The sequence below is a fragment of the Zootoca vivipara genome, chromosome 15 (assembly GCF_963506605.1).
Source record: "Zootoca vivipara chromosome 15, rZooViv1.1, whole genome shotgun sequence".
NCBI classification, from domain to species: Eukaryota; Metazoa; Chordata; class Lepidosauria; order Squamata; family Lacertidae; genus Zootoca; species Zootoca vivipara.
Window position 1 is genome coordinate 18,652,376 of NC_083290.1, and position 144,179 is coordinate 18,796,554.

General features: G+C 46.4%; 1 protein-coding gene and 1 non-coding gene across 2 annotated transcripts; both read left to right on the forward strand.

Annotated features, from left to right (window-relative positions):
- Positions 1 to 10,570: 10,570 nt before the first annotated feature.
- ADAMTS15 (ADAM metallopeptidase with thrombospondin type 1 motif 15) lies at positions 10,571 to 59,553 on the forward strand. Its single transcript, XM_035139258.2, has 8 exons — positions 10,571 to 11,934; positions 32,529 to 32,661; positions 38,875 to 39,042; positions 42,969 to 43,252; positions 45,355 to 45,532; positions 47,212 to 47,393; positions 48,621 to 48,796; positions 55,138 to 59,553. The coding sequence occupies exons 1-8, from the start codon at positions 10,939 to 10,941 to the stop codon at positions 55,916 to 55,918; spliced, it is 2,898 nt and encodes a 965-aa protein (XP_034995149.1). The 5' UTR covers positions 10,571 to 10,938; the 3' UTR covers positions 55,919 to 59,553.
- Positions 57,298 to 57,368, forward strand: TRNAA-GGC (transfer RNA alanine (anticodon GGC)). The gene has a single exon. It is a non-coding gene; the product is annotated as a tRNA-Ala (tRNA).
- Positions 59,554 to 144,179: the final 84,626 nt, after the last annotated feature.

Here is a 144,179-nt window from a genome sequence, read left to right on the forward strand (position 1 = left end):
CAGCCAACATGACTTTAAAAAAATAAGATGGGTGATAGAGTTCTAAAGGGAAGCCAAGCTGGTATACCACCCTCTCCAGGTCCCAGATTGAAAACTCAGCACAACAAATAATCCCTCCGCCTTTTCAGGATAAAGCGTCATACCAAAATGCTCACTAGGGAGCCTGACTTGGGTGTGTCTGCTGGCACACCAGGTGGCGTTGTGGTCTAAACCTTGCTGATCAGAAGGTTGGCAGTTCAAATCCCCGCTACGGGGTGAACTCCTGTTGCTCTGTCCCAGCTCCTGTCAACCTAGCAGTTCAAAAGCACTCCAGTGCAAGTAGATAAATAGGTACTGCAGCGGCGGGAAGGTAAATGGCATTTCTGTGCGCTCTGGTTTCCATCACGGTGCTCCGTTGCGCCAGAAGCAGTTTAGTCCTGCTGTCCACATGACCCGGAAAGCTGTCTGTGGACAAACACCGACTCCCTCGACCTGAAAGTGAGATGAGCGGCACAACCCCAAAGTCACCTTTGACTGGACTTAACCGTCCAGGGGTCCTTTACCTTTGCTGGCTAGCAAAACAAAGTTTACCACTTTTTGATGAATGAAATGGCCATAAGTCCCATGATGCAGCTCTTCCACAAGCATCTGATTACATTTAGGTTGGGCTTGATCTTGGTCCATCGCAAGAGGCCATCCTTCTTGGTCAGCCTGAGAGCTGTTGGCCCAGGCAACAGGAAGAATGTCCCTTGCACGCTCTTGGGCCGGTATCCAGCTTCTTGCTGCCGCCAGCCTTTCAAGTGAAGGCAAGTGGAGTGAGATACAAAGACAACATTTCCTCAGCTCCTCAAGCCCTATCTTTGGCTTGGAACTCTTGAAAGGGCTATATTAAACCAGAGTGATTGTTGTTTTCGAAGCAGAATATAGGGTGAGATCTCTGGGTTTTCCTCATCTTTCTTCTGGCTTTAAATTACTGACATTTTACACAAGGCTTCCAGAAGAGACAGAAATGTGCTTTTGTAGTAGGGGGAAATGGATGCAGTCAGAGAAAGAAGAGGGTGAATGTGCATCCAGAATAAGTGCTCTGATTTCCATATTAGGGCAGGGTAATTTGGATTCACTCAGCCAGAAAACTCCATTGCAAATTTTTGGAGAAATCTGAATTTCAAAGGATAGCTGTGTTTGAAAAATGCAAATTTGCTTCAGTTCACTTTTAAATGGGAACTGAATCGAATTTCCCCCTCTTCCCTACTCCTCAGTTTAGTTAAGTCCACACAGACTTTGAGTCACAGATCTTGATGTATTTATGTCAACACATTTAACTTTAGTTTATCCAATGGCTTGTGCTTGATCTCTCTGGTGGTCCCTGGCAAAGGTATGATGCCCCCAAATTATGGAAGTTTGCTTTGTTATGAAAAACATTGTGTGGAGATGTGATGTTAAAGGGTGCATACTATATCACAAATGGGGACCCAGGTGGCGCTATGGGTTAAACCACTGAGCCTAGGGCTTGCTGATCAGAAGGTCGGTGGTTCGAATCCCTGCGACGGGGTGAGCTCCCGTTGCTTGGTCCCAGCTCCTGCCAACCTAGCAGTTTCGAAAGCACGTCAAAATGCAAGTAGATAAATAGGAACCGCTACAGCGGGAAGGTAAACGGCGTTTCCATGTGCTGCTCTGGTTTGCCAGAAGCGGCTTTGTCATGCTAGCCACTTGACCTGGAAGCTGTGCGCCGGCTCCCTCGGCCAATAATGCGAGATGAGCGCGCAACCCCAGAGTCGGTCACAACTGGACCTAATGGTCAGGGGTCCCTTTACCTTTTTACTATATCACAAGGCACTCAACCAAGATGATTGGTCGAAAATTGGTTTAGAACTAACTTTCATGGTTTTGACTGATGAGTCAACTGATTTAAATGACTGTTATAGTCCCTTGTGAACTGGAGGTGGTTTGATGATTCAGAATGAAGAAAATGGAGCAGTATTGCTGGAGTGTAATTTCAATCTATCAAAATTTGCCCCACCCCACAAGTTGAAATCAGATTTAGGTGGCAAAAGCGGCATTTTGCCATGGGCCCTTGAATCCTTCTCCAGATGTTCCTCTCCATCAGAAGCTGAAGTCCACACCCCTCATCATACATGTTGGCTCAAAAAATGTAACCAAAGCAGGAATTGTCGTTTCAGTCCTCTCTCCTTCCACCTGGCTCTTGATATTTTCCCGTGAATTGGCACAGATGAGGAACATGTTCACACGTCGTCATAATGCGCCACAACCACCAACGTCTAAGACAGTCCACATGAAATCTTCTGGCCATAGGACCTCACCTTCTGCATCACCAACCATTAGTCTTCTTGATGTACTGTGGCTGTGCACACACCGTAACTTGAAAGCACACTTCTCACCCCCATAAAGAATCCTGGGAACTTTAGTTTACCCCTCACATTCCCGGGACCCTTAACAAACTACAGTTCCCAGGATTTCCCTTTTCGGGGTGGAGGAGGAAATGTTCTTTATGTGCTCTTCAGCTGAAGCGCGTATTTCTGCCCTTAATGATACCATTAAAAAGGGCTTTGCTTTCATGGGTCTGCGTGTTATCAGGTGCCTTTCGAGAGTCGGTGCCCTGCCGGATGGAGTTGACCTGCCCATTGTGTTTCTGTGCCCCTCCTTCGGCAAAGTCCTCATTCAACCTTTGCCAAAAAGTCTCCAACTGCCCATTAAGGGGAGGCGTTTCCTGTTGACTTAGCAATTAATGACCTTTTCCTCGACTGCTCCCCTCGCCTTCCTCTTTACTGTTCCGTACTTGAAACACAAATACAAAAACTAAGGGGTGGCGAAAAGAGGTCTGTGCAAATGCTACAGTGGGGGTAAGGTGGCTGCACACAAGGGGAGGGTCAGGATTTCTTCCGGAGGCTCTTTTGGAAGTTTTTTTCCCATCTCTCATAAAACACTATAACTTAGGGCAGGCATGTCCAACAGGTAGATTGTGATCTACCGGTAGATCACTGGATGTCTGTGGTAGATCACTGGTAGCTCCCCCCAAAGAAGCTAAATTTTTTTGGCTCCCCTAAAAAAAACTCAACATCTTTGCCCTGCACCTCTAAAATGACCTAAACCACCAAAAACAGGGCTTTCCTTCCTAAAAAAGCTCAACAACTTTGACCTGAACCCCCCCAAAGGGGGCAGATCACTGCCAGTTTTTAACTCTGTGAGTAGATCGCACTCTCTTGGAAGTTGGCCACCCCTGACTTAGGGTTACCGTCTTCGAGCTATTTTTATGGAAAATCCAGACATATGGCAACCCACTAACTACTGAACATCCAATGGAGCTCAAGGTTGGAAGATTCAGGCCATTTTGGATGCCCTGAAATAACGTGATTTGGGGCCAAGATCTTGTCCTGAAACCCCCCCACCACCACTTTTCACGGCCGCAATCATTTGCGGCACCCAAAATGTGCATTTTGGGGTACCATGAGAACACATGTTGGACAGTATGAAAGTGTATTTTAGCAGATTCCTCCCCCCCACTTCTGTCACTGGGCCCTGGTGGGCTTCCCAGTAATAGGCAACTGTGGCAGCAGTGGTGCTCCAAGCAGTTACCCACAATGCACTTGGTGCAGGGTTACTTGCAGCTATTTGGGGACATTTAAATGGTGGCAAGACCCACATTCCTTGCACTGCTTGAAGCACACAGTCAGAAATGTTTTTAAAAGGAGCAGGGGCATCGGGTAGAGGTGGGGAACCTCCAGCTCGCAGTCTGAACATGACCCACTAGGCCAGAGTGGGAAAGTTCCAGCCTGCTGTAGGTATGTTGATCCAATGGCATCAAGGATGGGTAGCAGATTTTAGGATTACAACTCCTATCAGCCCCACCCAGTGTGACCAATGGTCAGGGATGATGGGAATTGTGGTCTAAAAATCTGGAATGTATCATGTTGACTTTTTCTGCAAAACACACACACACCAGTGCATAATACCCATTAATAGGATCATATACCCTCCAACATTTCTCCAATGAAAATCAAGATGTCCCATTCCATAATGATAACTTCACTATTTATACCCCACATATCTTACTCAGTTGCCCTGGGCAGCTTCCAACATATATAACAACATAATAAAACATTTAACATTAAAAAAACTTCCCTATACAGGATTGCCTTGGGGGGTTGGGTAACTCCAGACCCTCCAATATATCTTCATTGTAAATAGGGACATCCTAAGGAAAAACGGGATCAAGTCTGGGATCAAATCTGGGAATCAAATCAGAAACCGGAACAGCTTCTCTAAATTTGGGATGTCCGTGAAAAATAGGGACGTTTGGAGGGTCTGGGATCAGCATAACTGCAATCCCGTGCACAGTTTTCTGGGTGCAAATTCCATTGAACTCAGTTGGGCATCCTTCTGACCTCATACGTTAAACGCCCTGAGCTCCCACCTTTGGCCTTTAATTAGAAATATTGACAACTTTGCAAAGAAGTGCCACCACTGAAACGCTTCATTCAAAACTGTGTATCCCTAAAAGAAAGAAGGGCCCAGCCTCTGCCTGATTCATCTCCTCATCTTCTGCTTTATGCTGAACTCCCACCCAAAAATGATAAAACTTGAAAGCCATGTTATCCCCTCATTCACTTGCTAGAGCCACAAGGATCCCTCAACGATGCCTGGCAGATGACATCATCACTCTTGCTCTGAGAAAGGTCCCTGAGGAGCCCCACTTGCCTGCATTCTCCCTCGCTTCCACCAATGATGGGAACGTCATTTTTGTCTCTGAAGGATCATCTGACATGCATCTCAAGAGGTACACACAATTAGGGCCTAGCACTCTTGCGGAGGAGACAGTTCCAATTAAAAAAAACCACACGTCAAATATGCAATTACTGAATCAGCCCATTCAGCTATACTCATTCTTTTTTCTTTTCCTTTTCCAGCAATAAACTGTCAACGTCCCAGAATAAGGGAGAATCTTTTCAAACAAGGAACATCTGACTTTCTCTCCCTCTCTCCAAGTGAGTGAGGTGCTTCGGGGTGGGGAAGTTCTTTTAAGTCTCTGAAGTCCTTGAGCCCTGTAAGTGCAGCTGAATAAAATCCCCTCTTTTCACCCGCAAGCAAAGTACTGTTCATTCAAGTAACTGAGCTCATTAGCTAAATTCACCCATTCACTCACTCTGAGTTGCTCAGAAAGCTTTTGTGGGTCACAGGTTTGGCCCAAAAGAGGCCTTGATGATGGCTGATGTGAGCACTAGCAACAGATCTCTAATTTTATGCGCTAGCAAGACAGGCTTGTGGGGTAGAGGGAAAGCTCTCTCTCTCTTTCTCTCAACCTCCTGGTAGACAGCCCCGTTGGTTTAGATTTCAGAAATGCATAAAATTCTTCAGCTGCAGCTGTCTCCCTGCCAAATCTTTAAATCAAAGCAGAAACCAGCTTGTCTGCAAGGACAGCTTCATTTACCATTAAACCATTTCAGGGCAATAAAAACAAGCATTGATTTTGACTACGTGACTTATGTGTGAACGTATTGCACAGGGGCGGGGAAGGCGGGCATCACAGGGTGGGTGTGTTAGAGTGGGGCAGGTGTCAAGGGGCACAGATTGCTGGCAGAAACTGGCCAAGTTGATTTTATCAAACTATTTCCGTGTGATTTGCACCGGCTGCCAGTTAATTTCTGGGCTCAATTCAAGGTGCTGCGGTTAACCTTGAAAACCCTTAATGGCTTGGGAGCTGGGGCATCTCTTCCCCAGTGCTTTGTGCCACCATTAGGCAGAGTGAGGCAAGTTTCTATTGGGGGGGGGCAGAGCTGGGTTTGCCACATAGCCCAACGCGGGTCTTTCCAATGCAACAGAGGACCCTCTCCCACCTTAAGTGCTGAAGGCACAGTGAACCACCCGTTGAGACAGCTTGTGGATCAGTTCTGCTTTCCCCATATATTTTTCCTTGCATGTTCTGATTGCCATCTGAGCCCCTGCTTCAAATCTCTTGGCCTCAGGGTGCAAGGCTGCTGTTAGCAACCAGTGGCAGGGCCTTTTGTGTTGCGGCACCTACCTTGCCAAGTGGGGGTTGTCAGGCTCCATCGCTATGCTGCTTCAGGTGATTGGAGAAGGCCTGGCATTTTTCTTTTTCTTTTTATAAAAAATATCTTTTGTTACTTATGTTCTTTCTGTGCAACTGAAATTTCCTAAAATGCACTGCATATTGATAAGTTACTCATCAAAGGGCAATATAATGGAACTCCTTCCCTTGAGAAACTAGACAGGCTCTCTCCTTGTCCTCCTGTCGGCAGGTGGATATGTTCTTGTTCCAACAGGCTTTTGTAAAACAACTGCAGTGGTACCTCTAGTTATAAACTGAATTCGTTCCGGAGGTCCGTTCTTAACCTGAAACTGTTCTTAACTAGAGGCATGCTTTTGCTAATGGGGCCTCTGCCGCCGGCACATGATTTCTGGTACCACTGAACTTTTAATGAAATGGTTGGTGCCATGATGTTTTTATTGTAATTACTGGTATGGTTTTAATAGATTTTAAGGTTGGCAGTTCAAATCTGCTCTGCATGATAGGGTGAGCTCCCATTGCTCTGTCCCAGCTTCTGCCAACCTAGCAGTTCGATGGCATATCAGCGCAAATAGAGAAATAGGTACCACTGCGGTGGGAAAGTAAACGGCATCTCCGTGTGCCAATAGCAGTTTAGACATGACCCGGAAAGCTGTCTGTGGACAAACGTTGACTCCCTCAGCCTGAAAAGCGAGATGAGCGCCGCAACCCCATAGTCACCTTTAACTGGACTTAACCGTCCAGGGGTCCTTTACCTTTACCTTTAATAGATTTTAATGTATTTATGTAGCTTTAAAAACAAACAAACAATAAAACACTGATAGAATTAAAGCTACATAAATACATTAAAATCTAGTAAAGATAAAGGACCTTTTGTTATTTCCCTGTGGTTTTAGCTGTTCTTATTTTATCTGTAAGCCACTTTGAGTCCTTGTCCAGGAAAAAGGTGGGGTGTAAATAAATATTTGATAATAAGAATCATCATATAAGGGGGTTGTGTATGTTTTATTCTGTTTCTATTACTTTTCATTAGCTGCCTCAAGTCTCTTTGGTATAGTAGGTGGGATGGAACTTTTGAAAATAAATCAATAAAAATAAATCACCTCTTCTGGCAGAAAGCCTTTCAACCATGTGACTAGAATAATATTTAAGATGAATGAATGATTCATCTTCATGAAGGAATAATCCTACTTTGATCAGGGCACAGGGATGGAACAGCAAGTCACAGGGGAGACCTGGGCAGGATGCCATGCCCAAAGCGGTCATGTTTACATCCCTTTGATGATGAAACCTTATAGCCCCCTCTTCCATCTTGCGTGCCTGTCCAGCGGACTGTCAAAACCTGCCTTTTCCTCCTCCCTGCTCTCTGCTGTACATCCATAAACTTTATTTAATTGACCCTGCACACCAGCTCAGATAAATGTACAGCAATATACAGCAATAAGACATCAACCACCAATAAAACAATACCTATTAACCCGCCCCTCTTTTTATCATGTCTTTAACTGTCTTGAGTGCAGAAACAAACAATTCAAAAACACTAAATAAGCCTGAACAATAATCAGATGTTATCAGTGTGTAGGAAATACTTTACATCTTCTGAGAAGGTTGCGGTCCTACAAACAACATGAGGGGTTTGTGCCACTGAACACAATATGGTTTTTATATAGGATTGCATCACATGTTATAATCCCAAAATGCAGACGTCTTGTATTTTTTGAAGGGACGTTCTTAATTATTTCAGATTGCTTAATAAACGCCTCCTCTGCAGTTTTCAAAAGTTTGACCTTTGTGTCTGTTTCTACTATGGATGGGAGTTAACCATTTTCAGTCTTGCATTTCTTTCTGTTTATGCTTTGGCCAGCTCTCTCTGCTCTGTTTTGCAAAGAAAAGCAACAGACAGCATCCTCTCATTCCTTTGCTGATGTCAGCATACAAAGCTCATATGATGTTGCTAGTGATAAGAAGAGGTTACTGGAGGGTTGCGAATCCCATGGAGACTTTTTCACATCCACATGGACGCTTCCCTTACAATTCGTTGCAGACAACTTGAAAATAATACTGAGCATTCATATAGTGCTTTCCCAGTGTTCTCGGGGTGCTTTCAGGGGGGGGAGAGGGGTTCTTACTGCATTGGGTGAGATGGAGGAGAAATATGGGGGGGAGCAGCGCAGTCCTGCAATGTTGGTGGGTCTGCCCCAATCAGAGGGGACCTGAGAAAGCGCTTTCTGTGTCCACACGTAGGCAGTAAGCGCTTGAGAAAGGCATTCTCATTGGCACAAAACGGATCATAACTTCTCAGTGGAACGCGATTTAGGTTGACAAAACAGTGTGGGACAGGGACAATATAGGGAATGGCATTGTGCATGCAGCCAGGGCCGGCGCATCCATTAAGGCGAACTAGGCAACTGCCTAGGGCGCCAAAATGGAGGGAGTGCTGGTCAGCTTGCCCGCCGCCCGCTGCCCCCCCGGTGCTGCCTGGGGCTGCCTCCTCCGTGCCCTCAGCTGTTGAGCGGCTTCAGGTCGCTCTCCGGAGTCGTGCAGGGTGCGCAAGCCTGGGGCCGCCTCGCCCGCCTTTCAGCCAAGCTTCTTTTTATTTTTTATTTTATTTTTATTTTTTCTACTTTTTCTTTTTTTTCTTTTTTCTTTATTTATTTTTCTTTATTTATTTTATTTTTTATTCCACTTATATTTTTTCTAAAAAAGGTCAACAACTCTGGGAAATGGGGGGGGGGGGAGGCGCCAGGAGGTGATCTCGCCTAGGGCGCAAAAAACCCTAGCACCGGCCCTGCATGCAGCACCCCGAAAGGCGCTTGCCTGCAGCACCGAATGCACATTATCACATAGTGTGTACCATATATATTTGTTTCATATCATTTATACACTGCTTGTTGTTGGTTTTTTTTAAAAAAAACGACAACAAGAAATCAAAGCGATTTTCAATGGGATTAAAGAAGAAAAAATTACAACGGTACTTTTAAACATACAAGTTGAAATACTGAAACAGATTAAAATTACCGCAACTTTCTAAGCATCTGGGCAGGCTTGTCTAAACAAGAATGTTTTTTATCAAGTGCTGAAAAGTATAGATGGAAGTCACCTGCTAGATCTCAATAGGCAAGGAGTTCCAAAGAGCTGGTGCTGCCACACTAAATGATTAAGTTCTTACAAATGCAGAATAGGTATTGGGAGGCAGCTGCAACTGTGTCCTTTCCACTGGTTGAAGTGGTTGAGTGGGTTATGGCATTGCTGTAGGCTGGGTCTAGCCAGACTTCCACCGTCATGCACTGTGAGTTTATAACTTTCTTCTAGCAAGACTCCTCCCCTGGGCCTTACCGGTAGACAAGCTCTGCCATGGCTTGCTCATGGAAACAGATGGATAGGTAGGCAGGTAAATAGAATCAAGGGCCAGGATAAAGGCAAACAACTGCTTCTTGAAGGTGCCAGACACAACTCTTTGCCGAGGGAATTCCATCATAGACACCCACCGGGAAGCACCCTCCAAACCCTGACAGACAGGAATATTGTCACAATCCTCACAACAGTCCATGAAAGTCTCATCAGCAGAAAATTACGCCCATTTTTCTGATGAGGGGCTGAGGCTGCGTGAGCAAGAGTGGTTTTTCTAAGTCCGTCTCTGGACTTTGTAGGCGAGGCGACAGTCAAAACCCAGGCCTTTGCGACTCAAGAGTTTGTGACCCCACACTGGCTGTTGTTAACCCACCTTCTACTCCAAGGAGCTCAAGGCAGGGTACAAAGTAGTTCTCCCCCCTCATTTAATCCCCACAACAACCCTGTAAGGTTAGGCTGAGAGGCAGTGACTGGCCCAAGGTCACCCAGTGAGCTTTGTGGCCACATGGGGGGGGGATTTGAACCCTGCTCTCTGACAGGTCCATGGTGGTCACACTGTTCTGAGCTGCACCTGCAAGGTCTTTGGTCTCCAGGCTGCAAGGTGTGTGCGGACACGAGTGTGAAAATAAAGAAGGAATATCTGCGGACGAAGGAAGGAGGACAATGGAAAAAGTTATTTGTTCAATTGCAAGCGGCCGGTAACAGGCGGTGCTCAGAAGTGCACACAGAGTGCTTTCCAAGTCGGAAATGATAAGGCGAAGGCTAATGAAGAGAAAGGAGACGGAATGCAGCAGCCAAAGGCATTTTTTGGCACACTCAGAGTGCATCTTTCTTTAGAAAAACACATACACGCACACACAAACATCCTTTTGGCTGGCTCTTTTGGCTTGTCAAAGCTTTCCTGGGGTTCAGGAAAACGCAGAAGATCTGGCCACAAACACAACGCAACAGCCCTGTGAAAAAAAGCAGAGTCAGTGGAACTGAGGAACTTCAATGAGAGGGGCTGCGCTGAAGTGGGGCGAAGGGGCTGCAGAGGAGGCAGGAAAAAGAACAGCAAACGTTGCAGATGGTCTCTCTCTCTGAGCAAGAGAGAGAGAGACAGAGAGACAGAGACAGAGAGAGCGAGAGAGAGCAAAAGTCAGCTAAACTCGCTCTGGCTCTTTAAAACGCGAGGGGAGCGCGCCGCAGCGCGCTACTAGGAGGCACCGGGCGAGCTGCAAGTGGCTGAGGGCAGGCCCAATAAGCGCCTTCAGCACCTCCCCTCGGAGAAAAAAGCAGCAGGCGAAGGAAAAGCAACTCTGGCTCCGAAGCCTTGATTTAAAAAAAAAGAAAAGAAAAGGGACAGAAATTGGCACACGGCGGCGATGTATATAAAGCTCTCCTAGCAAGCGCGCTGCCTGTTTGCAAAGCCAGGCACCGTCGAGGGGGGTGGTAGCAGGAGCGCGCCGGCCGCGATGCCTCGCTGAGTGAGTGAGTGAGTGAGTGAGCGGGCAGCAGGCTGCTCCCAGACGCGGAGGACCTGCAGTTGCCCCGGCCGGCCCTGCCCGCGTCCTCCCCGCCGCGCCATGCCGCTCCTCCTGCTCCTCCTCTGTCGGGGTGCCCTCTTGCTCTGCCTGACCGTCCTGCGAGGGTTGTGCGCCCCGGCGGAGACGGAGCTGGTCACCCCCATCCGCCTGGACCCCTCCCCGGAGGGCGGCCGGCCGTATTTCTATGGGCCACCCGAGGGCGCCCCCGTCGGGCAAGGAGCCACCTTCCAGATCACGGCTTTCCACCAGGATTTCTACCTGCACCTGCGCCCCGACGCCCAGTTCCTGGCGCCCGCCTTCGCCACGCAGTACCTGGGCAGCGCCCCGACGGCGGGAGCGGCCGAGCAGGAGGGAGACCTGCGTCGCTGCTTCTACTCCGGGGACGTCAATGCGGACGCGGACTCTTTCGCGGCTCTGAGCCTCTGCGGTGGGCTCACGGGGGCTTTCGGCTACCGCGGCGCCGAGTACCTCATCCGCCCCGTCGAGAACGGTGGTGGGAACCGGGCGCTGTGGAGCGGCCCCGGGGAGCACCTGCTGCAGCGCCGGAGCGCGCCGGGTCCCGCCGTACCGACTTCCCGCTGCGGCGTGGGCTCCGGCTGGAACCCGGCCATCCTGCAAGCCCTGGAGAAGTACAAGGGGGCCCCCGGGGCCCGACGGGGCCCCCGCAACGGGACGGGCCACGCGCCGCAGCCTCCGCCGCCCCGGGCTAAGCGCTTCGTCTCCATCCCGCGCTACGTGGAGACGCTGGTGGTGGCGGACGAGTCCATGGCTAAGTTCCATGGCGGCGACCTGCAGCACTACCTGCTGACACTCATGGCCACGGCGGCGCGCCTCTACCGGCACCCCAGCATCCAGAACCCCATCCAGCTAGCCGTGGTCAAGTTCCTGGTCATCGGGCAGGACGACAAGGGGCCCAAGGTGACGAGCAACGCCGCCCTCAGCCTGCGCAACTTCTGCGCGTGGCAGAAGAAGCTGAACAAGGGCAGCGACAAGCACCCCGAGTACTGGGACACCGCCATCCTCTTCACGAAGCAGGTGGGTGGTGGCGATCTGACGGGTGGGTTGACGGGTTGCCTCATGGCTCCTCCGGCTCATCCCCCAGGGCAGGAGGACCACAAGGTGCTGCCAAGCGGGGTGGGTGCGTCTCGCCTCCACCCTAGTGGTCCCCGCAGGGGCTTGGAATGGGTCCTTTGAGGGAAGAGCCTTGAGGTTGGACGGCAGCGCGGGTGAGGCTAATTCCCCTCCTTAGCCAGCAGGAGGTGCTGTAACGATGGTGGTTTTTTACTAATCTAGCATTCGCTGTGTGTATGGGACGGGGTTCTGGTTTATTGCATCTGTATCCGGCCTTTTCCTCCAAGGAGCTCAAGGTGGTGAGTGTGGTTATCCCCACCATCATTTAATCCCCACAACAGCCCTGTGAGGTAGGGTTGCTGTGAGGCGACTGCCCCAAGGTCAGTGAGCTTCATGACTTGTGTGTGCGAACACGTGTAAATGTGTGGTTGAACCCTGATCTTTCCCAGGTCCTACTCTGACACTGCAATCTTCATAATGCCATGAGGTAGGTTAGGCTGAGAGGCAGTGACTGGCCTAAGGTCTCCCAGTGAGCTTCATGTGCTGAGTGAGAATTTGAACCCTGATCTCCCAAGGTGCTGGTTTGACACTCTAACCACTGCACCACTCTTGACTCCTCCCGAAACCGCATTAGTCCCCTTTCCCTTAGTCCAGCCTGGGGCGCTTCAGATGTTGTCAGATTACAGCTTTCATCACCTCCTCCCCACCATTGGCCATGCAGGGCAGGAGCTGATAGGAGTTTTAGTCCAGTGTTTCTAGGGCATCATGCTGAAGAAGGCTGCTGTGGCCTCAGTGACCTTCAGACTACCACGCCCATTACACACTCAGGACTAAGCCCCATTTGTTCTCAAAGGGTGGAGACTTCTTCCCAAATTAATTCAGGATTAGGTGGTACCTGCCCCCAATGAGCCACGAGAAGATGCCTTCCCAAATGAAAAGCAATAGCGCTTACTTGGCCGGTCACTTTCGGCTTTGCTGATTTTTTGAGAGAAGTGCAGGGAAGCTGCTTTGATGCCGTTCTCCTTTGTTTAGCCCACTACACTGCTGCCTGCCTGGATTGGCAGTGCCTTTTGTGGGTCCCGGGCAGGTCCAGCCCTGATGTCTTAAGGAAGCTCCAAGTTATGATGGCTGCACTCTGCCTCTGGCGTTCAGGTTTCCCCAGATGAGAATCCTGCTGGCCACTGAACCAGATGTTGGTCTAGATTGGCATGATCCCTGAGCCAGCAGGGCTCACTTTTTCTGTTCTGATCTTTTTGCTGAAGCTGCCAGGGGAACGTGGGTTTGGGACCTTCTGCGTTGGGATGCATGCAATCTAGCCTTGCTCTCTGCCACCACCATCCCAATTGCTTGGTTGCAGCTCAGAGGGGAGCACGTGGGTTGTGAGCTTGGCATACATGGAATTCCTTTTGAACAGCAGCCCAGAAAGAAATAAAAAAGTGGGTAGAGAAAAAACACCCGTTGGCACAGTTTTTTTTTGCGAGGCCAGTAAATGGGTCAAGAGAGAGACATTCTTCAGGAGGAGTCATTTGTGACAAGAAGCTGCCCTTTGCCAGTGGAGCATCTCGCTGGGCGGGGCGGAGCCATGATGCTTCTCCTCTCTCCTCCTTCTGTCTCTCCCTCCTTCTCTCCTTCCTGCCACTGCCAACTGGGTCAGAGCTGCCAATTACCCAATGCAGTGTCTTGGTTTGCCTGCCATGATGTGGCTGAGAAAACCATTGCAGGATGAATTTGTAGTTGCACCTTGAGAGTAATAAAAAACACACGGAAAGCTTCAAGAGGAAAAAGGCAATTAATAGAGGCGATTAAGAATATAAGAAGAGCCTGCTGGATCAGGCCAATGGCCCATCTAGTCCAGTATCCTGTTCTCACAGTGGCCAACCAGATGCCCATTATGGAACACCTGTAAGCAAGATTTGAGCACAAGAGCCCTTTTGTTTTCAGCAACTGGTACTTCAAATCATTGCTGCCTCCTGTTGTGGAGGCAGAGCGTAACCATCCTGGCTCATAGCCACCGATAGCCCTCTCCTCCTCCTCCTCCTCCTCCTCCATCATGAATTTATCCAATCCTCTTTTCAAGCCATCCAAGTTGGTGGCCATCACTGCCTCCTGTGGGAGGGAGTTCCACAGTTTAAATCTGCACTACATAAAGAAGTACTTTTAAAAATCTGTCTTAAATATTTGAACGTTCAACTTCAAATATTTTTATTATAATTTACAAAATAGGAGATACATAAATTGTAGGAACCATGTGGAGAAGGTGGAAAGAGATGCATCCATTCCCCCGCGCCCCGACCCCTAGGATGCTAAAATGTAGAGCAGGGGTGGGGAACCTGGAAGTCCAATTGCCCCTGGAACATTGGAGGTCCCCCTCCTGACTTGGGATCACCCTCTGAAATTAACCGGCAGCAGATTCAGCAGACAGAAGAAAAATATCTCTTTTCTCCTTCCCTGCATAGTGAATTGATAGATTTTCCTTGCACCATGAAATGGTTATGGCTGCTGACATAAGTCCTGATACCTAAATGGAGACCCTCCATATTCAGAGGCAGTCTACCTAAAGCATAGTTGTTGTTGTTGTTGTTGTTGTTGTTGTTGTTGTGGGATGTGGTTGCGGTGGGAACCTTTGATGCTGCTGGATTCCAGCTTCTCTCCACCCAAGCCGGCATGATCCATAGTCAGGGATGATAGGAGCTGTAATCCAAAAACATATTGAGTGCCATAAACTCCTATCTCTGCTGTAAGAGAGGCAGGGAAGTCCTACGAAAAGGAAGTTCGGATCAATGGGCTCTTGGTTTCATCCAGATCTTCTCATGTTCTTGTCGGTCACACAGAGCCAGGGATTTGCTCTGTTTTCTGAACTCCCCCTCCCAACAGCTGGGCACAGCACTAATCTTTTTCTGAAATCTCTTGCAGAACCCTCTATTCATTGCATGAGGTTTTGGAAACTTGAGACCTAATGTACTGTCTTTCTTTAGAAATTGTTAACTCTCACTAGCCTCATGTGTGAAGTGGGATTTATTCCCCCAGAGTAATTTTTCATGTCAACATCCGTTTACAGTGGACGTAAACAAGTTAAGTTTGTCTGGCTGCACGACTTTGCCCTTAAATAAACATTCCTGCGATTTCCCCGCTTAATTAGAAGGATTTGCTACTTCCTTTCCTGCTGTTCCTTTTTTGTTTGGGGGTGGTGTTTGTGAAATCCAGCGGAGAGAGCAAAGTTAAGTCCTTAGTTTGTCAGTGGAAATTTCATGGCAGTCAGGGGTGTCAGATCAGTGGTGGCTGCTGTCCGTGGGGACTGGTAGGGTAGAAGTCCGGGAGCCCAACAGTAGGTGGCGCCAGAGCCAATGATAGAGGCAATTCATTTTAGCTTGGTCCCTGTCCTCCTCTCTGTTGAGGGCAACTCTGAGACAACGGAGGAGGAAGATGACAGGCAGTGCCACCCCTGGACTGGGTGTAAGTGGGAAGGCAGGCAGGTGCGGGCAGCCTAAGATTGGTGGACAACGTCCAGTTTGCCCTAATGGACCAATCTCTGCTGACCTCCACCATGCATTTCCTTCTGGAATCTATTACTTATTGCATTTATTTCCCACTTTGTTCTCCAGGGGGCTCAAGGTTCTCCCCACCCTCATTTGATCCTCAAATCAACCCTGCGGGGTAGGTTAGGGTGAGAGGCAGGGACTAGCCCCTAGGGTCACCCAGTAAGCTTCATGGCTGTGTGGGGATTTGAACCCAGTTCTCCAGAATGCTAGTCCAAAACTCTAACCACTGCACTGGAACCCTGGCACATGCACACACACACTAAACTTTCAAGGTTCTAGTTCCCATTTCATCTTCACAACAACCCTGTGAGGTAGGTCAGGCTGAGTGGCAATGCCTGGCCCTCAAGGTCGGCCAGTGAGCTTTGTGACCAAGTGGGGATTAGATCCCTGGTCTCCCAGGTCCTAGTCGGGCACTCTTTCTGCTGCACCACACTGGCTCTCATCCCCAAACCAGCATCTTTTTCAATAAGGCACAAGCTGGCTGGGCCTGTTCCTAACTCCTCCCCTCTGTAGCCCCTGGGCTCCTGCATCTCCATGTTGATGCTGACAGCCTGAGCATCCTCTGCGATTGCTCCTTGATGCTGTGGGCTTCGTGCCCGACAGGAATGCAACTGCTCCCTCTAGACCCGGTCGCTAAGCAGCCATCATCGCCTAAGAACGAGTGGTTTTTGCTTCCCTACACCTGGACGGTGATTCAGGCAGGTGATTGACTTGGAAATCTCCTCAAGGAATCCCTTGTCATCCTCGGGCTGAACCTTGGCTACACACACTGTTCTGATCCATGGCAGCCTTCCCAGTTTTGCTCGCAGGAAACATTTGGACACATCCAATTGGGATTTTTCATTTGACACGGCAGGAGCTTTGGCCAAACTTGTACCGGGAAACGTTCTGACCGTTCTGTTTCCATCTCCACCATTTGCTCATAGCCTTCTCCTCCTCCAGGGCTCTGTTGCCTAAATGAAGGCTTCCTCCTTCCGTGTTTGTGCAGCCGGCTGCTGGGATAGGCAAGATTAAGGAGGCGCTTCTTGCCTTGGGTCTCAGGCAAAAAAAATGCCTCACCATCTTAACCTCAGATACATAGCCATAGTCTGGGTGTCAGAAACCAGTGGCCCTCTAATTGCTATTGGACAACAGCTCCCATCATTTCCAACAATAGCTGTGATTCCTCCATTGCAAGGCATTGGACTAGCAATGACTCAATGACCCTTTGGCTCCCAGTGATGCAATGAATATAGGGAGGGCCACATCTCTGTTTGCTGATGGAGAAAGATTAGAACAAACCTAGGAATGGAAGGCATCGCGATTGTGTATTTGTGTGTGTAAGGAACCAGCACAACACACTTGACCACTAACGTGTATGAAATATCTCCAAGACTATTCCATCCTTCTTCGTTCCTTCCATGACTACAGCCAAATGTCCACAGCTACCTGCATGACTCACACCTAGACTTGGGGTTTTTTTTTGGGGGGGGGGGGCAGGCACAGCCCCTGCAAAGCTTTGAGCCATTCTGTGAACTTCCATAGGCACTTCCGTTTGTGTGAATCTCAGAGAAGGGGTCGAGGGCAAGGGGGATGGAGAAGCAGACCCAGAGATGTTTTGGGGTGGCCTGCCGTTTTTACTCATGCCACAGGGATGGCCCTCTTAACACATGGCAGAGGCTGCAATCATATGCACTCTCACCTGGAGAAGGGTCCCATGCATTCAGTGGAACTTGTTTGAGAGGAGACATTGCATTTAAAATTTAAAATCTAAATTGTATTTTAACTAATTGTTTTCTTTTTATGTCTTATTGCAATTTTATTGGTGTCAGCCGCCCTGAGCCCGGTTTTGGCTGGGGAGGGCGGGGTATAAATTATTATTATTATTATTATTATTATTATTATTATTGTTGTTATTATTATTATTATATTGGTGCGATGGCAAATTCTGAGGTGCACTAATGCATTGTGATGGCAACTCCTATTGCAGGGATGGGGAACCTCAGGCCTGGGTGCTAAATGCGCCCCCACCCAGGTCTTTCTGTTTGGCCCCCAAGGATCTCCCCTTTCGAAGCACAAAATGAGCCTGTTCTATGGCATCTTTGAGTGCTTTTGCCTGGTTGGATTTTAACTGTGATCCTGCTCCTTTCTTGCTTGTATGGAGGACAGGACAGGTGCAGTTGTGTCAAACCTCTGATTTCTGCCTGGCTGGTATGCAGCTTGTTGTAAAAAAAGTAAGAGTCACATCCATTGCTCCGCCCAATGTTGTATCTGGCCCCTGCATACCACTGCATGTGCCACCTCTGCAGCACAGCTATAGGAACTGTGTGTTCCTTTAGTCTCTAGCCAGACCAAAGACATACTAACAAATTAGACCATCGCTCATGGCATTGACTGCATTCCCGTGCATCGCTTTCTGGGAGTAAGCTGAGTTCTGTGGATCTGACTGTAGAGCAGGCATCCCCAAACTGCGGCCCTCCAGATGTTTTGGCCTACAACTCCCATGATCCCTAGCTAACAGGACCAGTGGTTGGGGAAGATGGGAATTGTAGTCCAAAACATCTGGAGGGCCGAAGTTTGGGGATGCCTGCTGTAGAGGTTCAACTTGCAAAACACATTGAGCTTCAAGAACAAGTTTTTCTGCCAGCTGCAATGGCAGCCTTTTCAATTAGGAATGCTATCATCTTGCAAAGACATGTTGACGACGACAGCAGCAACAACAAGGCTCCTATCTGACTGGTGTGAAGCAGGTACCTCATCAAAGAAATGGAAGGAAGTACCCAGCCTTGATTATTTTTCTTGTTCTCTGACTTCCTCAGTGCTAGGTAAAGGTAAAGGGACCCCTGACCATTAGGTCCAGTCGCGGATGACTCTGGGGTTGCGGCGCTCATCTTGCTTTACTGGCCGAGGGAGCTGGCGTACAGCTTCCAGGTTATGTGGCCAGCATGACAAAGCTGCTTCTGGCAAACCAGAGCAGCACATGGAAATGCTGTTTACCTTCCCGCTGTAGCGGTTCCTATTTATCTACTTGCATTTTGACGTGCTTTCGAACTGCTAGGTTGGCAGGAGCTGGGACCAAGCAAAAGGAGCTCACCCCGTCACAGGGATTCGAACCGCCGACCTTCTGATCAGCAAGCCCTAGGCTCAGTGGTGTAACCGCAGCGTAACATCCCACAAATCCTGGAGGTGGGGGAAACAACAACCTTGAAACCTCATTCAGTTGCTGGAGAAAATAGAGTCCATCAATTCCTCTGCAATAGATGATGTCATCGCTCATGCTTTGAAAAAGGTCCCCAAACTGTGCTCCCTCACATCCTCCCTCTGCTCCACCACTGGGAATAAACATGTGTGGGATTGGATTGTAAAACTCCTAGAAAGAGATGCAGAGTTTGAGGCAGTGAGTGAACATGGGACTCCGCCCTGTGACGAACCCTCCTTTCCTTGTCCCCTCAATTCCTCCCATGATATCAGACTGGAACAAGCCAGGTTTGGCTGCTCCTTCTCTGCCGGTCTATTGAGTTGGGACTGCAGGAGCCTCAGATGGAATGCATTAGAGCAGGATGTGGCTCGGGCTCATGAGACCCTTGCCTTGTTGAAAACGAGACCTGGAACTTTTCCACCGACTTTGGAAGGAGGGAGCCAGAGGCTTCCCCCAACTGCTGCATCCCAGCAGTGTGGCAACGGAAGTGAATGTGACAAATGTGATATTATTTGCAGGATTGTCAAAAAGCTGCCTTTATGGAAAAGGGGGAGAGAAAAGAACAGTTTCTGCATGTTAGGAATCCGAAAGAGTTCTTCAGCCCCGCAACTGCCGAGGGAACAGTAAAAAGAAAAAGAAGGGGGGAGAGGAAGAATACATATTTTTAATAGATAAAGCAAGGTGTCTTAGAGTTTCATTTTCCTCCCGATTCTGTGGAATTCTATCCTGGAGCAGATCAGTAACTCCCATTTCCCTTTTCTTTTCAGGGTGAGGGTTTCCACTGAGTAGGTTCCAAAATAAAACACTTTTTGGAATCGCAGGAAATTGGGCTCCATGAGTTTGTAGCTATTTAGGCAATGTTGATGACTACAAGCCTCAAATTTAGTGTTGACCTTCAGTTCAACCTAAGCTGCGTGTCCTGATCCTTACAAACATCAGATGGAGAGATAAACGTGGGTGGCGATTCATGTGACTTCAGACTGATGGGGCAGGGAGGCTGGAAGGAAACAGAGAATCACAGAATAGAATTTGTAGAGTTGGAAGGTGTACCAGTGGTCATCTAGTCCACCCCCTGCAATGCAAGGTTTATTTAAGCCAGACTTAAATAAAACAAAAATCATTGCATCTAGAAAACTAACATGTCAGGGAGGTGTGACTAGAACTCTTTCTCCCTTGATATCTGTTGCCGGTTGTTTGTTTGTTTTTGCAGAAGCAGGAGCTTTCAGCTCTGTGATTCACTCTACCCCACACTGCAGACTACAATGGTAGAATCCAGAGCCATTTCTACTCTAAAGTCTTGTAAGGACTGTTTGCTTTGAGTTGGGTGCCCTTGAATTCGATCTCTCCCTCTGGGTCGGTTGTGAGCAATGACAACAAAAGAGTGGGCGGCTTCTCCTCTTTGCATCCGTGGGTTGTGTTCAATGCTAGTCCTACTCTAGAGCAGACCCTTTGAAAGGAATGAGCCACATCTGCTACCTTCAGCAGGTCTCCTCTGAGAAGGACTAGCATTGAGGGCAACCAAATACCTTGCATCTATTGGGGAAGCTTCCCAGGGATGGGGTTACACTTTTTTTTTGGGATCAGAACCTGTCTGATTTAAGAAGATGTAGACCAGGCATCCCCAAACTTCGGCCCTCCAGATGTTTTGGACTACAGTTCCCATCATCCCTGACCACTGGTCCTGTTAGCTAGGGCTCATGGGAGTTGTACGGTAGGCCAAAACATCTGGAGGGCCGCAGTTTGGGGATGCCTGATGTAGACTCTGTGCACACTGTCCCTTTAAAGCACACCTGGAGCACATTTTCTCCCTCAAAGAATTCTGGACACTGTAGTTTGTTAAGTGCTTTTGGGAACTGTAACACCGTGAAGGGCAAACTACAGTGCCCAGGATTCTTTGAGGGAAAGAATGTCCCTTGAATGTGCCTTAAAGGTGTAACACAGCTCACAAATATGAAAAAGGCAGCCTACGGAGTTACATTTGGGGAGAGTTTGTGCTGCAGCGTTCCTGGGGCCTTGTCCCATCTTCCCAATAATAGCCAGCTTGCATTTTTTGTGCATTACTGAGCTGCTCATTCCTCAAACCCCAATGTGAGGGCACTGGATCAATGGAGACATCTGCCTTTCTTGAACTCCTCCATCTGTGGTCTCTTGATACCGCAAAATGTATCTGCCTGCCAAAAAGGCTGTTACGTAAACCCCGAGCTCTTGTTTCATTAAAAAAGGAGGGAGGGCGACAAGCTAATTGATAGGCAGTTTGCAGTGGCAGTCAACAAGTCCCGTGCAGAGCAGCTGGTGGGCAGGTTGGGGTGTTTGCCTTCTCATTCTGGTATCAGGAAATTCTGGAAATGGCAGGTTACTCAGGCAGAAGCGGCACGAAACTTGAGAATGGCTGCAGCTCAGTAGCAGACATCAGTTTTGCAGGCAGAAGATCTCTGGTTCAATCCCTGGAATCTCCAACTAGAACTGGGAGAGAATCTCCTGGAACTCTCGTGATCTTAAGCTACCCTTCCATACCTGCAGTTTGGGGATAATAATACTGAGCCTACTTTACAGGATGGTTGCTAGGATTGCAGCAAGTTAATGTTTGCAGTAGTGATGTATGGAAGTGAGAGCTGGACCACAAAGAAGGCTGATCGCCCAAGAACTGATGCTTTTGAGAAGGGGACGACAGAGGACGAGATGGTTGGACAGTGTTCTCGAAGCTACCAACATGAGTTTGACCAAACTGCGGGAGGCAGTGCAAGACAGGAGTGCCTGGCGTGCTATGGTCCATGGGGTCACGAAGAGTCGGACACGACTAAACGACTAAACAACAACAACATGAGGATTATCAAGTGCAAAACTGGGTATAATGATGCAAAAGTGATGACAGGCCAATTACAGGCTTGCACTAAGGAGCTTTGACAGGCATTTTGAAGCAAGAGATTGGTTGTTCCCCAGGGGCTGTTTTCCTGCAGCCATAGGGAACGGGAATCACATTCACCTCATTGTGATAGATGGGCTTCAGGAGGAAGCTAAGGTCATCCATCAGCAAGATTGTCGTGTCCTGCTTCTCAGGAGATCAAGATAAGGACCTACCAAATTCCTTGGTCAGCACCCATCTCTGTCCATTTTCTGGAACGATTCAGGCAGGGTGGCAGCTAGCAGAAGAGGAACATGGGTGGGTGGGAATAAACTCTCAGCTTACAAGACAGCTCTGTTGATCACTTATCACACTTTGCAATGGCCCATGTTAATATCATTTCCAAGTCAACCTGCCAACTCCACAGAAGGTTCACAGCCAAGGCCATCATGCTGAATACATCCCCTTGCACAGCGAGGAGTGTTGTTGGACTCCAGCTCCCATCAGCCCCGGCTGGCCTAGACAATTGTCAGAGATGGTGGGAGTTGTAGTTCAGCAACATCTGGAGGACCACAGATGTCCCCCCACCCCCTGGCATACTGCTTAAAAGCATGGTTGTTTGGGCTCATTCTACCATATGTGGTGGACTTGCCCCAAGATAAAAGGCTTCTGAGAAATTATTTATAACGAAATGAAAAAGATATATAAAAACACATTTTTGAAAAAACCAGAGGCCTTTTTGCTTGGAATAATCGGGGAGGAAATCCCAAAAAAGGATGTTAACTTGTTTATGTACGCCACCACAGCGGCGAGGATTTTGCTTGCGAAATACTGGAAGAAGGAAGAACTACCCTCTTTACAAGAATGGCAAATGAAAATGTTGGACTTCATGGAACTAGCAGAATTGACAGGAAGACTTCGAGACCAGGCGGATGAGAGAGTGGAGGAAGATTGGAAAAAAATTAAAGTGTACTTAGGGAATTATTTCTGAACAATAAAAGATGGATCACCTAGGGAAAGACCGAAGTTAAGGCATTAGGGATATAAGGAAAAGATTATAAAACTGGAAATTGAGTTATAAATTGAGTTATAAATGAATTAAGGGGAAAAAATTATGATGATGAATTTAAAAAGTAATGAGCTAGAAACTGTTACAGATGACTTTAAAATGAAAATCAGATAGAAGGGACTTGGGGAAGCAAAAGAGACAATGATTTTAAAGAAGATATAAGATGAAATGTGTTTATTGTTTATGTCGTTTTGTATTTTTATGTTTTGTAGTGTTATTTTGTTAATGTGTTATATTTTTTAATGTTCTTATAAAATTCAATAAAAAATATTTTTTTAAAAAAAAGCATGGCTGTTTGTGGTTATTTTGGAATCTCTCACTGAAGAATCTAAGCTTTTGAGATTTTGTTAGTTTAAGGACAATGTTCAAGCCCTTGCACATGCAAAGATAACATCTGAGAACACACAGTAACTTCCTGTGAGAGGCTGCAAGTTCAGGGTCACTGGACCTGTGCCCTGCGTGGCTAGCAGGCTAGCCATTCCTCCCTCATGGTATCCAGCTACGTTGCACTCTCTGTTCATCCTCTAGACGCTTTCTCCATTCACGCCCACTCTGAAATACAACATGCCTTGCCAGAGAAACTCCAAACCCTGCAAAATAACTTGGCCACCAGATTCAAATTGAAAGTCAATCTTTACGTTTCAGAAAAAAATGTACGCTGCAACATTCTTTAGGGACTATTGGTGTAGGATTGCTTGCTTGAGGTTATAAGGCACACTTACCTGGGAGTAAGCCTCACTGAACACAGTTAGAGTCACTGCTGAGTAAATATGCTTAAGATTGCAATGCAAGATTTAAAATGCAAGATTGCATTTTTTAAAAAAATAAAAAGGTGACTTTGCATGCAGATATCTAGCACACGAGAGAAAGGACCAGGGTAGAAGCTTCCTTCTGTAAATGTTAGCTTTCTAAGTGCAGGGAGTTTGCGCTTGTTTGCTTGTCACTTTTCTATAAAGGGGGGGCATTTTAAACATGTCATTCACCCCCTCTCTCAGGCTGATGTGGCCACCTCATTATGCTGAATGTATAAATAGGTTTGTAAGCAGGGCCCAGAAAGGTTGGGGTTGGCTGTCTCAAGCATCATGTCCTGCTTGTGGCTTCCTCAAAGGCATCTGGATAGCTCCAGCTGAGAACATAAGGAAAAGCTAGCTGGACCCCCTTGCTCTGATCCAGGAAGGCAGATCTTAATGCTCACAGATCTTCCCTGCAAAGTCTATGCGGATTCTCACCCATCTCCAGAAACGTTTTCTGCATATACTCCACATCTCTTCTTCTGTTGGAGAAATGCAGTCCACAACAATGAACCCAGGTGCTGTGGGATGATAACTCCCACCACCCCTGGCCATTGGTTATGTTGCTTGGAGCTGGTGGGGGCTGGAGTCCAGTGGCATCTGCAGGGCAGCTCAGCTTAGTGTTGAGGCAAAGATGCCAGCCGTGGACACAATCCTACCTTGCCCCTGCTCCTTGTCCAAATGTGCAGCCCAGAGGAAGCAAAGCATGATGGGTCTTTAGTTCCTGAAAACCTTCTAGGTTCAGAAAGTACGGTCTACAAGTCGTACCTTAGTTAATTGGAGAGGGGGAAATGTTGCTTTATGGGAAGAGCAGAAGAGCTCTGCTGCCAGTGCCCATCTAGAGAGGCATCCTGATCACAGGTGCCCAAATGGGGAAGCCCGCATTCAGGACCCAAACATAAGAGCTCCCCTTCTCCTGTGGTTTCATCAACTGGTATTCAGAAGCATTACTGCCTCTGACCAAAAAATGGAAGTTGGTTGTTTCTTTTGCCTTACTGATTCCTTTTTTTCTTTATTTTACTTCTCCTTGCCTTGCTAGCTGAAAGGATCTCTTGGCTTCTTGCCTAAGACTTGCACTGACATACTGACCCACTTTCTCTAGTGAGCCTTGCCTCCTGGTTGCAGGCAGAGATTAACAAGGAGCTTTTAACAGGCCCTCCTTTAATGCCCTCTTGCCCCACCCCAGACCTGGGTCACCCAAAGTCATTTTTCCTTGGAGATCATACGACCCACATTGACCTAGGGTGCAGCTTATGAGGACAGGCCCTGGATCCTGTCCAGTATCATTGCTTGAGGTTGCTGATGGATAGTAAGAGGTTAAAGGAAAGCCTTTCTTTTTTTACAGGAAAGGAGCCTTTCTGTAAACAAATTGTAAGCGAATCGTGTAGTGCTATGACAGAAGGTGCCTATAGTAGCTGTAAGTCAGCTGCTGTTTTCAGCCAGACCACTCCCTGCCCTGCCCACATTTGCAGTGTGGAAAGAATAAGACTGGCCTGCCTTACAGGACTGTTGTAAGCAGAGAGATGGGCAGATCACTATTTCCTGACGTGTTTTGCACATGTTCATTCATAAGTTTTTCCCATCCCATTTCTGCATCAACCTGCCCATTTGAAGATGTAAATCAGGTCAACGTGCATCAGAATTTATGAATGCCGAGCTCCTCGGGAATCCCAAGCTAGGAGGAGTCCTGGGATAATGTATATGAAGTGCCTTTACCTCTATATCTGGCTTGTCCAACAGGTCGACCACATGATGTCCCTGGTCGGTTGCGGGATCCCCCCCAAAAAAGCTCAATAACTTTGGCTCATGGCTCACCCTCCCTAAAAAATCAATACAGTGGGTAGATCACTGCCAGTGTGAGTAGATTGCACTCTCTTGGAAGTTGGATGTGCCTGCTCTATATAAATGCTAAATATTGTTGATTGCATTTACACCGTGTTTTCTTCTGTTCTCCAAGAGAACAGACCACGGAACTGGACCTCACCAAGATGGCATTCTGATGTGCCTTCAAGGTCCTGCACATCTTTCCAATATCACTTTAAAAGTCACCGTTGGTGCATTCTCCCAAGTTTCATCATGCAACTAAGCAAGTAGTGCATCATATGGAATGATGCCCTCTTTTGAGCGAGCTGAGTGTTTTGCAAACATTGTTGTTAGTCGTTTAGTCGTGTCCGGCTCTTCGTGACCCCATGGACCAGAGCACACCAGGCACTCCTGTCTTCCACTGCCTCAGTTTGGTCAAACTCATGTTCGAGAACACTGTCCAACCATCTCATCCTCTGTTGTCCCCTTCTCCTTGTGCCCTCAATCTTTCCCAACATCAGGGTCTTTTCCAGGGAGTCTTCTCTTCTCATGAGGTGGCCAAAGTATTGGAGCCTCAGCTTCACGATCTGTCCTTCCAATGAGCACTCAGGGCTGATTTCCTTCAGAATGGATAGGTTTGATCTTCTTGCAGTCCATGGGACTCTCAAGAGTCTCCTCCAGCACCATTGATCCCCTTCATGGATCAATGCCTTGTCGTGGTGAAGGGGCTTGAATAACTCAGAGAAGCTATGAGCTATGCCATGCAGGGCCACCCAAGATGGACAGGTCATAGTGGAGAGTTTTGACTAAACGTGATCCACCTGGAGAAGGAACTGGCAAGCGACTCCAGTATCCCTGCCAAGAAAACTCCATGGACAAAGACAACAGGCATATAATCCTCATACTCTGTGCAAAGATGTGCCAGCAGGGGTCCTGCCTCAACCTGACCTCATGTAATCCCTTTTAGCCCCTGGGGGTGGATCTACACACAGGAAAAAAATGCTACAGATAAGCCAGAAATTAAATCAAGGTATCAAAAGAAAAAAAAGAAACGCTATGGAAAATTGCTTAGAAATTTCTTTTTGCTCTCTGGTGCCATCTGGTATTGCATGTTTATAATGCATTCAAAACACTGTTTCTGGACTAACGTAGCTGAGGCCTGGGACTCAGCGGAAAAAGCCCTAGGGCTCCATTGTACCTTGAGGGGTACCAGGGCCACATTCACACCATACATTGATAACACTGCAATTTCACTTCAAGCAGTTATGGCTCCCCCGCAAGGAATTCTGGGAGCTGTGGTTTGTTAAGGGTGCTGAGAGTTGTTAGGGAGACTCCCCATTTCCCTTCCCTGAGCTTCAATTCCCACAGTTCCCTGGGAAAAGGGCTTGACTGCGAAACCGCTTTGGGAATTAGAGCTCTCGAAGAGGAATAGGGGTCTCCTAACAACTCTCAGGACCCTTGAACTACAGCTCCCAGGATTCCTTGGGGGAAGCCACACTGACTGTTCAGAGTGGGATCATCACGCTTTGGCTGCATGGTGTGGATGTGGCCTTTAGAGCCAGCCCTATAGGCGCCTCTCCACTTACAACACCAGTAGCCCTTTAGTCATCTTGAGGCTCTTACTGGGGCGAGAAATCTCATGTCCCTCTCTTGCATAAGGGCCAAAAGTTACATGTAGTGGCTCTCTAGACCCACCAGTGAGCTGTTTTACCAGATTGCTGTTAAGGACCAGCGATTGCCTAACAGGAGAGAGTTTTGGGCTCATTGCTCTCTATTCACTTTCCTCTTTCTCTTTCTCTTATTTTTTTGGTTAAAGCCAGTGCCAGATTATCTGCTCCACTGACCATCATCTGCCACAGAGAGGAGCGTGAGCTGGCTAGGGAGAGGCAGTTTGCGCAGAGACAATGGAAAGCTCTCTCTGGGTCACAGTGACGAAGGGCTTCTCTGGTTAGCATCCAGCAGAGGAGGGGGAAGATCTTCGCTACGCTGGCAGAAGCAAATTCCAGAGAGAGAGAGAGAGAGAGAGAGAGAGAGAGAGAGAGAGAGAGAGAGAGAGAGAGAGAGAGAGTGTCTTATGGCACCGTGAAGATAAACAGCTGTATTGTTTGTGCAATACAGTGGATGCGAACCATTCAGGCGAATGGGGGCACCACCCCACCAACCTCAGTCCAGGGGGCTAGCACGGGCTGTAATAATAATAATAATAATAATAATAATAATAATAATAATAATAGCTACAGGTAGGTAGCTGAAGAAGTGTGCATGCACACAAAAGCTCATATCTATGACAAACTTAGTTGGTCTCTAAGGTGCTACTGGGAGGATTTTTTTATTTCTTTTTAATAATAATAATATTATTGGTTTCCCCAGCCATTCTCGGCAGCTCCCAAAACATGATAAAAAATCAAACATTAAAAACTTCCCTAAACAGGGCTGCGTTCAGATGTCTTCTAAAAGTCAGGTAGTTGTTTATTTCCTTGACATCAGGTGGGAGGGCATTCCACAGGTTCCATCTTCTTCCACCTTAGTCTTGGTCAGGCATCCCCAACCTGCGGTCCTCCAGATGTTTTGGCCTACAACTCCCATGATCCCTAGCTAACAGGACTAGTGGTATGATCCCTAGCTAACAGGACCAGTGGTCAGGGATGATGGGAATTGTAGTCCAAAACATCTGGAGGGCTGAAGGTTGGGGGTGCCTGGTCTTGGTGTTGCCTTTGTAGATCTCAGCAAGTCAGAGAATAGGAATGAAGCTCTAATTCAGGCACAGGCAAACTCGGCCCTCCAGATGTTTTGGGACTACAGCTCCCATCATCCCTGACCACTGGTCCTGTTAGCTAGGGATGATGGGAGTTGTAGTCCCAAAACATCTGGAGGGCCGAGTTTGCCTATGCCTGCTCTAATTAGTTGGCCCTGCCTGTTACTGGCTCAGGCGCCACCTACTGTTGAGCTCCCTGCTTTCCCACCCAACCATTCCCCATGAGCATTAGTTAGCCCACTGGTATCCCAACTCCTCCAGTCCTGATTCTTTTGTGTAATATTTATGACTTATCACGGCCGGCTCCTGGTGGCTCACATCCCGAGCATCTTCATCCTGGATTCCTTCAGTTGTCGGCGAGATTGCAGAAGACGATAGCCTTGAAATATGATGCATCTTCCCCAAAGGTTGAAGAATGCCCATGTGTGAACTCCATGCAGCCATTTATCTTCCTCCTCGCTCTCCCCACCTCACTCTCTTGTGTGGGCGCACTTCAAAGGAAATGATCCACACAGGAAAGGAGGCAGCTGCATTTGCCTCTGAGAAGGAGGAGCACACGCAGGGACCTGAGTGGGATTGGATGACTCAGGATGCAAGCCCAGTCCTGGAGGTCGGCCACCTCTATGATGTTTGGAAAGGAATGCTCTCCTTCTGGGATCATCCGTCAGCTGACTGTGCGCTGCTGGTGCAGAGGCATGGCGCTGATTCTCAGGGCCTTCAGGACTCGACAGAAGAAAGGCCCTCTTCACAGAAAGGCAAAATCGCCAAAAGACGCAGCGATGTAGAGTTAGGTCACCTGTTTTCAGAAAATGAAAACAAAACTGCCAGTACAGTGGTACCTCGGTTTAAGTACACAATTGGTTCAGGAAGTCTGTACTTAACCTGAAGCGTACTTAACCTGAAGTGAACTTTCCCATTGAAATTAATGGATAGTCGATTAATCCATTCCAGACGGTCCGCGGAGTACTTAAACTGAAGCGTACTTAACCTGAAGCGAACTTTCCCATTGAAAGTAATGGAAAGTGGATTAATCCGTTCCAGACGGGTCCACGGAATACTTAAACTGAACGTACTCAAACCGAAGCGTACTTAAACCGAGGTATAACTGTATCATCATGACAAATCTGTGCTGTCAACGCATTTGGAATACAGTGTACAGTTCTGGTTGCCTCACCTCAAAAAGGATGCGATAGAGTTGAAAAAGGGCTACCAAAACGATGATTAGAGGGAAGTTTTTTTCTCCTCTCGTAACACAGGGACTCATGAACATCCAGTGAATGTTGAAAGATTCGGGACAGATAGAAGAAAGGCTTTCTTCAGGCAGCACTGAGTTAAACTGCGGAGCTTGCTCTCTCGGGAGACAGGGATGGCCAACAACCTATATCCAGGCATAGGCAAATTCGGCCCTCCAGATGTTTTGGGACTACAACTCCCATCATCCCTAGCTAACAGGACCCAGTGGTCAGGGATGATGGGAGTTCTGGTCCCAAAAACATCTGGAGGGCCGAGTTTGCCCTATGCCTAACCTTGGTGGCTTTAAAAGAGGAATAGACAAATTTGTGGAGGAGTAGGATAATCAGCGCTACTTGCCATGACGGCCACAGATGGAGGCAGCAATGCTTCTGAATGCCAGTTGCTGGAAACCAAAGGAGGGGAGAGGCCTTTTGATATCAGGTCTTGCTTGTGGGCAACTAGTCGGCCACTGTGAGAATAGGATGCTGGACCAGATGGGCCATTGACCTGATCCAGCATGGTTTTTCTTTCATTTCCCCCCCACCCCCGGAGCACCCTGCTGTTACCAGGGAGCAGCCCCCAAAATCCAAAATGATGAAAAGAAGAGGTGGGACCCATGCCCTTGGTGTAACCCCAAGAAGATATGCTATGCTGCATTTGGGTGAGGTGTTATTAAGGCGTTCTCCCCCCTGCCACAACCTGCTGTGCTCTGCACCCTGTCCTTTGGGCTCTACATTGTGATCGCGGAACATGACAGCACGCGTTCCCATTGTTGTTTTAGTTTAACGTCGTTCCTGAGGGCATGCCTTGAATCTGTTCGCTCTGCTCTTGCGACCGGAGGATATGGAAGCAATTTGTAAGAAGGCTAATGCCCTAACTGAAGCTCACGCGCTGGCCTCGGCAGGCAACATCTGCATGCCATGATGTCAGACCTGGCTCCTGACAGCAGCAACGGGGCTTATCGCTTAAGATGAGGATGTGGCAGAAATCCCCCACGGTGCCTCTGACGCTGGAAGCCTATGCTCTTGTCTTTTCCAGCTGGGCCGGTCATGGCCTGGGGCTTTAATGCTTGCGAGATGAGAGGACGAGAGCTACAAGGAAGTAGCTAAACTCCAGGCTTCCAGCCGGGGAGCCGAAACCCTTTGCTCTTTGCTTGCCCTTTGCCGATCGAGAGAGCATCTCTCGCACATGTGCACCCCGGAGGCCTTTTTTCGCCTGCTTCCCTTCCTTGGCTGCAAAGAAAGCTGGAAAGTCTATCAGCAGCACCTTGTCAAGAGCAGGAGGGACGGCCTCCCCCATTGCGGAAGGAACCCTTTCCAAGCTTTGAAAGCAAAACCGCCTTGCTTCCCTTTTTGGCCCTGGAGGGTTTTCCATCCCCTGTCCAGTTCTGTCGATGCTTTTTGAGGCCTATCTCCTGCCTCCACGCCTTGATGCCAATAATCCTTCCTGCCCTGCTCTTGTGCTACAGAACAGGGGTGCCAACTTGAATAAAATATTGGGGGGGGGGAGTAAGCCCCACCTTGTATAATTGATCACAAGATACAGCATGCACACACCCTTTGAATGGGCAATGCCCATCAATTTTGGGAGGCCCCAGCAACTTCACATATTTTATTTGAGGGCCTGAAGGGACCTTGGCCCCTAGGACTTGGCTCCTATGCTACAGAAGGTAGTCATGTCCAGCCGCTGAGACCCCCATTTTCCAGCTCTTCCACAGGTACAAGGGATTCTCAGAATGGCAGGTTTACTAAGCTGAGCTGCTCCACAAGGCATACACCCAGGTTTGGATTTTAAAGTGTGAATGTGACATGCAGGCGTTAGCAATCGCAGGTGTCCTCTGTGGCTTGGAGTGCCTTTTCCCAGCCTGTCTGGTTCACCAACTCTGGCTGTTCCTGGACAGGGATAGCCTGACCGCTATAGTCAGGGTCGGATCTATTATGAAGAAGAGTTTGGATTTGATATCCCGCTTTATCACTACCCTAAGCAGTCTCAAAGCGGCAGACGTTCTCCTTTACCTTCCTCCCCCACAACAAACACTCTGTGAGGTGAGTGGGGCTGAGAGACTGCAAAGAAGTGTGACTAGCCCAAGGTCCCCCAGCAGCTGCATGTGGAGGAGCGGAGACACGAACCCGGTTCCCCAGATTACGAGTCTAACGCTCTTAACCACTACACCATGAAACTAATAAGTTTAAGAATTGGGGCCCCTAATCCCCAGACTTTAGTCTACATTGCTTTAATTTTTTTTGCATCTAGTAGACCTAATTTGAATCGCACAGCTCAAATCGATTAATTTCCCCCTGTATCTATTTCAACAATCCCAAAGTTTGAGAGTCGGTTGGCTCAGGGATATTATTTTTCTACTCACAATAATTAGCCGATAGAGGAAGTTAAGATGGGAAGTGCTGTAGAATTTCATCTGGATTGCATTTTAAAGTGAACTGGTCTAATCTTTTACTTCCCAGACTAATGTGTGGATTGGAATGCAGTTATCCTGCAGACAGAGCATTTCTAAGAACCTTGCAAAAATGTGTAAATGATTGTGCATTATTGGGGGGCGGGGGGGAGAGACACATGCAAAAATGCAGACTTTATGTGTTTTAAAGCAATGGCAGAAAACACGAGAAATTGGGCATTTGAGTCAATGTGTGTGAGAACGACACAGATCCAAAATAGGCTGATCCTCGCATCCCTAGTTACGACTCCATTGGCATTTTTTTTTTTAAAATCCATTCTATGGATGCAGAGCTTTGGTATGGACACTTGAAGCTACCATTGATCCCCTTGTCTGCGATCAGCTTCAAAGACCCTGCTGTCTCGCTTGTTGCTATTATTAGTTAGTATAAACCTGGCAGCTGCAAGGCCTGTTCAGTGGTGTCTCCACAGCTGTGGAACTCCTTCCCCAATGGACTCCCTCTTTTCACCTTCTCTAGACATGCAATGAAGGTCTCTGTGTTCCACAAGGCTTTCTGTGTGCAAGGCTTCCTGACTGTATGTTGATTCAGTTTTTAGGTTCTTCTGCTGAAATGTCTTCCAACGTACCTTTTTGTTCTTTGCTGTTGTTTTTATTTCATGGAATTGTAGAGTTGGAAGTGACTCAAAGGGCCATCTAGTCCAACCCACAGCGATGCAAAAATCACAACTATTTCTCCTGTTGTAAACCACCTTGGGAAGATTGTATCTCGAAAGGTGGCGTATACACGAATAAAACAGATAAATTGCGGTTGCCTTGAAAGTTCATGTTCTGGGCCAAAAAAGTTGCTCTTTTGTAACCACCTTGGCTGCAGCAACCAGCAACCCCTGGTACCTTTCTTGCCATGAGATGAAAAAGCGCCTTTTTGTTCTTGGCAGGATTTGTGTGGTGCTACCACCTGCGACACCTTGGGCATGGCAGATGTCGGCACCATGTGTGACCCCAAACGTAGCTGCTCTGTCATTGAGGACGATGGCCTCCCTTCTGCTTTTACAACAGCTCACGAGCTAGGTAAGTAGTAGCTTTGGCAAAGTACAAGATTTAGCCTGAAAATGCATTCAACATCATTTACTTATTGCCATTTCTTATATGATGTAATTATACTATTGACCCCACACTCTTCTGCCAAAAGGGTTCCTAGAGCAGCTTGCAGTTCCATAGAAACAAGCAAACAAGATAACTCATGCCCTTAGGCTTTCTATCTAAAAGACACAACACACATGGAAAAAGAGAGGAGGGCGGAGGAAGAAGAAAGTAAGCTCAAGTGCCAGGAAGGGAGGCATAAACATGCTCAGAGCTGGGATCCCCCAGAATATTGCTTTCAATCCAGCACCACAGAAAAGCGTAGTAGAGTCTTTTGCTGCCTGCGCTGTTGCATCTGTCTGGTTTTGCCGGCTCTCCTTCAAATGTTCGCCAGACCGTTCTTGGCTCGAAGCCTCCATCCATCATTTTGTGGCTTAGGAAGTGGCCACTTAAACCAAAGCCACAGCAAAGAGGCAGAGTCCCTGTCTGTGGTTTCCACCTGGGAAGCAGATTTAGACCAGGGGAAAGTGGAGACACAGGATTGGACCCATTTATGTATAAGTGTGTGTGTGTGTGCGCGCGCACGTGTGTGTGTGTGCGTGCAGAGAGAGAGGGAGAGAGAGTCAGCCTTAATCCATAATTTGGAGATGAGCCTGATTTTATTTTATTTTAAACTATGACTACTTTGCTCAGGAAGTTTAGACAATAGCAAAACTTCCAGAATAGCTTTCTTGGGAAACTCCACATGTGTGTGTGAGTGAGAAAAAGAAAGCAAGTGAGAGTGCAGCCTTGTTCCCTGTGTGTGTGTCAGAGAGAGAGAGAGAGAGAGAGAGAGAGAGAGAGAGAGAGAGAGAGAGAGAGAGAGAGAGAGAGAGAGAGAGAGAGAGAGAAATGCCAAGTTTATTCCCAAAGGGGCAGGGAGGTTTGAGTTAAGCTGTTGGGAAAGCAGCTGTTGGGAAGACAAGGGAGCCCAAGCCACAAATTTGCCTGCTCTGGCTTGGTCACTACCTCGTTTCCCAGGCTTTAGAAATCCTGAAATAGCATGTCATGGCCGGGACGCATTCGACACACACCTAGATCCGGAGAAGTGGAATGCCAGATTGTCAACAGGATTCGTAGCCAAATTGCTAGACTCTCATTTGGATAACAGGAAAAGGTTCTGCTTTTTTTCTTTACTTTTTTTAATTAGTGCCATAACAAATTCTGCACTCGCAATTTTAATTTGGATTCCACTGCACAGCCGGAAATGGAACTGCCAGGAATCAGATTTCCCTGGTGGGAATGGGCTGGTTCACACACGTTCAGGTTGTGAATGAGCAGCCCCCGGTTCAGGTTGCCTCTCGGCCATGGGTTGCATCAAAGTTTATAAAATTATGTATGGTTTAGAGCAGGAATTTGGATGTGGGCCCTTCCAGGCTTCTCCACCTGGTCTTGGGACTATCTCTGAGCAACACCTAGATAAGGGCCATTGGCCTGATCCAGCAGGCTCTTCTTGTGTTCTTAATGGCACCTGGCTGCTGCTGATGTCTCTTTGCTGCCTGGATGGAGGATGGAGAGGCATGTCTGAGGATCAGGAGCAGCTGGCATGATGTCATGGTGCTGTGACGGAGCCAGCCTCCCTGAAGCAGCAGCGCTACTACTCACCAGGATGGGGTGGGGCAGGGTGGCAGTCAGGATGGAGTGCCACATGTCATTGCCTGGATCTCGCCCCCCCCCCCTGCTCTGTTCTGGTAAGTGGAAGGGATGCTCCTGCTGGAAGCCTGGATGCATAAAGCCACATTGCCTGACTGTTTGCTCTCTAGAAACCTCGGTCTCTTGTGTATACTGGAGCATATTGTACAAATGGGAAAAGCCACATCTATTGCCCTGCCCACTTTTGTCTCTGGACAACATGGGCAAAAGAAGAGCCTGGGATGGATCAGGCCAATGACCCATCCATAATAGCATCCTGTTTCTAACAGTGGCCAACCAGATGCCATAAAGGGAAACCCCCAAGCAGGACCTGAGCGCAAGAGAACTCTCCTCTCCTGTGGTTTCCAGCAGCCGGTACTCAGAAGCATTGCTGTCTCCAACTGTAGAGGCCGGGGCAGGGGCGTAGTGAGGCGCCACGACACCCGGGGCGGCAAATTGCCATGCAACTGGGGGGGGGGCCATCGCTGCTACGTAACAATGCATGCGTGTTACGTAACGATGCATGCGCCGTTACGTGGCGGGGTATTGCCGCCCCCCCGTGCCTCCAAATCCGCGCACTTCCAGCTACAAAACTCCAGGTAGAAATCCCGCTCAGCTTTTAATGTTTGATGGATTTCTGTATTTTAATATTTTGTTGGAAGCCGCCCAGAGTCCCGCTGCGCATGCGTGTTATGTAGCGGGGTATTGCCGCCCTCCTGGCGACTCCAATCCATGCGGTGCGGTGGGGTGTGTGTGCCACTTGGTGCGGAGTTTTTACCAGGAGGCTGGAGGCTCAGCTTGGGAGTTGCGGGGGTGGGGGTGGAACACGGGGCGGACTGCCCCCATTGCCCCCCATTGCAACGCCCCTGGGCAGGGCAGAGCCATAGTGGATAGTAATCATTAATAACCCTCTCCTCCTCCATTAATTTGTCCAATTCTCTCTTAAATCTATCCAGGTTGGTGGTCATCCAAGAGCATGTGGTCCTTGGAAGGTTCCCCATGAGGGGATGTGACCCTCAGGCTGAAAAGGGGTTCCCTATCTCTAGTGTGGAGGACTGAGAGGCAGTTTTCCTCCCTCTCTCAGAATGCTAGAACTGGGAGTCACCTAATAAAGCTAAACAGTGGGAGATGCAGAAGCGGGCAAAGGGAAGTTCATCTTCCCACTACAGTGCATAACTCATTTGTGGAATCTGCTGCCCACAAGGTTGTGGGTGGTGATGGCCAGTTGTCTGGGTGGCTTAAAAGAGGGATTAGGGGAAAAAAATCATGGCAGGAAAGCCTGCCAATGGCTGCTAGCCATGATGGCAGTATGCAGTCCTCCCAGATCAGAGGCCACAGACTACCAGTCACTGGGGAGCAACAGCAGGCAGTGGCATAGTGAGGGGGCACAAGAGTGGTTGCCCCAGGCACAAAATTCTTAGGGGTGCACAATTTCAACAGCCTGTGCTGCCTCAATACAGCTGTGCACTTCAAGAGCTCTGTTGAAAACCAGTGAACCAGCAAGTGACCTCCCCAGACAACAGAATTACTCTTCTTTTCTTATCTCTGTGGCTGCAGTCTCCCGAGTGATGAGCAGTTGAATGCTCATGCATCCTCTGTTTTGTTCCCTGCCACTCACCCCTGCCATGCCCCCGGCACTGGCAACCCATGTTATGCCACTGACAGCAGGAAGGAGCTATTGCCTTCAGGCCCTGCTCATGGTGTTCCCAAAGCCTTCAATTCCCCTACTGCAGAAAACAGGATGCTGGTCCAGCAAGGCACAGGAATCTGCCTTATACCGAGTCAGCCTAGTATTGCTTAGTATTGCAAGCAGCTCTTCAGGCAGGGGAGTCTCTTTCATCTTTACCTGGAGATGCCACTGAGGACCAAACCTGGAACCTCCAGCATTGCCCAACGGATGCTCTGCCACTGAGTTCTTGCCCTTCCCCACGAACATATTTGTATGCTTAACACAGATGCCCAGGGATGCAGGTGCCTGCAGGATGAATCAAATCTTCACATTGCAAGTTTGCTGCCTGGTTTTAATGTTAAGGTTTTGGCAAGTGTCAAATTTAGAGTGGTTTGTTTTTTTTAAAGCAAAACAAAACACGTAGCCCTAATTTTAACAGCTTTCCCAATCACAGGAGGCATCTGCTTTCAGATGTCCAGGGGAAATGGGCAGTTGTGGCAGGACCTTCCTCTCGTAGAAGTTGGCAGGAGTTGGAAGGAGGAAATCATTTCTTGCCTCCCCCTCGGATTCTCAGGTTTCCTCCTCCTGCCTTCTGCAAGGGCGAGTGTCCACACACAAAGCAGATGGTGTGAACCTTGGCCAGGATGTGGCTGGCTTGCAGGCTCGACCCTGGCAGGGTTACACGCATCTGGTGTAGCTTTCCCCCTGCCTTTGGGGGGCAATCTGATTAGAATGTGAGAAGCAAAAAACAACGCAGAGCCAGGAAGCAGATCCAACAGAGCAAAGGCTTTACTTGCAGGCTTTTGCAGAGAGCCGGGAGTCCCAGGAGCGACCGAGATGCCTCTTTTATGGATTACGCAGGGAGGGTGACGGAAGAAGCGAAGACACCATTTGTGACCCACCAGGCCAAGCCACAGTCTACCAGCTGTGTGTTCAGGGGCCTGCCAAGCCATTGGCGCTGCTCTTCAGACTGTTTTCTGCTAGCCCACGCATCCAGGACAAAGAGGAGAGGTTTATCAAGCCCCTTGTGGGCCGCAGTACGCTGTTGATGAGCTGTGTTTGACCAGACATTGTGCAGGCACCCGCCGCAAGATGCAAGTCAAAAGGGGATGTGCAATGAGCATCCTGGACAGGCTTGGGGGGAATCTGATCTGGGGTGTGTGATGGGAAGCTTCAAGGAACATCAATGAACACCTGAAGCTGCCTTGTCCTGAGTGTTATATTAGCCTAGTATTGTTTACTATGATGGGCAGTGGCTTTCTGGCATCTCTTGTGTCTAAGGATCAATGGTACAGCATCAGCCTTGCAGTCAGAAAGTCCCAGGTGCAATTTCCAGCAGGGTTGGCAGAGACCCCTGCATGAAATTTTAAGGATGTGTAATATGTGGCTACACGGCTACACCCTCCCGCTGTCAGGGCACAGTGAGAGTGGCTCTCAGAGTCCTCTCTAGCAGACTTACAGGAAAACTCTGAGGTTCAGCTCCTATCATGTGCCTATCTAGCAAACATGCATTGTTGGTTTGGCTGCAGTGTAAATATCCCACAGTGCAGACTAGAGTAGTCTAATTGTGCTCAACCTTTGCAGACCCAGGACCCACCTCTTGCCCACGCATGTGTTTGGGGACCTGCTTCTTAATTCTTTACCGTCTATATGTATGGTTAATAGGGCTGCTGTTGTGACCCACCTTTGGTCAGGCTGGAGAGAAATTGGATTCAGTTTCAAGTGAAAGATGAACGTACCTGATCTGCATTGTCCCAATCCACACACAAACTGAAATAGAGCCATCCTTTGACATTTGCACTTCTCTGAATCTTGCAATGCAGCTCTCCAGGAAAGCAATAAATTCAAAATGCATATATTGCTGTAAAGTGTCCATATAAATACATGCATTAGTGAAAAGCTTTATATGAGGAGAAACTGAAGATGCTGTGTGTGTCAATGACTTGGTCTCCTTCCACTCCTGGGTTTAGGGTGGCAGTGGCCCTGGAATGTGCTGGGTGGCTCTCCAATGTCTGCTATCATCAATCTGAAGTGCAAACCCACAGCGAATTTCTGCATGGAGTTTGGTGACTGACTAGGGATGGGGGAGTAAATTGATACAGTTTGCATTTAAAGCCAAATCTATCCAATTCACATGCTCTGAGACAATATGAAAACCGAAACACAGACATCCTTCAAAATATGTACTCGTCTGGATTTTATGATGCAGTTCTCCAACCAAACAGTGTTTACAAAAATGCATCTATTTCAAGGAAGTGTGCCTAAATAGGAATATATTAGTGAAAATAGCATGCAAAAATGCAGGCGGAATGTGTTCAAAATTGCATACAAAAATATGTTTGAGGCCGGAGGAACATCGGCCGGCTGTGAGGCATGAAGGCCGCTCCCTGCAAGGCCTTTTTCACCTGGCCTAGGGGGCAGGGCCCAGACTCACCAGCCCCACTGAAGAGGCTCCTCATGAGGCCGGAGGAACTCGGCTAATGTTTTATTGATTGATTGATTTTAACATGCTGTACCCTGCTTTGACATTTTTATTAAAAAATATGAATGAATGAATGAATGTTTATTAGGAGACATTTGCACTAAAATGGAAGAATAATTTTTTAAGTTTAAAAAAATGCAACTTGCCGTAGAAACGTGGGAATTTAAGATTGAAAACATGAGAAATGGAGAGAACTGAAATTGCTAGATCCATCCATCGCTATGGCTGACCAAATAATTTAGAGTCCACACTCAGCCCCCCATGAAATCACTGGAGAGGTGATTGGTTGGACACCTTGGTTCACTGTGAACTTCGTTGCCCAAAGGCTGCTGGAGGTACTCTCCGTGGTTTTTGAAACAACTACTGTTTCTCCTTCTAGGACACGTCTTCAACATGCCCCATGACAACGTGAAGGTCTGTGAGGAGGTCTTTGGCAGGCTTAGGACCAACCACATGATGTCGCCCACTCTTATCCAGATTGACCGCATCAGCCCTTGGTCAGCTTGCAGCGCTGCCATCATCACCGACTTCCTGGACAGCGGACATGGTGAGCAGGGGATAGGGAGTAGGTAGGTGAAAAGGGGTGAGCGAAGGAGGCATTTGGGTGCCACCCTGTGTATTGCTTTGTTGTCAAAGCTAGCCAGAATTAGGAGGTACCTTACTTTGACATTTGCTGGGCGTACATACCGTGTTTCCCCTTTTTTAAGACACCGTCTTATAACTTCTTTTTCTCAAAAAAACACAGGGTGTCTTATTTTCAGTGGGGTGTCTTATTTTTTTAATTACCTGTCATCTAGCCCAAATTCTACCATCAAGTTACCCCAAAGCAGATGCAGCACATGAGTGTCTGAAGAGAGGGGAAAGAGACGGAAAAGGAGGGAGGGAGAGAAGTTCCAGAGCAACCCCCCAGCCCTCCGGATGCTGTGGGGCTGCAGTTCCCATTATCCCCAACCACTGGCCATGCTGGCTATTGGGAGTTGGAGTCCAGCAGCACCTGAAAGCCTGGCTTGGATGAACATCTTCTCCTTAGCCCTCCCCATACGCTACGCTTTGAGCAAAATGCCTAAGAGCAACGTGACGATGGGGCAGAGCCGATCTGGGGAGGAAAGGTGGGGAGGCGGCAGCTGGGGAAGGTGGGGTTGGATTGAACCCTGAGAAAAGCAAACCCAAAAGGTCCACACCTCCTGTTTCTTGTGCCCATTTCTGCTTTGCTGCAGATAATATTTTTAAAAGGAAAAGGAAACTACCCAGTTATCTTCCTTTTTAAATGTGAAATTTAAACAGACAACAGAGTTCAATGGTTGTAAAGAACTAAAGAAAGACGTCTGTGCATTTCTCAATTGGCTGGGAGGGTTCCACAATTACACACACACACACAGAGAAAAGAAACGGAGGGGTGAAATTGTAATAATAGTGATGATGATAAGATATAGTTTGCATTTCTGTACATTGCAAAAAGGGAAGAAAACAAGAAAGAAAATGCAAGTATCCAAAAGGCACACCCCAGTCGCCCTCCCACCCAGGCCCCTGATTTCTGCCGATCCAGAGGCCACTGGCTTACGTGGTCCGCTCGGCCCGGCAGGGCGCTCCAAGTGCTTGGCGCTGCGGAGCGTTTGGCGTGCTCCACGCTGCAGCTGCCGGTTCTGGGCGGCGGGGAGGCAGGTCTCCTTGGCCGGGCCAAGCGGAGGCCGCTGGCTCAGGCGCTCCGCCCGGCCCGACAGAGCGCTCCAAGCGCTCAGTCCTGCAGAGCGCTCGGCGCGCTCCACACTGCAGCAGCCGGATCTGGGCGGCGGGGAGGCAGGTCTCCTCAGCCGGGCCAGGCGGAGGCCGCTGGCTCAGGCGCTCCGCCCGGCCCGACAGAGCGCTCCAAGCGCTCAGTCCTGCAGAGCGCTCCAAGTGCTCCATGCTGCAGCCGCCACTTCTGGGCGGCAGGGAGGCAGGTCTCCTCGGCCGGGCCAAGCGGACGCCGCTGGCTCAGGCGCTCCGCCCGGCCCGACAGAGCGCTCCAAGTGCTCAGTCCTGCAGAGCGCTCGGCGTGCTCCATGCTGCAGCCGCCACTTCTGGGCGGCTGGGAGGCAGGTCTCATCGGCCGGGTCAAGCGGAGGCCGCTGGCTCAGGCGCTCCGCCCGGCCCGACAGAGCGCTCCAAGCGCTCAGTCCTGCAGAGCGCTCGGCGCGCTCCATGCTGCAGCCGCCACTTCTGGGCGGCAGGGAGGCAGGTCTCCTCGGTCGGGCCAAGCGGAGGCCGCTGGCTCAAGCGCTCCGCCCGGCCCGACAGAGCGCTCTAAGCGCTCAATGCTGCGGAGCGCTTGGCACGCTCCACGCTGCAGCCACCGGTTCTGGGCGGCAGGCCTCCTCGGCCGGGCGGAGGCAAGACCGCTGGCTCGGGCGCTCTGCGCGCTCGCCGCTGCAGCAGCAGCTGGCTCCAGGCACCAAGCCGGCAGGCCTCCTGCTGCTGCAGCCGGCGTTCTGAGTCCCGCTGGCTGGCTGGGGCCCTCGGCGGTCTCGCTCCACACGGCATGGAGGTATGTCTTATTTTCAGGGTATGTCTTATATTTCACAAATGTTTAAAAATCCTGCCATGGCTTACTTTATGGCTACGTCTTAAAAAAGGGGAAACACGGGTAGCAGTGAATGCTAAATGGTTTCAGTCACAAACAAGGAGTCAAAGGGGAGCTTATAGGAGCGTTCTTCCAGGCCTGAAGGATAACAGTGGAATGCCATTTCTGGAAGACCAAGGAGATTGGTTAGGCCAAAGCTTCTGTTCCCATTCCTCTCCCTGGCAATGATGAAGGCTGGAGCTTATGAAGAGAAAACATATGGAGGCCTCCGAGTGCAGCATTTGTAATCTTCCACCGCCAGTGAACTGAGTCCTCCCCACCTCTTGGTTGTCATCCAGCCATGGCATTTGATGCGAACACAAGTCTCTCCCCGCCTCCTGCCTCCAGACCACCATTTGGCCAGAAGCTGCCAGGAAGATTAACTTATAAGGCACCACCTTCCTATAGAGCTGCTGCTGAATTTTGCCCAAAGTGTAATTTTAATTGGAGGATATTGGAGGTTCCTCCTCAGGTAAAGCCCTCAATGGATTTTGGAGTCTCCTGCTCAGGTGGAGCACCCAACCATTTCAGTAAGACAAACAAAATTTCCCAGAGGAGTTCTGCAGATCTCTGCAGACTTTGGCCCACAAAAAATATGAATGTGTATTGTTGGTCAAACTGTACACTTTGCGTGCCATCCTTTGTTCCTTGCCAGCACTGCTGGGAATCTAGAGCTGGTGAAGGAAGCCTTTATTTATTGCGCAAAGTTGCTGGGGCCTGGGATTAGAATTGCCATAGGATTTTGCCTAAAGTTGAATCTGAAGGTTCTCGCTTGAGAAAAAACATCTGAGACATTGCCGGTCAATCAAAATCTTTTATCAAGGCTAGGGGAAATTATCCAGTGAGTTCTGTACATCCCTACCATGTTATTGTACAGACAAAATGGTTGTGTGGCTCTGCTTTTAATGAATGTGAGGCATGAGGCCTCAGCAAATGATGGGCCTAGAGAAGAAGGGATGTCGGAGAGGCTTCAGTCCAACTGCCTCCAAGGTTGGAGTCATCAAGCACTGACCCAGAAGACTTGGCCTGCTCCTCTGGTTTTGTTAAACAGTTTATACCGGGAGGGCTGCAAGTCTTTAAAAATGCAAAACCTGAATGCTGCTTGAAACAGCTGTGTTACGTGGCGCCCAGAATTGTGTTACGACAGTTCAGCTGAAGCTCTCTTTCACTGGTTTTTGAAGCCTTCTTATATTAATTTAATTCATGAGATTTTTACATCCCCTTCCAATACAGACGTCCAATGCAGTATACTATATAATACTGCAAGTCAGAAAACACCAGATCAAGTAATAATCTATTTTTTTAATGTTATAAAAGTAAAACGGACAAGTAAGCAATCAGCAGACGTGACAGCCCTTGGGATATCGGAATATGGCTATACATATCTCCTCTCATCCAGGCTAAACATACCCAATTCCCTCAAACGTTCCTCATCAGGCTTGGTTTCCAGACCCTTCTTGACCATTTTGGTCACCCTCCTCTGCACAGCTTCCAGCTTGTCAATATCCTTCTTAAACTGTGGCACCCAGAACTGGACATAGTATTTCAGGTGTTCAGGTATTCTGACCAAGGCGGAATAGAGCCCTTGATCACCATCATCATCATCATTATTTGTTGAATTTATATACCGCCATCTACCCGCAGGTCTCATGATAATGTTGAAAGTGCACCTGATTTTCCGTACAGTCCCTCTGGGAGCCGTTCTGTACAACATCTGAGACACACATCCAATGGAGCTGTGCGCACGCTTTAGCAGAGTTCAGCAGAAAGCCAGACTGTGGCAACTTACTTTCTTGGGGAAGCTGTCAAAAATCTATGAAGTCTCTCTTTTGCTGACTCCCTCCCCGTTCCCCTCCTCTCCCTCCCTCTTCCAGGCGACTGCCTCTTGGATGAACCCACCAAGCCCATCCCACTGCCTGAAGACCTCCCTGGTTCCAACTACAACCTCAACCAGCAGTGTGAGCTGGCCTTTGGCATGGGCTCCAAGCCCTGCCCATACATGCAGTACTGCACCAAGCTGTGGTGCACAGGGAAGGCACGGGGACACATCATGTGCCAGACGCGCCATTTTCCTTGGGCGGATGGCACCAGCTGTGGAGAAGGGAGGTTCTGCCTGAAGGGTGTCTGTGTCGAGAGGCATAACATCAGTAAGTACCGGGTGAGTACCTATTGGCTCCGTACTGAGGATGTGGCTTGGGGAGGGCTGATATCTGTGGAGGTCTAGACTTATGTGTTACAAAGCTCTAAATCAGGCATCCCCAAACTGCGGCCCTCCAGGTGTTTCGGCCTACAACTCCCATGATCCCTAGCTAACAGGACCAGTGGTTGGGGAAGATGGGAATTGTAGTCCAAAACATCTGGAGGGCCGAAGTTTGGGGATGCCTGCTCTAAATCATGTGTAAATGAAACAGATACTGTGTTTCTCCGAAAATAAGACACCCTCTTATATTTATTTTTCCTAAAACATACACCCACAGTGGCTTATTTTCAGGGGATGTCTTATTTTTTATTACGCGTCCAGCCTCGCCTCTTCCTTGGGGCCCTCCAGAACTGCGCCTATCACTATGTCTTATTTTCGGGGTATGGCTTATATTGCGCAAATGCTTAGAAATCCTGCTATGGCTTATTTTATGGATATGTCTTATTTTAGGAGAAACAGGGTATATGAAAAGCATCTTAGCCTCTTCCACTGACTAAATCGAGGGCTTTAGAGAATTTGAATCTTTGACAGGCTTCTGAGATTTCACCAGGCATCACTGACCCGCTTCCTCTTTTGCAGGCATAACAGCTAGAAACTTGCTTTAAACAAACAAACAAACAAACAAAAACAAACAAACCCTAAAAGCTGAGCTTCTCAGAACGCTGAATTCTCCACCCAGTATTAACTGCATGCTTGCACAGAATCAAGGAGTTCACAAGTTCTGCATGAAGGGGTTCCCCAGAGGTAGTGATGCTAGAAACCTATCCCTTTTCTTTCTACTGATTTTTATTTTTATTATTATTATTTGCCAATGTATGTCTGGGATACTTAGCAGCAAGAGCAGATTGCAATTTGTGCAGTGCTGATCTTTATCCTTGCTCCCCGTTGCATGTTGCCTTATTTTTGTTGGAGGGGCACACAATTAAGGTTGAAGTAGATGGGTCGATGGATCAATTGGTCACATTTGCATTGGAATAAATACAGCTTCCGAGCAGAAAGCAGTGTTGCATGCTTGTGCCTTAGCAGGCAGGCATCAGAAAAGGCATTGCCTCTTGTGTGAAGAAGAAAGGGGTGCTACTGGAGAGGATGCTTGCCACCTGCAGACTTTTACAGTGGTACCTTGGTTTAAGAACAGCTTAGTTTGTGAACAACTTGGATTAAGAACCCGGCAAACCCGGAAGTAGGTGTTTTGGTTTGTGAACTTTGCCTTGGAAGCAGAACATGTTCCGCTTCCTGTTGAGTGTGTTCCATTTGTAAATTGAGTCTCCTGCTGCTATGGGAAAGCACGCCTTGGTTTAAGAACGCTTTGGTTTAAGAACGGACTTCCGGAACGGATTAAGTTCGTAAACCAAGGTACCACTGTACAATAATTGCATCAGCACCATCATCCAGAGTACCAGAGTACTCTTTTAGCCCATCACGAGGGTTTAAATTAATTACATATTGATTTAATTACATAATGAATTTTCATAATTGCATGTCAACAGGGCCTTTTCACTCAGTTCCGGCACCTGTCAGGTGTTCATGATGAGTTCTGGCACCTCTTTTCCAAGAAAAATAGCACTGCATGTCATGTCATCCACAAGTGTGGCCATATCTGGACCAGGGATGGGGAACTTGTGGCTCTCCAGGTGTTGCTAGACTACAACTCCCATTATCCCCTGGTCGTTGGTTTTGCTGGCTGAATCTGTTGGGAGTTGGAGTCTGACATCTGAAGCGTGCCACGGGTTACCCATCAATACAATGCCAGACTGAACTCTTGTGCACTGCATGAGCAAGTGACTTGATTAATTGCTTGCTGGCTTTCTCTCTTGTCTTTTGCTTGCAGAGCAGGGGATAATATTATTGAAGCTACTGACTACAGAGAAGGGCATTTTGCACATGCTCAAAAGATAGCCTTTTCTTGCCTAACATGGCTTGAGCAAACCATGGCATACAAAGTTGTTGTTGTTGTTTATCAAAGCTAGTGATAAATCCTAAGTAGAAATGTGATGAATATAATTAAGCTGCGGCGTTGGCTGTGGGTTTCACATCTGCCTCTCTGCGGTGTGCTTTGGCAGGTGGATGGCAACTGGGGGAAATGGGCGCCCTACGGCCAGTGCTCTCGGACCTGTGGCGGAGGAGTCCAGCTGGCAAAGCGGGAATGCAACAACCCTCCCCCTGCCAACGAAGGGAAGTACTGCGAAGGAGTGAGAGTGAAATACCGCTCCTGCAGTCTGGACCCCTGCTCTGATTCAGGTGAGCTTTGCAAAGGCTGAGAGCCAGCGAATGGTCTGAGACCATCTGAGGCTGCAGCTTGGGTGGAGCCAGCGAATGGTTTTGGAGCATCTTCTTGCCACCAGCACCAGCTTCTGCTGCCACCACCACCAGATGATTGACAACACCTGTCACTGGACAGGAATGTGTGGATTGAACTTTTTTTGTGACTTGCTTTATGCATATTTTCATTTTGTAGTTGTTTTAATTACTTACAGTGGTACCTCGACTTACGAAGGCGATCCGTTCCACGGCACTCTTCGGAAGTCGAAAACTTCGGAAGTTGAAGCGTCCACTTTGCGCATGCGCAAAGTGCGATTTTGCGCTTTGCGCATGCACAGACCGCGCGCGGGGCAAAAATACTTCCGGGTTAGCGGCCTTCGGAAATCGAAACCTTCGGAAGTCAAGGCATTCGTACGTCGAGGTACCACTGTATTTAATTTTGTTGTACATTGCCATGCGCTATGTTTGAAGAAGAGTGATTCAGTAATAATAAAAATAAAAATATAAATAAATAAATATCTGAGGCTGAAGCACCAATGAATCTAAGCAGATGAGGAGACAGGCAAATCCTGGATGAGAGGCTTCTGGGGGAAAATATATCACAAGAGCAGGATATAGTAAAAGCAAACATATAGTATATGATTTCTCATATTTAAAATATATGGGAAATGAAACTCAGTACTACTTTTTCCAAATAATGTTTTATTAGTTTTCCAATATTCCCCCAATAGTAGCCGAATTATAACAATACCAAAATTCAGTACTTTGTTGGTCTCCTGCAGTCATTCCAAAACTATACCTTAAATACCAGACTCTGACCATCGGGCCGCGCTGTCTGGGGCTGATGGGAGCTGGAGTCCAACTTCACCTGGAGGGCAACAGATTCTTGTATCCCTGCTCTCCCTATGTAAACTCATTTATACAACATGCTTCTTTTATGAGACTTTGGCACTCCTTCAAGTGTAACCTGCATCATATAATGCATGCAGCAAAGAGACCTTCAAAACAATGGTCACTTGGAGGAGACCCTAAATCAGGGGCAGGGAAGGTGACGGAGCATCTGCTTTGCATGCAGAAGGACCCAGCTTCAACCCCTGGAGACTCCAGGCTGGGCTGGAAACACTTCTGCCTGAAACCCTGAAGAGCTGTGTAGGCAATACTAAACCCAATAGACCAGGCATCCCCAAACTGCAGCCCTCCAGATGTTTTGGCCTACAACTCCCATGATCCCTAGCTAAGGGGACCAGTGGTCAGGGATGATGGGAATTGTAGTCCAAAACATCTGGAGGGCCAAAGTTTGGGGATGCCTGCAATAGACCAACAGCCTGAGTTAATATAAGTCAAGCTTCCTTTGAACAACTCCAGTTCCCATCAGCCCAAGCAAGCAATAGCCATAGATGATGGGTATTGTAGTCCAACCACATCTGGAGGGCCACAGGCCTCAAAGAGTTTTCTCAACCACTGCCTACAATCGTGACCATGTGTGAAATAGACATGGCAGGTGAAATAGCACGTCAAACACACTGGGGACAGCTCCGACACTCAGCGGAGAGTCGCTACACGATGGTATAACCTGATAACTTGTTTGCATGTGTGAATCAGCCCCAAAGGGTTGTTTCTTTTCTTTTTTTTAACTGCATGAAATTGTTTTCACACAGTCCCCGGAAAGAGCTTTCGGGAAGAACAGTGCGAGGCTTTCAATGGCTACAACCACAGCACAAACCGGCTCACGGCCACAGTTTCTTGGGTTCCCAAGTATTCTGGCGTGTCTCCTCGTGACAAGTGTAAGCTGATCTGCAGAGCGAATGGAACCGGGTACTTCTACGTCTTGGCTCCTAAGGTGAGCTGGGATCCCAAACCATGGTCTCTTTGGTAAATTGGGAGAGGAAGGCTGATGTGGGGGCAAAGGCTATTTGCAGAGTTGGCTTGAGCGGGGAGGGAAGGGGAATGAAATGCAGTGCAAAATTTAATGTGTTTCTGCAAACTTTCAACTAAGAAACAATGAGAATTAATAATGGAAAAGAACTGTCGTCAGAGAAAGAACATACAGTATGAGGTTGTTTTGATTGAATGTTACTTGAAATATAAATAAGTTTTCCCCCCTGTTGAGCTAAATGGAGATGTTTTGGAATCACCTGAATGATGTGGATCGTAATCTGGATTTGCGTGAATCATACACAAATTAGCAGTGCCTACCCACAACCGCAGGGACACAGGTGGTGCTGTGGGTTAAACCACAGAGCCTAGGGCTTGCTGATCAGAAGGTCGGCGGTTCGAATCCCTGCGACGGGGTGAGCTCCCGTTGCTTGGTCCCAGCTCCTGCCAATCTAGCAGTTCGAAAGCACGTCAAAGTGCAAGTAGATAAATAGGGACCGCTACAGCGGGAAGGTAAACAGCGTTTCCGTGTGCTGCTCTGGTTTGCCAGAAGCGGCTTTGTCATGCTGGCCACATGACCTGGAAGCTGTGCGCCGGCTCCCTCGGCCAATAATGCGAGATGAGCGCGCAACCCCAGAGTCGGTCATGACTGGACCTAATGGTCAGGGGTCCCTTTACCTTTACCCACAACCTAGCGATGCTTCACTTACCCTTCGCCCCACACATTTGGTACATTTGGTACACAACATAGAGGGTGTGTCCCAAACCGTTCCATCTCCATGGGTGGAATATTGGCATTCTACATTCCATTGCAAGTGTGCATTGGGCTCTGCTATTGTTCAGGACTAGTTCTGGTCATGGTGCTCATTCTTTCAAGGGGAGTATAATAGCATACCTGCCTTCCAATCAGATGTCTGTAGGAAACCCACATATGTATAGGACCAGAGCACAAGAGCTCTCTCCCCTCCTGTGATTTCCAGCAACTGGTCTTCAGAAGCATTGCTGCCCCCAACCAGGTGGTAGAGCATGGCTAGTATGCATTCCTAGTCCTCTCCTCCATGCATTTGTCTAATGGTTGTTGTTTTTTTTTTAACTGCCACCTAGGTTGGTGGCCACCACTGCCTCCTGTGGCACTGAGTTCCATAGTTTAACTATGCATTGCATGAATAAGTAAGCACTTTTTTCTGCCCAGGTGGTGGATGGCACGCCATGTTCTCCAGATTCCACCTCGCTGTGTGTCCAGGGCAAATGTATCAAGGCTGGATGCGATGGGAGACTGGGCTCCAAAAAGAAGTACGACAAATGCGGCGTGTGTGGCGGAGACAACAAGACCTGCAAGAAGGTCTCTGGCTTGTTCACCAAACCCATGTGAGTGAGCTTCTTTTTTAAAAAACCTCTGCCTGCTTCCATGGAGAGGAATGCAGAGACACAGCTCAGTGGGGCAGCGCCCAGTTTGCATGCAGAAAGCCTGAGGTCAGATCTCTGGCATGCAATGTAGAAAACCACCTTATGCCACGTCTCGCCATAGGTCCATCTAGCTCAGAGATGACAACACTGACTGGCAGCAGCTCTCTAAGCCCTACCCGGAGATGCCAGGGATTGAATCTGAGACCTTCTGCATGCAAAGCAGATGCTCTGCCCCTGAGCTGTGGGGAAGTGTTGGGAAAGAGCCCTGCTTGAGATCCTGGGGGGGGGGGGGCTTTCTGTAGACATAACAGAGCTACACCCAACAAATGTCTGATTCAGTCCATAGGAGGCTAGATTTGAATAATGGAGAATAAGCATCAACATTTAGAGTGGGGGTGGTGGGGAGATGCTGTTGGGCTCCAACTCCCTCCAGCTGCATCCAGTCAGGGATGGTGGGAGTGTTGGGCAAAATACGCACCAACCTGAGTGGCAACAGCGGCAGGGTCGACGAAATAACAAAGTCGTCCTCAGTATCTTTGCTTGCTTTTATTTACAACTATATACAACACACTCCTCTACTCCTTTCCTCTCATTTCACAATACATCACCACCACCACACCCATGAACCATTTGCTTAAATACAGAATTCAAAATAATCAATTACCCAATCACATTACAGTAAGCAAACTCTACCTTCAATTATTCAAATTAGCAAAAGCTCACAGGTGTGCTATCATTCAGAACAAGGTTACAAACACACATCTCTGTGTAGCACCATTGACCACATCAGTCTTAAAGAAAAAACCTAACAACCCCCTGCTGGTCAATGATGCGTAGCAGTAACATTCAGCATTTTCTGTGTATGTTTAAGATGCGTAGCTGTTGGCAAAGCTTTTGTGAAAATATCTGCTATTTGCTCTAGTCCAGCTACATATTCAAAAGTAATCATTTTTTCATCAATCATTTGTTTTGCAAACTCCAAACGTAATCGTAACGTTCTGGTACGTTGGGTATTGCCTTCTGATGTCAAAATGGCTATTCCACTTTGGGAATCAATGTGCACAGGTATTGGTAATTTCACTTTTATTTTTAGGTCTGCAAACAACTGCAAAAACCATTCAATGTCTCTGATGGCTTCAGAGCATGCACAAAGTTCACTTTCTGTGGTTGACATACAAATTATATGCTGCCTGCGCGTTCTCCATTCAAATGGACATTCATTGTATCTGTAAACAAAACCGGACACACCTTTATATTTGAAATGTTCAGATGCATGAGATGCGTCACAAAAAATATCGAACCCTGTATCATTATGCGCCTTAAAATGTAACCTGTAATGCAGCGTGTGTTTAAGATCAAGCACCACTCTTTTTAACGCTCGAAAACACTGCTTGGTTGGATTCTCCACAAATGTGGAAAGAAAATTAAAACTGAAAGATATGTCTGGTCTGGACACGCGCTGAATAAAGTTCAGCTTCCCTAATATCGACCGGTAAAGTGTTTTGTCATGAAAAGGTGTATCCTCTTTAGTAAAAGTAAATCCACATGTTAATGGGGTTTCTTTTCCTTTTGCGTTCTCCAAATTTAGTACTTCTATTAAATCTTTAATTTTTGCAGTTTGATGTACAGCAAAAGAACCATCTGCTTCCCTGTCTATTTGCATGGACAGGTAATTCTTAACTTTCCCCAAATCTTTTACATCAAAACGTTTACCAAGTTGAGAAAGAAACAACTGGTATTCCTTTAAATGTTTACATGAAAATAATAAATCATCAACATAAACGGCCAATTTGACAACAGAATTACCACATTGTTTGGTAAAAATGCAATTATCAGCTTTCCCCTGCGCAAACCCAAATTCAATCAAGGTTCGTTTTAAAGTTTCATGCCAATTCCTGCCACTTTGATGCAGGCCATACAGAGATTTGTTTAATTTACAAACTACCCCAGGTGCAGCATCTACACCATCCGGAACTTTCATGTATATGTCTTCATGCAAATCAGCATTAAGATAAGCTGTGGAAATGTCACAATGGTACAATTCACACCCATTTTTAACAGCGTCTAGCATCATCAACTTTATACTTTCAAACTTCACACTCGGAGAAAACACATTCTCATAATCAATGCCTTCCAATTGTTGGTAACCCCTTGCTACTAACCTAGCTTTATATCTCATTACTTTATTTTTATCATTAAGTTTTACTTTGAACACCCATCTTGAATCTATGACTCGCATATCAGGTGTTTGCTTCACAAAAGTCCAGGTGTTATTTTGATTTAGAGATGCAAGCTCAGAGTCTATCGCTTTCATCCATTGTTGAGCTTGTGACTTTGGCATGGTTTGTATCTCTTTAAAACTTTTTGGTTCAAAATTAACTTGGTTGCAATATACATTGTTTGCAACTTCTTCTATTTCCTCATCAACAGTAGCAATGTTTCTACGTTTAAACAACTGCTCCTGTCGTTTCTGCCTTTGTAGCTGTTGTTCATTGATGTAACGTTGAGGCTGTCTAGTTATCCTACTGGAGCGCCTAAGCTCTGGTAAACTTTCACTGTCAGCTTTTAAATTTCCTTCTGAAACTTCAGAAATATGGCTAGTAGAGGGCTTTGGACTTAAAGTATGGTCTGAGTTGTCCATTGACTCTTGTTCCCCTTTAAACTCACACTCTCCAATCTCTGACTGATTACTGTCAGGATCGGTATCAACTGGCTGCTCATTAGCATCAGCTGTACTCTCTGGGGATATTTCTTTAAGACCATCACTATCTTGAAACTCAGCTACACCATCCCAGTGTACTGATGGTATAATGCTACGGGTAAGGTGAAACTTTTTTGTGTCTGGTAAATAAATGCGATAATTCCCTTGTTGATATCCCATAAATTTACCTGGGATACCTCTTTCCTCCAGCTTCCCTTTAGCTGGGTAATGCATCATAACATCACTGCCCCAAACACACAAATACTTTAGATTGGGACGCTTTCCAAAAAGCATTTCATAAGGTGTTACTGTTAATGCAGAATGATAGGATCGATTCTTTACATGCGTGTAACAGCTCAAACATTCAGCCCAGAAGCTATCAGGAAGTTGAGCATCATGGAGCATTGTTTTTATCCCAGATTGTAGGTTTTTGTTAACAACCTCAGCAATCCCATTCTGCCAGGGACTCCTGGGTGAGGACACTTGGTGTACTGTCCCCTGCGCATTTAGGAACTCTTCAAAATCCTGCGACATAAATTCACCTCCAAGATCAGAGTACAGGTTTTGTATATTTTTACCAAAATGAGTCTTAACCCAGTTGCAAAACTTTTTATACATTTCTAGTGCTTGAGACTTCTTAGAGATTGCATATGTCCAAACATATCTGGTTTTCTGGTCCACAAGTGTTAGCCAGAATCGGGACCCTCCAAGTGATTCTGGCAATGGTCCTACTAGATCACAGTGAACCCTTTCAAAAGGCTCTGCTACTTCTCTCATAGTGCTTTTGCCCTTTCGTGCCACCTTAATTTTATGTTTGCAGCATGACAGGCAGTTCATGTAAAATTTACACGGTTTAATTTCTAGGCCATGCACTATATCCCGTGTTTTTAAAACATCTGCAAAGTTTTTATGGCAAAGCTTGCGGTGAGCTTCATGTAGGCAGTTTTTATGTGGCTGGCAATTTGCCAACCCCTGCCTGCTCCTATTGGCTACACCACAACAGCTATTGCTTCCTCCTGAAGAGGAGTGAAACTTAAGCCTGTAAAGCCCATGAGTCTGTTTTGCATAGAGAACCTGCTTGTTGGCCCGATAAAATCGGCACATTTTTTCAGTAAATTTAGCTCTAACACCTTGACGTGCAAACTGATAAACTGATAATAAATTCCCACACAATTCAGGGCAATAAACAACATCTGATATAGTAATATTCAAACTATGCAGTTTTATAGTCCCCTTTCCAAGTGAGGGCAAAACTATTCCATTCGCTAAATGCACATTTCCAGTCTCTGGTGTGTAGGTTATGAAGAGACTGCGATTGCTGCACAAGTGCTGCGATGCGCCACTATCGATGATGAAAAAGTCCCAGTTACCTCTTTTAACCTCACAAGCCTGTGGTTCTGCAAAGAATGCTTGTGGCTCGGGTCGACTACCTCGCTGCAGTCGCTGTGAAGGCTTCCACGCCTGAGTGGCTGTGTGTCCCTTTTGCAACCTAGAGGAAGACTTTTTACTCTTTGCTCTGCATTCCGAAGCAAAATGTCCCAAAAGGCCACAGGCAAAGCATTTCTTGTTGGCTCTTAAAGCTACAACATCCCTATTGTCATCTGAATGCACATTCTGCTCTTTGGGAACAGGCATAACAGAGGCGTCTCGCCTGTCCAGCTCCGCCATCAATTTTGCAGTCACGCCTTCAATACTCAGCTGGTCAGGAGGGACCAAAGCGAGCTGGCTTGCGACTGCATCATACTCTTTGTTTAATGAGCAGAGGATTATAAAACAAAATTGATTAACAGGAACCACAATGTCTCTTCTCAAAAGCTCCAACCTGATTTCCTGTAAATGTCTCAGGTGAGCTGCCAAGTCACCGCCAGGTTGCAGCTTTGCCTGATAAAGCTGGCGGTAAAAAGCCAAGGCTGACGCGGACTCTTTTCTCAAATGGACTGCAGCCAAACTCTCCCACATTTCTTTAGCCGACGTTTTATCTCTGATATACACAACTTGCTGGTCGGACACTGCTAAGTTTATAAAAGCTTTGGCTTTGTTATCCCCCCGTATCCATTCAGGGGTGATTATCTGAGGAGGGTCATCTGTGGCGTAGTCAAACAGGTCCTTACATTCGAGTAACCCTCTCATTCTAAAGGACCAAAGACTATAATTACCATCAGTTAGTTGAGGAAAGGTAAGCGCCATCTTTTCGCCGTCATCCATCCTGGATATACTTATGGCTCCTTTTCGACCGGCAGATAGCTCAGCTTCGCAGCCCTCTTAGCAAGCAGTTCAAACACCCATGCGCAGTTTCTGGGCCCATAACCGGATGTTGGGCAAAATACGCACCAACCTGAGTGGCAACAGCGGCAGGGTCGACGAAATAACAAAGTCGTCCTCAGTATCTTTGCTTGCTTTTATTTACAACTATATACAACACACTCCTCTACTCCTTTCCTCTCATTTCACAATACATCACCACCACCACACCCATGAACCATTTGCTTAAATACAGAATTCAAAATAATCAATTACCCAATCACATTACAGTAAGCAAACTCTACCTTCAATTATTCAAATTAGCAAAAGCTCACAGGTGTGCTATCATTCAGAACAAGGTTACAAACACACATCTCTGTGTAGCACCATTGACCACATCAGTCTTAAAGAAAAAACCTAACAACGAGTTGCAAAGCTACTATTCCTGCCCAGCTAAAGACATCTTCTGTATGTTTGTTTTAAGCTATCTTAGAGAGGGCGCAATTTATGTTGCAAAATGACTATCGATGCCTAGTTCAGAATGGAAATGCTGGTTTCAAGGCCAGTTTCAGCTGATGCCCTCTTATGGGGCTCTCGTAGGGCAGGCAGTGGCCCTCTGATTAGCACTGGAAGGTGAGCCTCCATTTAAATTTCCCACAATGCCCTAGAATGACACTCATACCATACATTTAAAGTTCTATGGTATGATACTACTTTAAACAGTCATGGCTCCCCCCAAGGAATTCTGGATGATGTGGTTTGCTAGGCATTGTTATGAAACCCCTATTTCCCTCCCTGTTGCAATTCCCAGAGTTCCCTGCAAAGAGGGATTGATTGTTAAACCACTCTGGGAATGGCAGCTCTGTGATGGGGTCTCCGAACAACTCTCAGCACCATTAACTAAGGACAGTTCTCAAGATACTTTGGGTGGGAAGGAGCCACAACTGTTTAAAGTAGTATCATGGTGCTCTAAATGTGTGGTGTCAGCCTCCTGACACCAAAGGCTGACAGCAGGCATGGGGGTGGGGCTGCTAGGATGTAGCCTTCCCATCAACTGCTTGAGGATGCCATTGCTAATTCTGGGCCCAACTGGCTCAAAAGCTTCCACCCTGAGATATTTGGAGACTGAATTCTGCACTACATGCAATCCCTATGCCAGTGTTTCCCAACCTTGTGCCTCCAGATGTTTTGGGACTACAACTCCCATCATTCCTGACCACTGGTCTTGCTAGCTAGGGATGATGGGAGTTGTAGTCCCAAAACATCTGGAGGCACAAGGTTGGGAAACACTGCCCTATGCTGTGTGAACTTGCTAATTTATGTATCACATCTAATCTCCCCCCTCCCTTTTCTCATCCAGGCATGGCTACAACTTTGTGGTGCTCATCCCAGCTGGAGCTTCCAGCATTGACATCCGGCAGCGGGGCTACAAGGGCTTGGTCAGTGATGACAACTACCTGGCTGTGAAAAACGGGCACGGCAAATACCTCCTGAACGGGCATTTCATCGTCTCGGCAGTAGAGAGGGACCTGATGGTCAAAGGGAGCGTGTTGCGCTACAGCGGAACTGGGACAGCTGTGGAAAGCCTCCAAGCCTTTATGCCCATCCAGGAACCATTGACAGTGGAAGTGTTGTCTGTGGGGAAGATGACCCCACCTCGCGTCCGCTACTCTTTCTACTTGCCCAAAGAAAGCAGGGAGGACAAGTCCTCATACCGCAAAGATGGGAAGCGCCCGCCAGTCCTCACCAACAGCATCCTCACCCTCTCCAACCGCCTCGATCCCGGCAGACCGGATTACAAACGCCCCTCTTACAAGTGGGCCACCACCAGCTGGGAAGACTGCTCCGTCACCTGCGGCAATGGGCTGCAGAAGCGCATGGTGCAGTGTCGCGATGCACTTGGCCAGGCGGCCTCTGCGTGCGATGCCACTCAGCGGCCTACTGACATCAGGATATGTGGGGACCCTTGCCCGGTGTGGGAGGCCTCCTCCTGGTCGCCGTGCTCGAAAACATGTGGCCGGGGTTTCAAGCGACGCATGCTGAAGTGCATGGGCAGGGGGGCCGTCCTGCTGCCCCGCGACCGCTGCAACCTCAGGAAGAAGCCACAGGAGCTGGACTTTTGCACCCTGAGGCCGTGCTGACCGGGCTGGACCCTTGTATTGACCAAGGCCTAATGAGCATAATTCTGGCTCTTGATGATCAAGTGGCTGAAAGTGTAAAAAAAAGAAAAGAAACAAAAATAGCCTCCGGGGGGGAGGGAAAAGGGAGTCGACTGAGTGGAGTGGGATCTGTTACATAGTGCATTTGGACGAACAAAAGGATTCTGAATGGGCCGAAAGAAAGAGAGAATGAGAGCAAGCAAGGAAGAGTGCCAATGAGAAGGGGCTGAGTAGGGGGGGTTGACAATCTGGGCGCTCAGTGGTGAAGCAGGAATAAACAACTACCTCGAAGCTGCCAAACCACCCAATCTCTGCCTTGCATGGCCTCGCATGGCCCAACCTGCCGTCATGAAGTAGAAATGCAAGATCAGAGATTGAGAGAAATTGCCGTCCAAGATGGACCAGAGACAATGGCGGCCGTTCCTTAGAGTCATGGCCCCAACCTATCCCGAAATACAAAGGGGTCATCTCCTATTGGGGACCCATCACCCCAACACCCTCCCATTGTAAAGGACCATAAGGGATTACCATTGCACCCACAGCAAAATGCAAGGCTTTCCAACCGGTACCGTAAGGTACCTCCAAGGCCGACCAGCCCTGATGCGTTGTGGGTACCTAGAAATTCCCACCCCCTTGTTGCTTTCAGGCTTCTGTGCAGGGCAGGGCTGGCGATGGATGGGTTGATTTACTTCTGTTCATGTTTACGGGCCAAATATGTGTAGGTTTAAATGGTGCTTGACCTCTTTTTCCCTTTTTTGTCTTTCTTGGTTGAAGTAAACCATTTGTTTGTTGCCTATTTCCCTTGGAACAACCCCTAAAGCAGTTTGAGGGGGGCATTTTATCTCCCCAACACATGTACACGGGAGTTAGAAAACCCAGGTTCTTCTCTTCTCTTCTTAGGAGTTATCCATAAGCCACACCTCTTCCAAATTCATTGTTGTATTGTGAGTATTTCCAGAGATTGCAGTAAGCCTCTGCAAAATACCTGTGAATCTGAACGCCTCTTTCTCTGAAGTGCTCTGGATATTTGCCAAGCTGACTTTGTACTGTGCATGAAAAATCTTTAAGGGCCAAATTGAGTTTCCCGCAGCCATCCTTGTCTGCTACTTGAACAATTTGCAGGGAAGGGGGAAATCATACGGTTAGGTGGATATTTACAGCTGCTCTGACGCCTGGGGCTAAGTCAACCATTATACTAAGGATATACTGAAGAGGTGGTCCCCACTACTCCACTTCTGATATCTGGAGCTTATTAGTGTGATATTGCACCTTAAGGTTTTTGTCTTTAACTCTCCAGGCTGGAATGCTATGGTTGTTCCCTTATAGTGAGAATAGCGTGCTTGTTCCCACCATCAGAGGATGGGCCATAGCTTAGTGGTAGAGCATCTGCTTGGCATGCAGAAGGTCCCAGGTTCAATCCCTGGCATCTCCAGATTGGAGATGTTTGAAATTCTAGGGGACGGCAGGTTTTCTCCAATAAAAAAAAATTGTTGCTGCTGTTAAACAGCAATTCAGCCAGAGATCTCCTAGTCAAGCTGCCTTTTGCCCACCCATGTCTTAGTGCCCCTTTGCCTTTCAGTTCAACTCTGCTACTGCCTTTTCATGTGTCTGCAAATGGGTTAATCAATACCACCATCACCACCATCACCGTCACCACAAGTTATCTTCATTGGATGTAAGGTGGTCAATAGCTTACATAGCATTGTAGAGTTGGAAGTGACCCCCAAGGTTCATCTAGTCCCGCCTGCTGCAATGCAGCAACCACAGTGAAAGGATCCCTGTTTAAGAACCTTCAATGAAGGAGAATCCACCATGTTCCCAGGTGACCCATTCCACTGCTGAACAGCTCTTAGCACCAGAGGTTTAGTTGGAATCTCTTGAATCAATTGGTTCAGGTCCTCCTCTCTGGAGCAGCAGAAAATTAGCTGGCTCCCTCTCCCATGTGATAGCCCTTTAGATATTTGAAGATGGCTGACTATCATATCACCTCTCAGTCACCTCCAAGTTCAAAATGCCCAACTCCCTCATGGGAGTGTTCCTCATAAGGCTTAGTTTCCACACCCGTCGTCATCTTTATAAGAGTCCCTTCCAGTTTGTTTGTTTCTCTGCCACATGTAGCAAATAGGGGCACTCTTGATTTCAATATGGTGCTGATTCTATGGTATTTGGGGATGGGAATTTCTGTTGACTAAAAACAGTGGCATTCCCACTTCTTCCTTATCCAATTGTTTACAAGGTTGTAAAATGGAATTATATATTAAGAGAGGTTGTTAATTCAGGTTGCTGGGCCTGATATTCTGCTTGTCCACACACCCTTGGTGTGTTCCATTGAAACTAAGATCTGCAGCGATATTCAAAGAACTTGAGAATGGGATCAGAACTTCTGGGTTTATTTCTTCTTCTTCTAAAGATGGTGAGAAGAAAAAAATTGTGAAGGTATCAGGTTGATATACATATATTTACAACATGGAGGACATTGGGAAAGTCACTGGGTGGGGCAAAATGGCCCCAGTTGACATTCTTCTCTAAAAGCACCATGTGGCCAAAGTTCTAGATCTATGCCCTCAAAATTCTAGACCTGGCAGTCCCTCTGGGCAACCAGTTACACCTGTCAAAACATATTAGTGCAGCTCTAGATGACAGAGATGGGGGACTGATAGAGTCCAGATGTTGATGGACTCTATCACTCCCAGCCAGCTTAGCCAGTGGCCAAGGATAATCACAGATAGGGGCCAATAACACCTAGAGGCCACATGTACCTTACCTTAGGCTTTAGATCAGGCACCCCCAAACTGCGGCCATCCAGATGTTTTGGCCTACAACTCCCATGATCCCTAGCTAACAGGACCAGTGGTCGGGGAAGATGGGAATCGTAGTCCAAAACATCTGGAGGGCTAAAGTTTGGGGGGTGTCTGCTTTAGGCCTTTATACACCACATGTGTACATTGCATTTATACCAGTTTTCCTAGGCTTGCAAGTAGCTGCTTGCCTGTCTGCCAGTGAAGAGTAAGGAAAAGAACCACAAAGGGGTAACAGAGTTGCATGTGGTATGATGGGTTAGTACACCTTGCAAATTTACTTGCAATGGTGTATGGTGGGTTCACTCCAAAGAATCCTGGGAATTGTAGTTTGGCGTGGAGGAGTCTCAATTAGAAATCCCACCCTTTTGCAGAACTACAGCTCTCTGGGGGAGACAGAAGGATCTGCTCTTAATTCTGTAATGCAGATATCACACCTGTGACTTGTACAGACTTCAAATCTGACTTCTCTGAAAATGCATTTTAATTTGTGTTGGGTTTCCCCCCCTGTTGTCTTCTGCCATGCCCAGTAATGCATTCACTAGCCTTTGATGGCTTCAGAGGCTTCCCTTTATCAAAACGGTTGGTTTCCATGATCAGCTATGCAGCACTGACATCCTCGCCCATTGCAGTGTGTTTGGGAAGGGAGGGGCTTTTAATTTTTGTTAAAAATATGGTTCTTTTGCAAGATATACAGCAAAAGGATGGAAATGCCTATTGTACTGGCTGCTTTGTGTATACCATGTATACTATGTGTTGGTCTCTGCTGTTTGTGTGTGGATAGCAAACCTAAAATAAAACTGTTAAGTATTTAAACAATCTGGCTGTAGCGCAGTTTTTTGGGTCCTGGTGCACATGTAATCACTGATGGGCACATTGCATCTTCTATAATCTATATTACAAACTTTCAGATTTCAAAAGGTTTGTATTCTATTTTTCTATACTGTTTATATTCTAATTCCCTACAAGCGGTATGCATGAAACTCACTACAGAAAAGGTCAAAATCGGTCAAAACTCTAAAATCAGACCCAGCTATTTATTTATTCATTGCATTTCTATCCCACCTTTTCCTCCAAGGAGTTCAAGGTGCAGTACATGGTTCTCCCCCCCTTTTAAACCCCCACAACAACCCTATGAGGTAGGTTAAGGCTGGGAGGCAAGGATTGGTCCTGGGTCAGCCAGTGACCTTCCTGGCCAAGGGGGTGGGGATTTGAACCCTGGTCTCACTCACCTAGATATTAGTCCAAGACTGTAACTTCAATTAATATGTTTGGTGGAATAAAATATATCTTCAGTGGGCACTGGAAGTTCAATAGCTTGAGCTGGCTGGGAGTTGCACTAAATTGGACCCGCAAGACAGAACGTGCATGGCTTCCGGTGGATATGGGTTGTGTGTCTGAGCCATGGGGGACCACTAAAAAAAAGATAAAGGACCCCTGTATGGTTAAGTCCAGTCAAAGGCCGAGGGAACCAGCGTTTGTCCACAGACAGGCTTTTTCTGGGTCATGTGGCCAGCATCACTAAACCGCTTCTGGCGCAATGGGACGGAAACCAGAGCGCACGGAAATGCCATTTACCTTCCCGTCGCAGTGGTACCTCTTTATCTAATTGCACTGGTATGCTTTTGAACTACTAGGTTGGCAGGAGCTGGGACAGAGCAACGGGAGCTCACCACCAACACACAGATTAGAACCGCCGACCTTCCGATCGGCAAGCCCAAGAGGCTCAGTGGTTTAGACCACAGCGCCACCTGGGTCCCTACTGTGGGACCACTAACAGTGACCAGGAAAGGGATATAAGGGATTAAGTGGCCCTTGAGGTATACTGTGCCCAAGTTGTTAAGGGTCTTGCAAATCAATACAGGAACCTTGAATCTGTCCCAGTGGTGTGGGCAGCCTGTATGGTCTTTGAAGCACTGGGATTACATGCTGGCATAATTCTGTCCCCATAAACATTAGCCCTGTGGTTTTTACATGCTGGGGTAAGGAATCTTTTCCCATGCAAGAGCAAGATTCCCTCACTCCCTGCTGCATAACATTCTGGGGGCCACTGGCAACTGGCTGGATCAATGGATGCTGCTCTTAACTTTGCAGACGACTTGCTACCCATGCAAGATTCAGAGGTTTGAATGTCATCTCCGAGATGGCAACATTTGAAAAGTCATTGGAGGCCATCATTCATTCTTCCACTGCCATAAGGTCCCATGACAGCCCACATCAGATTAAAATACAATATTAAAAGCAGTTGTAAACCAGTTAGTCACAAGAATAAGGTAGGTCCTAAAAAATCTCTCTCAAGTGTCAAAGGCCAGTGTAAACCGATGTGCCTCCAGCAAACGACAGAAACTGCAAAATGAAGATGCCATGTTTTCACTGTCAGATAATCAAGGCAACTTCATCATGCTTCGAGGATACATTCTAGCCAGGCAAAAGCATTGCAATTAAAGAATTTAAAGCGGATTAGTGACATTTGCCTTCAAAATTATAGGAAGGGCTTCATTTGGTGCAGGTATTTTATTGTTAGTATAAACAGGGCTCCATTTTGGCACCTCTCTCTCTCTCTCTCACTCACTCTCTCACACACACCCCTTTTAATTGTTCTCTGAAACGTGGAGGGGAGGAAAAAGGAAAACCTGGACATTCCGAGATCAAATCAGAAACTGGGATGGCTTCTGTAATTCTGGGATAGTCTCTGGAAAATCATGACACTTGGAAGGTATGGAAGATGACTCAACCAGCTTCTTGCCACCTTTCCCCCCAGCACATCCTGGATGAAACAGTCTATTCTTGGGAAACAAAATTGGCTCCAGCCTTGTGATAAGGGCTTCAGCCCCATCCCTTTTCTCCTCAGAATGTGTTTGTGATGAGAGGTTTATCCGAAACAGAACAAGGGGAGGGGGAGTCTGTTCTAGGGCACATCATCCTGCTCTCTCTTAGAAAAAAAAAATACTCCACTCCAAAGTAAATGAGACTCTCTCTTTTTTTATCGCAAAATTTGGCAAATTTAGAGGGCCTCTCGATTTTGTGGCGGAGACAGAAAGGTTTATTTGCATAAAGATGGGGGTGGGAAAACCACTATCCTTTTCCAATAGCAACACCCTCTACCAAAATCCTCGTTAAACCATTCACGGAAAATGATTGATAGTTTTGTCTTCAGCCAAAAAAGGTCTTGCATATGTTCCATTTTGCTGTGACAAACAAGCTTTATTAAGAACATATGGGGCGCCTCTTCTAGCAAACCATTAGGCAGAAGGCCCCTGCATGGTGACAGGACATGTGCCTTGCATGTAGAAGGCCCTGGTGTTGCCCATTACAAGGCTTGGAAAGTCTCTGGATGGCCAATGTTAGTCAGATGAGGCAGCCAAGAGTGAAATGCCTCTCCAAAAATAGCCTCAATGTATGTACAACTGCAGCAGGGTTACCTTTTTTTGCAGTGTTTTATCAATGCATACATTGATTGTTTTATTCACTGCAAAAGAAAGGCAGTGAATAAAGAAACAGATTTGTTTTTTAAATGCTCATGTAATTCTAGGTTGCATCAACAGACTAGGGTCCAGGTCAGGGGAAGTAACAGTACCACTCTGTTTTGCCTTGGTCAGCCCACACCTGGAATATTGTGTCCAGTTCTAGGCACCACAATTTAAGAAGGATATTGACAAGCTGGAACGTGTGCAGAGGAGAGAGACCAAGATGATCAAGGGTCTGGAAACCAAGCCTGATGAGGAACATTTGAGGGAGGCTTTTAAACAGAGGTTGGATGGCCATCTGTCGGGAATCTTTAGCTGTGGTTCCTGCACAGCAAGGGGTTGGACTAGATGACCCTTGGGATCCTTCCAACTCTACAATTCTATGATTCTATAAGATGAAAGAAATCTGAAAGCAAACCTGTCAGCAAAGTTCAGGAAAAGCAAAAATGGAGACTGCTGGTGCATCTGTTCCATTTTGGAAAGAAGACCAGGTAATTCAAAAGGACAGTGAGATGAGAAATTTGGATGAGGAGAATCTCAAAAGCAGCCCTCATTTTTCTGCTGAGCGAAGTTCAGCAAGAAAAATGCAAGCTTGGTTCTAACTATTCCAAAGCTGGATCTAACGAGATGTTTTCCTGTCCCTTCATGGAGAAATCTTACATTCAGATGCAACATCAAGAAAGGGGCAGGAAAGATCTGTGGACAGGAGATTAGATGTCTGCACCCTGTTGTGTGTGTGGTTGCGCACATGGATTTCTACATTTGTCAACATTGTTTCTTCCCATGCATTCCTCCATGGGTGTTCCTCTGTGGTGGGAAAAATGTGACACAGGAATTCATCCTCAGGCAGCATAATATACAGTATATCAGCAGAGGCCTGCAGTCATAGATTTAGCTGGGCTCTTGAAGGTTGTCTCCGAAGGAGCACCAGACTTCCACCAGTACAGTGGTGCCTCGCAAGACGAATTTAATTCGTTTCGCGAGTCAATTCGTTTTGCAAAAAATTCGTCTTGTGAATCACGGTTTCCCATAGGAATGCATTGAAATTTCTTTTTTTGCCCATGGGAACGCATTAATTAAATTTCAATGCATTCCTATGGGAAAACGTGATTCACAAGACGAATTTTTCGCAAAACGAATTCGTCTTGCGAGTCACCATCAGATCGCAAGACGCATTCGTCTTGCGAAAAATTCGTCTTGCAGGGCATTCATCTTGCGAGGTACCACTGTACATGGCTTTCTGCTTGCACAGTGGGACTGCCTCCCCCTCTCCTCCCCTGTATGTCCCCTTTATCTGTTCTGGAGTTCCCCCAATCCCCTGGAGCAGATATGGGGAGTGTGTGGGGAGTGTACAGGGGGGTGGTCCTGTTGCCGATCACATATCCTTATGCTGATGGGGTGTGATAGTTGGCGACCACTCCTTGTCAGTATGGAACCTGAACATTCCTCAGTTCTTCAGCAGCTGTCCTGGCCGTGCACAACTCTCCTCTCTGTATTCCTTCTTTTCCCAGACCCTTCTTTCCACCAATTTCCCCCTGGAGTTTTTGCTTTTCAAATCCCCAATACTAATTTCCTAAGTCTCCTAGTTTGTTTCTTCCCCCCCCCCCCCCGTCTCCCTTCTTCTGCTTGGACTTTGTTTGCCCCATCTTTCCTAGGCTTGGTATCCCACAAAGGGCTTATACTCGAGTATAAGCCGAGGCACCTAATTTTACCACAAAAAACTGGGAAAACTTATTGACTTGAGTATAAGCTTAGGGTGGGAAATGCAGCAGCTACTGGTAAATTTCAAAAATAAAAATAGAATGCACCTACCGATTTTATTTTATCTGAAAACCATGAAAATCTGGAACAGCATTAGCTCCAGCTATGTGTTTTGTAGATTCCAAAAAAGTAAGTATTACTATGGAATATAACCTAGGCAAATCATATTTAAAAGCAAGAAAGCTGGATTTGCTACTAAATGCTATGTGAAGTCTCTTGGTTGTTCTTGAAAAGACCCCTACACTTTGCTACAGACTGCTTGCGTCATTCTACCAGAGAGAAATTAGATTACCTGTGAATGAAATACAGCTACCTATTAAAATAAATCAGGGCAGTATAGAATCAGAAGTATGGGGTTCTGATCAAGGGACCTAATAATACTGCTCTATTCTGCCTTGGTCAGACAACACCTGGAATATTATGTCCAATTCTGGGCACCACAATCTCAGAAGGATGTTGACAAGCTGGCATGTGTGTAGAGGAGGGTGTCCAAGATGATGAAGGGTCTGGAAATGAAGCCTTATGAGGAACAGTTGAAGGAGTTGGGTGTGTTTAGCCTGGAAAAGAGGAGACTGAGAGAGAAAAATATATGGTAGCCATCTTCAAATATATTAAGGGTTGTCACATGGAAGATGGAGCAAGCTTGTATTCTGCTGCTCCGGAGGGCAGGACTTGAACCAGTGGCTTTAAGTTACAAGAAAGGAGATTCTGGCTGAACAGCAGGAAGAAGTTCCTGACAGTAAGAGCTGTTTGACAGTGGAACCTTCCTCAGAAGGTTGTGGTCTCTCCTTCCTTGGAGGTTTTAAGCAGAGGTTGGATGGCCATTTGTCATGGATGCTTTAGCTGATAGACCTGCATTGTAGAGGGTTGGAGTAGATGACCCCTGGGGTCCCTTCCAACTCTACAATTCTATGATTCTAGGAAGGAGATGCCAGGCAGAAGCTCCTGCCTTCTCCTGCAAATATGCAGCCGGTCAGCTAGTTAAACCAGAGGGGTGGTGTCGGAAGACACTGGGCAAAGCAAGCTGGGGAGCAATCCAGAAATGGAAAGGGAGAAATTGTTTTGTGCCAGGCAGAGCTCCTTAGAGGAAGGGTGGGCTGCAAGGATAACAAACAATCATGTACAGGAAGCCCGAATCTCCACAGGGGTTGTGGGGCAAGGAAAAGGATGGTGCCAATGAGGAAATTTACCAGCAAGAGCAAGGAGAACGGATTGCCTGTGCGTGCCACAAGTGACTCAACTGCCCATGGTTTTGGGAAGCCGGTGTGCTCAGTGTTCCTGTGAAACAATGGGGATTATGAATGGCTCAAGTGAGAGTGGCTATTTTCGGTAGGCACTGTTGTCAATGGATGAAGCAGGTGATGTGGTCCCCAAACTGCCATTTCCTCTGACTGAGAATTTCCCGTTTCGCTGATTGCCAACTTGGCCGTGATCATGTATCGGCAGGAGACTGCGTCACTGCTTCTGCATAGTGCATTTTGAGCTTTCTTGTACAGGGGCCGGCCCTAACAAGAGGCAATATGAGGCAAGGGTCCTCCAGCAGCAGAGTTTGGCTGTTATTACAGGCTGGAGTTTTGTATTTTATTCTATTTATTGAGGCTCAAACAGTATAAGTATCTGAGAGAGCAATGAGAGAGGTGCAAGAGAAAGTATATTTCCATGGAACATTTGGTGGGGGGGGGCTGTTTGCAGAATAGGCGAGGGCGTAGGATGATGAGGTCTGAGGTTAGGTATAGGGTTCCCAAGTCAGGAGCATCCCAAAGATTTCAGGGCCCAAACCTGAGACCTAGAAGTGGCCATTGGTGATGTCACAGGGGTAGGTCCCATTGATGGCACCAATCACAATACATTAAGCATTAACCACAGTCAAGGAACCCAGAGTGGCTTTGCAATAATTTGCAAGCTGCAGGCATCATCATCCTCACCACCACCACCACCAATAATTGTAAGGTTATCTCACCCACCTGCAGATTCAAACACTCCCCCTGCCACCTAGGGGAGGGGCAAGGAAACCTGGAGACTTCAGGTGATCCATGGGGGTGGTCTCACAGCCTTAGTTAGGAGGGATGGGGAAAGGGCCTTGGGATAAGGAATGAACAGAAGGAAAGACAAGTGACAAAGGTGGTGTTGGTGATGAGGTCAGGAGTAGAGCTTCCTCCTACCCCCAGTCTGATCACTTTGTCTTGGAACATACATGGAGTTTGATCTTCAACTGGCTTCTAGTTTATTGTATTAATAGCACTCCTTTTAAGATCTTCCATAGATGCTGCTGTGACCAATCTTGCTAAGTATAATGAATCAAGATGTTTAAACAAGCTTGGGGTGGGTGGGTTAAGGAACAGAAAGGCTGCACAACAAGTTACTTCTAAAAGTGTGCTTTGTCACTTTATTTGTGCGCACCCTTTGGTCGGGCGGGGTGGGGGGTGGGGGAGGTCCAGCTCCCACTAGAAAGGGTTGCCAGGGGGATCTTCTGCCTCAGGCATCAAAATGCCTTGGGGCGGCCATGGTTCTCACTTCTCTGCCCCTTCCAAAAATTCTCTATGTGCGTGCATATCTTTGGAAAGCCTTATCTCGCCCCACTCTCTCTCCCAGAGTCAAGCTTGTTGCTGCAATTCCTCTGGGTGGAGCAAATTTTGCAAATGCCATCTGTTTATCATAAAAAGCAGAACCTCTTCTACTGCTCTTCCATTCCAAGGTCAGAGTAACCCCAAAGTTTTGCGCTGCTGTTACCCAGGCGAAGCTCGAGTGGCCAGGCCAGCTTTCTTATTCTCCTGATTTATTTCACTTGAATAGTTCAGCAAACTGGAGGCAAAACACAGCAAGGATAGGCCACTGCTGGTAGCTATAAACCCTTCTATTTCAACAATTTTTAAAATAAAAAATATGATGCCCCTGTTTAGGGACGTTTTTAATGTTTAATGCTGTACTGTTTGTAATATTCGGTTGAGAGCCGCCCAGAGTGGCTGGGGAAACCCAGCCAGATGGGTGGGGTATAAATAATAAATTATTATTATTACCATTATTATTATTATTATTATTCAGCACCATAATTTGATTACTTTGCACATTGGGCCTTCAGGCGTCTCAAAAAATGGGAATGGATGCCGTGAAAGTCAAATGGGCTTTTGATAGACAAGGGAGCGATGATCCGTCAATTTCACTTTTCTCTTCTTTTCTAAAATATATTAAATTCAGTTCTCCACAGTTCTGCAGCAATTTGCCATTTGTTTTAAAATCCCCATGAAAACTCACCAGCATTTTAGAGCTGATTTCCTCAAATCCGCACATTTTTAATGCAATTTTGAATAATAAACACGTTTTTGCAAGGGTTTCCTCCTAATATGATGCAGCTCTGTACATTATTTTCACTGATATATGCATTTCTATAATCACACTTTCCCCTAATATATTTATTTTGGTGCATACTGGTTGCAGAACTGCATTGCATTTTTTAAAATATAAATTTTTTAAAGGGCAGCTGTGTTTTAGTTCTCACATTGCTTCAAGAAGTGCAAATTTAGTAGTTTCTTGTTGACATGCAGGCTTGCAATCGATTAGACATGACACAAAAGGAAAAGGGGACTGAGGAGGGAAGAGGAAAGCAAGCAGAGGAGCAGCTACTCCTTCACTAGCCAGTGGATGAAGCCAGGCTGGTCTCCCCCTTGCCATGATTTCCACATGGCACAGTCAGAGTCAGAGAATTTCTGCGCACTTATTCTAAATTTCACACACCAAAAAAATAAAACATTGGCCCAAGTAACCCCTGCTACAGAATATATTCAGATCTATCCCCTTGCACTGCCTCATACCTTCCAGTTGGGTTCTCATCCATGACAGGAAACCTCCCTGTAAGGATCCAAGAGTTGGCAATGAAAGTTCGTTTAATGCAAATTTCAAAGCAAATGTGAAAATTTAGATGGCAATCGTATATGTACTGGATTTGTTTTTCAAAATAAAATAAAAATATTAATACTGATGACATTTACCATTCGCTTTATAAAAGAAAAAGTATTGAAGTGACTTGACAAGATAAAATGCAACAAACCGAAGCAATTTAAAACCAGAAAAGTATGAATATGAGTATGAATAAGGGCAAGTCCCACCCACACCACTAAAAGATGAGCCTCAGGGAAGGAGGAAGTTTAAGGGAAGTATGTGAGGAACTTCAAGGGCAGTAGAAAGAGTTTCTACTTGCCTGGTGAAATTTCCTGGTTGGGTAGAGAAGGATTGTCCACAAAGTCTCAGGTTGTCAATGGTTTTTGCATCAAGTGAATCACTGACACAAATATGGAATAACTGAAGCCAAAAGAGTTCCGAAATCAGCCCCATTACTTTCCTCTGGGGGAGTGTTGCATTTTCCTGGCTGGAAGGGCTGCACCTCAGTGGGGGAGCATCAGCTTTGCATGCAGAAGGCCCCAGCTTCCTGCATCTCTTGGTAGGGCTGTGAGAGATGCCCTTCCTGAAACCCTGCTGGTCAATGTGGATGAGACAATGAGATGCTGCTGGTCAATGTAGTAGACAATAGTGAGTTGGATGTTCCTACGTACAAGGCAGCTTAGTTCATGACCTGGAAAAACCTGATATTGGGCAAGAAAGATGACCTCTTCTTGAAGCAGCCAAGAAAGCTATTAATGGTTGGCGATTGTGGTGGTGTTTGAAGGGGGAATGTCACAACAGGATCTGGCCTGAATCCCACCCATCCGTCCGATGTAACCCCTGCTGAGCTGTAAAGAGGAGAAAACACTTCAAGTTGAAATGGGGAGCAAACTGGGCCCAATTCACAGGAGTCACCAAGATGCTGAGTGCCCCCAGCTCCCCCTCAACTCTCATTTCCTGTTCTCATTCATTACCACCCCCCTTGGCTGGAATGTTTAAGTAATTTGACCGTGGTCTTTTGGACAATGCTAGAAGCTGCAAAAGTTGTTTCAGAGGACCGGTCTTTAACACCTTCTTTCTCACTCTTGGGGACTTTGCTCCATCCTTGTCTTGTAATATGAAAATTTATGTGTGTGTTTTAAATGATATCATGTTGATGTATTTTTTCCTAAGCCTGATGATGTTGTATTGATGTTTTTTTTGTTTATTGCTGATTTTAAGTATTCAGCATGTTTTAAATACAGTGGACCCCACAGATACGAATTAAATTCGTTCCGGGGGTCCGTCCACAACCCGAAAAGTCCGTAGGCAGAGATGCTGCTTCTGCACACACATGCGGTGCGATTGAGCATTTCTGCGCACTCGCGGGCAGTGAAACCTGGAAGTATACACTTCCGGGTTTGCCGTGTTTGTAACCCGAAAGTTACCTCTCCAGAGCGGTACATAACTAGAAGGTCCACTGTAGTTGTTTTAACTGTTTCTACCAATAATTTTATTGTTTTATTTTTTATGTAAACCTCTTTGAAGTTTTTATTACAATCAAGTGGTCAATGGATAGCTCGGCTGATAAAGCATAAGACTCTTAATCTCAGAGTTGTGGGTTCGAGTCTCATGTTGGGTGAAAAGATTCCTGCATTGCAGGGGGTTAGACTAGATGATCCTCATGGTACCTTCCAACTCTACAGTTCTATGATCCTGTGATCCTGTTGGTCTACTGTTGGCATCTCTCTGTCTCGGGAGACAACAGAGGAGTGTGCCTTTGGGGCTGAAGACAAACTGTTGAAAGGTTACCTTCTGCATGCAAAACACGTGCTCTACTACTAAACTACCTGGTTTGATGACCAGGACTTAACCAACAAGTGACTGTTGACGTGATAAGAGATTATAACATGCTTCCAAAGTTTATGTCTGAATCTCGGGGGAATCAAAGGACTGGAGAAAAACAAGCAGCTGTTAAAGATTATAACCCTTTTAGCTAGGTAAATCTTCCTGCTGTTGTGGTCAAGGCTGACTGTGGTAGGTTTTTTGATGGACGCCCCCATTGCCATGTGGTTGCCGGGGGTTTCCATTTAGTGTAATTAACACTGACCTCAGCAGAGAGATGCCGAACCCTCGAGGCTGTTAAATGCATGTAAAGGCGGCATGAGAGTAATTTAATTTTGGTTCAGCCATTTATTTTTGAAATGTTTGATATTGGGAGGGAGGGGAGGGAAGAGAGAAGGGGAGTGTAAATGAATTCAGCACTCCAAAGAGGTGCCAGACAGAAGGCTACAAAGAATCAGGAAGGCCTGGAGCATAAATGAGACCTGGAATCTTTGATGGTAGATGGGCATCTGCACCAGCAAGCAGCCAGCTCTGAATAGCTCAGGGGCGTAGCGTGGGTTGCCTGTGTCCAGGGTGGGGCAAGGGGCCTGGGCACTAGTCAGTCCTTTCACTGGGACCAGCATCTAATCAAGGGAGTCTCAGCCTTCCAAAACAGCTCAAACTTGGGAGCAGAGATAAAACAGGAAAACACCAAGCCAGGAGCGCCGTGGTGTTGCCTCAGCTTCCTGTCCTAGCAGCAAGGTGCTTTGGCTATGCATGTGGCTCCAGCAGTGTTTTCCTGCTGCCTTCTTCCTCCCTCTGTCCATGGGGGGAGGCAATGGCAATGGCCTCAGCCTCCCTCCCTCTCAGTCATCCCAGGGGAGGGGCACACGTGGGCATCCCTTCGCTGGCCACAAAGAGAAGGAGGAGGAGGTAGCTCCCCAGCCCTAAAGGCCCGGCCCAGATGCAGCTTGCCTCCGTGCAGCTCTGGCCTCAGTGAGGGAGCCTGTCATGGGAGCCCCTGGTTGCTCCAGCTCATAAATTTGCACCTGGCCCCCCATGCCACTGAAATAGCCCCCCACATTGCCATTTGTTTAGAAAAGAAAAAGATAGGAAGAGGAGGACAAAGTCTTGCTTTTGCACCACCGAGTTAACACAATAGCCCTCTGCTCTGCAGTTGGGGACGCGGGTGGCGCTGTGGGTTAAACCACAGAGCCTAGGGCTTGCCAATCAGATGGTTGGCGGTTCGAATCCCCGCGACGGGGTGGGCTCCTGTTGCTCGGTCCCAGCTCCTGCCAACCTAGCAGTTCGAAAGCACATCAAAGTGCAAGTAGATAAATAGGTACCGCTACAGCGGGAAGGTAAACGGCGTTTCCGTGTGCTGCTCTGGTTCGCCAGAAGCGGCTTTGTTATGCTGGCCACATGACCTGGAAGCTGTATGCCGGCTCCCTCGGCCAATAACGCAAGATGAGCGCCGCAACCCCAGAGTCAGTCACGTCTGGACCTAATGGTCAGGGGGCCCTTTACCCTTTACCTGCAGTTGGGATGGCCTAATTGCAACCTAGACACAAATCTTAAAAAGCCAGAGGAAGCCACCTTTTACCAAGTCAGACTATTGGTCTTGCTTGACGAGTACTATCTGCATGGACTGAACATATGAAGAGCCTTCTGGATCAGGCCAGTGACCCACCTAATTCAACATCCTGTTCTCACAGTGGCCAACCAGATGGCCTGGTTGACCTCTTACTTTCCTCCCCTTTCCTCCCCTTCCCCCCTTCCCCCCAGAAACAGCAACCTTTCCTACTGGGGAGCTGCCCCACCCCTTTCATCATTTGGGTTGCCCTTTTCTGAACCTGTTCTGGATGCTTGCCTGTTGCCTGTCTGATAGGAAAAAGAATTGCGAGGGAAAAGATTGTAGAAAAGCTGCCTCTGAAGGAAATAGGGAGGTCATACGATGATTCCTGTAAAAGTGCATTGACCTCATATCACCTTGCTATGAAGGCTGGCTTATATACAGCTCTGGTCACTTAACAGAGATGGATTTCTCTATGGAGAAGCTTTTCACTGCATGTTTGCAGTGCACACATGAGGGGCTCTGCTTGCCTGTTGTCGTATGGGAGCGCCCAACACCTCCCGGAAGTGGCCTGCAGGAATCTCGGCATTGGCATCCCATATCCATCTGGCAACTATCTCAGCAAACATAAGTGAATGCAGAGAGCAGATAAGACTCAAAGCCACGGTTTCCCACATGGCCTGTGCAACACACAAAGGAACCGGTGATAAAGAGAATAAAGCAAGAATCCAGGCATGATCAACGAGGCAAATCTTTCGGACTCCTGTGAGAGATACCAGAAAGGCAAAAGGCCAGAACAACCAGAAAAGAAATGGGAGTTTATGATAAGGGATGCGTCCAGAAAGCTCAGATCTGGCCAGATCCGCACCATAGATGTAAATCACTATTATACCACTTTAGATATTCAAATGATAGACTGGGAAAGGCTATGGAAGACACATCTGAAATTTGCGGCATGTACTTCACGGAAAGAAAATTACATGAAAATGATGTACCAGTGGCACTTGACCCCGGTTAAGTTAGCAAAAATATATAGAATATATGTTGGAAATGTAAAGAGACAGAATGCACCTTTTACCACATGTGGTAAGGTAGTCAAAACATTCTGGGAAATGATTTATAATGAAATGAAAAAAACTGCTTAAAGTAACTTTTATTAAAAAAAACCTGAAGCTTTTCTGTTAGGAATTATAGGTACAGAGAGCCCAAAAGATCAAAGGAAGCTGTTTATGTATGCTACAACAGCCACCCGGATGGTGTTAGCCCAGAAATGGAAGGAAGAAGCAGTCCCGACAAAAGAAGAATGCCAAACCAAGTTAATGGACTATGCTGAAATGGAAAAATTAACTAAGAAGCTCAGAAATCAAGACGACAACAAATACAAAAAAGAATGGGAAATGTTTATTATGTATTTGCAAAAGTATTGTAAACAGGTTAAAACATTAGTAGGATTTTAAGAACACTTGTAATTTAAGGAGGATTTATAGATAATATGAACTGTGAAAAACTGGAATAGTATTGATATGCAGGTGAAAAGAAAATTTGAAGGACCCAGGGATGAGATGGGGGGAAGTCGTGAGATTCATAGAATCTCAAAAATAAAATAAAATGGATTTGTTATAGTTTTGGATGTATATATATCATCTTTTTCCTGTTATTTCTTTTTGAGAAGCAAATAAAAAAATATTAAAAACAAAACAAAACTATTACACCAGTGGTTGGGAGCCACTGGTAGCCTGATCCACCATATGTGTAAAGCCGTACCATACCATTATCAACAGCTATGATTCCACCCCCCTCCCAAAGAATCTTGGGCATTGTAGTTTGTTAAGCATGCTGAGAATGGCTAGGAGATGCTGATTCCCCTTTCAAAGAGCTTAATTTCCCAGGGTTTCCTGAGAAGAGAGATTGAATGTTAAACCACCCTGGAGATTGTACAGGACGCAACCAGGTGTAGAGGTGCTGTCTTGGTCTTCTTTGGGACGAAGACTGGAATGCAAATCTAATAAATGGATGACAGTTTTTGGAAACAATTTCTGCCATTTAAATAAAAACGCATCTCGCCATAAGTGGCAAACACGTCTGCCCAGGTACTGCTCACCTACCTCAAGGCTCCTACCTTTTCTCTCTCTTCCTATCAGGGCTCTTTAACCTTAAACTGGACTTGGACACTGGGAAGGCCTTCAGACAGAGGACTGTCCCCTGCAAAGCAGGACACACAACCACCCCATGCAAGGTGAGACCCACCTTTTTAAAACAAAAACAAAAACCCTCCAAAATCTAAGCTCCAGGAAGAATGTCTCACATCTAAGGATTTGTAGGCTGTGCTGACCTTGTTGTGGGTGTCAGAAAGTCCAGCTACTTTGGGGTGACTAATTTGCTTTCAACTGGGAGCAGTTAAAAGGCCTCACTGGTGACGCCTGAGACAGCTCGAAATGAGTAATGAGAGGGTGGAGGTAGCTGTTTTACAAGGGAGGAGAGACCCTTCGTGCGTTCAGTGGGCCAAAGGCGCAGGCTTTTCTCGGGGGCTGAAGGGGGCCCAAACTGGGAGGTTTGTTGAGAGGAGGAACATGTAGGTCTGGGGGAAAGGGGATACAGGAGGTTGCGGAAAACTCTGGAGAATCAAGGAAAAGGTTGTGCCAGGCCTGTTAAAGCGAGGTCAAACCGATAAAAAGTTTCTGCGAGTCTGAGAAAGTGTGTGTAATTGGTCACCCTCGGGAGCTAGTTTTGGCAGGGCTGCACATGTAATAGCTATCAAGTGCAATTCAGTGGTTTAGCAGATTGGAAAGGACTGGTGCGGCATTGGGGAAAGTCGGGGAGGCGGGCTGGGCATGCCAGGGAGGCTCTGCACTTTGCACACTGCCCAAAATGCAATTTATTTATGCCACTTGAACACATTTGCCTCTTAGCATCTGCAAAAACGCTCGTCTCTTGCTGCGTCATAGTGTTGCAAGCAAGAAGAAGCTGGGTGCTTCCATTCAGCTGCCAGCTGTCGGTGCTGCATGCAATGAGGTCAAAAAAATCCCCTCGGTTTTCCAGGGTATGGCCAGCGGTGGAGGAAGCCGTTCGGAGGAAGCCATGGGGCGGGGTGCACCGCAGAGCCTCCGGAGTCTGCCTGCCTCCTCCCATTCAGCCGCCCTACAACTGGGGGGCAGGGTAGGTGAGGCAGCGGGTGAACTGTTTGGGCAGCACAGAGCCTGCGTGCGCCCAAGCCACCCCGTCTCTCCCAGGAGAGATGTGTGGCTCGGGTGCTCTGCAGGCCCCACAATGAGGGCCGCCCAGCATTTTGTCACCCCCCTCAGTAGTGACACCCAGGGCAGACCACACCTACCGCACCCCCTTCCTCCGCCCCTAGGTATGGCAAAGTCAAGGAAAGGCAGATGGAGATGGTGGCGGATGTCTCAGGGAGAACAGGAAGCAGAGACTGTAAGGACACCTATGACGTGTGATGTACAAAGATGCTTGAGACTTGGCGTTCCCTCTCTCCTTTTCTGAGGATTTGACAATCTGCCACCTGTCCTCTTGCTTTAAAGAAACTTGCACACCTAGGACAAAGGGCCTCTGAGCATTTGCAGAGTTGCTTTGCTCAAAGAGAAAGAAATTGTTATGATGTACCCAAGCAGAGCAGCCTGGGCAAGCTCTTCTGCGTTGCCCTAAAACAGGTCAAAATAGAATGGCATATTTGCACATCCTAATTCCTAGGTACAGAATTAAGTAGCAATCTGATACATTTCACCATTGTGGGGAAGACTGTGGCTAGGTTTGCCAGACTCAATAGAGGACAGGACCTCTGTGCCTTTAATTGCCCTGCTCTCTTTTGAGTCTGGAAACCATAAAGAGAAACCAACAGACCCTTTGCTTGGAAATTAAACAAAGGGTCTGCTGGTTTCTCTTTAAGGTTTCCAGACTCAAAAGAGAGCAGGGCAATTAAAGGCACAGAAGTCCTGTCCTCTATTGAGTCTGGCAACCCTAACTGTGGCCAAGTGAGCTGTGTGCCTGCTAAGTCTATTGTAAATGAATTGTAGTGCTTTAAATGCATGGTGTGCTTGTGGCCTAAGTGTCTGTACCACATCTTTGCCAGTAGCTGGGAGGGGAGGGGATGGAATGGCAGGCCATGAGCTCATTGGTTCCCAGGCCCCCTTGGTTCCATGAATTCATCCCAAGTGCCTCCTACCCTATCAAAACCACCATTCAGAATTGCGGTTAAAGAAGATTCTTTAAATCTAAAAAGCACAGCAAGATTCAAAACTGTAAAAATATACTCCTTTTGGGAAAAAGGTGTTTCACGTTATTTCCAAAATTCCATAGCAATCCCAGTTTGGCTCTTGCCTTGTTATCATTTGTCTCAAATTTAAACAATTACCTTAAATGCAGAGATTTAGTATTTCTTCTATTATCAGCAGCCCAATTAACAAAAGTCCAATACTGGAAACAACATGTAGAAATCCCCATTGAAATCTGGTTGAATAATATTTGGAATGTGGCTCCATTGGAATGCCTTATTCGCTACAGACGGGTTATTAAAGGATGGACACTTTTGGCGAGACTTGGCTTCCGGTCTTTAGATAGAAAGACAGACAGACAGACACTTTATTGTCATTGTACATAGTACAATGAAATTGAATGCCATCCCATAAAAAACAAAACAAAAACATAATTACACACACACACACACACACACACACACACATCACAACTCCCCAAGATTATATTATTTAGTTACAGCATTAAAATGGTTATAGCTCTTGGATAGAAACTGTTTTTTAATCTATTCATTCTTGATTTAATTGTTCTGTATCTCTTGCCCGAGGGCAACGGTGCAAAAAGACTATATCCAGGATGAGATGAATCTAGAAAAATATCATTTGCTTTTTTAAGGCAATGGGAATTGTATAGTTCTTCCAGAGATGGGAGAGGATGACCGATAATCTTTTAGAAACGAGACAGAATATACTTTTATTCCACCAACAACACAATAATCTCTGCAGAGAGGGTAGTTGAATTGATAATGCATAAATAAGTGCATTGCTTGTGTACTGCATATGAAACTGAATAAGACGGGACAAATTATTGTAGTTATATATTGTTCTTGTAATTTACATGAAAACCAATAAAAATTATTTGGGTGGTGGTGGGGAACCAGTAACAATTATTTGCACATTTATTCAAAATCCAATTAAAACTAAAATGGGTGAACTTGATGCAGTTATACCAGCTTTTCAAGGTCTGGTCGTCATTTGCATCTTCAGTGACATAGCTGCCAAGTTTCCCCTTTTCTCGTGAGGAAGCCTATTCAGCATAAGGGAAAATCCCTTTAAAAAAGGGATAACTTGGCAGCTTTGATCTTCAGGGCCCCCCTGCTGCCCTCTTGCCTCTTAGAGTCCCCCTAGATAACCCAACCCTCCCAGGGGCCAATACCGCCAATTTGGGAACCATTGGATTACAATGGATTTCGTGACGGCAGTTAAAGCTATGGTTTTCCCAGTAGTGATGTATGGAAGTGAGAGCTGGACCGTAAAGAAGGCTGATCGCCGAAGAATTGATGCTTTTGAATTATGGTGCTGGAGGAGACTCTTGAGAGTCCCATGGACTGCAAGAAGATCAAACCTATCCATTCTTAAGGAAATCAGTCCTGAGTGCTCACTGGAAGGACAGATCGTGAAGCTGAGGCTCCAATACTTTGGCCACCTCATGAGAAGAGAAGAATCCTTGGAAAGACCCTGATGTTGGGAAAGATGGAGGGCACTAGGAGAAGGGGATGACAGAGGACGAGATGGCTGGACAGTGTTCTTGAAGCTATGAACATGAGTTTGACCAAACTGTGGGACGCAGTGCAAGACAGGAGTGCCTGGCGTGCTCTGGTCCATGGGGTCACGAAGAGTTGGACACGACTAAACGACTAAACAACAACAGATTACAAGAATGCACTGTGCATCCCCCTCACCCCAGGCGATGCCTCAATGCACAAGCATGCTCAGCTAGGGCATAGTGCGCACATGTTCAAGAATGGCCCAGCTTGAAATTGCAGCCATTCTTTCCATTCTCTAAATCTGGCAACCGGCCAAGAGGATAACATTTCGGCTGTGCCAGTAAAGTGCTGGCTGCGTGGATACCCTGTAACATTTTCAGCCTGATGTCCCCTCCCCCCCCACCCAAAGAAACTGGAATTGAAATGTTACTGAAGTGCTTGGATTACATCTTGAAACGAGTTGTTATTGACGCAAGTGAAACCACCAGCAAAATGTTGCAGCGTGGAAGGCTCCTGTTCAGCTGCGCCTCCTCCGAGAGTCCTCAGTTCCATGCCTCCTTCCCCCACACTTCTTCGGGTTTCCTCCCTCCAGCAGTGTTTATTTGTTGGTCCATCTAGCTGAACATTGGGCATCATTATTGCAGGTGACTCTTCAGGATTTCAGAGAGAGATTTCACCCAGTCCTACCTGGAGCTGCCAGGGACTGAATCTGGGACTTCCTGCATGCAAAATAATGTGAGCAATGCCTTTCCCCCAGTAATTCTGCAACCTGCCCACCCCCACACTCCTCTTTTTTCAGTGTTTTGCTTGAATTCCAAACTTTAGGAAAGAGTTCTGCCTTGGACTGATGAGCATCATATTTAGATGTAAATATGTGCTAGTCCAACGATGGCTTGTTGAAAAAAAAAGATTTAGCTGATTTCTTTTTAAGAATTCACATGAAAGTACAGTACAGTATATCAGGACTGACTACAAGATAAACACCTGGCTGTTGTTGATCTTTCAACCAGATGCAACTGTTTTCTTTTTGTCCCCTCCAGGGCCCGTTTCACATAACTCCAGCCTAGCGATTCTCTATTTTTCTTTCCCGAGCAAAAGATCTCTGTGTTGCTCAAGCTAATCTCCCCTCCCTGAACCTCCTCAGGGCTGATAATGGGGAACTTTTCCACTGCTTCTGAAATGTTGCTTTTCCAGATTAAGAAATAATCCCTCGCAGAATCCCGGTTTGCAATAAGAAGGGCAGTTATTAATGAAATGTAATTTGGGAGGAAATCTAGCCTCCCTTTTGGGTGACACGTTCAGCCGTTTGGGAAAAAGGAGTCAGGGTGTCTTCTCATTGGGAATCCAGCACAATTCCGCAGAAGGATGAAATTGGCTAGCTTGATCCCCTGCCAGGAAACAAATGCTCCTCACAATAAAAGGGAAAAAAAAGACTTTAAAGGAAGTGGTAGCTAGGAGGCTTCTCCTGTAACTTTATGGATCATGCAAGATGTAATTATTTTTCCATTGTGATTTGCAATTTCTATCCAGTCTTTTTGGCCGTTGTTCAGCGCTCCACCTGACCTAAATAAATAAACAACAATAATAAACTCTGCATGAGTCACAATACAAAAAATTGGCCTTGCTGACTTTAACTCTGTAAATGCACCCAAACCTCAGTACTCTGTGGATGGCTCCCATCATCTCAGGTGCCGTTCGAGATTTCCCACACTACGCTTTTAAAAAGGTGACAAGCAAGTGTCTGACTCACTGGTTTGTTACACCTCAAATGCATAAGTTGTGAAGAAGTCCGTACGAATGCCAGTTTAAGGTTATGGCAGGCATGGGGGATCTGTGGCCCTGCAGAAGTTGGACTACAGCTCCCATCCTCCTTGACTGTTGGCAATGCTGGTCAGGGCTGATGGGAGGTGAGAGTCCCAACATAGTGGGTGCGGGGGACACAGGTCTCCCATCCTTGGGTTATAGAATGGGTTTGCCCATCAAAGAACAGGAATTAGCTGCAGCTGCATTCAGGGGTAAAGCCAGAATGTTTGCTGGGTAATGTGTAAATCAGTTCTATAGGATTTTTGTTGGAAAGTGAAGACTTGAAGTGGTAGGGGCTGTCACTCTTAGAATTGTAGCATTGGAAGGGACCCCTGTGTCATCTAGCCCAAGTCCTTGCATACAGAAGGTCAATTCTTCATAGTTCCAACAAGGACCAGGAAAGACCTGATGTTAACCAGGGTCCTGTCCGCACCATACATTTGTTGTTGTTGTTGTTGTTGTTTAGTCGTTTAGTCGTGTCCGACTCTTCGTCACCCCATGGACCAGAGCATGCCAGGCACTCCTGTCTTCCACTGCCTCCCGCAGTTTGGTCAAACTCATGTTCGTAGCTTCGAGAACACTGTCCAACCATCTCATCCTCTGTCGTCCCCTTCTCCTTGTGCCTCCATCTTTCCCAACATCAGGGTCTTTTCCAGGGAGCCTTCTCTTCTCATGAGGTGGCCAAAGTATTGGAGCCTCAGCTTCAGGATCTGTCCTTCCAGTGAGCACTCAGGGCTGATTTCCTTCAGAATGGATAGGTTTGATCTTCTTGCAGTCCATGGGACTCTCAAGAGTCTCCTCCAGCACCATAATTCAAAAGCATCAGTTCTTGGGCGATCAGCCTTCTTTATGAAAAAATTCCTTCAGTAGCACCTTAAAGACCAACTAAGTTTCTATTTTGGTATGAGCTTTCGTGTGCATGCACACTTCTTCAGATACCAAAGCTCATACCAAAATATAAACTTAGTTGGTCTTTAAGGTGCTACTGAAGGAATTTTTTTATTTTGCTTCGACTCAGACCAACACGGCTACCCACCTGTAACTAGCCTTCTTTATGGTCCAGCTCTCACTTCCATACATCACCACTGGGAAAACCATAGCTTTAACTATACGGACCTTTGTCGGCAAGGTGATGTCTCTGCTTTTTAAGATGCTGTCTAGGTTTGTCATTGCTTTCCTCCCAAGAAGCAGGCATCTTTTAATTTTGTGACTGCTGTCACCATCTGCAGTGATCATGGAACCCAAGACAATAAAATCTCTCACTGCCTCCATTTCTTCCCCTTCTATTTGCCAGGAGGTGATGGGACCAGTGGCCATTATCTTGATTTTTTTTTGATGTTGAGCTTCAGACCATAATTTGTGCTTTCTTCTTTCACCCTCATTAAAAGGTTCTTTAATTCCTCCTCCCTTTCTGCCATCAAGGTTGTGTCATCAGCATATCTGAGGTTGTTGATATTTCTTCCGGCAATCTTAATTCCGGCTTGGGATTCATCCAGTCCAGCCTTTCGCATGATGAATTCTGCATATAAGTTAAATAAGCAGGGAGACAATATACAGCCTTGTTCCATATCCAGTTCTAACTGTAGCTTCTTGTCCCACATAGAGATTTCTCAGGAGACAGATACATTTAAAGTACTCTTATACCACTTGGACAGCCATAGCTTCCCCTTTGGTAGTCTGTTAAGGGAACTGTAGCTCTGGGAGAACCCTCACTACCCTTAGCAAACTACAGTTCCCAGGATTCTTTGGAGGAAGCCATGACTGGGGGAAGTGGTGTGATGCAACTCAACCTGCTGTCTAGTGACCATCACCTGGCCTCATGCTACTAAATTCAATTAAGTTCATAGACTCATGGGATTCCAGAGCCGGAAGGGACACACAGCTAAGTTAATGGCCGATGAGTAGGGATGTGTGAACCTGGCAGTTTTGGCTTCTTTGTCTCATTTTCCCCCTATGTTAAATTCAGCTATCCACATTTCCACATCGGTCTCTCTTTCTGTGTGTGTGTGTGGTTTTTTTTTTAAAGTCCTCATGAAAATTCATCAGTCTTTTAACAGGCATTTCTACTCACATGCATATTTTTGTAGGGAATCTTGGCTAACGTGCATTTTTGCAAAGCAATTTTCTCATATATGAGGCACTCTTGTATGCTGTTTTCACTAACGTAGGCAATCTCTAGGCGTGTAGGCATTTGTGATCACATTACTTGGCTGGAGGACTTGCACTACAAAATTTGGCGAGAAGTGTGAGGAAATAATGCAGAATGTACCTCTTGTGTGGCTTATTCTTCCTCAGACAGACAGGGTAATGGAGACAGTGTTGAGAAGGATATGGATCCATGCTAAGGTGGGGGCGGGGGGCGGGGAAGGGGTCTCACTGAGGACATCTTGCCCAAAGTCGCCTCCCTGCAGAAAAACTTTGATGACCCATGGAAGGCTATCCTTCATGGATACCATTTCTCAAAGGGGTATTTGCTAATAATACATTTTGTCACAAAGCATTCTCTGAACGGGTTATATTTACCAGTCCTTGGGAAAGCTGTGCTTCCAATGGTCTTTTAAGAAATAAACAAATAAAGGTCTTTATTTTTACATCAAAGTATTTTGCAAAAGCTGCTTTTTTCTTTTGAACCTCTCCGCTCCCCCAAAAGTTAAAAGGTTCTGAGTGACACCAAACCAAACATTTTGTCCCTTATGTACACACTTGGACCAGTCCTAAGCAGTAAGAAGTAATGGAAAACCTTCTCCTAATAGACAGAGCAGACACAGAAGAACGGTCCAAGTTCCAGGTACAAAGGATTCTGGGAAATGTCGGCATCCCCCCCCCCCCAGTCAGTGCTCTTGCTCCCTGAGAACCATCATTTGGTGTGTTTATTTGTGAAAATGCCGTTCCCGTTTCGTTCTTCATTGCCTTATATAGCAAGGCAGCCGGGGGCCTAGACTCCAAGCAAGGAGGGTGGGGGGGAAGCACATCCAAGTCCCAGCAGTGGAAAGAGGTTGAAAGCAACTAAGCTTTCAGGCTTGGAAAATGACAGATACGTGCATTTCTGGAATGCGGATCTCGCTGGCATTTTTATTTTATTTTTTGCAAGTTCCTTTTCAAGCAGTGGGCTCCCATTGCAGTCACAAAGAAACCCCAGAACTTTAGGGTGAAGGGCTGGGAATGAATGAATGAATGAATGAATGAATGTAATACTGTATCAATGTATCTACCAAGCTCTATTTTTCTAGAAAAGGAAGTGCTGGAACTCACCATGAATACATTGTTGCTTCTCTTATAATGGCAATGGCTCCCAACTGAGAGGTGCCAGAACTGAGTTCCAGTGAGTTCCAGCTGAAAAAGAGCCCTGGATGATGTTGTTGTTGTTGTTGTTGTTGTTGTTGTTGTTGTTGTTGTTGTTCCTAATCTTTGTGAGCTCCCACTGCTCTGTCCAAGCTCCTGCCCACCTAGCAATTCAAAAGCATGTCAAGTGCAAGTAGATATATAGGTAGCGCTCTGGCGGGAAGGTAAACAGCATTTTCATGCGCTGCTCTGGTTCGCCAGAAGCGGCTTAGTCATGCTGGCCACAGGACCCGGAAGCTGTACGCCAGCTCCCTCGGCCAATAACGCGAGATGAGCGCTGCAACCCCAGAGTCGTCCACAACTGGACCTAATGGTTGGGGTACCTTTACCTTTACCTTACTTTTGTGATGGGGGTTGTAATTAATAAATCCCTTGGGATGACACCCCCTCACACACAATTACCTTCCCTGCATATAACACTATGTGGAAAAGGGAATTTATTTTCACTGAGAGCAGCAAAAAAATCGCCTGATCGCTTTCTGCCCAGCTTATGGTTGAAGTTCACGACACGTTAGGCGCCTCACTATGGATCTGAATCAAAACATTACAGGCTCCAGTTTACACATGAAGATGTCCAAAGGTTTCCTTTTGATGCGGTCTCCTTCCTTCCTTCCTTTGGGTAACCTGAATCCCCTCCAGGTTCAGGAAGAGAGGGGGGGAGGTGTTTCTGTAGCACTTGCAGGCCACTTTCTCTTTCAAGACGCTCTTCAAAGTGATGTTTCTCATTCATGCTTTTGAAGCCCAGCTCAATCGAATGCTTCCTCACCTCATCAGCTGAGCTTTTGAATCTTGGCACCGGCTTGACCTGCCAAAGGTAGGTTGTCTTTTGAGGAAACACAGGAGGAAACCTAATCTCTGGATCCAATCTTGCCTCTCATTAGAAGTTCAGAGAATGGCTCTGGCCCAGAACTTAACTCCAGGAAAGGTAAATAAATGGAAACTCAAACAAGGCCCTTGAAAGGCAGCTCCCATCACTAACCACCTCTCCTGACCTGCTTGAGCTCCGTGTTCTCGGTGATCCTACAGCTGGACCCTTAGGTGTTCCCACCTCTGGTTTGGCTCCTTGCTTTCTGGCAAGCAAAATGTAGCGTGAATGCCCAGAGCTGACCAAAGCATGAGCCAAACTTAAGTGTTGATAGGCAAAAGATGCATTCACGCAGCTCTCTCTCTCTCTCTTGGACGTTCCTCTCAAATGTCAGCCAAGTCATGATGGTGCCGGTGATAAGGTTTTCCCCTCCCACTTCAGTGGCACCCCCTCCAATTCAGTGCCTCAGTTTCTCTCAGAGAACTGAAGAGCAGCATCCAGGAATGTTCAGGGGCCAGAGGTACCAGCTTCTCAAGTTGATTGAAGGGGCCCTGCACAACATCATGCAATGTCCTGACGACTTCCTCTGGACCATAGCTGCCAAGTACCCCGTTTTCCCTGGGAAACCCCCGTATTTCCTTACCATTTCCCGCAGGTGTCCCGAATGGCAAAATACCCCGTATTCCCCCGGATTACGGAGCTCCTGCCGGTGGCCATGTTCTTCTGGTGCCGCACCGGCACTGGAAGTCGCTTCTACGCACTTCTGGACATGCGTAGAAGCGACTTCCGATGCCACTGTTCCCATTTCCAAAATGTCCGCAGCGCCAGAAGTCGCTTCTACGCATGTCCGGAAGTGCGTAGAAGCGACTTCTGGTGCCGTGGCGCTGCTGATCCCAGATTTTTCAATCCGGAACTTGGCACCTATGCTCTGGACATTGAGACGGTCTGGCCCCCTCAAAAGAAATGTATTGGGGGCTAGAAGTGCCAAAGGCCCCAGGAGCCAGTGCCTAAGTCAAGGACAATGGGCAGGTGGCTATATCTCTGCCCTGATTCTGTAGACCTAAGTTTCTTAGGACTCACTGGAGCCTTTTGGGGAAGAAATGATATCCTCGCTGATGGCCGCCATTTGTTCCTAAAACCACAGACCTGGGGACTGAGTGTGTCTCTCCAGAATTCTCAGTCTGGTCCTTAAGCCAGATCTCTTTTCCGCAAGCCACACCCCTCCCTAACCCTGCTTTGCACTCAGAGTGTTTTTGCCTGGCTGGAAAATGTCCCTGAGCTCTGATCATACCTCTTGGTTGTCTGGATGGAAGTCGGAGATGAGCGCATCATGTAGAAACTAGCCTGCTCTACAAAGATGTTGTTTGTTGCTCCACCCCATTTTGCTTCTGGCCCCACCCACTGCTGACATGTGGCCCTCGCGAGGTTGCCCAGAAGGAAATGTGGCCCTCAGGCAGAAAAAAAGCTTCCCTGCACTATGTGATGAGGTAGCTTTGCTCACAGGTACATTACGGGAGAAAGAGAATGGGAGCCACCAATGAACCTGTAAAACAGGTGGTGCCGTCTGGCAGAGGGAAAGCAGTAAGTGAATTTCTCCTCCTGCCCCCCTCTCCAAAGATCACCCCATCAAACACCCCAAAATTCACCTGAAATCTTACAGGTTTTAGCCTGGGCTTAGGTCAATGCCTGCTCTTCATGTGATTCAAAAACCGGTACCGTCAACCTGCTCTGCTGACCTGGCTTTTAGCTTTTCAACCTTCAAATCGACTCTGCCAGGTCTCCTTTGGGGAAAAGTGAGATTTGCCTGAACGCTAAGGGAGAAAAATGCATTCATTTGTTTGACTGTCAAAGGTGACTTTAAACAAGCCTGATGTGAGTAAACATGGGGGTGGGTGGGTGGGTGGGGGGAGCCTCGATTGCCAGGACTTTGCAGGGTGAGGGATTTATATACATTAGGCAGATGTTTTTGTTTAAACAGAGAGCGGCTGCAAGGTTGAAATTACGTGCTATTTGCAGAAGTAAGGAGAAATTTAAGGTGTGTGTCTGTGTTGGGGAAGAGGGTGAATTCCAAGCTCTGCCATTATTGGACAGTAATCACTAGGCTGGAATTTCAAAATCACAGCCTTGCACAGACACTTAGAGCTGGGGTGAAGCAGTTGTTCGGATGTTGGACTTTGCAGTTTCAATCTGCATCAGCCATGAAGCTCACCGGATGCCTCTGGGCCAGACGTTCTCTCTCAGCCTAACCTACCTTGCAGGGCTGTAGTGAAGGTTTCCCACCTTTCTGAGCTCGTTATTAGTAACACCATTAAGATACGGATTCCTTGAGATGCCCAATAATGTGATCTTTGGTGGTTTCAGAACAGACACTGTATGCAGTGTAGAATCTAAAGCGTTGTACTCCAACTCCCATCAGCCACAGTCCACATGGATGATGGGGGTTGTAGTCCATTGACATCTGGGGGACCACAGTCTCTTGGCCCTGTTCTACGAAGTCAACATTTTCTTATCCATTGTGTATATGCATATTTTTACATGCATAAAAAGGGATCCACAATTACAGTAATCCCACAATTTATGTGGGGGTTATGTTCCAGGGATCACGCCTTAAGCCAAGATACCATATTTACTAGAAAACAATGTGCACCTTTTTGGGCCAAATTACATTGTGAAAATTAGGGTGTGCATTAGATTTGATGGTGCATTTATATTTGCCACCAAATACTTTTTTGGTTTCAAAGTTTCAAAAATTCAGGTGCACATTAGATCCGATAGCGCATTAGATTCGCATAAATACAGTAGCATATAGTCAAAATACATTGGGTTTGATGATAGGTGGGGTTGCCAATGTCTTTCCCCCCTAGAACCCTGCCCCCTTTCTGCTGCCTTTTTCTTTTGTATCACAATTGTAAAGCTGAATGTGCACAAGTTGAATGCATGCAAGTTGCAAGCTTATTATTGACTTTCTCATGAGGAAATGTAGAGGGCTTGAGTTTTGCAGTGAAAAACAATTAATGTTTAATGTAATTGATATTGGTTTGTACTATGCTTAGTTGAAGTTTAGGGTTTGTTTGTTTCTTTTGCCTATTTATAGACCGCCCCAGCTTGCAGGATAGGATATTCGAGGTTGGGGGGTGGGGAACTTTTTTTCAGCATGAAGGTGTGTCCTTTTGGGGGCAACCTTTTGGGGAGGGTCACATGTCAATGATGGGCAGGGCCAGATACCAAACTGTGCAGAGCAATGGATTTTTTTAAACCTTTGTATACACAAACACCCCTCTCTTCCAGGCAACCCCAGAGCCATTCACATTTCCAAGTCTAGTCAGGCAAAAGCACTTGAGGGTGAGAAATGGCACTGCGGAGGGAATATGTGAACTGGGGAGGGTCATGGCTCTCTCAAGGCCTGAGGGCCACATGTAGAGAGTCCTGTGAGGTTCCACACTCCTATTCTAGGCATATCAGCAGTGTGGTGTAGTGGTTAGAGTTTTGGATTAGCATCGTGGAGAACTGGGTTCAAATCCCCACTCAGCCATGAAGCTCACTGGGTGACCCTAGGGGCCAGTCACTGCCTCTCAGGCTAACCCACCCCACAGGGTTGTGGGGATTAAATGAAGGGGAGAACCACTGAGCTCCTTGAAGGGAAGGGAAGGGAAGCTGGGATATATGTGTAGTAATAATAACGGGTTGTTTAATACTAATAATTAGTTATTATGTATATAATTGACTGAATTGTAGATTGTAAATTTAATTATAGGATTGTTGTTCTTTCAGTACCCCTGGAGAAGGTCTGAAGTGAAATATGTTTGACATTTTATAAAATTTATATTCCCTCCCGCCCAGACCATTTTGAGGCTTTCCCTCTGGTGTTTTGTTTTTGTTTTTTTTGCTTCTTTGGACTGATCTGGAACACTTCCAGAAGGGAGAAATGTCATTCGTGGCTGAACTCAGTCAAAAATGAAGACTCGCTTGTTCAGTCATGACACCGACCCCTTTCTTGCCCTAGATTTTCTGGCCCTAGATTGTCGTCTTCCAAAAGGCAATTAATCAATCAGTTATAACCCCTGAAACCTGCCGACACAATAACCAGATTATGAAAAAGAATACCTCCCAGATCACATGCTTGACTTTTGAGGGCAGGTCTCAAGGCCAAAATTCTGCATTTTCTACCCCCCTCCCCCCACCCCAAAAATAATCAAGTAGAATTTTGTTTCAATTTTAGCTCTGGCCCAGCCATTCTTGAGAGTATGAAATCAAAAGACGCTTGGGGAGAGGAGTTAAGAATGTGAAAACGTTTTATCAAGACCCAGCCCAACCCAGTTTTGAATATCTGAACTGAAATACCCAAGGCGGTTAATGATTGCTCCCTCAAGGAGAAAGCAGCCCCTGTCCTCCCTCTGTATTAAGACTCAAAGAGCTCATCCTTGCCTGGACCTCCAGCCTTGCTGGACGGATGATCTGAAGCACACAATTAAATTCATTGTCAGAGACATTTTGAATGGGTGGTTCAGGGCCCTGGGCTATGTCAAAAGGAGCTTTTACCAGCTCCCTTCTTCTTCTTCTTCTTCTCAAAGCCAATCATTCATTGTCTGCAAAGAACAGCAGCCAGTCTATTATACAGTGACACAAAGTGGAGAGTCAAAACAGGTCATCACGACAAAAAGGGATGCGTGGGTTTTAATTCACCTTCTCCATCACCAGACAGAAAAGTCACAGAGTACCACAGCCATGCATGTTTACTACAGTCGGTGTGTGGGCCAAGTCATGCCCGCATCGAAGTGCAATAATTCATTCACTTGTTTTTAAGAGTTCCAATTCTTCTTCATTTTTTAAAACACAAAAACACAGAAAACACAGAACATAACAGAAAACCCACAAGGGCATTGTAAAAAGACCAGGAAAAATGTTCACAAGATTCCAACCAGGGTCTTATCTCATACAATGACCAATGCATCCTGCTTAGTTTTCTCAAAGGATTTAACTTAATTCCCACAAACTATAAAATGGTCTCTGTTGTTCCCAAAGCAACAAGGATCGGGGACAGTCTCTTAAAATAAAGCTTTTGATCATCCACAGAGTTTGCCACATTCTCCCCCTTCCCTTTGCCCAATTCCTCTTGAGTAACAGCCAAGTTAAGTCATTGTTTGGGTGAAATAGAATGGTTCCATGGCTGTTTCCTAAGAGCCATAAGAGGCAGTATGGTCCAGACCCTCCAAGTGTCCCTATTTTCCAGGGACGTCCCTGATTTAGAGAAGCCATCCTGGTTTCTGATTTGTTCTTGGAATGTCCTGCTTTTCCATAGGATGTCCCTATTTTCATTGGTGAAATGTTGCAGGGTATGGAGTTATCCAACCCCCAAGCCGCCTGAAGGCAATCCTTTAATGTTGTATTATATTTTTGTATATGTTGGAAGCTGCCCAGAGTGGCTGGGGCAACCCAGTAAGATGTGTAGGATATAAATAGTAAAATTATCATTATGGAATGGGACGTCCCTATTTTCATTGGAGGGTATGCTGATCTAGGACCTGGGAGACCAGGGTTCAGATTTCCACTTGGCCATGAAGCTTGGACCAGTCACTGCAATTCTCAGAGTGGTTTAACAACCAATCCCTTTCCCCAGGGAACTCTGGGAATTGTGTCCCTGCAAAGGGAATAGGAAGGCCTCCTCACAACTCTCACCACCCTTAACAAACCACAGCTCCCAGAATTCCTTTTGGGGGGGGGCAGCCATAAATGTGTAAGCTGGCATCACAGTGCTTTCAATGTATGGTGTGAATGTGGCCTAAAATGGCAATTCCATATGCCCTGACCTCGGATTAAATCCATTGAACTTCTTGGGGCTTGCGGCTGCAGAGAGATGCATAACACTGTGCTGCCTATTGAGGAGGCACTGGCTCTCCAACTCTCCAGGCAAACAACCAAGGAGGGTCATGGGAAGTTGCTTTATACCGAGCCAGACCATCGGTCCTTCTCATTCCGCATTGTCTGCACCAATTAAAAATGGCTGTTTAGGTTTTCATGCAGGGTTACCTGGAGATGTTGGGGATTGAGCCTGGGGACCTTCTGCATGCAAAGCATCTCCTCTGCTCCTGAGCTATGGTCCTGCTCTCCTGTCTGGCTTGGCGAGCAAGGTTTGATTTTCAAATGGCGCATTGCATGATAAGAGACTAATGGCTTTCTGTTCAAGTTTCCCCCCAGTCCTATCTGGAGATGCCAGGGATTGAACCTAGGGCCTTCTGCATGCAGCAGTCCTCCTCATTACAGTGTCCTGTCCTGTTTGAGGGCTCTGGAGACATCTCTGACTAGCCTCTCTTGGCAACAGAATGTGGACATAGAAGGATGGCCTGTCTGCACAAGGCCTCTTTTGATGCCCTTTTGAAGCTTTCTATTACAATGTGACCATCTTTCAAATGGGGATGTGCGGCATCACGCCAGTGAGGGACTCGGAGTTCTTGAAGGAATAAGCATCCTGTGCTTTTAGCAACAAGGTCAACCTCCTTGAGGCAGTTTGTTCTTTCCCCTCCCGGCTGCTGACCTTACCTCATTGTGAAAGCAGTAAAAGGCATTGCATTGTATGCAGATACCCACAGTCAGGGGGTCTCCTGCCATGTAAGATCATGGATGTCATACAATCCTCTCCACAAGGAAAACAAGACCTCTCTGAAAGTTACAGGCGGTACTTAGAATCATAGAATCTTAGAATCATAGAGTTGGAAGAGACCACAAGGGCCATCCAGTCCAACCCCCTGCCGAGCAGGAAACACCATCAAAGCATTCTTGACATATGCCTGTCAAGCCTCTGCTTAAAGACCTCCAAAGAAGGAGACTCCACCACACTCCTTGGTAGCAAATTCCACTGCCGAACAGCTCTTACTGTCAGGAAGTTCTTCCTAATGTTTAGGTGGAATCTTCTTTCTTGTAGTTTGAATCCATTGCTCCGTGTCCGCTTCTCTGGAGCAGCAGAAAACAACCTTTCTCCCTCCTCTATATGACATCCTTTTATATATTTGAACATGGCTATCATATCACCCCTTAACCTTCTCTTCTCCAGGCTAAACATACCCAGCTCCCTAAGCCGTTCCTCATAAGGCATCGTTTCCAGGCCTTTGACCATTTTCGTTGCCCTCTTCTGGACACGTTCCAGCTTGTCAATATCCTTCTTGAACTGTGGTGCCCAGAACTGGACACAGTACTCCAGGTGAGGTCTGACCAGAGCAGAATACAGTGGTACTATTACTTCCCTTTATCTAGATGCTATACTCCTATTGATGCAGCCCAGAATTGCATTGGCTTTTTTAGCTGCTGCATCACACTGCTGACTCATGTCAAGTATGTGGTCTACCAAGGCTACTTGATGCAGCAATGGTTTGGAATATCTCTAACGCTCATAGTTTGCAACCAAATATAAGTACTTGGTAATAAATGGAACTGAACTATTGTTTTTAAATGAATTTTGGCGGCTGCTTCAGCCAAGCTCACCAAAGTCGCTGCTCCCAGTTCCCCTACCTAACAATCCTGTTTGAGATATAGGGAGTAATTTTGCTATAAATTATCTGCAGAGCTTCAACAGCGTTGAGATTGTGTTGGGGCCCCGATAAGAAGAGAACATGAAGACCCTGTGCTCTGTCTTTCACTCATGTTGTTCTTCCTGAAGAGATTCCCTTGTAAAAGCCACAGTGTCCCAGCCCTGGTAAGTAGCAGCGGAGGACATCCATAAACAACGAAGCAGAGCTAATGCAAACCAAACCATAACAATGGCGATGAAGAAAAGGAAACAGCTAGAGGTCAGCTCAGTGCAAGATCGAAATCTACGAAAGCAACAAAAATAACCAGCTATGGGAGGAGGAAGGGAAAAGAAAACCTTTATGAGCAGAGGGAAAAGGGCAAATTAGGGCAAACCACTTGGTGTGTGAACATAAGAACATAAGAAGAGCCTGCAGGATCAGGCCAATGGCCCATCTAGTCCAGCGTCCTGTTCTCACAGGAGTCAACCAGATGCCTCTTCTGGGAAACCCACAAGATGGACCCGTGCACACAAGCCCTATTCTGCTGCTGTTTCCAGTAACTGGTATTCAGAAGCATTGCTACCTCTGCCAATGGACACAGAGCACAGCCAGCAAGGCTAGCCACTGATGGCCCTCTCCCACATGAATTTGTCCAATCTTCTTTTAAAGCTATCTAGGTTGGTGGCCATCACTGCCTCCTGTGGAAGCAAGTTCCACAGTTTAACTGCGTACTGCGTGGAGAAGTCCTTTCTTGTCTCTGTCCTGAATCTTCCAGCTTTCAGCTTCATTGGATGCCCACGCATAGTTGCTAAGTCTCCCGCTGAAAAATGCGGGATCAGCAGCGGCGTGACACCAGAAGTCGCTTCTACGCATGTCTGGACATGCGTAGAAGCAACTTCCGGTGCCGGCGCTGCCCGATTTCCGGTGCCCAGACATGGGCAGAGCGGCACCCGGAATGGAGCCTCCCTGGCAGGTAGGAAATCCTGAACACTGCAATCTTTTCTCGCAGGGGATTTGCGATTTTTTGCGAAATTTGGTTTTGCTGTTTTCCGAATCTTTTCCAACTCTACAATATCTTTATAATAACCAGAACTGTACACAATATTCCAAACGTGGGCCTGCCCATTTCTGTATATCAAGTCTTGCAAGCGATAGAATGACAGCCTTATCCAACCTGGTGGCCTTCAGACGTTTTGGACTATGACTCCCATCCATAGCTGCCAAGTTTTCCCTTTTCTCACGAGGAAGCCTATTCAGCATAAGGGAATTTCCCTTAAAAAAAGGGATAACTTGGCAGCTATGCTCCCATCAGCCTGAGCTAGAATGACCCATGGTCAATGCTGATGGGAACTGTAGTCCAAGCACACCTGGAGGGCTGCAAGTTCCCCATGCCTGATTGACTTCCTGTTCCCAATGCCTTTGAGTACTTCTCCCTTAATACCTGCAAAGAAAATGGCAGAGGGGGTTTCCAATATGTCTTGGCAGGTAGGAGGACAAAACAGGAAGGTCATTTAGCTCTGTTTCCCCTCTCCCAAGCCACTAGATGCATTATAAGGCAGATTTTCCTCCCACCTGATGCCCTTTCAATTTTTTTGGACTGCAACTCACATCAATTCCAGCCAGCATGGCCAATTCTCAGGAATGATGGGAGTTGTAGTCTGAAAGGCCTTGAGTAGCGGAAAAGTGCTATGGAAGAACTTTTGGGGCCATGGAAGAACTTTTGGGGCCATTGCTAAAGATGTCCATATAGCTAAGGGGTCACCCAGAGATCCTGATAGGAAGTGTGTTAAGGACAGACATCAGAAGGTGCATAAATATAGGGTTGCCATATTTCAAAAAGTGAAAATCAAATCTGGACACAAAAAAGTTGTTCAGCTAATTTTAAGGAAATCCGCCTAAATCTACACTTCTGACATGGGTTGCCATACAACCAGATTTTCCTGGACATTTCAACAACTTCTGTTCATGGCGGCCAAATTCCAGTTACGCGTGGGAAATTCCGGACGTATGGCAACCCTAAACAGCTTATGGAATACACAACCACAAGATGCAGTGAAGGCTGTTAAAAAAGAGGGATGAGACAAGCGGCTGGTGCTCTGAACCAAAGAATCAAAGAACTGTAGAGTTGGAAGGTACACCAAGGGTCATCTAGTCCAACCCCCTGCATCCATGCATAAAGCATCCCTGACAGATGGCCATCCAGCCTCTGTTTTAAAAACCTCCAATGGAGGGGAAGGACACCACCTTTCAAGGTCTTAACTCTCTGGTGAATCACCCAGATTATTCCTATGCCTCTATAAAAATGCTCACTCCAAAACATGGGCTCTTAATCATACAAACAGCTGCAGTTTTTTGCAGCTTTGCCAGTAGATCAGTATCTGCTTCCAGCTAAAATGTGAAAAAACTGGGTCAGGATCACAATCGAGTCCAGGCAATCTGTGTAGTGAGTCTTCATTCTGATTTGTTTGCGGAGAGGCCAGACTTTTTTGCAGAAAAACAAGGGCTCTTATCCCTCACTTTCCATCCCAAACATTTCCCTGTCACTTTGCTTACTGGAAAAAAAAGTTTGATCTTTTGGGGAAGCAGGTTTGTTTTGCAACAGCTTCAGAGTGGCTTTCACTGTGCAGGCGGAATTTGTCAGGGTGTGATTTAATCCCACCCGTCAAAATAGTGACCCTAAGAGATGAATTTAAGGCACCTCAAACCAACAAATTGATAAGGTTGCTCAGCAGTGATAAGGTTGTTCACCAGCCCATTTTTGCCTCTAGTTCAGAATCAGATATCCATTATTTTTTTACTGGATAGGGAATCTTCCTTCCTTCCTTCCTTCCTTCCTTCCTTCCTTCCTTCCTTCCTTCCTTCCTTCCTTCCTTCCTTCCTTCCTTCCTTCCTTCCTCCCTCCCTCCCTCCCTCCCTCCCTCCCTTCCTTCCTCCCTCCCTCCCTCCCTCCCTCCCTCCCTCCTCTTCTTTCTTTCTTTCTTTCTTTCTTTCTTTCTTTCTTTCTTTCTTTCTTTCTTTCTTTCTTTCTTTCTTTCTTTCTTTCTTTCTTTCTTTCTTTCTTTCTGTCTGTATTGGTCCTCACTTTTACCTTCCAGATCCTGCATGTTTGCATTATCCATAAGAACCTAACCCCCCAGACCTCCCTGCCTGGTTCTGGGGACACCCCTTCTCTCCAAGCCATGCCCCTCACCTGCTTTGCACTACCCTTGACGGTTTCGCCCTGCCTAAAATGTCTCAGTGAACTCTGATAAAGCTTCTTGCTTGCCTAGGAGGGAAACCGAGGGGGAATTTGTTGATTCTGCTCCTGGCCCTGCCCACCACTGCCACATGGCCCTCAGGGGCTTGTCCTAGAAGGCAATGCGGCCCCCCAAGCTGAAAAAGCTTCTCCACCCCTTCCTTAGGTACCTGAAGCTTGTGTCCATGTTTGCACCTGCCAGGTTTCCGAGAGCTGTTCTTGTCCCTCATATCGTTGCTCGTTTTTGGTGACGCTTCTGCACGAGGGTGCCTGCTTTCTCACAGGCACACTTGTCCCTTCCCCTCACTGAGTTGCTCTCCCCTCCCTCGCACTCACCACCCACCATTGGAGAAGAGGGGAAGGGAAGGATGGGGGGGGACCCTGAAACCAAATGCCCTGCCGCAGGTCACAAACTTTTCGCTGCGGCATTCAGGGGTGTGTGTGGTTTTCCCTCCTCTAATCCCACAGTTTACACTGCTGAGCTCTGAGCCAAACTTAAAGGCTGCGTGGACCTGCCAGGAACCTCATCTTTTCCTAACTCCCATATAAACAGTTTCCTGCACCTGCTAGCCTGGTTCTTCCTCAGGCAGCTCGTGTGCCCCGGGGAAGGCACTGAGGGGTAGCAGCAAGACCATGGGGACACAGGAGGGTGGTGGGGTGAGCCGAGCTCTGCCCCTTTTCTTCCTCCTCGGCCTGCACTCTCTGCAGCCGCTTGGCAGGCGCCTTGCTCAACACTTGGTTTGCATTGGGGCTGGCTCTTGTGCTGATGGGAAATGAGCTAATTACACAAAAGGCAGCTAGTCCCCCAGGACAATGTCGTTTTTCCTGGCAAGCCGGGCACGCCTTCTTTCCAAAAATACATTCCTCTTTCTTGCTGGTCCTTGAGCTGCTTTTATTTTTAATTTTTTTAAAAAACTGTTTTATCTCACAACTTGCTCCTAGCAGAATTGTCCTCAGAGAGCTGGGTCATCGGAGGTCCAGGATAAACGGAGGTTCTCGGGTGGATGTTGGACTTCAATTCCCATCAGCCTTGACCATTTGACATACTGCCTCTGGCTGATGGAAGATGGGAGACCAGCAACATCCCTATACCTGGTCGAATCCAGTGGCTCTTAAAGTGGATGGCAGTATCCCCTGTGGGGCAGTGAGATCACCTGCGGGACGCTATGGGGCAGCCGACTATCAGTGAATGGCTACCAGACTTTGAAAAAGTGGTATCCCTGGATCAAGTTCATCACTTTTGTTTGAATTAATTAAACTGAATAGCTTTGATTGCATTTTGAATAAATATGCAATTCAAGTCTCTCTGGGAGCCATTTTTGGCTATGAAGCAGTGCATTGATACATATAATAAATCGACAGTCATAAATACAACTTTTTTTTAAAAAAAAAAGAAATAAAAGAAAAGCTGCACGTTAAATTCTCCACACAGCACACCCTTCTGTTCTTTTAACACCCTTCTGTGGGACTGCAGAAGGCAGAGAGGCATAAATACAGCAAGTCAAGGTGAAGCAGCTCCACCTTCAAGCCATACCCTCCAACACAACATGGCCCAAAGCCAGGATGCCATCTTTTGGGGTCACTGCCCCATGCGAGTCACGTGACCTGAGCAAAATCATGGCCCCCCCAGCACTTTTGGGGGGATGAGATCATGGCCCAAAATCATGTGAGATTGTGGTGGCCATTTTGGCCACTGCCCCGGTTTTTCTGGGACAGTTGAGGGGTATGCTTCAAACTCGTTTCCTCCTGCTGCTCATTCGCCTCATCCTAACTACATTTCCCCCCAATACATATCCAAACTAATCTCTTCTGAAACCGAACACAGTTGTGTGTGGGGGGGGGAGGGATTTGATCCAACCTTTAGGCTGGGGGCTTTTGTTTATGAAGACCATACTTTTATCATTAGCGTCGTGTGATCTGCTTAACAACTCTTAGTTGAAAGCTCACAGGGAGCCGTGGCAAAGACGAACCACATGGACTATGATGCAATATCATTTCCCCTGCCCTACCATCTCTCTTTCTCTGGAGTTCATGGCTTAAAAGCAAATCACATCACAGGAAAGGCTTAGATGCAAGGCAATGCATCCATTTGCTTGCATTTTACAGCATCGCTATGCCCTTGGTTCTCCTTCCTCAAGGTTGTGTGCAAAGGTAAACGATGGAACGGGCTCCTACGGGAGACAGCAATGGCCACAAGCTGAGATGGCTACAAAAGAGGGCTAGACAATTTCATGGAGGGGAAAAGGGCTAGCAACATAGCTGCCAAGTTTTCCCTTTTCTCGCGAGGAAGCCTATTCAGCATAAGGGAAAATCCCTTTAAAAAAGGGATAACTTGGCAGCTATGGCTAGCAATGGCTACTAGCCACAATGGGCACACACTGTCTCCACAGGTGGAGGCAGTAAAGCTTTTGAATACCAGTTATTAGAAACCACAGGAGGAAAGACATGCTTTTGTGCCCAAGTCCTGCTTGTGAGTTTCCTACAATAGGGACCTGGCTGGCCACTGTGAGAACAGGATTCTGGAGTATGTGGGCCAGTGGCTCTTAATAATGGCATGGGGGGGGGCGAGGAAAAGGGGAAGGGGGGTCACCAACCCATCAGTTTGAGGTGATTTCCGGTTGCTTCATTCAGCTGTGGTGGTTGTAGATACAGCAGTTGCAGGGTCGTCAATCTACGGTATGTTGGCTTGGTTGATTTGGTTGAGGTTGTCTTGCCGTCTTGTGGTGTATATTCGGCGGGACATACTGTGAGCGATGCTTGCCTGTACTGGTTTGCATCATCGTGTCGTTTCTGTGGTTTCTTCTTCCTCTTTACTGTCTTCTAGTTGCTTGCTGTTGTTTCGTCATGGCAGTCGCTTGGTGGGTCTGTCGATTGCCATTCTGGCCAAGGGTTGAGTCCGAGGTTCTTCAGTGGTTGCAGGGCTTCAGGTATGTTGGCAGCCATGTGCTGTGCTGTATTGGTTGTTACAATGAGGCGGAAGGGGAAGCCCCATTGGTACTCCAGCAGGTTCTTATGTTCTTAGGGTAGGACCAAGTATCTTCAGGCCCAGGACTCTTTAACCCAAACATGCATTTAGGGACCCTATTTCTTCATCTTTACCACACATTTGCATGGTGGTACTGTTGTGACGCATAGGGACGCAGATGGCGCTGTGGTCTAAACCACAAAGCCTAGGGCTTACTGATCAGAAGATCGGCGGTTCGAATCCCCGTGACGGGGTGAGTTCCCGTTGCTCAGTCCCTGCTCCTGCCAACCTAGCAGTTCAAAAGCACCTCAAAGTGCAAGTAGATAAATAGGTACCCCTCCGGTAGGAAGGTAAATGGCGTTTCTGTGCGCTGCCCTGGTTCACCAGAAGCGGCTTAGTCATGCTGGCCACATGACCTGGAAGCTGTACGCCGGCTCCCTCGGCCAGTAAAGCAAGATGAGCGCCGCAACCCCAGAGTCATCTGTGACTGGACTTAATGGTTAGGGGTCCCTTTACCTTTACTGTTGTGACGCACCTTGAATCAGGCTGCAACCCGCCAGTGCATCCCAAACCACCAGTTGAAGACCAGTGCTAGGGACCATACCTCTCTATCAAGCCAGTGCAGGCATGTAGGGGTTTTAGAACTGAATGCCCCAGTAGAAAGGGTGGCTCTAAGGCAGTGTGAATGTGGATTGTCCTCCGAGTTCTTGCCTGCAGATTATTATTATTTTTTGGTGTGTACGTGCATCAAATATTCTCTGGATATTGAAATGTTACCCAAATAATCATTAAACAACTGATTTCAGCGTTTGGCCCCTGATTGTATTTGATCTTCATACTTAATATCTGGCCTTAGCTTTGGCCCCTCCCTAAAAAGTAAGGAAAACACACTTCGGTATGTTCAAGATGGGCTGGTTCTTTTAGGGAAGCTTAATAGGCAGAGAGCTGACTGTGCGTTTTCAGTCTGATAAATGTCCCCAGGTCCCAGGGTTCATTGTTTAGGTTTATTAACCATGCAATATGGTACATGTTTTCTGAGTAGGGGTGGAGGAGAAATTTGATTCGGTATGCATTTAAAGCTGAATCTATCCAAATTGCACTGCTAACCGACACATGGCCATCTTCGAAATATGCACTGTTTTGCAATGCCGTTCTGCGTTCCGAACAATGTTGACCAAATGCATATGTTAGGGGGAAGCGTGCCTAAAAATGAAGATGTTCATAGAAATAACATACAAAACTGCAACATATTTGGAGAAATTGACTTTAGTGGACTGGTGGGCAGCAGACAAACAAAGACAGGACTCTCTCTCTCTCTCTCCTTTCAGTTTCATTGCACTTTTAATTTGTATACAGTATTGCCTTTCTAGATTGCTAAACAGGCTGAGTATTACATACCTGCTACATTCTGTAATATAAAGTCATGTTACGTTTTACGTTGACACCAGCAACTAAGGGACTCTCTCCATTTCAGTGCTCATTTGAATTATAATTTTTTGTTTTCATCACCGCCCTGTGATCCTCGGATGAAGGGCTGTACAGAAATTTAATGAATAGAATACATGAATTTTATTAGTATTATTTAGATCTGAGCTATCCTTTCAGGATAGGTAAGAGAGGGGGAAAGTGGGATGTTCAGCTTGTCAACCACCCTATATATATATATATATATATATATATATATATATATATATATATGAGAAATACATAGCAGCATGTGCCTTTTTGCATCTACTACAGAATCATAGAACTGTAGAGTTGGAGGGGTCTCCTAGGGTCATCTAGACCAACCCCCTGCAATGCAGGAAATGAGGCAAAGGAATCCCTATTTGGGTGTTATAATTTAATATGTTATGTTTTTATATGCCCTGCCTTTAACTGGATATATTATTAAATTTGTGTTATTGCTTTCTTGTCTCTGTAGGTCCATAATTATATGAAAACAAATTTAAAAGTTTTTTTAAAGTAAAAAAAAACCCTACCAGCTTCCTGAACACATCAGGTTAGTAACAGGATCCTGGACAGGTGGACCTCTCATCTGCTCCAGCACAGCTCCTCTTATCTTCTCCAGTCACTATGCAGTCTGCATGAAGGCACTTCCTGACTGAAATAATAAATGGAGGCTAAGCTATGCTCAGGCTTTGCAGCACATACAAAACTGGGGACTACTGTAAAAACGTCCAAACCTTCCCCCCACTACCCGCCATTTGCAGATCAGCCTTAGAGTGTCTATCCCTTATGCAAAGTAAAAACCACATTGTTTTGAAGAAGGTTCGTTAGCCTTTATTGCCAGAATTTGAGAGTCCATTGGAGAGGGACATAAAGCTGTTTCCTCTTCAATAAATCAGCCAAATGTTTTTAAACTCCCTCTAAGGATCTCTGGATCCAGCTTGCGGCTTGGTAAGGCGTGTGGGTAGCTGTCGCCGTAAATCACCGGCAAAGATGAAGAGCCCCCAGTTTGCGAGAAGTGCTGATTTGTTCCTTTGGCCAATAACTCTACATCAAACAATCACACTCCGTTTCCAGCTAATATTTTGACAAATGGAGCCCCTCCTACCCACACAAGGGCTCTGCTTGCTATGCTGTTCACAAACTCCTGCAGGTCAGATGTACCGCAATGCACAAAGCGATTGTTGGAGTTGTAACACCATCCGAGAAGACTTCAGGCGTACATTCTGGCCTCGTCCAATAATCCAGATATTCTGGAATGCTACGTGTAATCTTATTAGCAAAACCATTTGATATTATAATGCCACAGGATCCCTGAATAATTCTATTAGGCTAGCTGAAAAACACAGTCTTGGAGGGAGATTTAGAAGTGGTGTTGATCTTATTATCTCTGCAAAATAAAATTAAAAAATTAAAAAATGCAATGTTAAAGCTAGGGGGAAATGTGCAGCTTCTGTGATCCCTGACTGGTTTGAAAACAAAAACAGAAACCACACTCAGATTCTTGGGGGGAAAGACATGACTGTTTAAAGTGGTATGATACTGTTTCACACATACAGTGCGGATGGAGCCCTAGTTAAAAGGATCTCGGGTCTGGGAAAGACTCCGGAAAAGCTGCTGCCAATTCAGACAGACAGTACACTGGGCTAAGTGGGCCAGTGGTCTGAATCAGTAGAACATGGCTTCCAATGTTCATATTGATTGAACTGATAGCTGGTGAACCTACCAGCCAGTGTGGTGTAGTGGTTAAGAGCGGTAGACTCGTAATCTGGGGAACCGGGTTCCCGTCTCCGCTCCTCCATATGCAGCTGCTGGGTGACCTTGGGTTAGTCACACTTCTCTGAAGTCTCTCAGCCTCACTCACCTCACAGAGTGTTTGTTGTGGGAGAGGAAGGGAAAGGAGAATGTTAGCTGCTTTGAGACTCCTTAGGGTAGTGATAAAGTGGGATATCAAATCCAAACTCCTCCTCCTCCTCCTCCTCCTCTTCTTCTTCGGGTGTGCCAGGATGGGGGGCACTACCTGCTGGCCAGGAGGAGCATGTGAGCCTCTAGGTTCTTTTTTGTGACCCCTTCAAGCCGAGGGAGAGGAGGGGGAAGGGAGGGAGAATGAATCGGAAATGGCTGAATGGAGGAAGGAGAGACAGTATGAGAGTGTATATGAATGGGAGAGCAGGGAGTGGGATCCTTGACATATCGCCTCCAACCACATTTCCCCAAAGGGAATGCAGTTCTTGACCCTGAAGAGGTTTGCCCATCTTCTGCCCTACAATTAAGTAATTTCCACACTGTCTTTAAGCATAAAATTCTTCCCAAGGAAGTCAACATGGAATGCAATGAATAAAATACAATAGCTGTGATTCCCGCATTTCTCCTTTTTGGCGATCACTCGTAGCTGAGTAAGATTATCTTCCATAAACACGGTTTTAACAATGAGTCCGTAAGTGACTGTGGAGGCCTATTCTAGATCCATATGTCCTTTCACAGTGAGGACATAGGTTTCTGGGCATGGTGAGAGTTTGCCACGCGTGCCTTCCGCTTAGCACGTTTCTAACTTTCATCCTGAGTTCGAGTGTCTTCAAAGCCCATGGGGTTGGACGAGATGAATTTTGGGGTCCCTTCCAACTCTACAATTCTGTGATTTTAAATAAGGAGAATGTAATAAAATATAGCTAATCAAGGCTGTTGTCATAAAATACAGCAATGTAATTGTAATGTAACAATGTTTCTGGTACCTATCTATGCTGAAATATTGCTGGTGTTGTAGGGTTGCCCAATACGTCTGGAATTTCCCAGACATACACTGGATTCAGCCGTCAGAAGCAATGTCTGGGCAGAAATTGCTTAATTGTCCAGAAAAATTCATCAACTGCTATGTCCGCATTTTCACTTTTTGAAATATGGCAACCCTAGGTTCTGTTATTTTCATTTATAATAATAACAAAATATTTTATTTATTCATTGCATTTATTTTTGTCCAAGGAGCTGAAAGTGGTGTACATAATTATTTCCCTCATTGAATTTTCCCCACAACAACCCTGTGAGGTAGGTCAGGTGGAGTGGCAGTGACTGGGCCCCGAGGTCACCTAGCGAGCTTCATGACAGGGTGGGGATTTGAACCCTGCTCTCCAAGGTCCTAATCTGACACTCTTACCACTATACCACAGTGGCACCACAGTGGCTCTCTTCTAACGGATGAATAGCATATAAAGTTTTTACAAGTATAAAAAGCTATCACAGTAACATAAAAATCTAAAAGAGGCAGTATAAAAGAAATATAAAAGGTAAAGGCGCCCAGAGTGGTAAAGGACCCCTGGACGGTTAAGTCCACTCAAAGGCGACTCTGGGGTTGCGGCGCTCATCTCGCTTTCAGGCCAAGGGAGCTGGCGTTTGTTCACGGACAGCTTTCAGAGTCATGTGGACAGCAGGACTAAACTGCTTCTGGTGCAATGGGACATGTGATGAGTGTCAGAGCGCACAGAAACGCTGTTTACCTTCCTGCCACAGTGGTACCTATTTATCTATTTGAACTGGTGTGCTTTTGAACTGCTAGGTTGGCAGGAGCTGGGACAGAGCAACAGGAGCTCACCCCATCGCAGGGATTCAAACTGCCGACCTTCTGATCGGCAAGCCCAAGAGGCTCAGTGGTTTAGACAACAGCGCCACCTGCGATGCAAATGAAACCAACCACCCCTGATATTTGTTTTCAGAGGAGGAACATTTTAAGCAGACTGTGAAAACTGGGTGCATGGTTGTGTCTGCTAAACTTTACTCCTCCATACATTTCCCCCGTCTTCCATGCCTTTCTGTGGGTGAGGCTTGTGTGTATTTGTCAACTTCAGGCTTTAACGGGGTTATTTCAAAGCTGCTTTGAGCTGCATGATCCAAACTAAAGCCTCCTCATAAACAACCCAGCCTCCCAAAAAGGATGTTTGTGTATTTGTGTAAAAAGGAAGCACTGGCTGAAAGGGGCTTAGAGGTGAAAACACATGTTTTCCCAGAAGACAATGATGTTTTTAAAGGGGAAAAAATCAGAGCGGAAGAATCTGGTGCTAAGGGGTGAGTTCTGCAAAGTGCAAAGGCTTCTTCTAATCCCGAATACTTTATCTCAGATTGGAGTTCTGGAGGATGTGATGCAGGTGTCTCTTCTGTGAAGCAAAACAACAGTTTGAGGCAGATGGAGAGAGGCAGAGAAAGACACAGAGGGCACTTGAAGACAGTCAGAATTTTGCAGGAGGAATTCCAGTGCATGCTAGACATTTAGGTTTGCACATTTAATGTGCTCTGCTGCTCTGGCACCAGAAACCCACTTTGAAAAAGAAAGTGACTTTTTGCGTTTAGGAAAGTGATGGAGAAATTCAAGTGTGGAATGACAAGATCAGGCATCCACAAACTTCGGCCCTCCAGATGTTTTGGACTACAATTCCCATCATCCCTAACCACTGGTCCTGTTAGCTAGGGATCATGGGAGTTGTAGGCCAAAACATCTGGAGGGCCACAGTTTGGGGATGCCTGGACAAGATTATTAAGAGGAAGGTGTATAAACACCCCACGAGCAAATCAAGATAGATGCACATTGTTGGATTTTGTTGTTGTTTGGTCATTGTTTAATTGTTGGATAACCTCCCCACAAAAACAAAACAAAACCCTCAATAAAGGCTGGATATAGGACACTTCCAGAGGACCTGTTGATTGAGCATTCATTCTGCTTTGTTTTCTGGGATATAAAATTACGCTGGCTATTTAATAGGCATTTATTCTGATTTGCTTACAGAGAGGTTAGATGTTGGTGTGTCAAAACGAGTGCTATCCCACACTTTCCACTGCATCTGCCTGTTGTTTTTCCTTCATGCAAAAAGTCCAACCTTTTAGGGAAGTGGGGGTTTTTGTGCAAGGCCTCCCAATAAACTGTAGTTGTGCCTCCTAAATCTGCCACAGCTGGAGACGGCAATGCTTCTGGAATACTCACCGGCGCCAGGTATATTCCTGCTAGGGTCTCCGCCCCCTCAATATCTTGAAACAGGAGGCCCAGCCCCCCAATAATAAGGGGGGTGACATCCCCCATCACTGCCAGGACCCTCCGGTCACCCCAGCCCCCACCCGAGAGCTGGGAGGGGGCTGGGACGAGCGAGGGCAAAGATCACCCTCTACGCATCCCCCCCCCAGCACATGCCACCGTGACAAGAAGATGTTGAATGAGATGGGCCATTGGCCTGATCCAGAAGGCTCTTCTTATGCCAGCACGCAAGGCAGGATTAAGACCTATAGAGGCCATAAGCACTTAAAAGATTTTGGGGCCCGTATATATATCTAATTCAAAATATAAGCAGTAATAAACCGTAAAAAGAAAATTATTCTTTTTTAAAAAAATGAAACAAAACCTACATTAATATGGAAAATTATGTTTATTTCTCTATAGTTGTATAAATAATGTCCATTTTCGTTCAGCTTCCCCATAGGATACATGGTAAATCTGCCAATGGAAAATTTCTGCAGTGTCGCCCCCCTCCCCCCATGCTTATTTTGCATGTGGTGGAATATCCCACCCCCAAAACAGTGACAGTCTGGAAGTGCCCATAGTCTAACCTCCTTGTAGGCTCTGAGCAAGCAACTCAGGACCAATACTCAATCGAGGAACCCAAGGAGTTGAATTTTGGCTCTGAGAGCAACTTAGGGTACTGCCTATCTTTGTAAATATTTGAGGGAGGGGACACTTTGATTTCCTATTGGATGTCTACGCTGTATGTCTAACTGCATATTTGTAAATTTGTAAATTTGTAAGTTCCCCAGCCTCAGAGAGGGCCTTCTCTGTGGTGGCTCCTGAGTTGTGGAACTCTGTCCCCACAGAGGTGTGTCCGGTGCCTTCACTGGACAGCTTTTGGAGAGCGCTGAAGAGACACCTCTTCACCCTGGCTTTTGACATCCGAGGTGTACGTTTTTGGGACCCACCTTGATTTTATGGGCTGTTTCAAATTGCTTTTAGTGTTGTTTTTAATGCAGTAACCTACCCTGGGACTTTATGGTGAAAGTCAGGTAACAAACAAACAAACAAACAAGAGATACAGGCTCACAGTAATTGGAAGGGGTTCAGACTCTCGCACACCCCTTCCAAACTCGCAACAGTTTGTGTGTGTGTGTGTGTGTGTGTGTGTGTGTGTGTGTGTGTGAGAGAGAGAGAGAGAGAGAGAGAGAGAGAGAGAGAGAGAGAGAGAGAGAGAGCTTGTGTGTGAATGGAGTGGGGTGTGCATTTTTCCCACCAGCCCTGAACAAATGGCAGCTTTTCTGGAGGCCGGCAAAGGCGGCTGACCCACACCCACTCCAAAGCCACTTCTGCCCCTCCACCCCACTGCACCTGTGCTTTGCCAGCATTTCCAGCATGCCAGTGTTAATTTTAAAGGCAGAAAAAGGATGGGGAAGGTGGAGTTTCCTGCACAGAGTTAATTCCCAGGCTTCCTATCTTCATCTCTGTTGACTCTCCCAACCCTTGTCCTCAGAGGGCAGTGGAGAAAAAGCCACATTCCTGCATTATCACACTTCCACATTCCCTCATTCCCTCCCGCCTCCTCCGTCATGCCAGTGCCAGGGAAAACCTCCCAGAGACCAGTGGGAACCTCTCCCAGAGAGAATCTTACCCGTTTAGGAAACTTATCTTCCTGCACCTGCTCTTCCAGCGAAGGGGGAGGAGGGGAAGCAAAGCCCACCCCCACCCCACTTTTTTGGGAAGTTAGCCAAAAAGATACTGAGAAACAAGAGTGTCAGGGGCCTGCTGGATCAGGCCAAGGATCCATCTGGCCCAGCTGGATGTCCCGATCTGGAAACCCAACACGCCTCTAAGGCTGCCTCCCCACTAACCCCAGTGATATGCATAGCAGCCTCTGCAAAGATTGCTGAAGCAACTGAGCAGTTTTTCCTTCTTGGAAGCTGGTCAGTAATATTCATAATATACTTTATAGTCTCCAAATACCTGTAACATATAATGATTTATAATCTCCATGATGAGTTAATAATAATAATTATTTTTAAAAAAAGAATCTGCAAGGTTCCCCCCCCCCCAAGAAAATGAAACACCCCCCTCCCCCGCCACGGGCTCACTTTCCCAAGCCATTGTGGGAAACAGTTAAGAGCAATTATATTTTCTTGGCAGTCCTCAGGATTCCTTGCAGGATGAAACAAGCTTCTCCCAGTGAAATGCTGCTCAGTTTCCCCCACACCTTGACAAGATGTTCAAAATTACTGGAAACAAAAGGGAAGCTGCAACAAATTTTTGCAGCGCAGAGTGTTTCTGTTCAGGGTTCCGGCCCCTCCACCCTCACCCACCCAGTTTTCTGTCCACTCCACCGTCAGTCAACATTCCAAGGCGGCTGGAAATGGCCTGTCCCTGTGCATGGAAAGTTCATTTTGAAAAGGAATTAGCTCCAGTGCCAATTCATTCCCTCCGAAAAAGGAATTGCCCTTTTCTGAACCTTATCCAACTCTACAATCACCTTCGAGGTGGAATACTGTACACAGAATTCCAAATGCAGTTGCACCTTTGACCCCACCCATTTTCTCTGGCCCCACCCTGTCCCCCCTCTTGTCCCCCCTTTTGCTTTTGCCCCACCTTCTTTTTGCTTTTGGCCCCACCCACCACTGTCACCTATCCCCTGGAAGGTTGTCCATGATGGAGCACAGTCTTTGCCCAGAAAAAAAAATCCACTCCCCGGAATTCAATCTTCGGTACCCTACTTATAAAACTTGGCACATGTAGCAATGCGGTCTGACAGATGGACAAAGCTCTGCGATTTGGCAAGTGTTTATCTTTGGAGATCCATCTGCCAAAGATCTATGCGCCACATCTCCACCATCTCGTTCATCTGCCATTTGAGAGGGACCTGCATGGGCCATTGCATTTGCCTAGGCAGTCGGAACAAGATCGCGTTTCCTCGCTCGCTCACGCTGCCTCACTTCCCGGATTGCCGTTTGTGGTGATTCAGATGAGAATAAATCTCGGCCATTTGGTGCGTCACAAGCTTAGAGGAACTGCATTTGGGGCTTGAGTTACGGGAATAATTGCCCATTGTGGGAGCAACCGGGCATCCTGCCAGCACAGACTGGAAAAAAAATAAATGATTGAAAGCAATTGTGCTTGCCCTGAGGGTGAAGTGCCCCACCAACCTCACCCTGCCCTCAACCAACCCCCAACCACCTGCCTGGGATTGGGGTGTGGCACTGCCTGCCAGCTCTTCTATCTCCATTGTTGGAGACAGGATGGTTCTAAATACCATTGGTTGGAAACCTCAGGAGGAGAGGGGATTGTTGCCCCCAATCTTGCTTGCATGCTCCCCATTGGCATCCACCTGGCGGTCACAGTGAGAATAGGACGCTGGGCTGGATGGGCCACCAGCCTGATCCAGCAGGCTCTTCTGATGTCCTTATGTTTCTCCTCCATAGTCTTGGTGTTGCCCTTGTAGAACTCAGCAGGGAGGAGGCAGCTGGGGACAAAACGAGAATTAGTTGGCTCTGCCTGTCATGGGTTCTGGCGCCATCTACTGGTGGGCTCCGTGCCTTCTGCCCTACCAGTCCCAAGGGGCATTAGCCACCATCAGTGCATGGCGCTCATCCCGATAAACCGATATGGAGCATGGGACAGCCACTCTCTTAGAGGATGGGCACTTTATAAAACTAGGGCATATCTATGTCACAGGTAAACTGATCAAATGGTCGTTCTCCCTCCCCAGACAGCACAGTTCTGCATCAGATCTCTAACAGGAATCACATCCACACTATACAGTGGTACCTTGGGTTACAAACGCTTCGGGTCACACGTTTCCAGGTTGCGGACCGCGGGAAAACGGGAAGTACCGGAAGTACGTTACTTCCGGGTTTTGCCGCTCACGCATATGCAGAAGCGCTAAATCGCGCTTTGCGCCTGTGCAGAAGCGACAAACTGTGTCATGCACGTGTGCAGATGCACTGCTGCAGGTTACGAATGCTGCGGGTTGCAGAGGTGCCTCCGTTGCGGATTAAATCCCCAACCCGAGGTTCCACTGTATACTTTTAAAGCACCAAGGTTCCTGGAAACTGTAGTTTCTTAATGGTGCAGGGAATTATAGCTCTGTGAAGGGTAAACTACGGTTGCTAGGATTCTTAGGGGAAGCCACATGTTTTAAATGTATGGTGTAGGGATGGGCAAAGTTTTGAACACTATCCTCAAACTAACATTCCCAAGACACTTTGTGTGTGTGGAGGGGTGAACCTTAAGGGTTAAGTTGGTGTCACTTTGTGGTGAACTTTCTTTTAGACCAAGGCTGGGGAACTTCACGTCTGGGGCCTGAATGTGGCCCCCCACTGCTCTCCAACAGGCCCTTGGGACTCTCTCCAGACCATGCACCTCACTGGCTCTGCTCAACACCCTCCGCAAATGCTTTTGCCTTACTGGAATGTGCCATTGCACTGCGGTCATGCCTCTTGCCAGCCTAGATGGTGTGTGTGTGTGTGTGTGTGTGTTTTAAAGATTATTTAATGAAGAATGTAATGCAACAAACAAAGTTTGATATATAATTTTATAGTATTACTCCAAAAAAGTGGTGTTATGAGCCATCAAACCTCGGAAATACACTTTTACCTAAAGGTTTCCACAATTTTGGCCTCTAGTGTATACAAGGAGTGTGGAAACCTCTGAATTTTTCGTGGATGGAATGCAGCTAATTCTACAGAGATAAGGGTAACAATTCCTTATGCCTGTGTTAGATCCTTCTAACCCACCCCTTAAAAGGTAAAGGTAAAGGGACCCCTGACCATTAGGTCCAGTCGCGGACGACTCTGTGGTTGTGGCGCTCATCTTGCTTTACTGGCCGAGGGAGCCAGCGTACAGCTTTCAGGTCATGTGGCCAGCATGACTAAGCCGCTTCTGGCGAACCAGAGCAGCACACAGAAACGCCGTTTACCTTCCTACCGGAGCGGTACCTATTTATCTACTTGCACTTTGACGTGCTTTCGAACTGCTAGGTTGGCAGGAGTAGGGACCGAACAACGGGAACTCACCCCATCACGGAGATTCGAACCGCCGACCTTCTGATCGGCAAGCCCTAGGCTCTGTGGTTTAACCCACAGTGCTACCCGCATTCCCTACCCTACCTACCCTACCCCTTAAAGACCTACAATTCCCCGGGTACTTTGGGGAAATTCATTCATTAACCCAATTTTTGTCCGTGGTATAGACATTCCCTCAGTTTTTATTTGGAGTCGGAACAGGGTGCAGGATTCCCCCATTCCCTCCAACCCATTGCTTCAAATTCAGCCTCCCTCTGCTCCATCCAAACCACAATGCAGTTGGATTTCAGAGCCTCCATAATGGATCCATGTAATTCGCCAGAAAAACTAAACTCTGGAGGTTTAACCGATAAGAGAGAAGACTGGTTTACTGTGTTTAGTTCCCCCCCCCCCCAAATGGGGAATTGAGTACTTTCTTGAAGGAAGCACCGCCTCGAGGGAAGTATTCTTTAAAAAATTGTGGTTTAGCTGAATTGCAACTGGTGTCTTTAAGTCTCTCGAACGAAGGATTTTCTTGCTTTCCGGTAAATGTCAGTTGCCATGGAGAAGGCCCTTGGAACAAGCCAAACGTGAAACATTGGCCTGACTGAAGCCATATCAAACAGTTAATTAGAACCGCTTTGCCATATGTTTCCCATTCCCTGGAAGGGTTTGAATCAATTGCCCCATGATTTATCACCTGTTTTCTGTGCTAACGTTTCAGCTCGGGTTTGGTGCACGTGTCGGAAAAGGGATTTGTGCAGCACGAGAAGAAGAGGGACAGGGCAAAGGGAGGTCTCCTCTTCCAAACGATTTCACTTGCCAGCTCCCCCTGCGACAGAGATTAACCTGGCGTGCTGATGACGGAGCATCTTTGCATTCCGGTGGCAGCTTGCCGAAACCTTCACCAGCTTGGCTTAGGGCAGGCGGATGTCACCTCTGTTGCTCTGATATTGCCATCACACGGGAGCACTGTGTCCTGAGGGACATTGTGAAGGAAGCAGATCGCGCTGCCGAAGATGGGGATTTCAGATGGCCACTTTCCTCCTCCTGAAGCTAATTCATTTCTCACACTGCCTGAGAGTTGTGTGGGGCTGGGACTGTGGATGAGGGGTCCAACTTTCCATCTTAGCATCTCTATGTGTGAGGTAGTCTGCCCACCGGCTGCAAAACACCTTGTCTGCCAGCGCAACAGTAGTGGCGAATAATCCGGTGACACGACTCGGCGTTAGGAGGCATTTGGAGTTTGTGCCGAACTGCCAAGTTCTGAGCTGGATCAACATTTTCCTACTGTATGAAATTAGAGCGGGGCCCTCAGTGGTTCGAAAGGTCTCCACCCAACCAGTCCTGCATCCTTATCAAAGCTGCATCGATTAGCACTGAATGGTGTGTTATATGACCAGGGGAACTTTTCAGAAATTAGGAACAGGCAATCCTATTGTGTTTACTCCTAGTTTCTCATTTTTCCAATCTCAGGTTCAGATCTCCACGTTTCCACAGTTTGTGATGTTTTTTTTTAAAAAAAAAAATTCCTCAGGAAAACCCACCAGCATTTTAGTGTGAAGTTCTCCTAACACACACACATTTGTATACAGTACAGTTTTGCCGAAGAATACCTATTTCCCCCACAAAGGAATACCTCCCAGATGTTTGGAAAGGTGATTCAAGTTTTTATATATATATAAATCTATTGTTATTTTAACTTTTCAGAAGTCTTAAATTACTGTTGTTAATTTTTCTCATTGATAATTTTTTTGTTCAATTTTTTTTGTAAACCGTTTTGAGGTTGTTGCGCTTTTCTTTTTTGACAATCAAGCAGTGTATCATTTTCATGACATTAATTAATCAATGATATAACTCATTTTTTGCATGTCATTTTGCCGCTCTATATACATATTTGTTACTCAGCTGGAGAATGCATTGCAAAATTCGGAGAAGTGTGAATTACGAAGGATTGCTGTGTTTGCGTATTGTTGCAGAAAGTGTGAATGATGTAGGTTTGTCTTTAAATGTGTGCTGAATCAAATCCCTCCTCCATCCCTACCTGAAATTGGACCTCTCTTTGCTTCTCCTAGTCTGAGCAAAATTTAATAAACTCACTGTGTCATGTTGCCTGTGCCAACATGACTTAGTAAGTTCATTAAAATAGGACATGCTTTTAACATCCCAGTTCTCAACTGAAGGATCTTTACCCAAGAGCTTTCTGCTGCCAACTATTACACATTGTTGAAGACTCTATTCTAGCACTGGTATGTGTTGCATTCCCCTGCTTTGCAATTGCTCTCACATGAGTTTAATAGCCAGGTAGGGATCTGTTCTCTCAGTTAGGGAGGGACACAGCATTGCCTTAACAATAGGTTTTCAACACATTCCATGGTGGACGGGTGTGAAGTGGCAGGCTCTATGATCCATGAGGACCTTCCTGTTCTTCCATTCTAGATACAGTGGTACCTCGGTTTATGAACACAATTGGTTCCGGAAGTCTGTTCATAAACTGAAGCGTTCATAAACTGAAGCGAACTTTCCCATTGAAAGTAATGGAAAGTGAATTAATCCGTTCCAGATGGGTCTGTGGCGTTCGTAAACTGAAAATTCGTAAACCGAGGTGTTCATAAACCGAGGTTCCACTGTACAAGAGATCCCCAGGAAAGAGAGGCGGAGCCTGCCAAATTGCAACTCATCCGATTCAGCCAGGTGGGTGGGGTATATTATTATTATTCACCCCAACAATGGGCATCCCCAAAAGGCAAAAAAAGAGAGACCCAGTTTTACCAAGAACAGGAATCAGAACAGATGAACAGTTGGCACAATTTATCACTTCTGCAAGAGAGACGTGGCATGATACACTATATATTAATTCTGATGTTCCTCTAGACCATAAGTGTTGCCCAGTTCAGAGCCATGCATGAGTAGGAAATTGTCAAGAAAGGTCCTAGCCCACATAGCTGTGCTACTACATTTCTGCTCGTTTTTCATCTAGACATCCAGAAGTGGCTTTTACGCCATGTGATAAATCACATAAAAGGTGGGCATTTTAGAAACGGAACGAAGTGCTGTCCAAATGTAGCCCAGCTCATTTGGTAGAAACTCTTGATCTTAGGGTTGTGGGCTCCAGCCCCTCCTTGGATGAAAGATTCTTGCACTGCAGGAGGTTGGGCTAGAGCAGGCATCCCCAAACTTTGGCCCTCCAGATGTTTTGGACTACAATTCCCATCTTCCCCGCCCACTGGTCCTGTTAGCTAGGGATCATGGGAGTTGTAGGCCAAAACATCTGGAGGGCCAAAGTTTGGGGATGCCTGGGCTAGAGGATGCTTGGGGTCCCTTCCAAGCCTACAATTCTGTGATTCTATAATAGTGCCTACACTGGCTGCCAGAGGCTCTTCAGAATTTCAGGCAGGGTTCTCTCCCAGCCCTACCTGGAGATGCAACTGGGGATTGAGCCTGGGGCCTTCTGCATGCCAAGCAGATGCTCCACTACTGAGTCATGGCACTTCACTAAATAGAAATGTGCAGGACTCTGTCCCACGTGTCTAAATGAAAACTAGCAAACTCTGTTTCTATTGTTGTTAAGCAGCCTGCCTAAGATCCAGAAGAGATCTTTCCATTTACTTTTCTGCCATGAATAGCAGCTAGTGTGTTCCTGGGGGTGGGAGCTCACTTAAATTATTTTGTGACTCTCTTGTTTGCCTTACTTTAAACAGTGTTTACGTCTAGCAGACAGTCCTCCCAACTCTTTCAATTGCCAGTTTCATGTGGGCAAAGACAACAGCTTCATTATCTTTGATCGATGCCCGCAAGCTGATGTTTCCCTGTCTCCAGTGGATTCCCTCCGGTAAACATGACATTGCAGACATAGCCAACATCCTTAACTATTGTCTACTCTTGTGCAAGACATTACTAGGAGGCACAGATGTTGGGGGGGGGGTCACTCAGAAACTCAGGAGCTGAAATGGCTGCAATTTGCATCTTTGCCTGGAAATCATGCAAGTGAATGCTTATGCAAATCACTGTATTAGCTTTTTTTTTAGTTTGCAAAAGGTTGCATAAATAATTACATTATTTTCTACATGGCTGTTGACATTTGCATTTTATTGAAATGCATTGAAATTGACTACATAATTAACTGAGTAATTAAATAGCTTAGTTTTGGCCATAGTGGATAGCGAGACAATGTAGGTTTTAGTGGAAACTGATCTGTAGCAAAATGGAAACAGTACTGATTGCAATGAACACTGCAATTAGTGGGGAGGATTGTCTGCTTATATCCCTATACACACACACACACACACACACACACACACACACACACACACATATATCTCCATTTCACATAAATCAAGCTGCTGATAAACACATAGGAGCAGTTGGGGCTTCTCTGGTTGTTGGGCAACTCACACAGCTGAGCTTCATGATCAGCAGACTCATTGGATGTAACTGTTGCTGGAATGTACCACACCAGATTTCACCTGGGGGGGGATCTCCTGTTTGATTGTTCATTTTATAGTAATAACACAATGGAAGAAGTGCCCACTTAACTGTTTCAACCTGCGAAACTGGACTGTTTCAATAAAGTTCTTTGCACACCTGTGATAAATTGGTATTTTAGTGTGGCGGCACCCGATTTCAGTAGAAGGTGTTGCTAAAGCAAATGATGAAACCGCGATTGAGATTCCAACCAGGTTTAACCCAATCCTGGGCTAAGCTCTTGCAGAATATGGTTCCATTGCCAAAAATAAGGTGCAACCTCCCTCCACTCTCCACCCAAGAGATGAGTTTCATTATGGGAGAAAGATGGGATATGTAAAATTAAGTGTGAAATCGTCAAGTGTCTGTCAAGCTGATCCTTCATGTAAGGGCCGACCTAAGGTATTTTTTCCACCTGAGGCAAAAGACAAGATGGTGGCTCCCATCCCACATTCTTAAACCAACCAGTTTGTTCGGCACTGGTTGTTCGGCACTGGTGGTGGGACAGCATCCTCCACCATCTCAGAGTCTCACCATATAGTGGACACCACTCTGTCTTGCATCAGAAAGGAGTGTCTAGGGGGGCTCTGAAGAAATGGCTATGGTGGGGAGGCTGCTGCAACCACTGCCTACCCACACCCCAGCATTTGCTGCCTGAGGTCACTGCCTCACTCTGCCTAATGATAAGCCTGGTCCCAGTTATGGGTTGTTGTTGTTTAGTCGTGTCCGACTCTTCGTGACCCCATGGACCAGAGCACGCCAGGCACTCCTGTCTTCCACTGTGTCCCGCAGCTTGGTTAAACTCATGTTCGTAACTTCAAGAACACTGTCCAACCATCTCGTCCTCTGTTGTCCCCTTCTCCTAGTTCCCTCAATCTTTCCCAGCATCAGGGTCTTTTCCAGGGAGTCTTCTCTTCTCATGAGGTGGCCAAAGTACTGGAGCCTCAGCTTCAGGATCTGTCCTTCCAGTGAGCACTCAGGGCTTTCCTTAAGAATGGATAGGTTTGATCTTTTTGCAGTCCATGGGACTCTCAAGAGTCTCCTCCAGCACCATAATTCACAAGCATCAATTCTTTGGCGATCAGCCGCCTTTATGGTCCAGCTCTCACTTCCATACATCACTACTGGGAAAACCATAGCAGTTATGGGTACAAGAATAGAAAAATTGAACTAATTGCTAAATGGAAGCTTGTTGTGCTTTCTGAAGTAAGTAACACACTTCTTAGGTGGGGTGTGGCATGTCAGAGTCCCATACTATGCCTCTGAAGTCTTGGGGCTGTGTGTTGCTTTTGAGTTTATTACGAAGGCTCTGCGGGTCTTAAGTTTTATTAATTTTTAACAGGGTATTATGTGCCTCCCCCAGACCAGCCCTTTCGGCTGTTTATTTCAGAAATCGTTCCCAGGGGGACAACTCTGTTTTTGAGCTTTTGGATGCTAGACAGAATGACATCAGAAAGAAACTTAGACGGAAAAGTAGGGAGGCATAAATTTGCCCTTAAAAACATTCACTGGCAAAATGTATTGAATGAAATGGAACATGGCGCCCAATATCAGCCAGTCATGTGGTTAAGGGGGAAGGAAATGCGAAGGAACGCTTCGGTATGCAAGGTCAGAGTGTTGTCTCCAATGCTAGCCCTGCTCAGCCTAGACCCATTGACATGAAAAGGCATGGCCAACTTACACCCTTTAATCTCAGTGGGTCTACTCTTGAGTAGAGGTTAGTTGGAGACAACCCAGAGTGCCTGACACATAAACGTATTCATGAATCATTGAAGCAGAGGGCTTTAACAACCAATCCCTCTTTTGGGAACTGTAGCCCTGTGAGGGGAATAGGGAGGTCTTAGCACCCTTAACAAACTGCACTTCCCGGGAAGCCATAACTGCTAAAGTGGTAGAATGGTGCTTTGAATGTGTGGCGTTCTCTTCTACTAGCAGCCAGACTCATAATAACCAGATACTGGAATAATTTAGAAGGTGCTTCCTTGACAAATTGGTACAGTGGACCCTCCGGATACGAATTAAATTCTTTTTTTCTTTTTCTTTTTCTTTTAAATTATTTATTTATGGTGCTCACAAATTTAGTTACAAACATTTAAACAGATGTACGAAATACATAGACTCAGTCCACAATTTCTCCAATACATTGCTGTTACCTCAGTTTGCACATTCATACATAAATTATTCCCCTCCCCCGTCCCGGGGTGTGTGTGTGTGTTGCAACCCGAAAAGTCCATAGGCAGAGGTGCCACTTCTGCGCACACTCACGACACGATTGAGCACTTCTGTGCACGCGCATGGCGCACAGAGTGCTTCTGCGCATGTGTTTATGGTACAACTCGGAAGTATACACTTCCGGGTTTGCCGTGTTCGTAACTTGAAAGTTACATATCTAGAGCGATACGTAACTAGAGGGTCCACTGTACAACAAAGTGTGACAAATAGCACTTGTAGAAAAATTCAATAACCAAAAGAAATTGTCGCAAGGCCTAAAGCACTGAGATTTCTTTGTAATGGAACAGCTTTATTATATATGTGGCTAAAAATGAAAATGGAGGACTCTCCCCCCCCCCAATGATAAAAACATTTTGGTTAACGATAATTTTTTTTGGTTAATGTCAACTGTTCATCGCCTGCTGTACAAAAAGAAGTTTGGGATAAGATCTTAGGTTATCTGCCTAAGTGTATTGTGTGTGTATTGCCTAAATACCAGCTTCTGGGTTAGGGTGCAATGTTTCATTACTTATCCGTATAACGTTGTTGTATGCTGAATTAAAAAGAAAATGTCTCATGGATGTGACCTATGTTTCACAATTCATCCATTCTGAAATTCATTATCTTATGCCAGGCACCCCCAAACTTCGGCCCTTCTGATGTTTTGGACTACATTTCCCATCTTCCCCAACCACTGGTCCTGTTAGCTAGGGATCATGGGAGTTGTAGGCCAAAACATCTGGAGGGCCGCAGTTTGGGGATGCCTGTCTTATGCTATGGCAGGTGTGGGGAGCCTTGCACTCCCCTAAAGTTGTTGGAATCCAACTCCCATAATCCTCTGACCACTGATGATGCTACCTGGGGCTGTTGGGAGTTGGAGTCCAACAGTGTCTCGAGGGCCCCCACAGGTTCCGCTCCTCTGTGCCACGGGACCACCTTTTTTATTTCGCTGTGACCAGTCCGCATTTTCCAGGACATTTCAACAATGTCTCCCCGGACACTGCTTCCATCTGCCATATTCCGGCAATGTCAGGAAAATTCCGGACATAGCGCAACCCTAAAAATTCAAGACAAAATGGTTACTAGCCGTGACGGCAATGCTCTGCCTCCACCACTCGAGGCAGTCATGCTCCCGAATACCAGTTGCTGGAAGCCACAGGAGGAGAAACTTGCTCTTGTGCTCAGCTCCTACTTGTAGGTTTCTCACAATAGGCATCTGGTTGGCCACGATGAGAACAGGATGCTGGACCAGATGGGCCCTGGGGCTGATCCAGAAGGCTCTTCTCATGGCCTCAGAATAGAGGGAATTTTGCCACCGGAGAGGGATAGTCTGGATGAGCCCCGAGGCCCGTTCCCCACTTTATGATCCTGCTGGAACGAACAGAGATTGTGAACAAAGAGGACTTTCTCTGCTCGAAGGGTTCCCATGGGAGCTTCCCTATGTGCTTCCTTCTTTCTTTCTCTATGCAAGGATCACAAAACAATTACGAGCCCCAAGCCAGCATTCCCGACTCCCTGTAAAAAAAGAGAGAGAGCAAAACCCCTTCCATTGCCATCTAATAAATAATATCGCCATTATGTAAGCAGTCATAAATCAGGCCAGAGAATGAGTTTGATACAGAGAATGGGGAGATTTTTTTTAAAAAAACACACACATAAATAATAATAATAATAATAATAAATTCTCCCCACCTCTAAATCCTTTCCGTTGCTTTTTTGGCACAACATTTCTATTCCCAGCCTTCGGATAGAGCTGAGGGAAGACCGTTTTGCCAATCCTGCATTATCACCCCGAGTGTTGCATTTGATACAGTGTGATCTCAGTGTGGGAACTGGTTTTGCCACCTTTGTGACAGCAAAGGAAGGGGGTGGAGGGAAGAGAGGAGAACAGAGTTTCCCGTTAGAAATTGCATTCAGAACATATTTGGGCAACTGGCAAAGAGATTCGTAATGCCTCCATTCCACATTCAAAGGCCTGGACACATAGAGTGTGGGTTTTTTAAATTATTATTATTTGCAGCCACAAGTATGTGAGGAAAGATATATGGCCTATGTATACAGATTTGGACCCTGGTAAAAAAATAAATTGTGGTCCCCCTCAGCAAGGGCAGACTGGCTAAAAATTATTTTTATGAATCTTTTTTCTTTTCTTTTTTAAAAAAACCCCTTTAAATTCTTTCCATATAAATTCCACATTCCAAATTTGTTATACATTTATCTTTAAATTTTGACTTCCCACTTTTCCCTCCATGCTGTTCTCAATCCCATCCCATTTACATACTGCATTCTAATAAAGATTTCATCTAATACATATTCTTCTTTTTCACATATTATCAATTTCCCATCGCTGCTCATATTTCAAATCCTGTTAGCGATTTCATCTGATTATGGTATTCCCCCTCACCAGCTATTCCAAAAAGCGCTTCCATTCTTCCACGAATAGACCATCATGTGGGTTTCTTATTTTAATCTTTGCCTTGGATATAAAATAAATGTGTGACCTCATTTTTACATTAATAATAAATACAGTAATATTTTTACCCGTTGATCATATTAAGACCCTAATGATGGCTATCAATAATGGAAGCACACCCATGAACTAACCATGGACTTTAAAAGCTAAGCTTGTACGTGTAACACAACACAGTGTGTTATCACACAAGAAATCTGTTGTATTCACATGGTGTTCACTTAACAAATGAAGACAACATTCTGTTCCAGTTTATAGATTACAGAGGAGCTGCTGAGGATCACAAGTCCTCCTCAATCACACAAACTAAATTTACACATATTTTTCTTGCATGTTTGCTTGTCACACATGACCAACTTTCTAATCCAGTTTTCCTCCAAGGAGCTCAAGGTGGCAAATATTTTGCGTTGGGTGGGTGGATTGCCCAGAGTTCTTCAGCTTTTATTTGTTAACTACCGGTAAACTTTATTTAATCCCATGATCGATAAGGGTCCCGCGATCTACCAGAATCAGCCGGGGATCTACCGGTAGATCGCGATCTACTTGTTGGACATGCCTGATATATAGGATGGGCCATTTCTCTTTTCTATCAAAGGGATTATTCTTTTCTATCAAAGGGATTATTCTCTGTGCTAAGCCAGGCAGGTGAAGCAGTCCCAGAGCTGGGAGTCATTTCCAAGCATAAAATGCTTCATTGATGGTAGTGTTGAGGTTCCTTAAAAACAAACCCAGTGGGGATTGGGTAGACATTGCTAATTCTTAAAAGTGCTTGTAGGGTTGCCATATGTCTGGAATTTCCTGGACATAGCTGGGATTTGGCCGTCGGAAACAGTGTCCGGGCAGAAATTGCTGAAAAGTCTGGGTAAACCCAGACATATGGCACCCCATGTCGGAAGTGTAGATTTTGGCGATTTTCATTAAAAATAGCTCACCAACTTTGTTGTTCTAGTTACAGGTAGGTAGCCGTGTTGGTCTGAGTCGAAGCAAAATAAAAAAATTCCTTCAATAGCACCTTAAAGACCAACTAAGTTTTTATTTTGTTATGAGTTTTCGTGTGCATGCACACTTCTTCAGATACACTGAAACAGAAGAGCCAGACCCTTATGTATATTCAGAGGGTGGTGGGTGTGGGTGGGAATGGGTGATGGGCTGATAGGAGTGGTAAACCTGTCCTTCAGCTCTCTATATTGGACAAACAGGCCAAACCCTCCGCCAAAGGATAAATGGACATAAATCTGACATCAGAAACCACAAGACAGAGAAACCAGTAAGAGAACACTTCAGTCTCCCAGGACATTCTATACAAGATCTCAAAGCAGCTGTTTTATTACAGAAAAATTTCAGAAACAGACTGGAAAGAGAAGTTTCTGAATTGGAACTCATTACCAAGCTTAAAACCATGGAGCCACCTGGGATGAACAAAGACATAGGATTCTTATCTCATTATGCATGATCAAGCTTTCTTTAGCGCCTCAGCCCTTGCTTTTCCCCCGCAGGACCTATTGCAGTCACCAGCAGTCGTTAACAGCCATCAACAGGTTTACCACTCCTATCAGCCCATCACCCATTCCCACCCACCCCCACCACCCTCTGAATATACATAAGGGTCTGGCTCTTCTGTTTCAGTGTACCTGAAGAAGTGTGCATGCACACGAAAGCTCATACCAAAATAAAAAACTTAGTTGGTCTTTAAGGTGCTACTGAAGGAATTTTTTTATTCAACTTTGTTGTTGTTATTGTTGTTTTGCAAAAAAAAGGCTTTGGGCAAAACTTTAAAAAGCTCCATAACTTTGGCCAAAAGCCCTTTGCCAAAAAAATTTGTCACTTTTTGAAATATGGCAACCTTAAAGTGCTGCCTTTTGAAATCCTGGGCTGACAGATGTTTGGGGGGGGGTGTCAAAAAATTGCAATGTGTTTTCTGTTTTGTAGGGAAGTGTATATTTTGACATTGAAATCTCAGCAATTCACTGGGTGGGGCATCTTGCAGGGTCTTCCCTGGAAGAAATTTAGCAGGCTGCTCCCTGCAGCTGAATGAGCTGCTTCTTTTCCAAAGGCACCAGATGGTTACATACTATTGCCATTTATTATTTCTGTATGATATTTTACTTCCTAAGGATACAGAATGTTCTTCAAACTTTTGCTCGTTTAGCATCTCGGGAGGCCCCTAATATGGGAAGGGGGGGATGCTATCAGGAACTGAGCCTGGGGCAAATATGGAACCAGTGACCTGAGGATTAGCAGTTAAGGATTGAGCTTGTGTCCCACCCCTTGCTGTGGTCAACAGGGGAATTGCAGGGAAAACTAGGCACAGAACCTTGCACCCATTCATCAGGAAAGGTCAGGTGAAATTCAGGCTTTCCGGGTTGATGGGGCCTTTGAAAGGCACTGTTAGGTGGTCTATGATGAGTCCAGGAGGTGGGGGCTTGTGTTGGTGGAATTGGCAGTATCGGGCAGTGACCGTATTCCTTTCCAATGGTGCCCTGGAAGGCTTGACACAGACTGGGAGGGCAACACACCAATGCTCCAGCATTTGCCAGAGTGCATAGTTAAAATGCCTTTAAAAAGCAGAGACATCACCTTGCCTACAAAGGTCCGTATAGTTAAAGCTATGGTTTTCCCAGTAGTGTTGTATGGAAGTGAGAGCTGGACCATAAAGAAGGCTGATCGCCGAAGAATGGATGCTTTTGAATTATGGTGCTGGAGGAGACTCTTGAGAGTCTCATGGACTGCAAGAAGATCAAACCCATCCATTCTTCAGGAAATCAGCCCTGGGTGCTCACTGGAAGGACAGATCCTGAAGCTGAGGTTCCAATACTTTGGCCACCTCATGAGAAGAGAAGACTCCCTGGAAAAGACCCTGATGTTGGGAAAGATTGAGGGCACTAGGAGAAGGGGACGACAGAGGACGAGATGGTTGGACAGTGTTCTCGAGGCTGTGAGCATGAGTTTGACCAAACTGCAGGAGGCAGTGCAAGACAGGAGTGCCTGGCGTGCTCTGGTCCATGGGGTCATGAAGAGTCGGACACGACTAAACAACTAAACAACAAACAACAATAGTTAAAATATGGAACTTGCTCTCAAAGGAAGACGTGACGGACACCAGCTTGGATGACTTTAAAAGATGGTTAGAAAAATTCATGGGAAACAAGGCTCTCAATGGCTACTAGCCATGACGGCTATGCTCCGCTACACAGTTGGAGGCAGCAATGCTTCTGAATACCAGTTGCTGGAAACAGCAGCAGGGGAGAGGGCTCAGGCACTCAAATCCTGCTTGCGATTTTCCTATGGAGGCATCTGGTTGGTCACTGAGAGAACAGGATGCTGGACTAGATGGCCCATTGGCCTGATCCAAGAGGGCTCTTCTTATGCTCTGATATTGCAAGGCTTTTCTTTATGGGCTGAATTTTGGCAGGGCAAAGTAATCTCCCCTGCTCTTCCCCTCCTCCATAATAATAATAATAATAATAATAATAATAATAATAATAATAAATCTTTGTATGACTGGGTTTCGATTTGCTCCATGGGACAGTTTGATGGAATTCTGTACATGCTTCATTTTTCCCCTCAAGAACTGGGCAGCTTGTGTATTTGTCACTCACCAGCAACCATTGCAGCAGTGGAAAGGAGGGCAAAAAGTCCAGCTCCATTGGGCGCCACTTGCTGCTGAGATTGTTTCCATCACAGCTGGTCATTACAGGAACTTCTATTCCACTTCGAGAATTGGTGCCTGGGGTTGCTTTCCCCACCCCCTTCTCCCTCCCCATCCCCTTTTCCTTTTGTGCCATGTCTTTTACAGTGTGGGCCTGCAGGCAGGCCGGGGGGGGGGGAGTGCTGCCTTGCCTTAAACCGATTGTACATAAGGCACTTTGGGAGCAGGTTTACAATGCTCCAAATGAATGGGATGAACAACACATCCCAGATACATAGGTGTGTGCAGGGAGGGTGAGATGCCTTCCATGCAGAAAGAAAACAACCCCTTTCTCATCACCCATTAAAGCTATTATTCAGAAACAGAAAGTTTGCAACAAGAAAGCATGTGAGCAGATTGTATTCCCTGTCTCTAGTAAATCCAACACTTCTTCCTACTGGCCTTAATGGTTATAGGAGCATGCCTTTATTTGGCTGTTTGGGGCCTGAAAGGAATTCCCAGCCCTCAAGACTCTTGGCATTAATGTCTGCTGTTGCCAGTCATCTCTCCGATGCCAGGAGCTAATGGCAGAAACGTCAAGAGATAACTGAACACCCTCCTTTAGTGATGGCTGAAGCCCAGGAAACCATTACCAGTTCAGCCTCAGGAATGACGTGCCCCCCCCAAAAAAAACCTCTTAAAAACTGGTATATGCCACTCACTGCAGATAGCAGCAGGCTCAGGGATTGCAAGGCAAGCCTATGAGATTTAAAACTCCAGAGCTCTTTTGCGCCAGTGAGAAATTTTGACATCTGCTTTTTTCTTAACTACCTTCTCTTTTCAAGTGGCTCATAAACTGTTTGCATCGGATTCCTCTGGGGCGAAAAGTTCTCCATGTTTGGACTGAAACCAAGAGTGCGTTTTATTGTTTGAGCAAAGTCACTCAAGCCGTTTTGGGGCTGTTTTTAGTGATTTCCCCTCCCCCAAAGCATTAAACAGCCCAGTATTTATCCTGCATCTAATTCCTTATCTGTAATGCAGCCAGGAATCAATTTCTTGCAATTTATCATCTGGGCGGGGGTTGTTAAAATATGTAAATAAGTATCAGCCTGCCAACCTGACAACTCAGTGCTGATTCTATAGAGTCGTTTGGAAGCAATCCCGCTTAATGGGATCTTGAAGGGCTTGAGTGTTCATTTTGTGCCTTGGTTTCCTTCCTTGAAACCTGCGTTGAGGTATAATCTTGATAGCCATCGTGGAGCGTATTAGCTGGTGATCTGTCCAGCAGTCGCCGGCGCTCGTCATAGCTCCAATTGGAGAACAGCCTTTACCAAAGGTGTCATGGGCTTTGAAGAAACTCGATCTCAAGATGCAAGGGAGAAACGTGCTAAGAGGAAGGCACGCTTGGCAATTCCACACCGTGATCAACTCCCACCTGGAAACCAATGTCCCCACTGTGGAAGGACGCGTGGATCCAGAATTGGCCTCCACAGTCACTTACGGACCCATTGTTAAAACTGTGTTTATGGAAGACAGTCTTACTCGGCTACAAGTGATCACCAAAGAGAGAAGAAGAGAGAGCTGATTCTATACACATATCTCATAGCTGGGGACAGACGAATATGTCAGTGTAGGTTTCTCTCATTTTCTCTTTCTTTCTTCAAAGCTAAACTTCACTTTTCCACTTTAGCTGATGAATTTCCTTTAAAATCCTAATAAAAACCATCTGCCTTTTAGTATGATTTTCTCCTGATTTACACATTCTTCTGTGCTCTTTTGCCTAAGATGTTTGCAAATATATAGGAATCCCTCATCTTATGCAGGGGTTTAGTTCCAAGGGTTACACGTATGGTCAAACCTTTGGAGCTGCCCCATAGCTAGTGTGTGAGGGGTAGAGAGAGAACAGCCTCAGCTCTCCTGGAGTGGGTGCACTGCATAGACCTTTCCTGTTTTCTGCTAATTCTGTTTTTTTTTTAATGCAGCAAAAAATATGTATGTATTGTATGCAATTTGTAAACAGGTTTTTTTTTAAATGCCCTTTGCTTGAAATACCTTTTTTTTTGTCGGCATCTCCTCCATAGAATGAAATGAAACAGCTTTACAAAATTTCAAAATATGGGAAATCTTGATAACTGATCTGTATATAAGTCTGAGAGCTGTGAATTATCACATGCCTACCTACAAGTATTTCTTTTCTCCTTGCCCTAAGTCATTCATAATTGCGGGTTTAGTGTGTGTAGCAGTGGTGGGGGTCATTTCACCAAATGAAAATTAGGGCCCCCTCCCCCATGCATTTGGAGCTGGGGAAAGGGAGACTGCCCACTTGGCTACAGAATGTGATTTGGATTCCAGAAGTCTGGAACTAGAGTCGCTATTCCACTCGGAACTTCAAACAGAATAGCAATGATGGAGTGTTGCTAAATTGCCTGTGCCTGGAAGCAACCTAAATCAAAGCTGAACAAATCAGTTGCCCTGCCTGGTTGATGATGTGTATATTTCTTCTTAGAAATGGAGCTAGGGAGGGTGCAAGGACCATGCATGTGCTAGGGCAGAGCCGAAATGTTTGCTGCAATTTCGCCACCCTTTATGCATGTTGCAAAGTTGATGTGTTTTTCTTTTGTGTGTTTGTGTGTGTGTGGGGAGCTTTTGATAATTTTGAGCATGGTGGAATAAAGCATGCTTGGAATTCACCAGTGGTGATCATGTTCCCAAGACTCACATGGGCAGCATTTTCTGCCCCATCCAATCAGGCTGTGGACTGAGGACAGGAAGAGCTGCACTTGTTGCATCATCATGGAGCCAATCAGAGTATGGGCAGGGCCAGCCCTATCATTTGGATGAGTGAGGCCACCTCAGGCAGCTTATGTTTCTTGCACCATTTCTCAGAGCCCCCTAAGCTAGCCTACTCTACGCTGCTTGAGATAGCCTGATGCCCCAGATGTGGTGGAGAATGATCTCCTGCATTGTTAGTGTTGAAGTAAGATCCATATGCTTCATGTAGAATGGGAAGGCACCTTTGTCTTGCCCTTTGCCTCAGGCAGCAAAATGTCTTGGTCTTGCCCTGAGGAGGTAAGCAGGCCTCCCTTTCCATTCTGCCCTGTATTCACCCATGCAGCGCTGCTTCCATTCTGCTGCAGTTCGTCTTCCACCAAAAACTGCAAAATTCGCATCGCTGTCTACTGTGGCAAAATTGTGTAACTTAATTAATTATCTAAATCACATTGTCATTATGTTATTCCAGCCCGCTCATTTTCGTGCAAAGAAAACACAATGCAAATTAGAGGAGGAACCCATCCATCGATTACATATCTTTTTGTATCACTTGCAGATTGAGAAAAGCAATGGCAAATATCGACCATATTCATTCAAATGATTTCTGCTTCAAATAAATAAGAAAACATGAGCAATTTCGGCTTCCATTTTCATCAGAAATTTCAGACACCCCTTGCCCTGAGGGGGGGGGGGCATTGATTCCTGCCTTCACCCTGAAGTCAGCTGTGGGCAAGGGGTGGAGTGGTGGTTAGCAGTCACCAGAATTCCTGTAATTATGTTTGCCACCTTCAGGACCATGAAAAAGGTGATGGCAGCAACAAGAAAAGGTGAGCCAGGGGCAGGGGGTTGGGGAGATCAATTTTGTGAAACTTCTCCACTCCTTAGAACTCTCCCAAGTTCATGCCAAAAAAATTGGAGAACTTAGTGCTGATCCCTAGTTAAATAGTTGTCCCGTAGCTGGGAAAATATTTGCTTATAGGCACTGATACCTAACCCTGCCCCAAAGGTTATTTTGTATGCTGAGTTGATACTCAGGGAAGACAAATACGTACTTGTGAAGCTGACCCAGTTTTCTAGATTAACAGATATCAGCAAGGAAGTTGGCACCAGCAGAGAAAAGTCAAACTTGAGAGATGGGAGGAAATGATTTTTCAAGTCAACAAACAGAATCCAGCTGCCCACCCTTATGAGCTGGGAAGGTGGAGAGGCACCTAACGCATGGACATATGTAGATGATTGCAACCTACAAAAAGACAACGACTCTGAGATTGAAATGCATCCAGCTTATGCAAATACTACCTCACCTGAATGGCAGGTGCTGGAGAGAAACAACAAGAGAGGGTTGATGGCTTGTCAGCACCTTTGGAGCAGCCAAGTGGCCATTTGTGCAAACAGAATTCTGGATGAGATGGGCCTCCAGAGTGGCTTGTAAAAGTCCTTATGCTTGATCCAAGGCAAAAGGGCTTTGCACACCCTGAAGCCCTCAGCATGTATAGTGTTCACTGTGCTGGCAACAATGGGAGTTATTTTGCATTCATGCTGTACGCACATCACACAATGAACATACTTGACCTCGGGGGAGCTAGCCTGTGGTACCAGGCTCCTGGCATCGAAAAAGAAAAATGGACAGGCTTCATTGAATTCTCACCTCATTCTCACACCATCCACAGTTATTATGTGGGAGACATATGATCCGGGCAACCCGTGTCATGAGGAGAATGAAGGACTCTTTGTTGCTGCCATGGCCCCAGCATGCTGTGATGATGTCACTAGAAAATGGTATTTCTTCACATGGGACCCAGAGGGAGTTTTCATACTGTCACTGTTTTGCAAGAGGGGTTCAAGTGCATATCAGGTTTGTGCAATTAAAGTGGGTTAAAGGGCTCAGGCACCCATGCACAACAAATGCACTTTAAAAAAACCCACACACACAGTTGTTTAGTGGTTATGAAAGTGATGGGCAATGTATTGATAAGTGGGGAAAAAACGAAAGATTAATGGGAAGACATATCAGCATCTCACAAGCAAATGACGAAGCATAGTCTAACCTCTGTGTAAGCAAATCAAGACAAAATCTCAATAAACAGGTTATCTGGAAGAGCCCAGAACCACATACATCATCTCTATTTCCCAAAGTCGTAGGAAGTTTTAAGGACTCTCTTAAAACTTAAAACAGAGAGAGTTTTGGATGTGTGGTTTTCTGTTTTGCAAAAAAATGTTTGTATACTAAACACCTGTGCATGATGACCAGGAATAGACAGGGTAAGTGCCCAAACTACCTTTAAAATCAGGATTACTGTCGTGCTCCAAAACAAAGCAGCATTCATCTGGAGTCCTCCAAAGGCTCCTTGTGAGCCACATGCAAAACCAACAGGTTAGGCAGGATGGAGGGACAGCAGAATTATGGACTGTACCACTACAGACTGCAGGGAGGAGGAGAGGGAGGAAATGTATTTTCAAATACTCCTCCAGGCAAAAAGTTATTTGCATTGAGTGAACTTTTCTAAACACAGGGAATTTGTTTAGAATCTGGAACTTCTATTGTAATTTTTTGCATTTATTTTGTGATTCTTTTTAATAATTTTGTAAACCTATGATGGTGATGATTAGCTTTGAAGTAAGATGAGGTACATACAGTACAGGTGTTCTAAGCTGAGTGATTACCGTGCATAACAACCCGTCACTGTGCAAATTCACCAGGCCTCGTGGAGAATGTGCACGTAATATGTTCATGTGTAGAGGGAATAAAAATAAAATGGAAAAGGAATAACATTAAATTAAAAAGGAATAAAAATAAAAGGGGAGAGGAGGGGGGGAAGAACAGGGAATTCTGCACATTTCCTGGTCAATATGCATAATCAACAGGCCTCGGGGAATGTGCATGTCTTCACTTTCCTGCTCACTGTGGATGTTTTTCTCACCGTGGATACCCATTTCCTCTTCCCTGAAAAGAGAAAAAGCAGTAGGGGGTGGGGGGCTTAAGCAGAAAAAGAAATGGCTCATGGGGAAAGGGATACAACCCCCCCTCCCTGATTCCTTTATTGCAAGGATGGTGAACCTGTTGCCCTTCAAATGCTGATGGGCTCCAACTCCCATCAGCTCTCAAGCCAGCATTGGCAATTGTCAGGGATGATGAGAGCTGCAGTTCAGCAACTTCTGTAGGGCCACCAGTCCGGCACCCCTGCTTTACTCGAGCTCTGAGCCTTCTTGGAGAGAGAGATGCACCTAGCACCTAGTTTGGGCCTCGTGAGTGAGAGAGGAGTGAGAAGATGGTGCATGAAAGCAGGGTTCCAAGAAAAGAGTGAAGACAGGATATTACAGATGAGTGCGATTTCCAGAGAAAGAGGTCTGGAAAAGCAGAGGGAGAGTTAACAACTTTGGAGACAAGGCATCTGGCTCTTTGTAATCCACTGGCTGTGTCTGTGAAGGCTTCCAGGATCGAAGTGCAAAAATACATGTCCATGTGCTTATAATACGGGTGGGAGGGGGAAGGCCCCTGCAAGGAAGAGGAAAGTTGTCCAGTTTGCTAAAGCAGGCATATGGAATCAGGCAGCCACGTAAAACCAAGGGATGTTATGTAACGAAGACGGCAACCCTATGCATGCTTAATGTAATACGCAACCATGCATATTTGCCACCATTCATTTCATAGAACCATAGTATTGTAGAGTTGAAAGGCACCATGAGGGTCATCTAGTCCAAGCCCTTGCAATGCAGGACTAAGTTTGCCCAACATGGGGCTCCAACCCACCACCCTGAGATTAAGAGTCTCTATTCCAATCTTCAACCCAAACCAACCAAACCAAACATTCCCAGAATGACATATGCATATCAGTAACATGCATAACATGCTTTTGAATTATGGTGCTGGAGGAGACTCTTGAGAGTCCCATGGACTGCAAGAAGATCAAACCTATCCATTCTGAAGGAAATCAGCCCTGAGTGCTCACTGGAAGGACAGATCGTGAAGCTGAGGCTCCAATACTTTGGTCACCGCATGAGAAGAGAAGACTTCCTGGAAAAGACGCTGATGTTGGGAAAGATTGAGGGCACTAGGAGAAGGGGACGACAGAGGACGAGATGGTTGGACAGTGTTCTCGAAGCTACGAACATGAGTTTGACCAAACTGCGGGAGGCAGTGGAAGACAGGAGTGCCTGGCGTGCTATGGTCCATGGGGTCACGAAGAGTCGGACACGACTAAACGACTAAACAACAACAACAACAACAACATGCATACAAGACAGTCCCTGCCTTCAAGCTTCCAGTCTAAAAGACATGAGACAAAAGGAAAAGGGAGGAGGAGGGAGGAGGGAGGAGGGAAGGATACAAACTCAGGCACTAGTTTTACAGATTTCTTGGAACCAGGGGCATAGGAAGGGGGTGGTGGGGGCGGACTACCTTGGGTGCCCTCACCGAAAGGGGTGACATTAGGCACGCCACCCGCCCATGGCTCCCAAGCCTACCCTGAGCTATCGGGGTAAGGGGGGAGCTGCGCTGCTTTGCTGGCGGCATTCCCCCCCCCTTCGTTTTGACAGCTTGGGGGAGGCTTGGGAGTCGCCGGTGGGTGGTGCGCTGGATGTCCGCCATGGCGCCTCCCTCCATCCCGGGCGGCAGGGCGCACATGCCGCTCCAGACACCCAAGCGGCTATCCCGCGCTTGGGAGGGCACCCTCCGCACCATGCCCCCCTCGGGAACGCACCTGCCCTGGGCAGTGTGGGCATTAGCAGCCTGATGACATTATAGTATCCTGCACTGTGCCAGAGGCAGCAAACTATGTGCATGCACAGCTCTGGCGTCTGACAGAGGAGAATGGCTCTGTCTCACTCTACTCTGTCAGCTTGCCCCACATCATGCGTGAATTGTGTGTCCTCTGACTATGCGTAAATCCTTCCTTCTGAGTTTACCCTGGGTGATTCTGCCCCTTGCCTATTGACTTTCCTGGCTCTCAGTCGTGATGACACTCTTAATTAGCAGCTGATTACTACCATGTGGTGCAAAATGGCATCTGCACTGCAGCACTTTCACCTCTACTGACCCTGCTGTATTATCAAGGTGGCCTTCACTGAGTATGATTTACTACGATCTTCCGGGACCCTGGAGTCCAGAGTCCAGGGACCTCCCTGCCTCCAAGGCCAGTCACCTTACGGATGTTTCCTGGTGCTGTTTGTTTGCAACATTTGCAGATCTGCAGAACATGTAACTGAAAAACTTGATGGCCTTCAGCTGCGACGGAGCTCTGCTTGGCTCCCATCATACGGCTTTGTTACATTCTTTCTCTTTTTATAGCTCCTCTTGGAGCTTGCTTATTTGTTTTCACACAAAACATAAACCCCAGGCAGCCTTTTGCTCTGGCATGCTTGACCTGGGTTGTTTCATCACTTTCCTGTCTCTTACTTCATGGAACTACAGTATCAAGGTAGCATTGAGAGATCTGGTTCACCCCTGCCACCCCGAACTGCTCAAAATATGCTCAGGGATTTGTTAGGACATCCTGAAGTGGATGGAAGATTCTTCTTTCCATTTATGACACTCACTCCACCCAGAGCAGACACGTGCCAGTAGGGATGGGCGAAACTGTCAATTGCCTAATACACACATTTTTGCAAAGCAAATCCACCAAATATAATGCGTCCCTTGTACATTATTTTCCACTAATACTTGCATTTCTATGCATGCTTTACTCCACTGTGTGCATTTTTGAAGAACTGCACTGCAAAATTCAGAGAAGTGCAAATTTCGCAGGGTGGTTCTGTGTTTCAGTTCACATATTGTGTTGGAAACTGTGAATTATATAAGCTTGCCTTTGAATGTGAAATGAATCATATTTATCCCCCATTCCTACTCCAGAGGCTACAACTCTCACCAGCCCTGACTACTGGCCCTGCTGCCTCGGGCTGATGGGAGTTAGGGTCCAACAATATTGGGGGTGGGGCACAGGTTTCCCATCTCTGGATTCAGTGGATGGATAGATGAGTAGATGATAGATAGATAGATAGATAGATAGATAGATAGACAGACAGACAGACAGACAGACAGACAGATACAGTAGATAATGTGTGTGCATAAAAGTAAACTGTGCCCTCAATTTTAACGGAGGAAAAAACCGGGCACTGTGTATGAAATAAGTGAGAAACTGGTGTAGAAAGTTCTGTACTACATGGACCATTGATGTAACTCATTGTAAGGAAACTCTCTAGACCAAATATCATTTCGTATATTACGTTATTTTATAGGTTGCTTTGTGGCAGTGTCAGTGGATGCTAAACTAATGCACAGCCAGCTGTTTTTGTTTTTGATCACTTGCAGAACCAGGCTTTGCATTTTTCTCTAGCTTAGCATTTTAAATCAAAACAGTCTTCCTGTGCGCATTTGAGCTAACATTAGCTTATTCCTAAAGGTGGTGGGGTTAAGTCACCTGCTGGTGGTGCCTTGCCCACTGACTCCCTTCACTCACCCATCACCTCCGCCTTCCTTCACTTGGTTTTCTGGCTTAGTCCTCTTTGGCTTCTTCCAACATCTGCGCAGATTATAAATGGGACCTTAATCCCAGCTCTTCCCTTCTGGAATGTGCTAACATGGCAACAAAGAGACACAGAGACATTGTGAAGACTTGGCCCAAGGCTCTGGTACAGGCAACAGTTGCCTTCTAGGCAATGCTGATGGGATGGGGTGGGATGAGGTCTGCAATGAGGCAGATGAATGGGGCATTCTTAATAAGTTCTGCATAACGGAAAGAAAGCAAAAGATCAAGAAGGTAGGGCACAGCTGGACCTAGGAATGCCAAAGCACATTTTATCCCCTTCCTTGTGGTTTTAGGCCCCAAACAGGAATTAATCCATGCTTGCTCATGGTTGAGATTCATAAAGCAAATGCTAATTGGCTTGATCCAGAAATTGCTTCAATGCACATTCCAGAGCACATCAAAATGCACATTTAGAATCACATTCCAGCTGGACTGGAGCTTCTGAGCTTCTGGGAGAGGATATTGTGGCTCTGTTTGTCCTCAATGATGTCGCCCTGTGGCCAAGTCATACAGTGTCCATGATGTCATATTCACCATGTGATCCCTGATTGTCTGGGCTCATGTAGCGAAGAAGAAAGATAAAGCCCTGGGAAAGTTGACAACAAACAAACAACCCTAACCAAAAGGAGGTGTCGAACCAGCAACAGATTATGGGCACAATAGCTATGAACTGGCACACAAAAAAAGGAAAGTTAATTTAAAAAAATTCTAGATTTTTAAAAACCTTTTAAATAGATAATAAAACAGGTAAAGGTACCCCTGACCATTAGGTCCAGTCACGGACGACCTGGGGTTGCAGCGCTCATATCACTTTATAGGCTGATGGAGCTGGCGTTTATCCGCAGACAGCTTCCGGGTCATGTGGCCAGCATGACTAATCTGCTTCTGGCGAACCAGAATAGAAACCCTCTAAGCAAATACATAAACACCTTGCTAAGATAGTAGTGCATCTCAGAGAAAAGTTCTATCTCAACCCTCTCCTTGTTTTTCTATTTTTCTATTTGCAGGGACTCTCTCTATATTTATACATATATTTATACATATGCATAGGGAAATATTGACAAAGTGTTGCACTTCTGTAAATTGAAGTAGTACAATCCATCTACCACTCATGACTCCACAAGGTTTGGCAATCATTTGGGGCCAATGTTAAAATCTGACCTTTTAAGAAAGTCCCAAAATGGCTGCTGTGTGTGACATAAAACAAAATGGCTACCAGGGAGGGGTGTGACATAGCACAAAATGGTTGCCACATTCAAAAGAAAGGGGTGGGAATCGCAAAATGGTGTGGAGATACCCCCATATCAATCATACCAGAAGTGGGAAAAGTCACCTATATCACTCACTCACTCAAAGAAAGAAGTCCTTTGTACCTCTCCTCTGTTCAGAATGGAAGGATGGAATGAAATATGGGCATCTTTAATGGGGCACTTTCAATGGAGGAGAGGTTAAGCCCATTAAAACAGGAACTGAGTAAGGCAAAAAAGTGCATTGTGGATTTTAGAGAGGATATTTACTGAGACCTTTCACATGTGCTCGTGGGGGCACTGACACCCAAGGATGCTGTACTGTTGACCTTTGCTCCAACATGTTATAGTAGATCAGGTCCTGCTTCTGTCCTATAGAGTATAGACAAACAAACCTTAACATTTCAAACTCTAGTGGCAAAGCCAGGAATTGGACTAGATCTCCAGACTTGGCACAACAACACCCCTTATCGTGCTGCTGGATTCTTGTCACACTGGGAAGGCTGCATCATTGTCTGAACATGGGCCCATCCTGGTTGTTTTTCTCCTGTCCCCCACCCCACCCAGCCACTAGTGATGGAGCTGCCTAAAAGATTAAGGCAACATCATTCACTCGGCTGACAGAGGGGGAAATGATTGATCCCTCCTGGCAAAGCAAGACAAGGAGGAAGCAAGCCTCTCCAAAAATATGAGATCAAGAAACTCTTGTCTTTCCCGCACTGGAGTTTAATCAGAAACATGAGTCCTGCACATTCAAATTTCTTCATTTGCGCTGGCGGTATCATTATCCCACCCAGACGAAACCCAGCAGAAGGTCTAGGAAATTAAACAGATGACTTTGATGTGAAACAACTAGGCAGCTTCCCTCCGTTATGAGGCCCTCTACCTCATGATTCTTACTTCTCATTCGGCAAATTATTCTAATATATACTATTCCCTCAGTCCCATTTTTTTTAAAAAAAAGATCTCCCCTTCCGAGATTCCTCAAATGATAAATCAATCACCTGGATGAATACGATCCTTAGCCACAAACTGAGAAGACCATGAAGAACATTCATATAATCATATCCACATCATGAGTTTAAAGTATATGGCTGTCTCCTGTGCTTTATTTGGGGAAAAAGAGAGGAGGTGCTGGTATGCACCACTCCGGCTCCCCCTTTGCCTGTCTCCTCCACCACCACTTCCCCGAAGGCGTTTTGGCATGACCCACCAAAACAGGTCTACCACGAAGTGGCGCAGCTAGAGCGGCTGTTTCCTTGACATGCAGGCCGCTCTAGCTGCGCCACTTTGTGGTAGACCCACTTTGGCGGGCTGTGCCAAAATGGTTCCAGGGAAGTGGCAGCAGGAGAGGTGAAAAGAGGTGTAGCGTTGCGTAGCGCCTCAAAAAAAACCTGTCTGTCTCCAAAGAATCATGAGAATTGTTGCATAGCGCCTCAAAAAAACCCTGTCTGTCTCCAAAGAATCATGAGAATTGTAGTTTATTAATGGTGCTGGGAATTATAGCTCTGTGAGGGGTAAACTACAATTCCCAGGTTTCTTTGGGGGAAAGCCATGTCCTTCAAACGAGTTTTGAGTGTGCTTTAAATGTATGGTGTGGATGCGACATCTCTAGCTATGACACATTGAACAGGTAAGGTTGTGTTGTATTATGCCAGGGTGTGATCCCACCTCCACCAATGGGGAATCAGCCAACAGTGTGCTTGCCCACAGATAGATGCTCTCTTCCAGTTGTTGAGAGTGGACTGGATGGAGGGTGTGTGCCCAATCCTGGGATTGTGTATCTTTGAGGGAATATTTACTGGGCACATTCACAGGTGCCATAGGAGGTACTGGTGAGAACATTCGTACTGCAGGTGCTGTGCTGGAGACCTGAGGGAGCAAGCAGATCAACTATGTCTAAAGCACATCTTTGTGCTGCTGCTCCAGGTTGGTGTGTAAAGCCCAGCTGAGAAAAAAGTGCAAGAAACAATTAAAAAGCTGACCCATTGTCCAATATATGCAATGCAACCAATGGAAAATCCAATTGGATAGCAGTTTCTAAGAAACATTTTTTTTAGAATTAAAAAAATAACGACAACAACCAACTAGTAGCAGAGAAGCCTTTTGCTGCACACTTTGCTTCGGGTCTCGGGTCTCTTCCATTTGGAAAAGATATGGAATGTCTATTTTGCGGGGCCAAGTGTGCTTAAGGACACTCTGTCTTCACAAATCAACTTTTGAAATACTGGGTTGTTTTGGTTTTGCTTCTTGGTAAATTCTTGCTTTGGCTTGCCACATCTCGCTTAGCTATAGTTCGTGGAGGGAGGGATGGGGGGGGGAGACATTTGACCCAGGTTGCATTTTAAGGTGAATCTTACAAATTCACGCCTTGCAAAACAATATGAAAACCGAAACACAGCCAATATTTGAAATTCACACTTCTGCGAATTTTGCAATGCGGTTCTCCAGCCAGTGTTTTTGAAAAGGCGTACTTCAGGTAAAAGTGTGCATTAAAATGAAAAGCTAAAACACAAATATGCAGCATATTGGTAGAAATTGCTTTGAAAAATATGTACATTGGTCAAAAATGCATAAAGAACATATTTCTTAGGAGAAATCAACACTAAAATGCTGATGAATTTTCATGAGGATTTTTGCAAAAAGATTGCTGCAGAAATGTGAGGAACTGATTTATGATTGGAAAAATGAGAAATTGATAGATCTGAAATTGATTGATCCCTCCATCCCTAAAAGTGGGTCATAGTAAGAAGGTAATTTTTGCTGTCCAAGATGGAAATCTAGGGCTCCACCAAATGACTTATCGCAATATCACATTAGTATGTGTTTTTCATGAATGCCAAAAATGGTTTTCAGCAGCCTTCATAATCATCTTCGCGTGATTCTCCTCATACTTCGGCATTGTGATATTCTGCCTCATTTGCTCACGCCACACAGCCACTCTGGCTAGCAGGTTCCCTGTCTCTGTGGTAGGAGAGGTCAACCTGGCTTGAACAGTGTGGGGTAGTGCCTAGAATGTCTGGGTCTGTGCCTGGGAAGCCCAGCTCCAGCTCATTCTCAGGCACAAAGCTCACTGGATGGCCTTGTGTAAGTCACTGCCATTCAGTCTACATTGCTCTGAGCAACTTGGAAGATGTGGGTATGACCAAAGTCTTGCCCAATCTCTGATTTTTAAAACTCCTTTGGCGCTCAGCTCTTGCTGTCTCCAGGCTGTATAAAAAGGGCGGACAGCCTGTGACTGTCATCTTAACTTCAAGCAGATCTTTGCCGAATTTCATGAGTGTGGCAAGGGGAATGGTGGGAGGGAGGGAGGGAGGGAGGGAGGGAGGGAGGGAGAGAGAGAGAGGGGGGGAGGCTTTGCCTCTTGCCTTGCTCATTTTTGGCTACCTACCACCATTATAGGGCTCCCAACCAATTAACCCTGAGGGAATGTGGCCATGTACAATGTTTTCCTTTACTAACAGCCTATATTAATTGACCCCTGTGGACGTTATGTGACATTTTCTTGGCCCTAGAAAATGTGACACTCTCTATAACACAGGAAGGCTGAGAATGATGCCCACAGTTGTTGTTGTTGTTGTTGTTGTTGTTGTTGTTGTTGTTTTGTAGGAGGGAGCACTTGCTTACAATCAAAAGGAAGTAAGCCATGATGACCAAAGCAGCCCCACTCTTTTTATCGGGTTGAAATCTGTGAGCCAAAAGTTAACATGCTCTCATTTTACGTTCAACTCAGCCACAACTTCATTCCAATAAATCTCAAAATGTCAGGAGGGTGGGAGGGAGAAAATAAAATAAAATCAAAGGTACTTTGAAGGGCAAATAAAGAGAAGGCCTGTAGTATTCCTAAAGGACTACTGGCATGAGGGGCAGACTGGCCCAACCAGGATGGAAATATTTACAATGGTGGTGCCTATAAGGAACCTCATTAGGCGTTCTTAAGGCAGCCATGACCTGCGTTGTGCTAATTGCCCCGTTAAGCTCCTTCCCCTGTAAAACCAATTCTATTAATATTCAGACAGGCTCATTAGTGCTGCTTACCAAAAAAAAGCCCTCACTTCAGAGCACAGCCAAGAATGAGGAGACTGCGTGAACAACAGGGTTGCTATAAGGTAAAAATGGCAGTGGTGCTGAACACACTTCATATGTTGCCTTGGAGGGATTCTTTTATTTCTATAATTTTTTAAAAAAAAAACATTAGTAAAAGTTTTATGCAGAGAACTCCTGGATTGAAATGGAGGGGAGGGTTGAAGAGGGGGCCAGAAAAGTATACCCAAACTCCCAACTCCCCACTTCAAACTATTGTTTGCCTGTTTTCACAACCGTGGCATTCCCCTGGGGACCAGAATGACTGGCAGACAACATTTTTTTAAAAAAAAATCTACCCAGAACTCCCCTCAGGATGACAACAGCTCGTAATGTAGCATTGTTCTGAGGGGACGTCTGGGTAAAAAAGAAAGATAGATGGCAGCTTCCACCCTCCAGGACAGCTGCTGGGAAGCTGACTAGTTTTGGGGTGCCATTTGTCTAAAAGAAAATTTCCAAAACGACCCCTAACTTTGCTGCTAGAAAGTGACACTATGCAGGGCCATCTGGAATCAACAATGTCACGTGTGATTAGAATACCCCTCAAGTGTCCTGATAAAATTGTTACACCCCATTTTTCAAACAAGAAAGCCAAATTTTAAGGGACCACAATCTCGCGTGGCACCCCAAAATGTGCATTTTTGGGCCCCACAAGAGCACAGCCCTGAAAAAGTGTCACGACGTGACTCTCACAGGAGTGCGCCCCCTTGAAGTTGCGCTTTTTGCCTGTTGAAGGGCATGGATTAGTTCTTGCTATTAAGAACAGAAGAAGCAGCCTGTTGGCCAATGACCCATCTAAGCCAGCCTCCTGTTCTCATAGGTGCCACTCAGATGCCCCAGTTGCATTTGCCCACAAGCAAATGCATCAGTACTCACGCAACTGTGACTTCCATTAACTGGCTTTAAGAAGCATAATGCCTCCTATTGTGGAGGTAGAACATAGCCATTGTGGCTAGTAGTAGCCATTGATAGCCTTATCATCCAGGAGTTTGTCTAATCCTGTTTTAAAGGTATCCATGTTGTTCCAGAACTATGCACTGTGTGAAAAAACTACTTTTTTTTTTATTTGCCCTGAATCTTCCCAGCGTTCATCTTCATTGGTTAGCCATAAGTTTTAGTGTGCTAAGAAAGGGAGAAAAGCTTTTCTCTCTGCACTTTCTTGATAATAATTTTATAAACTTTTATCATGTCTCCTCTTCCTTGCCTTTTCTCTTAAATTAAAAAACTATTAGAGCAGATCAGAAACTATTAGAGCCACTCAAGAAACAGAAATTGGCTGCAGGACCCAGGAATGCACTACTGCAGTGAACAGAAGTGGAAATGAACTTGGTTATCTGCTGGTAGTGTGTCACCGTTTTATGGAGTGTAAGCTGTAGTGGCGCATCTGCTTGCTTGCTGAAAACGTAACATCGAAGCTTCCTCCAGATTATTTACTTACCAGTTGGAGACAATAAAACTGGTCGTGTTTCCTCAGCAGAAGTGGGAGCTGGCTAGGTCTGTGTGCCCTTTAGGTGTCTGAGGAGACGAGGGGAAGGGGAAGATGTCCATTAACACCCTTTTAACAAGAAGAGGCAGAAACAGATTTATTCTCCTCAGCCTGCAGCCTTGCCCAGGACGGGTTTGCTTTTTGCACTTTCGTTTTATGGAAAGAAAAAAGCCATGGGTATGTGCTGAATAGGTGGGCAAGCTAATGAGGTGCCAACCACAAGCAACCCAACCTACATTAAAAACAAACAAACCCAGGAGCCTACTATCAGGAGCATTAGTCCTGTTAATCTGTTCGTTGTTTGTTGCTCGGGTGCCTGATGATTGTCTTCCAAAGCAACTACTCTATTCCGAACTTAAAAATGGAAAGCGTATTGCTGGTGGTCAACAAAAGAGATTTAAAGACTCTCTCAAGGCAAATGTAAAAAAAGTAACATAAACACTGACAATTGGGAAAACATTGGCCTGAATAGCCTTTACCAAAGGTGTCATGGATTTTGAAGATGCTCGAAGTCAAGACAAAAGGGAGAAACATGCTAAGAGGAAGGCACGTTTGGACAATCTTCACCGTGATCAACTCCTGCCCGGAAACCTATGTCCCCACTGTGGAAGGATGTGTGGATCCAGAATTGGCCTCCACAGTCACTTACGGACTCACCATTAAGACTGTGTTCATGGAAGACAATCTTACTCTACTACAAGTGATCAACAAAGAAGAAGAATCCTGTTTGCTTGGAGTCAAGCCTTGCAGAACTACACCACTAAGCAATGGGAAGAATATACATGTGGAATTACAAAGAACATTATCTTTCTCTCCATCAAACTGTGTCTCACAACTCAAGAGCAGAAACACTTGTTGATACGTTAATCACTACAGGGAGTTGAGGATGTTGAATCTGGAGAAGAGATGACTGAGAGGTGATAGGATAATCATCTTCAAATATCCAAAGCGCTGGAAGATGGAGCAAGCTGGTTTTCTGCGGCTCCAGAGGGGAGGACCCAAGATAAGAAAGGAGATTCCAACTAAACATTAGGAAGAACTTTCTGTTTGACAGTGGAACTGATTCCCTTGGAGGGACTCTCCTTTTAAGCAGAGGTTGGATGACTTTCTGTCAGGGATACTTCAGCTGTGATTCCTGTAGTGCAGGGGGTTGGATTAGATGGTCATTACGGTCCCTTCCAACTCTTCAAGTCTATGATTCTCTGATACCAATATATTGTTACTAAAGTGAAGCTGTCAATCACATTCCATGCATGTTCCATCTGGAAAGAACTTGCATTGGTTCTATTGACAAATTCCTAGCTGTGCCCTGCCCTTCTTAAAAAAGCAAAACAAAATTGCCTTGCGATTCCTGCTATATTCATGAACAAATAATAATCTCTCTGTCGTCCCCCCACCCCCGTGCCGCCGCTAGGGTCAAGATTGTATCTCTCCCATCACCTCCCCTTAAATTTTAATCAGAGAACAGTAAGCAAGCAGAAAAACAGCAAGACATTTGATGTCTATTTCCGTTCACCAATGGGGGTGTGTTTTATCACCCAGAGCTCTGTTTGTTGAAGGAACACAGCAGTCCGCATTTCATAGGCTGAGGAGGAAAGACTCCTATTAAATTTGGCAGCTTTATAATGTTACTCCCCTCCCAGCCCCTCTTGCCTTTTGACTCTGGTGAACAAAAAACAGGGAAGGATGAACTCAATTCTGAATGCACAGATTTCAGGGTTGCAAAAGCCTTCTTTATGCATGGACACTAATTGTGAAGCAGGGCTGGCAAGGTGAGGCAGCCTTAGGTGGCAGAGTTTTATTTCCCCCCACCCCTGTTCCTGATGTAGATCTTCACTCACCCCTTCTTCCCTGGTGGGGAGCATAGCTGCCAAGTACCCCGTATTTCCTGTGAAACCCCCATTTTTCCTTACCATTTCCCGGCGGTCTCCCGTTTCAGCTCTTCTCCCGTTAATCTCCCTTATTTTGGCTCCTGTCGGCGGCCATTTTTCTGGTGTCGCTTTGCTAGCGCCGGAAGTCACGTCTACGCATGTCCGGAAGTGCGTAGATGCAACTTCCGGTGTCGCTTTGCCCATCAATGGGCACCGAAAACGGCCGGCGCTGGCACCGGAAGTTGCGTCTACGCACTTCCGGACATGCGTAGACGTGACTTCTGGCGCTGGTGCCGGCCATTTTTGGTGCCCAATGATGGGCAAAGCGACACCAGAAGTTGCGTCTACGCAACTTCCGGTGTTGCGCGGCTGCCAATCCCGGATTTCTCCGTGAGAGACTTGGCAGGTATGGTGGGGAGTGGGGTGCCATTTTGTGGTTTGCTTCAGGTGCCAAAATGTCTTGGGCCAGCCCTGCAATGAAGTGGGTGAAACAGGGGCTAGCACATTAGCTCTGTCTCCCCATCACAATGCCAGGTGACCCATCCCCAACTTGTGGAGGGTGGCTGTCTAGGGTGAGCAGCTTTCTGTAGTCATAGAAGACCTGATGGATTAGGAACCAGTTAAAGAATAGGAAACAGAACCATGGTGTTTGATGCCCATTGAGGGCAGAAGGCAGGGAGGACAAACAAAGGCAGCAAATACAATTCGCTGTAAGCAAGTTTAAAGTGATTCCCATTGGGGCGAAACATTCTTACCTCATGTGTACTCTAATGGGGTCCAAATTGGCAATGACTGACCAGGAGTGAGACCTTGGGGTCATGGTAGATGGGGTGATAAACAGTTTGACCCAGTGTGTGGCAGCTACAAAAAGTGATCATTAGGAAAGGAGTCAAAAACTGCCAGTATCTATTATAGCATATACAAATCCATTGTGCAATTGCACCTAGAATACTGTTTACAGTTTGGGTAGCACACCTCAAAAATGATATTGCAGAGATGGAAGAGGTTCAGAAAAGGGCAACCAAAATGTTCCAAGGGTTAGAGAAATGCCCATATGAGGAAATTTTGCAAGATTTGGGGCCTTCTACTTTAGAGAAACTCCTGCCAACCTAGCAGTTCGAAAGCACATCAAAGTGCAAGTAGATAAATAGGAACCGCTACAGCGGGAAGGTAAATGGCATTTCCATGCACTGCTCTGGTTCTCCAGAAGTGGCTTAGTCATGCTGGCCACATGACCCAGAAGTTGTACGCCGGCTCCCTCAGCCAATAAAGCGAGATGAGCGCCGCAACCCCAGAGTCGTCCGCAACTGGACCTAACGGTCAGGGGTCCCTTTACCTTTACTTTAGAGAAAAGGTGGGTAAGATGTGACATGAATGAGGTGTACAGATTTATGTATGCTGTGGAGCAAAATAGCTAGAGAAGGCCCCACCCCCCCCATAATACTAGAATCTGCTGCATCCAACCAAGCTGAATGTTGGAAGATTCAGGACAGAAAAGAAGAAATGACTTCTTCACACAGCTCATAGTTAAACTATGGGATTCACTATGTTGAGATGTAGTGATTGCCACCAGCTTGGATGGGAGGGAGGTTAAAAGCCCATTCTGGAACTATAGTGGGATATATTTGTGCCAATTTCTGTGTTATTTGCTTTAAAAAAACACGTTTGCAAATAATGTGGAAATGAATGCTAAACTTACGTTATAATCCACCATAGTTTCGCTATGTTCCACTATACTTGCAGAATCAGCTTTTACATCACACGTAATCTCAAATATAATGTGGAAATTATCAGTTAGAGAATCGGCATAGAGGTGGAATAAAGAGCCATGTCAATGCAGCCTCATTCTCCATTGATTCCAGAGCAAAATGTGTAGGCAGCCTTTGTCTCTCCAGCCCAAGTTTGGACATTTGAACCCTAAAATCACAGACACATGGATCTTCTCCAGCAGCAGCTGACAACACTTCAGATTGCTTTGTGGCTGGAGAAGAGCGGTTAGGGGAATATGTGCAGAGAAGATGCAAGGGAGAAGTTGTTTTGAAGGTGAGCTGGCCAAGATTCACAGGCTTTGTCTGGACTGTGTGGAGGAAGATCACCCAGTGCTTCTTGGAATTTAACCCTCCTTAGCTGCCACCAGTTTTCCCCAACCTTCAAAAACACATTCACTTCTTCATCCTCCCTGCAAAAAAATGCCCGTGAAAACAAGGCACAGCCTAAAGGCCTTTATCTCTTCTTAAGCAACTGGCTTGTTTTACTGGGGGCTGGAGCCCCCTCCTGCTTTGGGAAGCCAACTTCTTTCAGCGCAGGCTTCCAAAGAACCAGGTGGGTCCTGAGCTGAGTGGCTCGCATTTGCAAAGCTGGGGGAGGGCAGAATTATATATGTATATTATTTGGCCAAGTTGCCATGTTTAGGTTGGCTGGATAGCTTGATGTGGAATTAACACATATGACATGAATCTCGCAGCTCAGCACAGCCAGTCATTCCATACAGGGAGAAAAATATTTAGGAAGGGGGGTGGGGAATCCTGATGCAGCTCTGGAGAAGGAGTTTGTGATGGCAGGGCGTGGGGGCTGTCAGTGGGGCTTTGAATTAGGGAAGCATCAGCACTGGGCTTTCAGGAGTTCAGCTACCAAGGTCTTGAAATGCAAGTCTAGGGCAGATCTAGGGCAGATTTGGACCAGAGCTGGTTGGAAGGCTGAGGGAGATCCACAAGCAGGCCTTAAGAACATAAGAAGAGCATGCTGGATCATACCAATGGTGCTAGTCCAGCATCCTGCTCTCATAGTGGCCAATCAGATGCTCAAGCAGCACCTGAGCAGAAGAGCCCTCTCCTCTCCTGCATCGTGGCATAAGGTTGCCACATGCCCTCTTTCCCCAGGACATGTCCTCTTTTTTCATGGGTAGGGCAGTCATAGCGATCCATAGTTAAAAGTAAAAGTTGGCAAATGTGTCCTATTTTTTTTCAAAACCAAGGAACCCTAATTCCAAGGTCAATCCAAAGCAGAACTGGGATTAAAGAGGGAAAAAAGGCAACCATTTCTGTTCCAAATCATGTTAATCACAAGCTGTGCTGTCTCCATTATGCTGCAGTTCAGCTTCTTTCAAAAGCTACTCCATCCTCTGTGGAGGAATTTTATGTAGTTAATTGCTTTATCATTCTATTATTCCACACCATTCATTGCAACACAAACTGAGGGAGTGTTTGTGGAGTCGTCAATTGCACATTGTTTGTGGACTGAAAACAACATTGTAGTCACTGGATCAGTTTCTATTCTGCACGTGGGACAAAGAAGCAACCACTGGCAATTTCCTCTTGCCCTTCAATTTCTGTTGAAATTCTCTGGCATCCTTAACCAGGAGTGAGCTTAGTCAGGTCAGCCAGGAAACCTGTCTGAACAGGAGTGGGAAAGAGGATATAGCAGCCACCAGACTCTAGCTGTGAAGTGTGGCTGCCCAGTTTGTCCAGTTGCCATTCTGCACATTTGCAACCAATGGCACCATCCCACTGCCAAAGTGCATTGCACCCAAGGCTGGTCAAATTTTGGACACCAGAGGCAGAAAATTCTGCAAGCAACTTTCTTTCTTCCTTGACAGTGCAAATACACTAGCAACAAATTGTATTCCACAGCCCAGAATTAAACGAAGAGGGCAGCTTGATCAGTAAACTATCCACCATTACCGCCAGGAGTTGACGGGAACAAGTCTAATATGCCAGTCAAACATGAACACCAGCATGGATTCTTAGCTGGAAAATTATGGCCCCCAGCAAATAGACTCATCCTGTTTATTCAGATGAGAACAATTTTCTCTCACTTGTGCTTTTGACAAGTTATGATCTGGAGGCCTCTTCAGTGTCCCTGCCAACAACAATAAGTGGGAGGGGCCAACTGGACAAAGAAGGATATCTATTTCCAAGCTGGTTTTAGGATTGACTGGCCTGTACATTGAATTCCCAGTCTGTAGTTTAAAGCTATAGGTTACAGATGTGTGGCTTTTTTGAAAACAAGAAACCTATGCAACCAATCTCTAAATAATTATTAGGTGGTCCATGAGTGGTTTTGTGTGTGTATTGGGGTGTGTGTGTGCTGGTAGAATAAACTTCCTCATGTAACTATTCACTGGGAGTCCCACAGTGTACTGAAGACTCCTCTACTCTCTATGACATTCACCAGTGCAGAGTGCCTTTCCATATCACGAATCAGAATGAGCTTTGGGGACAGACTGAGGAACTGGGAGGGCCAGGGGACACCTTTGCAAATCTAAGAAACTTTTGTGGGCTCTAGGAAATACCCGTTTCACAGGAAAAAGATGGACAGTGATCAAAACCTGGCAGACTGACAAAACACCTATACCTCCAAACCAAAAACCAAGTGCAAGCAAATGCCCCCCAAAAACTAATTTTAAAAATGTGAGGGGCGGGAGTTCTTGGCAGCTATCAAGGGGAGTGTTTAAATATACCATGGTGCTCACAGGTGCTACCATGGGGACCCTAGCCCTGGATAATTAAGAAACAGTCTCCTCATTTATTTGTTCATCATTAGCACCATCATTCAGTATGCTTTTTCATCCTTCTTTATGCAGCTCATTGGGACTGCTAGGTTGGGAGACAAGGAGGCCAACAGTAGGCGGCCTCCAGAGCCAATAAGAGGAAGCGCCAATTAATCCTAGTTTTGTCCCCATCCTCCTCCTCCCTGATGAGTTCTACAAGGACAATGCTGAGACTAAGGAGGAGGAAGCTGATGGACGGTGTCACCCCCTGGACTGAGTGTAAGCAAGGAAGCAGGGATTTAGGCGCTGGCAGAGGACAGACTGAAGTGTGGGGGGCAATGCCCCATTTGCCCCAATAAGGCCAGCTTCCATTCCCATTCTTACAAAAAAAAAAAAAAACCAAAACCCCTCACATTGTAAATGGAGCTAATCCCCAGAACCATCTTATGAGGTACATTCTGCTTTGGGCAGAATTTGGTGGAAGTCTAGGAATGTATGTGTGAAAACTCTGTGAGGAAATGTTGCTAATTATTATAGGTACTAGTGTAATTTAGCCCGTTAAGTAAACGGGCGCTAGAACATCACGGGGTTCGGAGAAGCGCTTGCGCAGCGCTTCTCCGAACCCCGGGACCTGTCCTTCCTGTCGGCGGCAGGGAGACAGGAATGAAGGAGGAGAAAGCAGCCCTTTCTCCTCCTTCCTTCCTCTCCCCCAGCCGCCGACAGGAAGGAGACATCCCGGGGTTTGGAGAAGCACTTGCGCAGCGCTTCTCCGAACCCCGGGACCTGTCCTTCCTGTCGGCGTCAGGGGGACAGGAATGAAGGAGGAGAAAGGGCTGCTTCTAGCGCCCGTTTACCAATCTCT

Bases quoted from the DNA above. Each gene is read 5' to 3' on its own strand.
- ADAMTS15 (XM_035139258.2), top strand. From the start codon at position 10,939: ATGCCGCTCCTCCTGCTCCTCCTCTGTCGGGGTGCCCTCTTGCTCTGC. The intron at 32,662-38,874 runs GTAAGTAGTAGC...TTCTCCTTCTAG, and splicing joins TACAACAGCTCACGAGCTAG to GACACGTCTTCAACATGCCC. The intron at 47,394-48,620 runs GTGAGCTGGGAT...TTTTCTGCCCAG, and splicing joins TCTACGTCTTGGCTCCTAAG to GTGGTGGATGGCACGCCATG.